The following is a 135828-nucleotide window of genomic DNA, read 5'->3' on the forward strand; positions in this document are numbered from 1 at the left end:
ATCAGACTCATCGTCACACGTGTGAGCGGATCCACTGCTGACTCGGTCGATTTCCTCCCAGGCCTACGTACTCCTCCAGCAGGTTCAAATGCCAAACAGGGACCAGCCCTCTCCGGCGGCCTTCCTGGGCCTGTCCTTGCTAAGGTGCCTCTCCTAGGACAAGGAGAGCCCCAGACGTCTTCAGCTCCTGCCCCTCTGAGTCCGTGCCTACCTGGGAAGGAATGAGCTGGCAGAGGGCAGGATCAGGGGCATCAGGATGCCCAAGAATGGGGAGAGACTGAGGAACCCAGGGTCCCCACGGAGAGGAGCAGATGAGCCAACCGCAGGGGTCCTGGACCTGTCACAAGCTTTATTGTCCCGAGCACAGACTCGCCACACTTCAACAATTCCACTGAGGAGGGGAGGGGCGTGGGACGGACCTGGGGAGGGACATGGGACATGGGACATGGCTGAGCCCCGCCCCCGGGCGGCCACACTGGGTGATTGGAGAGGCCCATGGAGGAAGAGGCTCCCAGGGAAACCCACCACCAGGAGCCGACCCCGGGGGCCCAGCTCCTCCCGGTGCCCTGCTGAGTGGATCTCTGGCTGTTAGTAGACTGATCGGTGCCCCTGCGGATGGGGCAGAGCCCTGACTTGGCTGGAAAGAGCTGTATTTGACCCTGGGTTAGACCACTAAAGAATCGCTTCTAGACAGCTGTTAATAGAACTGCATGCGAGCTACCGAAAGCCGACGGGGACTGGCGGGGGGCCCGGAGGACTGGCTCCGACTCCCACTTGGGCTGCACGTGGGCAGGAGCGTGAGTGCCACCTACCTGTACCAGGCGGGGCTCACGAGGGCGACCTGGGCCGTTCCTATGAATTGCACACGCGTCCTGTGCCTTAAGGGAAAGCCGGGATGGGGCATTGGGCTTCTCCCTCTGGTCTCCTGGTGGAGGAGGCCTCACAGGAAAACACTCCCTGAGCTGCCGGAGGGTGGGGCGGGACCCCCTGTGCTGATGCCGGGTGGCGTGGCGAGGCGGGCAGAGCTGTAAGTAACCCGTCCATCCCCCAGCAGAGACGTAGGGGCTGCAGGGCCAAGGCTGGCTTCTTCCGCCATGCACAGGCCCGGGATAACTTAGCAGGCTTGAGGGGAAGACGGGGTCCGGGTTGGGGGGCCCTTCTTGGGGGGCATGGGACAGTTAGGTTTGTCTCCCCCGCAGCCCCCGCAAGGAGATGGGGCTGGAGGTGTGCTGTGCAGGTGACTGGTGAGACCAGGAAGGGCTGTTCTGTGGCACATACCCCCGAACGCCCGGCTGTGTGTACCTGGTGTGTGCACCTCTCAGCTGTGGGAATGTCTGTGGTGTCTGCGGGTACCATCCTGCCAGGCCTGGTTCTCAGTCTCAGAAGCCAGTATGTGTCTCTGTGTGGTGGCCTGGGCATGGTTCACGGCGCCATGCACACAATTGTGTGTGCACACGTGGTCCATCTGAGTGTATGTGGTGTGTGCATAAGGGCCCGTTTAGATGCATTTACAGGTGGATACAGATGACTTGGGAGATCTGCTCAGCCCCAGGGGACACCGTATTACTGACCTCTGTCAAACCTGCCTGGAGCCTCCACCCCGGGCTCTCCTGACCTGGGCTCTGAGCCAGGGTTTGCCCAAGGTCGCGGTGGGAGGTGAGGAGAGGGACTTCCAAACCCTTGTAATACTGTGGCTCTGGCCTTGGTGACATCCTAGGCCAGCAGCTTAGAGACGTGTGTGTGTGTGTGTGTGTGTGTGTTGGTGTCTATGGGCGGGGGGAGGAGGAGCCTGTCCCCCACCCACCAACACCTTGAACCTGGGGGCCTCGCTGGGCAGGCAGGCTGGCTGAGGGGAACCCGTACCATTGTTTGAAGAAGGTTCAGAAGGTGGGGACAAGAAGCCCTGGGGACTGCCTTGGCCTGGAAGTGGCTTCAGAAAAGGGGCTCCCATTTGACTCTTAAAGACTGGACGTTCCTCCTTGGTGCCTGCATGGACAACCTGAGCCCCCCTCCCCCACCTTGGGTAGACCCGAGGGAGAACAGGCGGAAAAAGAGCACAGGGGCATTAAGATGGTCATCAGGGCAGCTCCTTCTGGGCCTGGCTGGATCCCTTCTGCCTTCACCGACAAACTCCAGAAGCTGCTGGGCATCTGGGCCGAAGGTCCCCGGGTCAGGCCAGAGCTGCACTGCTCTCACTCTCTGTGGAAGGCCGGGCTTGAGGACAATTCCTGGTCTGGCAGGGGATCAGGGTGGGGGATTGTCCACGGCGGTGAGTACGTTATTGTTACAAACACTGTTTTGTCTCCAAAGTGACAGTCCTGGCTCCTGCCTGGAGGAGGTGCTACTGGGCAGCTGCAGGGGGCTCTGGTGTGGACTGGGCCGCTCCACAGAATCCCTTTGGGGTCAGTGCTTATCCTAGAGAGAGAGAGAGGGCATGGTCAGCAAGGGTCTCTGAGAGCCTGGAGGGACAGGTGGCCAGAGGTGGGGTCAGGGAAGAAAGGAGGTGGGGCCGGGGTGGGGGAGGAGGGAACAGCAGCACAGAGAGAACAGCATGTGCCAAGACCCTGAGGCAGAAAAAGCCTCCCCGGTGCGTTTGGGGCTGAGAAAGTGGCGGGTGGGAGGTGCTGATGGGAAGCTGAGCGGAAGCAGCAGGTTTTACGAAGAGCCCTGAGTGCCTGTGCAGGGCTGGAGCAGAGGACTTTAAACCCGAGACTCCAAGCCTCAGTTTCACATCTCTCTCTTTTTTTTTTTTTGGAGACAGAGTCTCACTCTGTTGCCCAGGCTGCAGTGCAGTGGGGCGATCTTGGCTCACTGCAACCTCTGCCTCCCGAGTTCAAGTGATTCTCCTGCCTCGGCTTTCCATGTAGCTGGGATTACAGGTGTGCACCACCATACCCAGCCTCTTTAAATATTTTTTTTTGGTAGAGAGAAGGTGTCGCTATGTTACCCAGGCCGGTCTCAAACTCCTGGGCTCAAGTGATCCCCCAGCTCACCCTCCCAAAGTGCTGGGGTTACAGATTCCCTGCTTAGAAAAGTTACAATGTATAACTTTTTAAGAAGAGGGGGGGGAAAAAAAAAAAAAAAGCCAGGCATGATGGCTCACGCCTATAACCCCAGCACTTTGGGAAGCCGAGGTGGGTGGATCACAAGGTCAGCAGTTCGAGACCTCCCTGGCCAACATGGTGAAACCCCATCTCTACTAAAAATACAAAAGTAGCCGGGTGTGGTAGCGCGACCTGTAATCCCAGCTACTCGGGAGGCTGAGGCAGGAGAACTGCTTGAACCCGGGAGATGGAGGCTGCAGTGAGCCGAAATCACACCACTGCACTCCAGCCTGGGCAACAAAAGCGAAACTCCATCTCAAAAGAAAAAAAAAAAGGGAAGAAAACACCAATCAAAAGGGCAGGGTGAGTCTGGAATCAAGCTTGCCTGCGACCACGCCCTCCCTGAGTGGCCCCATTGTAGATCCTCTTGCTGAATGCATCTTTGTCTGTTTTTTTTGGTGACGTTTCAGGGATTTTCTTTTTTTTTTTGAGGCGGAGTTTCGCTCTCGTTACCCAGGCTGGAGTGCAATGGCGCGATCTCGGCTCACCGCAACCTCCGCCTCCTGGGAACAGGCAATTCTCCTGCCTCAGCCTCCCGAGTAGCTGGGATTACAGGCACGCGCCATCATGCCCAGCTAATTTTTTGTATTTTTAGTAGAGACGGGGTTTCACCATGTTGACCAGGATGGTCTCGATCTCTTGACCTCGTGATCCACCCGCCTCGGCCTCCCAAAGTGCTGGGATTACAGGCGTGAGCCACCGCGCCCGGCCGTTTCAGGGACTTTCTCTAGCGAGGCTGTGGCACCGGAGGGTGTGAGAGGGCCGGGGCGCGCCTCACCTCTTGTTTCTGAGCTTTGTCCGGCTGGTGGATGCCGTTTGCAGAACCGGAATTTCCGATGATCTGGAAGAGTCAGGAAGACACTGGAGCTGGGCACACCAGGCAGCAGTCCCCGGTTTGCCCACTAGATGGCGCTGGAGCTGGGCACACCAGGCAGCAGTCCCCGGTTTGCCCACTAGATGGCGCTGGAGCTGGGCACACCAGGCAGCAGTCCCCGGTTTGCCCACTAGATGGCGCTGGAGCTGGGCACACCAGGCAGCAGTCCCCGGTTTGCCCACTAGATGGCGCTGGAGCTGGGCACACCAGGCAGCAGTCCCCGGTTTGCCCACTAGATGGCGGGGTCTTCCCATGGGCTCTTCTCCCACTCCAAATTCCAACCCCTTCAGCCTGGGGCTCCCAGCACCCCAAATCCCAAGCCTCTTGGGGCAAGGCTGCATCTCCCTTCTTAGTCTAAGCTCCTCAGGGCAAAGCCATGTATCCCTTGAAACAGGGCTCCCAGAGGGCAGGGCTGTCTCCCCTTTCACACTGGGGTTCCCGGGACAGAGCTGCCTCCACCTTCAGATCAGGGTTCCTGGGAGAGGACTGCCTCCACCTTCAGACAAGGTTTCCTGGGACAGGGCTGCCTCCGCTTTCAGACTGGCATTCCCAGGACAGGGCAGCCTCCCTCCTCGGACTAGGGTTTCAAAGATAAGGCTGCCTCCCCCTTCCGACGGGGGCTCAGGGGATGCTGCCCCGTGGCTCCCCTCCTGGTGGGCCCTGCCGTCCGCGGCTCACCTGGGGCTTGTCGGGGCAGCTCCTCATGGCCTCCATCAGCTTCTCCACCTGCTGAGCCTGGTCCAGCGCGTCCCGCAAGGCGTCCTCCGTGCTCATCAGCTGGTGCTGCAGCCGCAGGAGCTCGGGTGTGGAGGACGGGTCGATGAGGGAGTGGCGCCTCTGATCCGACAGGGACTTCTCCTTGTCCTGGAAGCAGCAGGAGAATGAGGAGTTCATCAGTGTGTGTGCATGCATGCACGTGCACATACGTGAGCGTGTGTGTGTGTGTGTGTGTGTGTGTGTTGGTGGGGTCTCGCCTCCGGGCAGGGAAGTCTTCCAGCCCCACTTTGTCTCCGAGTTCCGAGCCTGGGCACCACCCAGAGGTTCCTCAGGCCTCTGTGAGGTGATTGACATTCTCCAAATCAGAAACCCAGGACCTCCTCCCTCTTCCCTTTTATTTTTTAAAAAAAGACAGAGGCCAGGCGTGGTGCAGCACTCTGGGAGGTCGAGACAGGTGGATCATCTGAGGTCAGGAGTTCGAGACCAGCCTGGCCAACGTGGTGAAACCCCATCTCTACTAAAAATACAAAAATTAGCTGGCTATAGTGGCACACACCTGTAGTTCCAGCTACTCAGGAGGCTAAGGCACAAGAATTGCTTGAATCCAGGAGGTGGAGGTTGCAGCGATCAGAGATTGTACCACTGCACTCCAGCCTGGGCAACAGAGTGAGACTCCATCTTAAAAAAAAAGAAAGAGAGAAAGCCTGAGTCTCACTCTATAGTGCAGGCTGGAGTGCAGTGGTGTAATCACAGCTCAGTACAGCCTCCGGTTCCTGGGCTCAAGTGATCCTCCTGCCTCAGCCTCCTGAGCAGCTGAGACTACAGGGTGCGCCACCACACTTGGCTAATTTTTAAATTTTTTGTAGAGATGGGGTCTTGTTATGAGGTCCAGGCTGGTCTCGAACTCCGGACCTCAAGCCATCCTCCCAACTTGGCCTTCCAAAGGGGTGGGATTATAGGTGTGAGCCATCATGCCTGGCACCCTTCTTTCCTTCTTACACTGCCCCTCACTGTCTTACGAGATGCCTCCTCTCCACAGTCACCCCGACCGTGGCACCCAGAGCAGTACCTGCCCCACGGCCCGCCAGCCCCCTCGCTCCTGCACAAACTCCATCCTTCAGCACTGCCAGTCCTGCCTGCTCTGACCCTGCAAACCTCCTCTCAACAGAACTTCCCTCCCGAAATCAAGAGGCTTCTACCCAGTCACCAAGCCCTTCCCAAGTTCTCCTGGGGACACGGTGCGGGGAGATGATGAGGCGAGAGGCTGGTTACCAGGAGGCAGAGGCTGCCAGTTCCAGGCTGGGCAACAGAGCAAGACCCCGTTTCAAAAAGGAGGAAGGAAGGAAGGGAGGGAGGAAACTCAACCAACCTGTGCCCGTGGGCACGAGTCTGAGCTCAGCACTGCCCACTCCTACAAGGCTCTGGGGAAGCCCCTGGGGGGACTCAAGGCTCCCCAGTCCGTGCCAACCCCAGGGGTTTATCTTCTGTTGAACCATGAGGACCACGGAGGGCGCAGGCGCCAAACCCTTGCTGGCCAGACAGGCCGGGACTTGAAGACCAGCAGGACTCAGTGAGCACCCACAGCCAGTGTGGGTGTGCAGCCAGAGTGTACCCTTTATCCCTGAACCCTGAGTGCCAAGGGCCTGCTCCCCAGTATGGGGGAGGCGGAGGTCCTCCCTCCAGCCTGTGAGCCCCCCAGTGCTGGGCCCTGCTCTCCTTCCATCGCCTCTGCATTAGCTGAGCCCAGTGGCTGGGCAGAAGGGTGGAGGGGGCTTCAGGACAGCTTTCCCAGACTCAGCCCTGTCCTCCATATTGTGACACTGACCAGGCACGGGCTTTCCTGAGTCCTGAATGCTGATTACAGGAGGATAGCATGGGGATGGAATGGGTTTTTCCTTTTTTTTTTTCTTTTGAGACAGAGTTTCACTCTGTCATCCAGGCTGGAGTGCAGTGGCATGATCTCAGCTCATTACAACCTCTGCCTCTTGGGTTCAAGCGATTCTTCTGCCTCCGCCTCCCGTGTAGCTGGGATTATAGGTGCGCACCACCATGCCCAGTCAATTTTTGTATTTTTAGTAGAAATGGAGTTTCACCGTGTTGCCCAGGCTGATCTCGAACTCTTGATCTCAAGTGATCCACCTGCCTCAGCCTCCCCAAGTGTTGGGATTACAGGTGTGAGCCATGGCGCCTGGCCAAGGGATGGGGATGACCCTGTCCTCTGTTACCAGTATACCTGCCTACCGCAACCCCCATCTCTGGGGACTCAGTGAAATCAGGTTCCTATTCATAACAGAAAAGAAATCTCAGCCTCCCAGAATCTCCGGCCTGCTGTAGACTTGTTCTCATCTCCTGCCTGAGACTGATGTGTGAAGCCCACTGCAGGAGCCTGAGCACAGAACCAGTCTTGTGGTTGATTACTCCTCTGCACGGGGAGCTCGTCACCTGTATTGGCTCATCCTGCCTCTGGACAGGTCACGCAGGAAGTTTTCCTTCGCACTGTATCACATGGACTGCCATGTAGGCAGCCACGATGTCTGCAAAAGGGGCTAGCCGAGGTCCCTCCACCTGCCTGTGGTCCTAGAAGATTTCAGATCCTCACCGTGACTCGGTTGTCCCTGGGATCATTCCAGGAGGTCTCCAGTCCCCACGGCCTGACAGCCAGGCTATCCCACCCCACGCAGACCACCCGGCCCCGCATACCAGCCCGGTCAGCTTTTCACGCAGGCCCCGGATGTCATCCTTGAGCTTCTGCTCCTTGACGCGCCATTCCGCCTTGTGCACCTCGCGGCTCAGGTCCCTCTCGGGCCCCGGGGAGTGGCGATTGGCCTCCAGCAGCAGCACCCGCAGCTCGTTCAGGCTCCTGGGGGTGGGGCGGGCACAGAACCACTGCACTCAGCTCCCCCCTCCCCGCTCCCACACTCTAGCAATTTGCCAAGTGCCCAGGGACTGACCAACTGGTGGGGGACACGGGCTACTGGATGGCGTCCGTGCCACAAGGGGCCACAGTAAACACAATTCAACCAAAGCCCAGGAGGGGCCAGGATTCAAGGTTGGGATGGTCCCGAGGACTTGACCTTTCCTAGAATGCTTTTTTAAAGTTCTTCTGGGAGGAGTGCCAGGCACAGTGGCTCACGCCTGTAATCTCAGCATTTTGGGAGGCTGAGACTGGCAGATCATTTGAGGTCAGGAGTTTGAGACTAGCCTGGCCAACATGGTGAAACCCTGTCTCTACTAAAAATACAATAATTGGCTGGGCATGGTGGCACACATCTGTAATCCTAGCACTTTGGGAGGCCGAGGCGGGAAGATCACAAGGTCAGGAGATCGAAACCATCCTGGCCAACATGGTGAAACCCTGTCTCTACTAAAAATACAATAATTGGCTGGGCATGGTGGCACACATCTGTAATCCTAGCACTTTGGGAGGCCGAGGCGGGAAGATCACAAGGTCAGGAGATCGAAACCATCCTGGTCAACATGGTGAAACCCGTATCTACTAAAAATACAAAAATTAGCGGATGTGGTGGTGTGCGCCTGTAATCCCAGCTACTCGGGAGGCTGAGGCACGAGAATTGCTTGAACCCAGGAGGAAAGATTGCAGTTAGCCAAGATTGTGCCACTGCACTCCAGCCTGGCAACAGAGTGACACTCTGTCTCAAAACTAAATAAATAAAAAGACAAACATCAGCCAGTCGTGGTGGTGGCACCTGTAATCCCAGCTACGTGGGTGGCTGAGGCAGGAGAATCACTTGAACCTGGGAGGTGGAGGTCACAGTGAGCCCTGATCAAGCCACTGTACTCCAGCCTGGGCAACAGAGCAAGACTGTCTCAAAAGAATAGATAAATACATAATAATTGTCTTTTAAAAATGACAATATATTTGTTTAATTAAAACACAAACACACAACCCCAAAACATTTACCCGAGAAAGTTCATGAGGCAAGGCATTTTATCCTTTTTAAAAAAGTAAAGACATCCTTCGAACAGGTAAAAAAAAAAAAATAGAGACAGGGTCTTGCAATGTTGCCCAAGCTGGTCTTGAACTCCTGGCCTCAGATAATCCTCCCACCTTGGCTTCCCAAAGTGCTGGGATTACAGGTATGAGCCACCATCCCTGGCCGGCAAGACATTTTAAATGCCTGATGTCACATGGGTTTTATTTCCCGTGTCACGTCTTAACTGGCAGGAAACCTAGAGTTCTATGATAAGAATGATTCTGAGGCCACATTTGGGGTCTGCAGGAAACAGGGTGCAGGTCATGCCTGCCACGGGCACAGGCAGGAGCACACATACCCCTGTGCCCCAGCCTTTTCTCTTGCCTACAAATACTACAGAGGGGAAACTCCCTTACTAGGTGGCCACTGGTAGAAAACAGTGGAAATCTGCTAGCATGGCCCCCTTCCTCTTTCCTCCTCCTTCTTGCTATGATATATGATGTGATGGCTGGACCTTCAGCAGCCACCTTGCAACCATGAGGCAGGGAGCACCACAAAGGGGTTGGCACTAAGATCTTAAGCTCCTGAACCAACCACCAGTCACAGTCAACTCCAGATTTCTTGTTATGCAAGAAAAGGAAATCTCTACTAGTTTAATCTGCTGTTTCATAGATATGACATCACTGTCACCAAAGCACTCCTAGCTGATCTCCAACCCCCACACTAAGCATTTCAGGAGTGTGGAGAAGCCCACGGTGGCCTATATCAATCAAGAATGGCTTCAAGGAGGAGGTGACAATACGCTATGCCTCAAAGAATAGAGTGGACTTAGCAAGATGATCAAATGGAAGGTATCTCTGGCCAGGTGCGGTAGGCTTGCCTGTAATCCCAGCGCTTTGGGAGATTGAGGAGGGCAGATTACCTAAGGTCAGGAGTTTGAGACCAGCCTGGCCAACATAGTGGAACCCCGTCTCTACTAAGAATACAAAAATTAGCTGGGTGTGGTGGTGCATGTCTGTAATCTCAGCACACTGGGACGCCAAGACGGACAGACCACTTGAGGTCAGGAGTCAGACCAGCCTGTCCAACAAGGTGAAACCCTGTCTCTACTGAAAATACAAAATTAGCCAGGCATGGTGGAGCCTGCCTGTAATCCACACTACTCGGGACGCTGAGGCAGGAGAATCACTTGAACCTGGAAGGTGGAGGTTGCATTGAGCCAAGACTGTGCCACTGCACTCCAGCCTGCGTGACAGACTGAGACTCTGTCTCAAAAAAAAAGAAAAGGTATCCCAGCAGGGAAGAATTTATTTTATTTTATTTTTTTCTTTTGAGATGGAGTCTCACTCTGTCACCCAGGCTGCAGGGCAATGGCGTGGTCTCGGCTCACTGCAACCTCCACCTCCCGGGTTCAAGTGATTCTCCTGCCTCAGCCTCCTGAGTAGCTGGGATTACAGGCACGCGCCACCACGCCCAGCTAATTTTTTGTATTTTTAGTGGAGATGGGGTTTCACTATGTTAGCCAGGATGGTCTCAATCTCCTGACCTCGTGATCTGTCTGCCTCAGCCCCCCAAAGTGCTCGGATTACAGGTGTGAGCCACTGCACCCAGCCACCCCTGTCTAAGTTTTGTATTTTTAGTAGAGACAGGATTTCATCATGTTGGCCAGGCTGGTCTCGAACTTCTGACCTCAGGTGATCCACCTGCCTCAGCCTCCCAAAATGCTGGGATTACAGGCGTGAGCCACCACACTCGGTCTTTTACTTACTGGTTTTCAAGACAGGGTGTTGCTCTGTCGCCCAGGCTGTGGTGTGATCCTGGCTCAATGCAGCCTCGACCTCCTGGGCCCAAGTAATCCTCCTACCAAAGCCTCCTGAGTAGCTGGGACCACGGGTGTGTGCCACTATGCCCAGCTATTTTTCTTTTTTTCGAGATGGGGTCTTGCTATGTTGCTTAGGCTGGTCTTGAACTCCTGAGCTCAAGTGCTTATTCAGTTCTGCCCCCCAAAGTGCTGGGATTCCAGGTGTGAGCCTCCACACTTGGTCTTTTACTTACTGGTTTTCAAGACAGGGTGTTGCTCTGTCGCCCAGGCTGTGGTGTGATCCTGGCTCAATGCAGCCTCGACCTCCTGGGCCCAAGTAATCCTACCAAAGCCTCCTGAGTAGCTGGGACCACGGGTGTGTGCCACTATGCCCAGCTATTTTTCTTTTTTTAGAGATGGGGTCTTGCTATGTTGCTTCGGCTGGTCTTGAACTCCTGAGCTCAAGTGCTTATTCAGTTCTGCCTCCCAAAGTGCTGGGGTTCCAGGTGTGAGCCACCGTGCCTGGCCACATCTTCCCATTTATTAAGGGAATCCGGAGAAATCTGGATTCTCTGTGACATCTTCTGATTTTTATTTATTTAATTATTATTATTATTTTTTTGAGACAGACTTTCACTCTTGTCGCCCAGGCTGGAGTGCAGTGGCACGATCTCAGCTCACTGCAACCTCCGCTTCCCAGGTTCAAGTGACTCTCCTGCCTCAGCCTCCTGAGTAGCTGGGACTACAAGTGTGCTGCCATGCCTGGCTACTTTTCCTGTTTTTTTTGTTTTTTTTTTTTTAGACGGAGTCTCGCTCTTGTTACCCAGGCTGTAGTGCAGTGGCGCGATCTCGGCTCACCGCAACCTCCGCCTCCTGGGTTCAGGCAATTCTCCTGCCTCAGCCTCCTGAGTAGCTGGGATTACAGGCACGCGCCACCGTGCCCGGCTAATTTTTTGTATTTTTAGTAGAGACGGGGTTTCACCATGTTGACCAGGATGGTCTCCATCTCTTGACCTCGTGATCCACCCGCCTCGGCCTCCCAAAGTGCTGGAATTACAGGTATGAACCACTGCACCAGCCTTTTATTTATTATTTTTTGAGACGGGGTCCTGCTTTGTCACCCAAGCTGCAGTATAGTGGTGTGATCGTGGCTCACTGCAACCTCGACCTCCTGGGCCCAAGTAATCCTCCTTCCTCAGCCTCCTGAGTAGCTGGGATTACAGGTGTGTGCATCCACACTCCGCTAAATTTTGTATTTTTGGTAGAGATGGGGTTTCGCCATGTTGCCCAGGCTGGTCTCAAACTTCTTGGCTCAAGTGATCCTCCTGCCTCAGCCTCCAAAAGTGCTGGGATTACAGGCATGAGCCACCGCACCCATCCTAGCTTCTTATTTTAAGATGGATTTGTACCTTACAATTTCCGTCTTAATTCTAATACGGTAAATATAGAATAAACAAACAACAGCTCTTTGAGATCCTCAATAATTTTTAGGAGTTTAAAGGGGTCCCTGAGATCAAATATTTTGGGAGGCATTAATCTTTTCTTTTTTTTTTTTAAGAGACAGGGTCTTGCCTGTTGCCCCGGCTGGGGTGGAGTGGTACAACACAGCTGGCTGCAGCCTCAAACTCTTGGGCTCAAGGGATCACCCTGCCTCAGCCTCCCAAGTAGCTAGGAGTATCGGTGCATACCACCAGGCTTGGCTAATTAAAAAAAGAAACTTTATTCTTATTATTTTTTTGAGATAGAGGCTTCCTCCGTCACCAGGCTGGAGTGCAACGGGCATGATCTCAGCTCACTGCAGCCTCCTCCTCCCAGGTCCCAAGAGATTCTCCTGCCTCAGCCTCCTGAGGAGCTGGGACTATAGGGGCACACCACTACACCCTGCTAATGTTTGTATTTTCAGTAGAGACGGGGTTTCACCATATTGGCCGGGCTGGTCTTGAACTCCCGAGTGATCCACCTGCCTTGGCCTCCTAAAGTGCTGAGGTTTCAGGCATGAGCCACTGCCCCTGGCAGCCCTACTCTTTATAAACTCTGCTTGGAGAACCGTGTGGAGTTGCTGGAGGCTTTCTTGGAGCTTAGAGGAGAGCAGGGTGACTGCTGGTGATCAGCTCCCTGGCCCACCAGCTCCGCCCCTCTCTCCCCGAGATAACATAAGCTGAAGTCAAGAAGCGGAGCAAAGGCCAGGGCCACAGGGAGGACCCGGCCCGCCCCACGGCCACCTCACCGCTCCTTCCGCAGCAGCTCCTGGCTGATGAGGACCAGCTGGCCCGAGGCGTCGTGGGTCTTCCGGGACACGGCCTCCAGCTCCGCCTCCAGGCGCCGCTTCTCCTTCAGGAGGGCGTCCACCTTCTTCTCACCCGACTTGCACTTGCTCTCCAGCGCTGGGGTGAGCAGCAGGGAAGGGAGAAAGAGGATTGGGAACACGTGAGCCTCTGTCCCACCCAAGGGCACAGACCTGGGCAGGCACTGATTCTCCAGGCGCTGAAGGTGACACACTCCACTGCATAGTTTTGAGGGGTTTATTATTCGTAGTATTTAATTTTAATTGTTTTCTTTTTTTTGAGATGGAGTCTCACTCTGTCACCCAGGCTGGAGTGCAATGGCGTGATCTCGGCTCACTGCAACCTCCCCCACCCGAGTTCAAGTGATTCTCCTGCCTCAGCCTCCTGAGTAGCTGGGATTACAGGCGCGCATCACCACGCCCGGCAATTTTTTCATATTTTTAGTAGAGATGGGGTTTCATATGTTGGCCAGGCTGGTCTCGAACTCCTGACCTCATGATCTGCCTGCCTCAGCCTCCCAAAGTGTTGGGATTACAGGAGTGAGCCACTGCGCCCGTCTTAGTTTTGAGGGATGTTTTAGATTACAGGGTCTTGCTCTGTCATTGAGACTGGAGTGCAGTGGCACAAAGAGCTCATTACAGCCTCCAACTCCTGGCCTCAAGCATCCTCCTGCCTCAGCCTCCTGAGTAGCTGGAAATACAGGCATGCACCACCACACCTGGCTAATTTTTGTATATTTAGTAGAGATCGGGGTTTTACCATGTTTGGTCTTGAACTCCTGACCTCAAATAATCCACCCACCTCAGCCTCCCAAAGTGCTGGGGTTACAGGTGTGAGTCATGGGGCCCGGCCACATTTTTTTTCTTTTTTTTTTTTTTTTTGAGACTGAGTCACTGTTGTCAGCCTGGGCTGGAGTGCAATGGCGTGATCTCGGCTCACTGCAACCTCTGCCTCCCCAGTTCCAGCAACGCTCCTGCCTCAGCCTCCCTAGTAGCAGGGAATATAGGTGACGCCACCACACCTGGCTAATTTTTTAATATATATTTTTTTCTTCTTTTTCATTCATTCCCAGCATGTTAGCATCAAATTTTTTAATATTTTTAATAGAGATGGGGTTTCACCATTTTGGCCAGGCTGGTCTTGAACTCCTGACCTTAGGTGATCCACCTGCCTTGGCCTCCCAAAGTGCTGGGATTACAGGCATGAGCCATGCCCAGCCCCAGCCAAATTTTTATGTTTTGCAGAGAGGAGGCCTCATTATGTTTCATAGGCTGGTCTCAAACTCTGGCCTCAAGCAATTCTCCTTCTTTGGCCTCCCAAAGTGCTGGGATTACAGGCATGAGCACCTCGCCCAGCATCCACTGCATCATTTTAAAAGCACCATGGGTCTCAACTGTCCCTACAAGGCAGGTGGCAAGGGGCCTGAGAGAACAGGTACAAGAAACAGATCAGCCCTCACCAAGCACAGCAGCTGCTTGGGCTCCCGGTGTGGGGAGCAGGACTGCACGTGTGTGTTTACACTGTCGCCTGGATCAGGAAAAGCTTCACCTTCACCTTGGCCTTGGAGGAGTCTTAAGTCCACTGACCTTTTTTGGGACCAATTCTGCCTTGTACCGGGGGATGGACAGAAGAGGGGGTGGCGACCATTTCCGAGGAGCACGGCTGTCTCATGCCCACCACTGCTGGCATTCTGGTGAACAAGAAGCAGGGCCAGGGGCCAGGTGCGGTGGCTCACACCTGTAATCCCAACACTTTGGGAGGCTGAGGTGGGTGGATCACCTGAGGTCAGGAGTTCAAGACCAGCCTGGCTAACATGGAGAAACCCCGTCTCTCCTAAAAAAATACATTAAAAATTAGCCAGACATGGTGGCGTGCACCTGTAACCCCAGCTACTTGGGAGGCTGAGGCAGGAGAATCACTTGAACCCAGGAGGTGCAGGTCTCAGTGAACTGAGACCGTTCCACTGCACTCCAGCCTGGGCTGTGGACAGAGTACGACCCTATCTCAAAAACAAAAACAAAAAAGGAAAGAGAGAGAGAGAGAGACTAGAAAGTCTTCAGGACCAGAAAGAGGGAACCTGAGATGGAATTCCAGGACACAGAACACAGAGCAGAAACTGGCAGGGAGCCATTATAAGATGGACCGTGGGCCGGGCACTGTGGCTCACGCTGGAATCCCAGCACCTTGCGAGGCCAAGGCGGGTGGATCACCTGAGGTCAGGAGTTGAGACCAGCCTGGCCAACATAGAGAAACCTAAAAATACAAAAAGAATTATCCAGGCGTGGTGGCACAGGCCTATAGTCCCAGCTACTTGGGAGGCTGAGGCAGGAGAATCTCCTGAACCCTGGGAGGCAGAGGTTGTGGTGAGCTGAGATCACACCATTGCTCTCCAGCCTGCGCAACAAGAGCAGAACTCTGTCTAAAAAAAAAAAAAAAAAAAAAAAACAGACAGACCGAGTGTGGGCCACTCAGTTCTCCCCAGGTGAATGTCTGTCTGGTGCAGGTGACCTGGCCCTGGCCCTTTTCTTCTTAAAGCAGTGTCGGGGAGGGGACCCTGAGCCAGGCGCTGACCCACTGGCAGCTGCTTCGGCTGGGGCCCAGTGAAAGCCCCCCGCACGTGCCCTGCGGGAGGGAGACTTAGCCCCGCACGTGCCCTGCGGGACGGAGAATTAGCCCCGCACGTGCCCTGCGGGATGGAGACTTACCCCCGCACGTGCCCTGCGGGACGGAGACTTACCCCCGCACGTGCCCTGCGGGAGGGAGACTTACCACTTACTTGGGCCCTGAGCATCTCGGTCTGGGAGGTCAAGGCTGTCACCTCTTTGTCCCTCTTGTTCAGCTTGTCCTGAAGGCCTAGGGGAGAGAGGAAAGATGAGAAGCATCAATCCCCTGGACCAAATCGGCAGTGGGCAGGAGCGTGGCCCTCCCACAGGAGCCCTGCGACGGGGTCACGCTTGGCCTCCAGGGTCCAAGTTCTTCCTCATTCTAGCCGTCATGCTGGGTAATCTGCCCTGAAGACCTGACACTGGCCGGGCATGGTGGCTCAAACCTGTAATCCCAGCACTTCTGGAGGCTGAGGCTGGTGGACCACCTGAGGTCAGAGGTTCGAGACCAACATGGTGAAACCGTCTCTATTAAAAATACAAAAATTAGCTGAGCGTGGTGGTGTGCACCTGTAATTCCAGCCACTCAGGGGACTGAACTGCTTGAACCCGAGATTGCAGTGAGCTGAGATTGCACCACTGCACTCCAGCCTGGTGACAGAGTGAGACTCTGTCTCCAAAAAAACAAAAACAATTTATCTGGGCATGGTGGTGGGTGCCTGTAATCCCATTTACTAGGGAGGCTGAGGCAGGAGAATCATTTGAATCCAGGAGGCGGAGGCTGCAGTGAGCCAAGATCATGCCACTGTCCTCTAGCCTGGGTGACAGAGCAAGACTCGGTCTCAAAAAGAAAAAAAAAAAAGAGGAGAACCGGACACTATGTGGTCTTAGGCAATCTGTCACAGCCTTAGACCCCTCAAGTGAAAAACAGTAAGAACAATTCGGTGGCACCCGGGTCACCAATCATGAGTGGTCAAGCCAGGATGCTTCCTCTCGGCCATAAAGGACGAGGCATGGCAAGCACCTGGAAATATCTCCACCTCCAAAAGTTAATACAACTAAAAATACCAACACTATTTTGTTGTAAACACAGTGAGGGCTCATCTCTACAAAACATAAAAAAATTTGATGGGGGCTGGACATGGTGGCTCACCTCTATAATCCCAGCCTCTGTCACCCAGGCTGGAGTGCAGTGGTACGGTCTCCGCTCACTGCAACCTCCGCCTCCCGGGTTCAAGTGATCCTCCTCCCAAGTAGCTGGGATCACAGCCTCCCAGGTAGCTGGGATTACAGGTGTGCGCCATCGTGCCCAGCTAATTTTTGTATTTTTGGTAGGGATGGGATTTCACCATGTTGGCCAGGCTGGTATCGAACTCCTGACCCCATGATCTACCCACCCCAGCCACCCAAAGTGCTGGGATTACAAGAGTGAGCCACTGTACCTGGCCACCAACACGATTTTAACTTTTTGTGTGTGTGACAGGTTCTTGTTCTGTTGCTTAGGCTGGAGTGCAGTGTGAAATCTTAACTCACTGCAGCCTCGACCTCTTGGGTTCAAGTGATCCTCCTGCCTCAGCCTCCTGAGTAGCTTGGACCAGAGGCATGTACCACCACATCTGGCTAATTTTTTATTTTTATTTTTTTAATTCTTTTTTTTTTTGGAGACAAAGTCTCCCTCTGTCACCCAGGCTGGAGTGCAGTGGTGCCATCTCGGCTCACTGCAACCTCCGCCTCCCAGGTTCAAGAGATTCTCCTGCCTCAGCCTCCCAGGTAGCTGGGATTACAGGTGCACATCACCACACCTGGCTAATTTTCTCTCTCTCTTTTTTTTTTTTTTTTTTTGGTATCTTTAGTAGAGACAGGGTTTCATCATGTTGGCCAGCCTGGACAGGAACTCCTGGCCTCAGGTGATCCATCCACCTTGGCCTCCCAAAGTGCTGGGATTACAGACGTTGAGACCCCGTGCCCAGCCTAATTGTTTAATTTTTGAAGAGGCAGGGTCTCACTCTGTTGCCCTGGCTGGTGTTGAACTTCTGGGCTGCAGTGATCCTCCTGCCTGGGCCTCCTAAAGTCCTGGGGTTACAGCGTGAAGCACTGCGCCCAGCCTGATTTTAAATTTTGGTGGAACTAGCTGTGCCTGTAAAAATGAGCAAGACTAGCCAAAGGAGTCTGGCAGTTCCTCAAGAATTTAAATGTAGAACTTCCATATGAGGTCAGGCACGTTGGCTCATGCCTATAATCCCAGCACTTTGGGAGGCTGAGGCTGGTGGATCGCTTGAGGCCAGGAGTTCAAGACCAGTCTGGCCAGCGTGGTGAAACCCCATCTCTACTAAAAAATCAAAAAATTAGTGAGGCATGGTGGCGTGCACCTGTAATCCCAGCTACTTGGGAGGCTGAGGCAGGAGAATCACTTGAACCTGGGAGGCAGAGGTTGCAGTGAGCCGAGATCACGCCACTGCACTCCGGCCTGGGCAACAAGAGTAAAACTCCACCTCAAAAAAAAAAAAAACAAAAACGAAAAGAAAAAGAAAAATGGCTGATTATATGTTATATTAATCTTTTTCATGTTTTAAATTTTATAACAAACCTGCACATGTCTGTTATGTTAACTTCAGCTTAATATTTTAACAAGAATAGTGAAGAGAATTTTGATAAAGCAGAGAAGAACATGCTAGAAATTAAAACATAGACACAGAATTGTCACATGAAGAGAATAACAAGGCATTGGAATGGAACAAAAGTCCAGAAATAGAGTCAATTACGTAAATGAATTTAAAGATGATAAGGTTAATAATTCTAATCAGTGAAGGTTTTGGGGAGAAAATAACCATTTTCAAAAATAGTGTTGGATAAGTGGGTACTCCTTTGGGAAAAAATTTAAATGGATCCTTACCTCACACCTTATATAAGGATGAATTCTAGATGGTCAGAGATTTCAGCATAGAAAATAAGACAAAAAAGTACCCGAAGAAACCACTGGATACATTTTTAAGATAATTAACCAAGAAACTTTTTTTTTTAGTGACAGGGTCTCACTCTGTCGCTCAGGCTGGAGTGCAGTGACATGATCATAGCTCGCTGCAGCCTCCACTTCCTGGGCTCAAATGATCCTCCCTCCTCACCCTCCCAAGTACCTGGGATTATGGCTACATGCCACCATACCTGGCTAATTTTTTGGAGGGGCAGGGTCATTTTTTATAGAGACAGGGTCTCACATGTTGCCCAGGCTGGTCTCGAACTCCTGGGTTTAAGCAATCCTCCTACCTCAGCCTCCCAAAGTGCCGGGATTACAAGTGTAAGCCACCATACCTGCCCTATTTTTAAAAAAATATCTGCATGGTCAACACCTCCACAAGAAAAAAGTCAAAACACAAACCATAAGGAGGGAAAATGTCTGCAATGTCATACATAAAGAGCTTCTAAAAATCAGCAAGAAGGTCAGTAACCAAATCAGAAAAAAACGGTCAGAAGACACAAGTCGAAATGCAAATCGAAATATCTCTTAACTTCATCCACATAAGAGAAAGATGAGTTGAAGTCACATCAGACAACACCTTTTACCTTAAAGATCAGCAAAGATCACAGAGTCTGATCAAACATTTTGTTGTTGGGAGTTTGAGGGGAGACAGGCTTTCAACCACAGCTAGCGGGAGTTAAAATTGGTGTGCCCTATGGAAGTCAAGGTAACTTACGACAATGGCGTTTGTAATTGACCGAGACTGGAGATAACCTACCATCTTTGTAACTGACCAAGACTGGAAACAATCCGTGACTGTTACTGGAAACCAGCTAAATACACAATGGTACCTCCACACAATGGAATATTCTGTACTCTATAAAAGAATGTACTACTGATGAGGAACCGGCTCCAAGATCCATTGTTAAATGGAATAAATGAAGGAGCTGAAAGAATGGAAAGTATGGTACCATCTGTGTCACTTGGTTGCTCGTACCTGCACAAAATATTTCTGGAAAGGGGATATAAAGCAGCTAACACTGCGCCTTCAGGGAGGGAAGAATAGAGAACAGGGAATGCTTTGCCATATGCCCTTTGACCCACTTGAAGTTTAGACCTGCTTTTAAAAATAAGGTTTAAACCAAGCAAATAATAAAGTACCTGGTGCCTAACCCTCCTTAAACTGGCCTCCTTCCCTGTAGGAGTAAATGGCTCACTGCGCACAGGAGGTGACTCTCACCAAATGGCAGATCATGCAAACCAAAATGTGACCCAGAAGGAAGGCAGAGCCAGCCAGCTTCTCCCCAGAGCCGAGTCCCACCCAGCCCAGCGGCCACTCACCCTCCACGGTTTCCTTCGTCCTGATCGTCTCCTCTGAAATGTCATTCGACTCAATCATCTGCAAATAGAGCCCCAGTGAGGGGGATGCTCCCCTTGGCCCCTTGGCCCCAGCCCTAGCCAGCCTAGCCAGCACACCTGCAGTTTGCACACCCTATGTAAAGGGACCTGTGATGGACTCAGGGACTTGCTGTGGGCAGGGAGTACAGATGTCCTCGGTCTGACCTCCCTGACAACAGAGGACCCTCATTCTGTCCCCAGCTCTCCTGAAGGCTGCTTGTGCCACTTACATGTGAATACCTCCTACTCTTCCTTTGTTGAAAATGTTTATTATATTAAACAGTCGGCTCCTTCCCCGGGACGTCTACAGAGATTCGTCCTGGGAATTCATTACTTGTGTCTCCGAGTCCCAGAGACAGGACTTCTGGCCTCAGTTTCCCACCCATAAAACAAGTGTTGGCTGCTGTGGGTTAGTGTGCGCGGCGTGCCTGGGGCCACCTCCTGGAGGGATTTGATTAAATGCAAGTTCCTTTCTCTCCAACATTTCTTTTTAAAATAAACGCAGAGGACAAAGAAGAAAAGACTGATTAAAAAAAAAAATTAGCCTGGCACACACTACTATGAGAAAAGTCAAAACACAACCAGTAGGTTCCCTGCTGCTCTTGGCAGACGTTTCCAGTCCTCTGCCCAGGCCAGCTTTCCCCAGAGCCAGCTGGAGTCTAACACCGCAGATCACGGCAGCACAGAGCTGAGTAGGCAGTCACCTCCATCATCCTGCCCCTCATACTTCTGTTCATACATCCCAAGTCCCATTTGAGTTTCAATTAGTTGTAATGAACTAAGCTCCTTGGATCGTAATTTACTTATGATGTACACACTTAGATAAATTTTTAGATTATCTAAAATTAGATAGCACACACTAAGATAATTTTTTAAATTCCCATATTTACCACGAGACCAAAAATCCAGTTGTCCTTGGACCTAAACCTCTGAAGGTGGGGACATATGTGTTTAGACTGAGGCCCCAGTGTGTATGGAAAATCAAAGACAGGCTTTTTTTTTTTTTTTTCATATGGAGTCTCGCTCTGTCGCCCAGGCTGGAGTGCAGTGGCATGATTTCGGCTCACTGCAACCTTCACCTCCCGGTTCAAGCGACCCTCATGCCATGGCCTTCCGAGTAGCTGGGAGGCTGAGCGCCGCCATTCTCAGCAAATTTTTGTATTTTTTGGTAGAGATTTGACCATGTTGCCCAGGCTGGTCTCAAACTCCTGACCTCAAGTGATCCACCTGCCTCAGCCTCCCGAAGTGCTGGGATTACAGGCGTCAGCCACCGCTCCAGGCCAAGAGCTGGGCTTTCTGAGGTCACTACTACTTCTTGGCCTGAAGGCACCTGTAAATGAGGGCCAGGGGATGGGGAAGGTGTCCTCAGGCCTCTGTCCCCCAGGCTCCGTGGAACTACAGCAGCCCCTAACCTCCCCGCTCAGGGGATCCAGTTCCGGGGTTGCAGGCTGCTTCTGCCTGCCCTGAGCTGCTAATCAGGTCATGTGCACATAAGCTAATTTGGGTTTCTTCCTTTTCTTTCAGCCCAGGAGCCTGGGGGAGCACTTGCTAAAAAAAAAATCCCTCCCTGGGAGAAGGGGCAGGAAGGCCATTGCAAGGGGTCTCAAGGCGTGAAGCTGAAAGATTTCCTTCTTTTACAGAAAAAAGCACCTGGATTTGGAAGCCCTGAGAGCTTATTGCCCACATGTTAAATTCTGTTTCTGTGTTTTAAGTCAGAGTCTCACTCTGTCGCCCAGGCTGGAGTGCAGTGGTGCGCAGTCAGAGCTCACTGCAGCCTCAAACCCCTGAGCTCAAGTGATCCTCCTGCCTCAGCCTCCAGAGTAGCTGCAGGCACACTCCCACCATGCTTGACCATTTTTCATTTTTGTAGAGATGGGGTCTCACTATAGTGTCCAGGCTGGTCTCAAACTCCTGGCCGGAAGCAACCCTCCAGCCTCAGCCTCTCGAAATACTGGGATTATATGTGTGAGCCACTACACCCAGCCTTAAATTCTGGTGGCCACGTATAGTGGCTCCTTCCTGTAATCCCAGCACTTTGGGAGGCAAAGATTGGCAGATGGCTTGAGCCCAGGAGTTTGAGTATAGCCTGGGCAACATGGTAAAACCCCCTGCCTACAAAAACTATAAAAATTAGCCAGGTGAAGTGGGGCATGCCTGTGGTCCCAGTGACTTGGGAGGCTGACATGGGAGGATCGCTTGAACCCACGAGGTTGAGGCTGCAGTGAGCCATGATCATGTGACTGCACTCCAGCCTTGGAGAGAGAGCAAGACCCTGTCTTTAAAATAAAAAAAAAATGGGCGCCCAGCATGGTGGCTCATGCCTGTAATCCCAGGACTTTGGGAGGCTGAGGTGAGTGGATCACCTGAGATCAGGAGGGAGACCAGCCCGGACTACATGGTGAAGCCCCACCTCCACTAAAAATATAAAAATTAGCTGGGCGTGGTGGCACATGCCTGTCATCGAAGCTACTTGGGAGGCGGGGACAGAAGAATCACTTGAACCTGGGAGGCGGAGGTTGCAGTGAGCCAACATCGCACCACTGCACTCCAGCCTGGGCAACAAGAGCAAAACTCCATCTCAAGAAAACCCAAAAAACAGAAAGACAAAGGTACGGGGGGAACTGAAGACTCAAGAATCCCTGAGTACAATTTGTATCCAGGCAAGAGTCCGTTTCTAGCTATCCACCCTATGAATTAATTCCTGTTGTCCTGGGTGCCCTGTCAGCCCCACCGGCAATGGGGTTGGACATCTCTGCCACTGAGAGGCTGGGGGCCTGGGAAAGTCTCAGCTTGCTCACCTGTGAAACGGAGTCACATAGGGCCTGGCATAAGGCCTGATGCCCAGAGCCACTCAAAAGGCCCTTCCTGGCCCTGGCTGCGCGGACACAGCTCACCTGGGTGTGGACCTCCTCAGAGGGGCTGGGAGGATGGGCTCAGCTGAAGGAAGGGGTAGATGCTAAGGAATTTCTAGATTTGGAGCAAAATTGACACTGGTGACAGTGACCTCCTTAGAACCACCTCCCTCTAGCCTTCCAGGCCCCACTCTGGGAACCCCCACATTCTGGGGAAGTACTTTCTTCACTGCTGCTAAAGTTTCATTAGGACTGGCAGAAAGGGGGGGCCGCCCCTGGTTCCCCAGGTGGGCATCTGAGTGGGAGATGGAAGACCCCAGGGGGAGAGGTAGAGATTGCCTTCAGGTCTGTGCTAGCCCCAGGCGCAGGGTCTGAGGTAGCAGGAGCCTGTACCCTAAGACATGTGTGGATAAATGAGGGCTTAGGGACTGGGCAGAAGGCCATCCTGGGCACCGAGGTCCCATCTCTCCAGGTCTGCTCTGTGGGAAGACGCAGCTGGGTTAGCTCAGATCAGCTTGGGTTCCCCCTGGTCACTGGGGCTCGCTGCACCTCTAAAAGAGGGCCAAGAAGCTCCTCTTCTGAGCCAGGTGCCCCCCTTCGACTTCCCCGGGCATCCTCTTGGGGACGAGGAAAACAGTTCCTGGGCTGCAAAACAGAGGTCAGCAAATGCCCTAGCCCTCCCCAGCCCGCCCCTCCCGCCCCAGCAGGCGGGGCAGGCGCCTACGTGGGTGTGCTGGGAGGAACACAGGGCCTCGACCGCCTGGAGTCTGTTCTCGGCCACCAGGAGCTTCTCCCGCAGCCTCTCGGCCTCCTGTTTGCTCTGGGCTTCAGCCCGCTGCAGCCGCTCGTAGTCCAGCATCTTCTTCTCGGCCAGCGAGATCTGCTCCTTGAGGAACTCGATGGCCTGCGCCTGGCCCCGGTACTCCACGTCCAGCTTTTCCAGCTCGTGCACGCGCAGCTCGGCGTCCCGGCGCTGGTCCTGGGCCTCCTGCAGCTCCAGCCGGTGCTGGCTGGCTTGTACCTCCAGCTGGGCCCGCCAGTGCCGCTGCAGCCCGGCCAGCTCCTCCTGGGCCTCCTGCAGCTTCTCCCGCAGGGCCTCCTTCTCCTTCACGTGCACGGCAGTCTCCAGGTCATGCTTGGCCTGCAGGTTACCCAGCTCCAGCTGGTGCTCCATCTTGATGCCCTCCATCACCGCCTTCAGCTCGCCAATCTCCTTCTGCTGGGCACCTGGGCCCGAGTTCAGGGTGGCCTTGAGGTCCTCCAGGGACTTCTGGTGGTCCGAGGCCAGTGAGTCCAGCTTGGATTTCCAGTTGTCCATGAGCCCCATGTTCTCGCTGGTGGCCTGCTGAACCTTGTCCTTCAGGCCCGCCACCTCCTGCGCGTACTTCTCATTGGCCGCACGGAGCTTGTCCACCTCCGCCTGGTAGGCCTTCAGGGCCTTCTCGTACTTATCCCGCAGCACCCCGCTCTCCCTCTGGTGCTCCTTGCTGGCCGACAACAGCCGCTCCCGCAGCCGCAGGGTCTCGGCGGCGTCGGGGTGGTCCGGGGGCGGGGGTCCCGAGTGCAGCAGGCATTGCTGCAGCTCCTCGATCTCACCGCGCCTCAGGGTGAGCTCCTCCTCCAGCTGCAGCACCCGAGACTTCTCGGCCACTGTGGTCAGCTGCGGGGAGAGAGGGAGACAGGGATCAGGAGGCTGACTGGCTGTCGGCTGGAGGGTGAGGGGGACACAGTGGCGGTGGGTGGGGCATCCACTTGGAGGCACCAGCCCCAGCAGGTGGAGGTCATGGGAAGGGAAAGGTGCCCACTCCCTCCTGAATGCCGGCTGGATGCAGAGGCCCTGCCCACCCCAGCATCCAGACAGACTCCTCTAGCTGTACCCCAAAGATTCACAGAGCCAACTATCACCACTGCCTTACCCAGGTGGCTTGGACAACTTGGTAGTTAAAAGAAACCACCTATTGGAGGTTACAGGGTTTTTGTTTGTTTGTTTTGAGACAGAGTCTCGCTCTGTCACGCAGGCTGGAGTGCAGTGGCCTGATCTCAGCTCACTGCAACCTCTGCCTCCCAGGTTCAAGTGATTCTTCTGCCTCAGCCCCCTGAGTAGCCGGGACTAGAGGTGTGCACCACCATGCACCTGGGGAATTTTTGTATTTTTAGTAGAGATGGGGTTTCACCATGTTGGCCAGGTTGGTCTCAAACTCCTGGCCTCAAGTGATCCACCCACCTTGGCCTCCCAAAGTGTTGAGATTACAGGCGTGAGCCACCTTGACCAGTCTTTTTTTTTTTTTAAAGAGACAGGAGTCTTGCTATGCTGCCCAGGCTGGAGAGCAGCCGTACAGTAATGGCTCAGTGCACCCTCAAATTACTAGGCTCAAGCAATCCTCCTGCCTCAGCCTCAAGCGCAGCTGGGACTCTACAGGCATGAGCCACCATGCCACCACACCCAACCGAGTTGAAGTTCTTTGTACTTTTATTAAGAAATTTATTTTGTTAACATTCTTTGTAAAGAGCAGAGGCCATAGTGAATTTTGCATTATCCTACCCCAGGAAGGTCTCCAGCCAAGGGGTGGCTGCAGGCAGTGGCCAAGAAAGGTCCAGTTTAATGCTTAAAGCAGAAGAGAGTGAGTGCTCTCAGATTCATCTTTCAAAAAAACTCTCAGAGGCTTCATTCTCTAGAAAACCACCTTGATCACGTTGATGGTCATAGATTTGGAAACAATATATTTTCAAGCTTTAAATCTATTACAAGCTTTAAACATTTTGTTTCTGAAGGTATCCTTTAGTTTGATAAATCTATTTTTGTTTTTTGGTTTTTTTGAGATGGAGTCTTGCTCTGTCGCCCAGGCTGGGGTGCAGTGTCGTGATCTCGGCTCACTGCAACCTCCGCCTCCGGGTTCAAATGATTCTCCTGTCTCAGCCTCCCAAGTAGCTGGGATTACAGGCTCCTTCCACCACGCCTGGCTAATTTTTACATCTTTAGTAGAGACGAGGTTTCACCACATTGGCCAGGCTGGTCTCGAACTACTGACCTCATATAACCCCAGGTCATCCACCCGCCTTGGCCTCCCAAAGTGCTGGGGTTACAGCTGTGAGCCACCGCGCCCAGCTCTGTTTTTGTGTCTTCATCAGGTTGAACTCTAGACCAGGAAAGGATGCATCTGGAGGGCTCTAGCCCGTCCACAGTGACTGGGTCAGTTTGTGCGTCCGGTCTTCGTGCACGTGAGTGTGTACTGTACAAGCACGTGGTCACTGGGCAATGGCCAGTGTGTGCAAATGGACCCTGTGTGTCTCTGGACACATGCACACAGCCACTTGTGCACTGAGGCCACCGTGCAGAAACTGACCACTGCTCCTTCCACACCTACACGCTGTTTACTACGGTGCTTTTCCTAGGTGCCTGTTTCAGCTTCCTCCCAGGGGAACTGCTGGGGGCCCCAGCTGGCTGTTTGGATGTGAGTGCTGGACCCCGGCATGCATGGTAAACCTGGAGGAGACTGCTGGGCCCAGAACAGGGACTTGGAAACACGTCCTGTACTCTGGAAGCCTCACCCACAAGCGCAGCTGTTCCATGGCTCCGGGACCCATCACAGTCCCATTTCCTGGGGACACCTCCACTCCCGAAAAGGCCCCACCACTTCCTCAGCCTGAGGGCCTTCAGGCCGGCCTCTCCTGCCCCCATGTTTCAGGCTCCCTGGGCCAGAGAAGCCGGGAAGGGATTTGCAGTTCCCTGCCTCCTTCCTCTCCCCAGCCTCCTCAGCTGGGGAGACAGGAAGCATGGATCTGTAGTTTCTGGGTCTGCCTACAGGACAGGCACTAGGGGCAGGACATTCCCAAGGGCCCCAAAACTTTGTTGTGGCAATGCATATGGGGCGGTCTCACAGGACCTCCTCAACTCCTGGGGCCATGAGCTGGGGAGCCAAGTCCCAAAAAATAGACCACCCCCGCCCCCAACTCCACCCCAGTGAGCAACACTTAGCCAGGGAATATAAGCACATTTCTTTTTCCTGGTTTGTTTTTGAGGCGGAGTCTTGGTCTGTCACCAGGGCAGACCGTGCAGTGGCAGGATCTCGGCTCACTGCAACCTCCAGCCCCGGGTTCAAGCAATTCTCCTGCCTCAGCCTCCCAAGTAGCTGGAATCACAGGCATGAGCCACCACACCCGGCTAATTTTTATATTTTTAGTAGAGACAGGGTTTCACCATGTTGGCCAGGCTGGTCTCGAACTTCTGACCTCAGGCAATCCACCCACCTCAGCCTCCCAAAGTGCTGGGATCACAGGCGTGAGCGCCCGGCTGCACGAGCACATTTCTAAATCTTGACCTTTCTCCTCCAAGGGGGTACAAAAGAAAACAAAAGATGACAGCAGCTACAGAAAGTCAATAATGAAACAGAGAAGCCGGAGGGGGCATCAGAGGGCAGGGTGGCAGGCGGGCCAGGCGGGCGCGGTGGCACGGTTACCCTGTTGTCCGCTAATTCTCGGAGCAGCCGCTCGGCCTGCGCCTTCTCCAGTAGCAGGCTCTGTTCCAGCTCCCCAATGCGCGCGTGCTCCAGCTGCGTCTGGGTCTGGTCCACCCAGGGTGGACATGGTGGGGTGGGGGCGGGGACGCAGGGAGGGGGGCACAGGGAAGAAGAAGCCGGAGAAAGAGAGAAGGAGAGAGAGAGAAAGAGAGGAGGCGTCATCTTCTGTGAACAAGGCGAGGAGAGCAGATTCATGAGCCAGAATTGCTCAGGGAAAGAGAGGAAGTCTGGGGAGCCATGGGCGTGGGACCTGACCCCACCCCTCGCGGTGTCCCACCTGGGTCTGTGTAGGGCAGGGGGGAGGCTGCAGCCGTCCTCCCTCGCTGGCACCTGCTTGGCGTAGCAATGGCCACCTCACTTCTTTTCTGTTGCCCCTCCACCCCCAACCAGCAGCCCTTCACCTGGGGAGGGGCCCATCCTGTTCCCGTTCCCCTGCCCCCCTGCCGGCTGTCACTGGTCGTAGGCAAAGCATTCTGCGCATAGGAGACCCCCTCAGGATGAGGAATAAATAAAGGACCCCGGGATTCCCGATCCACTCTCCCCAGGCCTGTGCTAAAGGTGCAAGAACCTGAAATGCAAAAGCTGTTTCCAAAATATACCCGCCCCCTCCCGATTCTCTAGGCCCCAGCCTTCTCGAGGGAGGCTTGGGCTGTGCCTCCCACCACTGGGCCCCATCGGTGCCCACCCCCCAGACCCCACAGAGGACGCCTGGTCTCCAAAAATCACAAGGGCACTTTTGTCCCAGCCTGACAATATCCGCTTCATCCGCTGACAAAGACCAGCATTCTCAGGGTGTCAAGGCTGGCATTTCCCAGAGCAGATCTTGGAAGGGAAGCCGGGGAGGGTGCGGACTTTCAGGGCCGGTTGAACACCCAAGTTCATCTTAGGGAGACGCTACAGGGTGCTCTTTATTCTCCAGGAGAGAAGGGGTTAATCAGCAGCAGGGCAGTTCTGAAGGGGCGGGCCTAGCAAAACAGCATCTAGGTGTGAAACCTGGAGTAAAAACCCGGAAACTTCACTTGGTGAAGGTGTGAACGGACACCACCTGAGGAGAAATGCTCCTGCGAGTCATTAAAAGACACTGAGGTGATTACATCCTTTGGCCTATTTTATTTCTTGAATTTTCCTTAAGGAACAAGAACAAAAAAGGGTCTCTCTCTCTCCTCCCCTTCCCTCTCTCTTTTCTCTCCTTTCTCCCCCTCCTTGTCTCTCTCCTTCCCTCTCTTTTTCCCCTCTCTCTCTCTCCATTTTCCCTCTTTCCCTCCTGCCTTTCTCCTCTTTTTTCTCTCTCCCCCTCCGTCTCTCCCCTCTGTCTCCCTCCCTCCCTCTCTCTCTCCTCTCCCGCTCTCCTGCCTTCCTGGCAGTGTGTTCCAGTAACAACAAAAACTCAGCCTGTCTCTTCCAGAAAATCACAAGCTCTGTCCCAGCCTAGCAGAGAGCCCCAGCCTCACCTCCCCACTAGTGGGCACAAAAGCTCTGCCTGGAACCTCATAGATGATTCATGATACATGTGGAACTCGTAGCCCGCACAGGCAAGAAAAAGCCTCTGGCTTCCCAATTTCAAGCGCAACTTCATTTGGTCCCACCCCAAGGACTCCTTCCCTCACTTTCTTTTTTCTTTTCTTTTTTTGAGATAGAGTTTCCCTCTTTCACCCAGGCTGGAGTGCCATGGCGTGACCTTGGCTCACTGCAACCTGCACCTCCGAGTTCAAGAGATTCTCTAGCCTCAGCCTTCCGAGAAGCTGGGACTATAGGTGCCTACCCCCATGCCGGGCTAATTTTTGTATTTTTAGTAGAGACAGGGTTTCACCACATTGGCCAGGCTGGTCTCGAACCCCTGACCTCAGGTGATCCACCTGCCTTGGCTTCCCAAAGTGCTGGGGTAACAGGCATGAGCCACTGCGCCCAGCCCCTCAAAGAGTCTATATTCTGGAGTGGGGAGGGGACGATGGAAACCGTAAAAGAATAGTGAAGAGCATTTCAGATTGTGATCTGCACTGTGAGCAGAGAGCACTGGGGAGAGAGTAGCTGGAATGAAGGTGAAATAGAGGAAACGAGTAATTCACACGAGTCCTGAAGGATAAGAAGGGACTCCTCGTACAAAGCAGGCATGGGAGGAAGAGGGGGGAACAGCATGTACAAAAGCTCAGAGGCAGGACACAGCTTGTGGTGTTACAGAAACAGAGACAAGCCTGGAGAATGATAACAGGGGCAGGGGTATGAGACAGCGCTGGGACGAGGAGGGTGGTTGGGCCCTGGGGTCTTTTCTCCGGCTCACTCTACAGAGCCCAGATGATATCTAGTGCAGTGGTGCTAGATGTGTGAGCTTCAGGAAAGAGGCAGGATCTGATTTCCATTTTAATTTTTTTTTCTTTTTGAGACAGAGTCTCGCTCTGTTGCCCCAGGCTGGAGTTCAGTGGTGCAAGGCTGATTCACAGCAATCTCCACCTCCTGGGTTCAAGAGAGTCTCCTGCCTCAGCCTCCCAAGTAGCTGGGATTACAGGCAGGCGCCATCACGCCTGGCTGATTTTTGTATTTTTAGTAGAGATCGGGTTTCGCCATGTTGGCCAGGCTGGTTTGGAACTCCTGACCTCAAATGATCTGCCTGTCTTGGCCTCCCAAAGTGCTGGGACTACAGGTGTGAGCCGCCGTGCCTAGCCATATTTTTTAAAATTTTATTTATAACCAGGCACGGCGGCTCACATCTGTAATCCCAGCACTTTGGGAGGCCAAGATGGGAAGATCACCTGAGGTCAGGAGTTCGAAACCAGCCTGACCAACATGGAGAAACCCCATCTCTGCCAAAAATACCAAATTAGCCAGGCGTGGTGGAGCATGTCTGTAATCCCAGCTTCTTGGGAGGCTGAGGCAGGAGAATCACTTGAACCCGGGAGGTAGAGGTTGCAGTGAGTTGAGATAGCACCATTGCACTCCAGCCTGGGCAACAAGAGCAAAACTCCATCTCAAAAAAATATAAATTTATTTATTTTTAGAGATGGGGTCATGCTCTGTCACCCAGGCTGGAGTGCAGTGGTGCCATTATAGCTCACTGTAGCCCACCTGAGCTCGGAAGGATCCTCCTGCCTCAGCCTCCCAGGTAGCTACAACCACAAGCATGTGCTACCATGCCTTGTGAATTTATTTTATTTATTTTGGTTTCTTTGTTTCTTCTTATTTTTTGAGACAGAATCTCACTCTGTTGCCCTGGCTGGAGTGCAGTGGTGCGATCTTGGTTCACTGCAACCTCCACCTTCCAGGTTCAAGCGATTCTCCTGCCTCAGTCTCCTGAGTAGGTGGGATTACTGGTGCCTGCCACCACTCCTGGCTAATTTTCGTATTTTTAGTAGAGACGGGGTTTGGCCAGGCTTGTCTGTATCTCCTGACCTCAAGTGATCCACCCGCCTTGGCCTCCCAAAATGCTGGGATTACAGGTGTGAGCCACTGCGTCTAGCTAGAACACTTTAATTTTTGCAGAGATGGGGTCTCACTTTGCTGCCCAGTCTGGTCTCTAACTCCTGGCCTCGAGTGACCCTCCTACCTCTACCTCCCAAGTGCTGGGATTGCAGGCATGAGCCACCGCACCTGGCCTGATGTACATTTTTAAAAGATTGGGCCATAGGACGTCTGGGATGTGGGAGGAGGTCCTGGGTGAGGGCCTGGCTGAAACAGGACTAGCGGTGAGTTAGTAACTCTTGAAGCTGAGCGACAGGGAAATGGAAGTTCATTACACTGTCTTCTCTATTTTTGTACAGGCTTAAAAATATCCAACATTAAAAATGAAAAAGATATTTTAAAAAAGACTAGATTCAGTGTGGAGAATGGACTTCAGAGGAACAGAAGCTGCAACAGAGCGCTGTCCAGGACACGGTGCTGAGGCCTGGCCCAGGGAGGCAGCTCTGGGGATGTGTGTTATTTTGAAGGCAAGGTCAAGAGGATTTTTTTTTTTTGAGACGGAGTCTCGCCCTATCACCTAGGCTGGAGTGCAGTGGCATGATCTCAGCTCACTGCAACCTCCGCCTCCCAGGTTCAAGCGATTCTCCTGCCTCAGCCTCCAGAGCAGCTGGGATTATAGGGGCCTGCCACCACACCCAGCTAAATTTTTGTATCTTTAGTAGAGACAGGGTTTCACTATGTTGGCCAGGCTGGTCTCAAACTCCTGACCTCAGGTGATCCACCCTGAGGTCCATGTCTGGCTAATTTTGTATTTTTGGTAGAGATGGGGTTTCACCATGTTGGCTGGGCTGGTCTCGAACTCCTGACCTCAAGTGATCCGCCCGCCTCTGCCTTCCAAGTTGCAGGGATTACAGGCGCGAGCCACCACGCCCGGCCTTGACTTTAGACTCCTGGCCTCCAGAACTGCAAGGGCCTATGTCTGTTGTTTTAAGCAACAAATTTCTGGCCATGTGTCACTGCAGCCCCAGGAAATCGATGCAGGTGCTTATTTCTTCCTCAATTGGTTGGAGATGTCAAGTGGGCATGGCTGAGGGAGCTTGGGGAGGACTGTGGAACTCATGGGAGCTTATCCAAGGCATGGAGGCCGCAGACTGGAAGCTCTCAGGGCGAGTGTGGACAACGGGTGAACAGTCTGGGACCGAGCCCTTGGATGGGCCAATGTTCAGAGATCAGGAAGGAGATGCTAGCAGAAGAGGCTGGGGAGTTGGAATGGGGCATCGCATTGTGTAGCTAGAGGAGTGTGGACAGGAGGGAAGATCATGAGCCTGAGAAACTCCTGAGGAGTCTGTCCTAGCTTCCAGGCAATGAAGACAGGCAGAGAGGTGGGGTGATAAACCTGGAGGGGACCAGGAGGTCAAGGAGGGGCTCTAGTTTTTATTTTTGACTTTTAAGATGGAGGGGGGCAGTTGTGATGGCTCATGCATGTAATCCCAGCCTTTGGGAGGCCGAGGATTGCTTGAACCAAGAGTTTCAGTGAGTTTCAGACCCACCTAGACAATATAGCAAGAACCTGCCTCCCCCCGCCCAAAAACAATTAGCTGTATATGGTGGCACACACCTGCAGTCCCAGCTACTGGGGAGGCTGAGGCAAGAACATCACTTGAGCCCAGGAAGTGGAGCCCAGATCATGCCACTGTACTCCAGTCTGGGCAATAGAGTGAGTCTCCAAAAAAAAGCAAAAAAAAAAAAAAAAAAAAGAAGGGTGGGGATAAAGGGATGAGTGGGACTTTGGTCATTTTGCCTTCTGGTTGCCATAAGTATGATCACAATTCAGTTTGTTACAATAAAATGTCATATGCGGATTTTGCAGCCCTTTGGACTGACTTAGCTGTCTGTCAATCTCTGTCCGTCAATGTCTGTCCCACTCCCTGCCTCTCTCAGCCGACTGGATCCCGGGTGGACCCCTATTCAGAGCCAGCCGGCCCACTGGCTACCCCTGGGACCAATCAGAGCCTCCCTTGATGATGGCTGGTAGGTAGTGGGTGGGGCTAGGAGAAGCTGGGGGAGGGGGGAACATTGTGTGACCCTAGGCACACTCCGGAGGGGGACCCTCAACAAGGGGGATATGGATGGGCTTACCTCCTGATGCTGTTTCTGGCTCCAGTCCCCTGAACTGCCTGCCCTTGGGGGCTGTGAATTTTCCTACAGCCCTTCAGGAAGCCCCCTTGGTGACTGCAGCTGGCACACGGGGTCTCTGTTCCTGTCAATCACAGGTGCTTTTCCCATAAGCCCACCCAACCCTGCAGGAGGGCAGCTGCCAACAGAAAAGTCAGCCAGGAGCAACCAAGTGGCCTTCCCCTTGGCTAAGAGGGAAACGTAATCAGAACATGCTGAGCTGGGCTGAGGCTCTGGCACCAGGTTGTGCCCCAACATCCTTTTTTTTTTTTTGAGACGGTCTCAAAACAAAACAAAACAAAAACAGACACAATCGTAGCTCACTGCAGCCTCCATCTCCCAGACTCAAGCAATCCTCCAGCCTCAGCCTCCCCGGGTAGCTGGGACCACAGGTGCACACAACCATGCTCGGCTAACTTTTAAAACTTTTTTGTAGAGGTGGGGTCTTGCTATATTGCCCAGGCTGGTCTTGAACTCCTGGGCTCAAGTGATCCTCCTGCCTTGACCTCCTGAAATGCTGGGATTACAGGCGTGAGCCACCACACCTGGCTCCCTCGGTCTCTGAGCCTCAGTTTTCCTACCTATAAATTCTGTGACTTGGCAAGCTACTTTCAGCCAAAACTTCACCTGGAATCCAAGATGAACGAAGGAGCACCTTCAGGGTTACTGCCCAAGAAGGGACAGAGGACCTCAGCCACTGCATCCTGGGGCCCGGCCTCCCATCTGCCCTGCCAAACCCAGCCAGCTGCTGACATGGGGAACACCGCCCCCCTGGAGGCTCCTCGGGCTGAGCCACTCACACCTCTGCCACTACACCTTTGATCTTTCCCTAATCCCCCCTCAGTCCCTTCCCCAGGGGGGCCAGAGTTGCTGCTAGACCTCACGACCATCTGCACTAGCAAGGGCCGGCCTGGTGCTTGAGCGTGCCCAGGGGAGGGGCCTCTGACTGTTACCTCCAGGTCTCCCTTGGTGATGGACTCCTCCTCCACGCGGAACTGCAGATCCTCCACCTTCCTGCAGGAGAGGGAAAGAGCTGGCTGACCTGGCTTTGCCCAGAGCCACAGGCTTCACCAAGTGAGCAACAGCAGAGAGGTGAGGCCAACAGGATGGCCCAGAGTCCACACTCAGACGATGCAGAGGGAACCGTCCCAGCAGAACAGGGACCTGCCCAGAGTCCTGTGGCTGAGCCAGGCACAGCATCCTGGAAAGCTCTAGACCTCCCAACCTGCTGACCTGCACTCAAGGAAGAACCACCAACTCTGCCTCCCCAGGGTGGAGGGACATAAAATAAAGGACAGGGTGGCCTAGGGATGTGAGTGACAACAGTGTTTTCTTCCCTTCCTTCCCTCCCTCCCTCCCTCTCTCCTTCCTTCCTTCCTTCCTTCCTTCCTTCCTTCCTTCCTTCCTTCCTTCCTTCCTTCCTTCCTTCCTTCCTTCCTTCCCTCCTTCCTTCCTTCCCTCCTTCCTTTCCTCCCTCCTTCCTTCCTTCCTTCTCTCTCTGTTTGTTTCTTTCTTTTTTCTCTTCTTTTCTTTCTTTTGAGACAGAGTCTGGCTCTGTTGCCCAGACTGGGGTGAAGTAGCATGATCTTGGCTCACTGCAGCTTCTGCCTGCGCCTCCACCTCCCAGGTTCAAGCAATTCTCCTGCCTCAGCCTCTGGAGTAGCTGGGGTTATAGGCATACACCACCATGCCCAGCTAATTTTTTTTTTTTTTTTTTTGATAGAGTCTCGCTCTGTCACCCAGGCTGGAGTGCAATGGCGTGGTCTCCGCTCATTGCAACCTCTACCTCCCAGTTTCAAGCAATTCTCCCGCCTCAGCATCCGAGTAGCTGGGATTACAGGTGCCCGCCACCATACCTGGCTAATTTTTGTATTTTTAGTAGAGACAGGGTTTCACTGTTTTGGCCAGGCTGGTTTCAAACTGCTGACCTCAAGATCCCCCTGCCTCAGCCTCCCAAACTGCTGGGATGACAGGTGTGAGCCACCGCACCTGTCCCTAATTTTTGTATTTTTAGTAGAGACGGGGTTTTGCCATGTTGGCCAGGCTGGTCTCGAACTCCTGGCCTCAAGTGATCCACCCGCCTTGGCCTCTCAAAGTGCTGGGATGACAGGCGTGAGCCTCTGTGCCCAGCCAACTACGCTGTTTTCATCACTGCAAGGAACAGACAATGCCACGAGGAATAAGCCCTGGGGAGGAAGGAAAGGAGGGGAGGGAAGTGGCTTCCGTTGCTATTGACCCCGTTCTCATCACAGGCCTCAAAACTGGGGGTCAGGGTCCCAATCCCCACTCCCAGGCTGCCTCTGGATGTGGAAGGTCCAGGCCTTCAGGGCCGGCCTTAGGGAGACACACTCAGCCACACACCTATCAAGAGAGCGCAGGGGAGACAAGCAGGCCCACCCCTCTGTATAGGCACACATAAGCTCTCAAAGCTGCTCTCCCTGAGTCCTCCTAACAGCTCTCAGCATAGCAATGAGGAATGAGGCCCAGAGAGGGCAAGTGACCTGCCCGAAGCCACACAGCAAGCACAGGGCAAGGCAGGGACTCGCACCTGGGCCCCTTCTGATCACAACTCCATGATGCCTTCAAGATCTGTGTTTGTGGCTGAGCACAGTGCCTCATGCCTGTAATCCCAGCACTTTAGGAGTCTGAGGTGGGCAGATCACTTGAGTCCAGGAGATAGAGACCAACATGAGCAACATGGCGTAACCCCGTCTCTGCTAAAAATATAAAAATTAGCAGGGCAGGGTGATGAGAGCCTGTAATCACAGCTACTCGGGAGGCTGAGGCAGAAGAATTGCTTGAACCCAGGAGGCGGAGTTGCAGTGAACCAAGATCGCGCCACTGCACTCCAGCCTGGGGGAGAGAGTGAGACTCCGTCTTAAAAAAAGTCTGTGTTTGTTTGTTGGCATCAGGCACGTTGCCATGGGAACCAGATGTGTGGGACCGTGCAGCTGTCTCAGGCAGATATAAATACGCCCTCATCTCCCCGAATCCGACAGGAACGACAGCTTCTGGAGCACAGGTGCCAGCTGAAAGCCTGCCGAACAGACCCAGTTGGGGGTGCTGGGGATGGGGGTTGGCTGCTGCCTGTGGACGGGGGAGGGAGAGGTAGGTGTCCGGGCATCGTCTAGGAGGTAAAGAGGGTCCCAGGCCAAAGCAAACCTCTGTCCGCTGTCAGCTTCGTGTCCTACCAGGTGACCCAGGGCTGAGTTGGCCAGAGTCCCCGCCTGGTGTCTTTGGTTGGAAGACTGCTGGGGAAATGGATACGGCCTGTGTCTTTTCTTTTGAGGTGGCGTCTCACTGTTGCCCAGGCTGGAGTGCAGTGGCACAATCTCGGTTCACTGCAACCTCCACCTCCCGGGTTCAAGTGATTCTCCTGCCTCAGCCCCCCGAGCTGCTGGGATTAGAGGTGCCCACAACCAGGCCCAGCTAATTTTTGTATTTTTGGTAGAGACCAACAGGTTTCACCATATTGGCCAGGCCCGTCTCAAACTCCTCATCTCAGGTGATCCACCCGCCTTTTTGGTTTTGGAGACAGAGTCTCACTCTGTCACCCAGGCTGGAGTGCACTGGTGTGGTCTCAGCTCACTACAACCTCCACCTCCCAGGTTCAAGCAATTCTCCCACTTCAGCTCCCAAGTAGCTGGGAACATAGGTGTGAGCCACCATGCCTGGCCAAGTTTTGTATTTTCAGTAGAGACGGAGTTTCTCCATGTTGGCCAGGCCAGTCTCAAACTCCTGATCTCAGGTGATCCTCCTGCCTCGGCCTCCCAAAGCGCTGGGATTAGAGGCGTGAGCCACCGCACCTGGCCAGCTGTGGCATTGAAAGCAATGATACCAGCAAAGCATGCAGCACGGGGCTGACACCTGGACATAGGGGGTTTCAGGAGTCCCTTGGCTGCTATTTCTCTTAGCCTCAGTTTCCTGGTATGTAAAATGGGAATGGATACAAAAAATTAGCTGGGCTTGATAGTGTGTGCCTGCAGTCCCAGCTACCTGGGAGGCTGGGGTGGGAGGACTGCATGAAGCTGGAGGGTTAAGGCTGCAGTGAGCTGTGGCCGGGCTGCCGCACCCCAGCCTGGGTGACAGAGTGAGACCCTGTCTCAAAAAGAGAAAATAAATACAGGAGGCCGGGCGCGGTGGCTCACGCCTGTAATCCCAGCACTTTGGGAGGTCAAGGCAGGCGGATCACCTGAGGTCGGGAGTTCAAGACCAGCCTGACCAACATGGAGAAACCTTGTCTCTACTAAAAATACAAAATTAGCCAGATGTGGTGGCTCATGCCTGTAATCCCAGCTATTCGGTGAGGGCTGAGGCAGGAGAATCGCTTGAACCCGGGAGGAAGAGGTTTCGGTGAGCCGAGATCACGCCATTGCACTCCAGCCTGGGTGACAAGAGTGAAACTCCATCTCAAAACAAAACCAAATTAGCTGGCACTGTGGCATGTGTCTGTAATCCCAGCTACTTTGGGAGGCTGAGGCGGGAGAATCACTCAAACCGAAGAGCTGGAGATTACAGTGAGCCGAGATCGCATCATTGTACTCCAGCCTGGGCAATAAAAGTGAGACTCCATCTGAAGGGAGGGAAGGGGAGGGAAGTGGAGTCCCAGGACACGGTGACATGAGCACTACTCATGGGTCTCGGCCCAGGGTGGGGGCGGGGCACACTGTGAGTGTGAACTGGCTCACAGTGGAGGGGTGGGGCGTTAGGCCTTCTCCCCAGGGACACCTGCTGTGATAACCAACCTCCCTCCCTTCCACCACCCCCAGCTATTATCTTCTCAATGTTCTGCCAGAGAGAGCAGGAACAGTGACCTCTGTGCAATGAGCAACTGTGGTGTTCCAAGGCCGGGCACGACGATTCATGCCTGCACTTTGGGAGGCTGAGGTGGGTGGATAGCTCGAGGTCAGGAGTTCGAGACCAGCCTGGCCAACGTGCCGAAACCCCATCTCTACAAAAAATAAAAAAGTTAGCCAGCTGTGGTGGGGCACACCTGTGGTCCCAGCTACTTAGGAACCTGAGGTGGGAGGATTGCTTGAACCCGGAGGTCAAGACTGTACTCCAGCCTGGGTGACAGAGCGAGACTCTGTTTCAAAAAAAGTTTAAAAATGTGGTGTCCCTGTGTGCCCGGCACTGTGTTGGGTCCTCTACTCCAGTTATATGACTTTTCTCAGCTGCCTGCAGAAGACAGGACCAGCATCCCACTTTACAGATGGGAAGACTGAGGCCCAAGAGCTCATGGTGGGCTGGCACGTACCTCCTCTCCTCCTCCAGCTGGTTGGACAAGTCCACCTTCTCTTTCCTCACGCTGTCCACCAGCAGCCGGGCTCGCTGCAGCTTCTCCTCGGCTTCTGCAACATACTGGGCCCCCAGGAAAGGGCCAGGACATGGTCAGCATGCTCTGGGGTGTGGGGTCCAGGTTGGGGTGTGGTGGGAGAGAGATGAGCAGCTGGGGCTGGAACCCCAGTCACCCCGTCTCTACCTGGTGGCCTCTGTGGGGCATGCACAGTGGGTCTGGGTATGAAGGAGGGGACCCAGCAGGAACAGGAGAGGCAGAGGCAGGACCCTCAGGCCCACATGCCCTCAGCACCTGCCACCCCCCTCAACCCACCAGGACCTAAGACCTGTTATCTTGCTAACCTCTTGTCTTGACTGTGCCTCATCAAAGCACAGCCATGAACTTGGCCTTATTGATCCTGGTGTCCAAGCGGGGGCAAGCCAGACCCCAGATGGGGACAGAGGCCCAGGAGGGAGCTCTCCCACCAGAAACAAGTATCAGAGAAAAAAAGACACGAGACAGCAGCAGACCAAGCTCGAAGCAAGGAGTCACTTCCCTGAAATCGGACCCTGGAATCTGCTCAAAAGAATAATCTGAAATGTACAGACAGTCATGTATAAATAAGTTTTTTTTTTGAGACAGAGTCTCGGTCTGCCACCCAGGCTGGAGTGCAGTGGCGTGACCTTGGCTCACTGCAACCTCTGCCTCCCGGGTTCAAGTGATTATCCTGCCTTAGCCTCCTAGGTAGCCAGGACTACAGGCACGTGCCACCACACCCGGCTCATTTTTTGTATTTTTAGTGGAGACAGGTTTCACTGCGTTAGCCAGGATGGTCTCCATCTCTTAACCTCGTGATCCGCCCGCCCTGGCCTCCCAAAGTGCTAGGATTACAGGTGTGAGCCACTGCGCCCGGCCGTAAAAAAAATATTTACTACAGCGATATGTAGAAAGACTGAAAAATTGGCCTGGCGCAGTGGCTCATGCCTGTAATCCCAGCCTTTTGGGAGGCTGAGGTGGGCAGAGCACTCGAGGCCAGGAGTTCGAGACCAGCCTGGCCAACATGGTGAAACCCCGTCTCTACTAAGAATACAAAATTAGATTAGCTGGGTGTCGTGTCACACACCTGTAATCCCAGCTACTAAGAAGACTGAGACAGAATCACTTGAATCCGGGAGGCAGAGGTGCAGTGAGCCGAGATCGCATCAGTACACTACAGCCTGAGTGACAGAGCGAGACTCCGTCTCAAAAAAAAAAAAAAAAAAAAAAGTGAAAAATTGGAAATAATCTAAACAGCAGAGGACTAGTCACATCAGATATCAGTAAGGACACCACCTGGGATAGACAGCAATGCAGCCATCATGACAGGGAAGACGTGGGGTACGGTGGCTCATGCCTGTAATTGCAGTGCTTTTTGAGAGACCAAGGTGGGAGGGTCACTTGAGGCCAGGAGTTTCAGACTAGCCTGGGTAACATAGTAAGACCCCATCTCCATAAAAAATACAAAACTTAGCTGGGCATGGTAACGTGCACCTGTGGTCCCAGCTACTCAGGAGGCTGAGGTGGGAGGATCACTTGGGGCGGCAAAGCAAGGCCCTATTAAAAATAAATAAATAAAATAAAAGGATGATGAAGAATTTTCCTGAACCTAGAAAATGCTTGCAGTATGGTGGTAAGTGGGGGCGGGCGGGGGCGGGGTGGGAAGCAGGCAGCACTTTGGAAAGTCAAGATTGCTTGAGGCCAGCAGTTCGAGACCAGCGTGGCCAACATAGCAAGATCTCAAGGTGGCTCACGCCTGTAATCCCAGCACTTTGGGAGGCCAAGGTGGGTGGATCACGAGGTCAAGAGATCGAGACCATCCTGGTCAACATGGTGAAACCCCGTCTCTACTAAAAATACAAAAATTAGTTGGGCATGGTGGTGCGTGCCTGTAATCCCAGCTACTCAGGAAGCTGAGGCAGGAGCATTGCCTGAACCCAGGAGGCGGAGGTTGCGGTGAGCCGAGATCGCGCCATTGTACTCCAGCCTGGGTAACAAGAGCGAAACTCTGTCTCAACAACAACAACAAAAATACTTAAAAAAAAATAAAAAAGCAGGACCGAGCATGGTGCCTCCCCTGTAACCCCAGCACTTTGGGAGGCTGAGGCGGGCAGATCACTTGAGGTCAGGAGTTCAAGACCAGCCTGGGCAACATGGTGAAACTCTATCTATACTAAAAACACGAAAATTAGCTGGGTTTGGGGGCAGGCACCTGTAATCCCAGCTACTCAGGAGGCTCAGGTACGACAATCACTTGAACCCGGGGGGTGGAAGTTGCAGTGAGCCAAAATTACACCACTGTACTCCAGCCTGGGTGACAGAGCAAGACTCTATCTAAAAATAAATAAATAAATAATAAAATAGGAGAATATATAAGTTTATAGCCAGATTCTGAAAGTAGGTGTACATATCCTTATACACAGGCAGAAAAGACTGGAAGGAAATTCACCAGGTCACTGAGGCTTATCTCTGGAGAGTGGGGGACGGGGACTGCTTGTGTTATCTTCATATTCCTCTGTACCCACCCCCCACGGTCTCTGCTCTGGGTGGGTGAGACTCTATGAGGCTTGCTGGAGAAGGGCCGCCCCCAGCCCCACCTGCCACCCACCTGCTCATGCTGTGCCTTGAGCAGGGCGATCTCTTTCTCCACCTCACAGATGTGGCTCGTGGCCTTGGCCACCTCGGCCCGCTCCAGGTCTCGTTCGGCCAGCAACTGCTCAATGTGCTGCTGCTTCTCCTTCAGTGCCTCCTGCAAGGCCGTGGTGCCTGAGATCTTTCGGGCGTAGCGTGAGGAGGTCTCCGTGAGCTGCAGGAAGGCATGGGTGCAGGCGGGTCTCAGGGATCTGAAGCACTGCAGGGTAGGCTGGCTCTGTCCCCCCTAACCTAAAGCAACCCAGCAGGTGGGGCCCCAAGTGCCCTGACCCCCAGGGTCCTGCTCTTCCCCTCCCAGTACTCTGACATCCTGTCCTCTGCTGTCTCACCCAGGGGGGAATCCTAATGTTTGAGATTCAGGAAACTCCCCATCTCAGGAGAGTCAGCTCCTGATAGCCAGAGCCTCTGACTCCCTCACTTTGGCCCCTTTTTTTCCTGAGGCAGATTCTTTTTTTCCCAAAGCAGGAGGAACCTCCAACCCTAGATTGGGTTTGGGCAGAAGGCACTCTGCCCATAGAAACTGAGCAGCCTCCTCTTTTCCCTTCATCCAGGGGCCAATGTCAATCTTTCTGGACCCCCTGCCCTGCATCTGTATAACCCTCCTTAACTTCCAGAGAAAGGCTCAGGCTAAATAAATCACTTATCTAAAAATAACAATAAACATAAATGGCTCAATCTTCCCTATTAAAAGACATGCACTTTCATCTTTGTTCAAAAATCCAAAACTGGAACTGTAAGTCAGGGGCAGACCAGGACAGCTGGATCTCTATACATCCTCCCCCCTCCCAAAATGCACACCAGAGAACCCCCTTCTGCAGCCCCACCCTCACCAGGCCACTGCGGCTGGGCCGGCCCCCCACGGAGGAGGCCACAGAGCTGACGGAGCTGATGGAGGAGCTGCTGGGACTGTGGGTCAGTGCTGACACACCCATGGCCATACGCTTGGTCTTCTTGGCCTTGGCTGGGCTGGTAGATGGGAAGCCGATACGGATCACCTTGTGGATGGGTGCAAAGAGACCAAATTTGGGTGGGCACTGGAAGTACCTGTGGAAGCAAGAGAGACCCACGCTGCTGTCACAGCCCACAGCCTGGAGCCTCCCCTCCCTCCTCTGCCTCTTCAGTGCCAGACACAAAGACAGAAAGACACCTCCTCAGGGCCCATCTGGAAAGACACTCCAAGGTGGAAATCTTCCAGATGGACGGATAGGACTCTCACAAAGAGGATAGGGGTGAGTAGGGTCTCAAGAGTCTCTGCAGCTATGAACAGCCAATGAAGATACTCTTGGAAGTAGGAAATAATTACTGGGACCCACTTTGTGCCGAATGTTCATCTCCATTCCCCAAAGTTAACTACATTCACAAATGAGAAAATTAGGCTCAGAGAGGTTAAGTAGCTCGCCCACAGTCACAGAGCTGGTTACGTGGCTAAGCTGGGACTGGATCTCCAGTTTGCTGGGCTCTGAAACCCACCAAGCTTGGCTCCCACAGACTGTTCAGAGACCCCAGCCACAGCTGCAGCATCACTCTCAGGCCACCCTCAGACCACCCCTAGAATGAAAGAATCCCATCAGCTCTCTGCCCACAGAGTCCCTGTATGGAGAAGAAAAATCTTGAAAGAGACACCTTGGGGTGGGGTGGGGGCTGCTGTCCAACCAGCCCCTGAATTCTGAAAGCAAAAGTGAGCCAAGAGAAACATTCATCTTGCAAACAGGAAGGCAAACACTGCCATGGGAACCCCGGGTTCTCTTCTTCTCTCAAAACCTCTCTGGTCATAGATTCTACACTGGACCACGAGAAGTGGGATCATCCAGTTTCATTTCTTTTCTCTCTTTCTTTTCTTCCTCTTTCTCTCTCTTTAATTCTGTCTCTCTCCTTTCTTTTCTCTCTCTCTCTCTCTCTCCAGAGTCTCGCTCTGTCACGTGGGCTGGAGTGCAGTGCCATGATCGTAGCTCACTGCAGCCTCCACCTTCTGGGTTCATGCAATCCTCCCACCTCAGCCTCCCAAGCACCTGAAACTACAGGTGTGTGCCACCACACCGGGCTAATTTCTGTACCTTTTCTAGAGACGGGGTTTTGCTATGTTGCTCAGGCTAGTCCTGAACTCCTGGCTTCCAGTGATCCTCCAGCCTCAGCCTCCCATAGTGCTGGGATTACAGACGTGAGTCACCATGCCTGGCCCCCGTCCAGCTTCTGATTCTCCTTGAAACTGCTGCCCCATCCTCCCTTTTCCCACCTCCAGGTCTTTGTTCATCCTATCCTCCCAGCCCCTGCCTAACATAACCCCTCTCGAGCCTCTTCCAAAAGGAAACCCTACCTTCCTTCAAGGCCTGGCCCAAGCCTGGCTCCTCCCCGTGCCTTGGTGACCACTCCTGCTCAGAGCAGTCACAGCCTCATCTCAACCACAGAATCCAGCCAGGGACTGCACAGGCACTCAGGTGGTCTCACCGTAGTCCACACCCATGACAGACGTGGTCCGCTTGCCACAACACTCCCCCACCCACCACAAGCCCACACATAGCCTCAGACCCTCCTAACCCAGCAATGCCAGCAGTCAATTCCATCAGAGATGATGTGAGACCTGGAACCCATCTGTGAGGTCTGCCTTTGGCCATACAGGGCTGAGCACTGTCTGATTATTTCATGTGTCATTCAGGGGACCCCAACGCCAGATGGCAGGGACTGCTGCCTCTCCTTTTTTTTTTGGAGACAGAGTCTTGCTCTGTCACCCAGGCTGGAATGACAGAGTGGCACGAACTCGGCTCACTGCAACCTCTGCCTCCCGGGTTCCAGCAATTCTCATGCCTCAGCCTCCCAGGTAGCTGGTACTACAGGTGCACACCACCATGCCTGGCTAATTTTTTTGAGATAGAGTCTCACTTTGTCACCCAGGTTGAAGTGTAATGGTGTGATCTTGTCTCACTGCAACCTATGCCTCCCAGTTCAAGTGGTTCTCATGCCTCAGCCACCCAAGTTCTGCAATTACAGGTGGGCACCACCACGCCCAGCTAATTTTTTATATTTTTAGTAGAGACAGAGTTTCACTATGCTGGCCAGGCTGGTCTCAAACTCTTGACCTCAAGGTATCCACCTACCTCAGTCTCTAAAAGTACTGGGATTACAGGCATGAGCCACCGCGCCCAGCCTCCCTCTCCTTTTTGAGGGCTCCCACCCCACTTAGCCATGAGTGACATGAAGATGAGAGCCTGGGGACAGATTCTCTTGGTGCTTGCCTGTGACTGTGCGACCTTGAACAATGACCTCTCTGGCCTCCATACTCTCATCCGTAAAATGGGATGATAATCCCACTACCCACCTTAGTGGGCTGTTGGGAAGGAGGGAACGGGAAAGGACTTATATTACAGACACTGGCTTCCTCCAATGTCCCATCTCCATCCCCTGCGCCCACCCTGGGGAGAGGAGCCCCCTCCCATGCTCCCCAGAAGAAACCCCCCATACCTGGTGCCTGCCACTGCCCCGTCATTCTTCCCAAGAGGCTCATCCAGCTCCACGCCACACCACTCGCCCTTGGCAAAGTCTGTCTCCCCCACGTACCGCACCACACCAGTCTTCGTCCCGCCGACCTGTCGGCACACAGGGAGACTCAGGTCCAGAGGATGCAGCGGCAGAGGCAGAGACGGCAGGGGTACTCAGCCCAGGCTTATCCCATCCATCCCTTCCAGGATGCAGAGGACATGGGAGGCAGGAGTAGGGGAGGGGGAGACACCCAAGGTGACTGAGACGGAGACAGGTTAACCAGTGCCTCCCAGGGCCGACCCAGGCAAGAGCACAGGCTTTGGAGACAGACACGCAGACCTGCATTCAAACTCTGCCACTTAGAAGCTGTGTGCACCTAGGCAAGTTACCTAACCTCTCTGAGCCTCAGCATCTTCATCTCTAAAAAGGGTTTACGTGGCTGGGTGTGGTGGCTCACGCCTGTAATCCCAGCGCTTTGGGAGGCCGAGGCAGGTGGATCACCTGAGGTCAGGAGTTCAAGACCAGCCTGGCCAACATGGTGAAACCTGTCTCTACTAAAAATACAAAAATTTGCTGGGCCTGGTGGTGGGCACCTGTAATCCCAGCTACTTAGGAGGCTGAGGCAGGAGAATCGTTTCAATACAGAAGGCAGAGGTTGTAGAGAGCTGAGATTGTGCCAGTGCACTACAGCCTGGGCAACAGAGCAAGGCTCTGGCTCAAAGGAAAAAAAAAAAAAAAAGAGTTTTCATGAGAATTAAGTACTGTATATATGGTGTCCAGTATATCCCAGAGCTTTGATAAACGTTAACCCTAAAATCAGCCTTTCTTTTTTTTGTTGTTGTTTTCTAGTGTTGTTCTTTTCTTTTTGTTTTTGAGATAGGGTCTTGCTCTGTTGCCCAGGCCGGAGTGCAGCGGCACAATCATAGCTCACTGCAGCCTCGAACTCTTGGGCTTAAGCAATCCTCCCACGTCAGCCTCCTCAGTAGCTGGGACTATAGGTGTGTGCCACCATACCCAGCTAAGTTTTTAGAACTTCTTTGTAGACACAGGATCTTGCTATGTTGCCCAGGCTGGTCTCAAACTCCTAGCCTTAAACAATCCTCCTGCCTCAGTCTCCCAAAGAGCTGGAATTTTATAGGTGTGAATCACCACACCTGGTCCATATCTAAATTTTTTTTCATTTTTTGAGATGGAGTCTCGCTCTGTTATCCAGGCTGGAGTGCAGTGGCATGATGCACGATCTCAGCTCACTGCAACCTCTGCCTCCCAGGTTCAAGCAATTCTCTTGCCTCAGCCTCCTGCATAGCTGGGATTACAGGCGCATGCCACCATGCCTGGCTAACTTTTGTATTTTTAGTAGAAACAGGGTTTCACCGTGTTGGTCTCAAACTCTTGACCTCGTGATCCGCCCACCTCGGCCTCCCAAAGTGCTGGGATTACAGACGTGAGCCACCACACCTGGCTAACTTCTGTATTTTTAGTAGAGACAGGGTTTCACCATGTTGGTCTCGAACTCCTGACCTCATGATCGCCTGCCTCGGCCTCCCAAAGTGCTGGGATTACAGGCATGAGCCACTGTGTCCAGCCTAATTTCTTTTTTCTTGAGACAGTGTTGATTCTGCTGCCTCAGCCTCCTGAGTAGCTGGGATTACAGGTGCGTACCACCACACCCAGCTAATCTTTGTATTCCATATCTAAATTTTGATTTGGCTCCAGGCTTACAGTACTATGACTCAGTACACAGTACTCATAGATGAGGATGATGCATTGCAGATACTTCTCCTTTCCAGGAAAACTTTTTTCCCCATAAATAACTATCTTTGATGATTGTCTCCCTAGTCTTTTATTTTTGTTTATATTTATTTATTTATTTTGAGACGAAGACTCGCTCTGTTGCCCAGGCTGGCGTATGATGGCGCTATCTCAGCTCCCTGCAACCTCCACCTTCCAGGTTCAAGCGATTCTCCTGCCTCAGCCTCCCGAGTAGCTGGGATTACAGGCACACACCGCTACGCTCAGCTAATTTTTTTGTATTTTTAGTAGAGACAGGGTTTCACCATGTTGTCCAGGCTGGTCTCAAATGTTTGAGCCTTGTGATCCGCCCGCCTCGGCCTCCCAAAGTGCTGGGATTGCAGGCGTGAGCCACTGCGCCTGGCCTCTTTTTTAATGAAGGCATAAATTCACATAATGTAAAATTTACCATTTTAGCCATTTAAAAAAATACAGGGCCAAACACAGTGGCTCACGCTGGTAATCATGCCTGTTTTGGGAAGCTGAGGTCGGGGGATCACTTGAGGCCAGAACTTTGAGACCAGCCTGAGCAATACAGTGAGACCCTTCAACTCTACAAAAATTAAAATGAAACACAACAATAAAAAATAAACATATAAGCCGAGCACAATGGCTCACGCCTGTAATCCCAGCACTTTGGGAGGCCAAGGTGGGTGGATCACCTGAGCTCAGGAATTTGAGGCCAGCCTGGGCAACATGGTGAAACACCATCTCTACTAAAAATACAAAAATAGCTGGGCATGGTGGCACTTATAATCCCCGCTGCTTGGAAGGCCGAGACGTGAAAATTGCTTGAACCCAGGAGGCGGAGGTTAGTGTGAGCTGAGATTGCACCACTGCACTGCAGCCTGGACAGCAGGGCGAGACTCAGTCTCAAAAAATAAAAATTAAAACGGAATTCCTCAGCTTTTAGTACATTCACTATCATTGCCATTATCTATTTCCAGAACCGTCGTCCCAAAGAGAAATCACATCCTATTCCATCTTCCTGGCAGCCCCTGACAACCGTTAGTCTATTTCTAGCCTATTCTGGACACTTCATAGAAATGCAATCACACGGCTGTGCGTGGTGGCTCACGCCTGTGATCCCAGCACTTTGGGAGGCCGACGCAGATGGATCACCTGAGGTCAGGAGCTCGAGACCAGCCTGTCCAACATGGTGAAACCCCATCTTTATTAAAAATACAAAAAATTAGCCAGGCGTGGTGGTGCACACCTGTCATCACAGCTACTCGGGAGGCTGAGTCTGGAGAACCTGGGAGGCAGAGGTTGCAGTGAGCTGAGATCATGCGGGTGCATTCCAGCCTGGGCGACAGAGCAAGACTTTATCTCAAAAAAAAAAAAAGAACGAAAAAGAAATGGATTCATAGAACATCACATATTTCTGTCTGGCTTCTCTGACTTGGCGTCATGCTTTCGAGGTCCAATCATACTGCAGCAGGTATCAGCATCCCATTCTTTTTATGGCCAAACGGCACTCATGGTATGGGCAGACCACATTCTGCTTGTCTAGTTCATCTGTTGATGGACAGCAGGGTTGTTTCCACTTTCTGGCCATTATGAATAACGTTGCTATGAATATTCTTGTATTTTTTTTTTCACTTTTATTTTTGGTACAGATGGAGTTTTCGCCATATTGCCCAGGCTGGGTTACAAACTCCTGAGTTCAAGCAATCTGCCTGCCTCTGCCTCCCAAAGAGCTGGGATGACAGGCATGAGCCACCGCGCCTGACCTACTAGGACAACTTTTTGTGTGAACAGCTGTTTTGAATTCTCTTGCTACCCTCATTCTTTTTTCAAGAGACAGGGTCTCAATATGTTCCCCAGGCTAGTCCCGAACTCCTGGGCTCAAGGGATCCTCCCACCTGAGCCTCCCAAAGCACTGGGATGACAGGCATGCACCACGTCGCCCAGCCACGCACCACGTCGCCCAGCCACTATGAGGTACTTTGATGTGGGCCTTTTTTGCATCCTCTGTCCTGGGATTCTAGGAGCCCTTTCAATCAAGAAATACCCAGCTGTTGCCCAGCCTGGAGTACAGGCATAGTGGCTCACACCTGTAATGCCAGCACTTTGTGAGGCTGAGACCAGCCTGACCAACATAGAGAAACCCTGTCTCTACTAAAAATACAAAATTAGCCAGGCCTGGTGGCAGGCACCTGTAATCCCAGCTACTTGGGAGGCTGAGGCAGGAGAATCACTTGAACCCAGGAAGCGGAGGTTGCAGTGAGCCGAGATCTTGCCATTGCACTCCAGCCTGAAGAAAAAGTGCAAACATATGCTTCAAAAAATAAAAGAAAGAAAGAAAGAAACGCTCTTCTCAATCTGGGGAATTTTCTTGAATTAATTATTGGGTTCTCTCCCCTCTTTTCTCCTCCTCCCTTTCTGTAAACAGGTTCTCTAATATTCTGTTCTTTTGGTTCTGTTTTTTCTTTCTTTCTTTCTTTTTTTTTTTTTTTTTTAAGATGGGGCTTCACCATGTTGGGCAGGCTGGTCTTGAACTCCTGACCTCAGGTGATCCGCCCACCTTGGCCTCCAAAGTGCTTGGATTACAGGTGTGAGCCACCACACTGGACCGGTTCCTGTTTTTGTCTTTTTTTTTTTTTTTTTGAGATGGAGTGACTCTGTTGCTCAGGCTGGAGTGCAGTGGCATGATCTCGGCTCACTGTAGCCTCTGCCTCCCGATTTTCCTGCCTCAGCTCTCAAGTAGCCAGGATTACAGGTGCCCGCCACCATGCATGATTAATTTTTGTATCTTTAGTAGAGATGGGGTTTTACCACATTGGCCAGACTGGTCTCGAACTCCTGACCTCAAGTGATCCACTGCCTCAGCCTCCCCAAGTGCTGGGATTACAGCTATGAGCCCCCGCACCCAGCCTGTTTTCTTTTTATTCCGGTTCCCGAAACATTTTCTTAGCTTTATCTTCTAACACTTTTGTGCAGCTTCTTATTTCCATGGTATTTTTCATTTCCCAGAGCTTTTCTGTTCACTGAATATTTATACATACATGAATGTTCACTGAATATTTATACATACATGAATATTCATACTCACATATCGAGCGGCATTTTTGTTCATATTTAATGCCTGTATCACCTTCTCTTATTTCTCAGAGGACCAGCCGTTTTCCCCAGAGAAGTTTCCTATAATCTCCACTGTGGAGGGAGTAGGCGTGGCCGCCAGGGCTCAGGGAGCCGAGTGGGGTCGGGGTGGGGGACTTAGAATAGACATACTCACTTCACCTCCTGTTTTAGTCCCACCTGCCTGGGATCCCTCTATCCAATAATTCTCTGCGATCCAGGCTAGGGGAACAGTCACCAGGCAAGGCAGGAATGGGGATGGGGCAGGGATCTAAGGTTTTTGTTTTCTTTGTTTTGTTTTGTTTCTTTTCTGAGACGGATTCTTGCTCTGTCACCCAGGCTGGAGTGCAATGGTGTGATCTAGGCTCACTGCAACCTCCGCCTCCCGGGTTCAAGCTATTCTCCTGCCTCAGCCTCCTGAGTAGCTGGGATTACAGGCACACGCCACTACGCCCAGCTAATTTTTTTTGTATTTTAGTAGAGATGGGGTTTCACCATGTTGGACAGGCTGGTCTCAAACTCCTGACCTCATGATCCACTTGCCTCAGCCTCGCAAAGTGCTGGGATTACAGGTGTGAGCCACTGTGCCCTGCTTTTTTTTTTTTTAAGAGATGGGGTCTTCCTCTGTTGCCCAGCCCGGAGTGCAGTGGCACATTCACGGCTCACTACAGCCTTGTACTTCTGGGCTCAAACAATTCTCCCTCTCCAGCCTCCCAAGTAGTTGGGACTACAGGCGTGCAATGCCACACTTCGATAATTTTATTTTTTATTTTTTGTAGAGACAGGGTCTCACTGTTACTCAGGTTGCTCTGAACTGTTGAGTTCAAGCAATCCTCCCACCTCAGCCTTCCAAAGTGCTTGGATTACAAGTGTGAGCCACTGTGCATCGCCAGGTTGTTTTTTTTTTTTTTTTTTTTTTGAGACAGTCTTGCTCTGTCTGCCAGGCTGAAATATAGTGATGTGATCTCAGCTCACTGCAACCTCCGCCTTCCAGGTTCAAGCAATTGTCCTGCCTCAGCCATCCAAGTAGCTGCACTACTGGCGCGCCACCACGCCCGGCTAACTTTTGTATTTTTAGTAGAGATGGAGTTTCACCATGTTGCTCAGGCTGGTCTTGAACTCCTGGCCTCAAGTGACTGGCACACCTTGGCCTCTCAAAGTGCTGGGATTATAGGCGTGAGCCACCATGCCTGGCTGAATCTAAAAAGTTTTAAACCAATTCTGTTCCTGGCTCCAGCGGCAACCTCATTTTTAGAGGCCAACATGTGGCCAGTTACTGAACGCCCAGGGTTTCTGAGAACTTTGCTTCTCCTCTCCCGCCGCCACTAGGTCTTTAAAAATATATTTCTCTGTGTAGCTGAGTGTGGTGGTTCAAACCTGTAAATCCAACACTTTAGGAGACCGAGGCAGGAGAATGACTTGAGCCCAGGAGTCCAAGACCAGCCTGGGCAACACAGCAAGACCCTTCTCTACAAAAAATTAAGGGCAGGGCTCAGTGGCTCATGCCTGTAATCCAAGCATTTTGGGAGGCCAAGGCAGTGGATCACCTGAGGTCAGGAGTTCAAGACCAGCCTGGCCAACATGGGGAAACCCCATCTCTACTAAAAAAATATATAAAAATTAGCTGGGCATGGTGGCAGGCACCTGTAATCCCAGCTACTCAGGAGGCTGAGGCAGGAGAATTGCTTGAACCCCGGCAGTGGAGGTCTCAGTGAGCTGAGATTGCACCAGTGCACTCCAGTCTGGGTGACAGAGCGAGACTCCGTCTCAAATAAATAAATAAATAAAAATAATGAAATGTTAATTTCTTTCTTTCTTTCTTTCTTTCTTTTTTTTTTTTTTTTTGAGACGGAGTTTCACTCTTGTTACCCAGGCTGGAGTGCAATGGCGCGATCTCGGTTCACCGCAACCTCCGCCTCCTGGGTTCTGGCAATTCTCCTGCCTCAGCCTCCTGAGTAGCTGGGATTACGGGCACACGCCACCGTGCCCAGCTAATTTTTTGTATTTTTAGTAGAGACGGGGTTTCACCATGTTGACCAGGATGGTCTCGATCTCTTGACCTCGTGATCCACCTGCCTCGGCCTCCCAAAGTGCTGGGATTACAGGCGTGAGCCACCGCGCCCGGCCGAAATGTTAATTTCTCTTGACACCTCAAGTATGCCTCAAGTGTGCCTAAGCAAATCCAACTCCCCAGTTAAAACTAGCTCCTGCCCCACCATCTCCTAGGGCACACTAGGTGCGCTTGGCACATGAAAGACATGAATTCCAAATCTGACATTTCCGTGAGGCGGGCACTGTTACCACATTCACGGAAGAAGAGACTGAGGTTCAGAGTAGTCAGGGAGTGAAAGAGCCAGGTGGACCTCTTCTTACTCTACTCCATGGCCTTCTCACCCCAGCTGGGCTGGATTTCAGAGCCCACCCTGCTGTGTCTCCTCCTTGGGTAGGGCCCTGGGGTCTCTGTCGTGGAGGCCTGTCTGTGAATCTGGGTCGGTTCTCTCTGGTCTCTGGCCTTCAGATGGGGTTGCTTTCCTGGCCCCTCCCCTCAGGCACCAGGTCTCTGCCACTCCCTCCACACAGTCAGTCTTGGATCCTGCTGCTCTGTAATTCCAACCTGGAATGTCCTTTTCTTCCCTAACCTAAATCCTAAACTAGGCTGGGCTCAAGTGGCTCATGCCTGTAATCCCAGCACTTTCGGAGGCTGAGGCAGGAGGACTGCTTGAGGCCGGGAATTTGAGGCCAGCCTGAGGAACATAGAGAGACCCAATCTCTACAAAATAAAAATAAGATCACTTGAGCCCAAGAGTTTGAGGCTGCAGTGAGCTGTGACTGCACCACTGCACTCCGTCCTGGGCAACAGAGCGAGTCCTTGTCTCAAAAAAAAAAAAAAAAAAGTGGGCCTGGTATGGTGGCTCACACCTGTAATCCCAGCACTTTGGGAAGCTGAAGTGGGTAGATCACCTTAGGTCAGGAGTTCAAGACCAGCCTGACCAACATGGCGAAACCCCGTCTCTACTAAATATACAAAAATTACCCAGGTGTGGTGGTGCACGGCTGTAATCTCAGCTACTCGGGAGGCTGAGGCAGGAGAATTGCCCGAACCCAGGAGGCGGAGGATGCAGTGAGCTGAGATTGTACCATTGCACTCCAGCCTGGGTGACAGAGCGAAACTCCGTCTCAAAATAAAAAAAAGTGCTGGGCACAGTGCCCAGTGTGAGGTATGCCTCCCAGAAAGAAGTGCTTCAACCACAGGATGCAACCTACCTAAAGGTTGAGAAGTCAAGGTCAAGGTGGCCCAGCCCCCTTGCTGCTGCCGACACTGCAGACAGGCCAGGGCCTGGCAGACAATTCTAGAGCAGTAGCAGTGCCCATTTCGTGCCCGTCTTGCACACCATACTCTGAGATGGTCAGAAGTTCCCACTCCCTGCAGGAAGAGCTGGTGCAGCGAGCATCCCAGGCAGAATCAAATGGGGTCAAACCAGCTGCTCCCCAATCCAGGGACCAATTTGGGCTGGTCAGTAACCCCCAGAACCTCCACTTCCCACCCTAACAGAGTCACAGGCCCATGCCCAGGACACTCCCACGACATCAGCCAGACTGTGCACAGCCATAGCTCCTTGCAGACTACGACACATTCCCACACCCACCAATTCTCTCTCTCCTTTTTTTTTAAGACAGAGCCTCGCTGTCGCCCAGGCTGGAGTGCAGTGGCACAATCTAATCTAGCTCACCGAAACCTCTGCCTCCCAAATAATTCTCCTGCCTCATCCTCCTGAGTAGCTGGGACTACAGGCGTGCGCCCAGCTAATTTTTTTTTGTATTTTTAGTAGAGACGGAGTTTCACCATGTTGGCCAGGATAGTCTCGATCTCTTGACCTCTTGATCCACCCGCCTCAGCCTCCCAAAGTGCTGGGATTACAGGCATGAGCCACTATGCCTGGTCCCCTCTTGCCCCCACCAAGCAGCAGGTGTGATTTCCTCAGCCCATGAATCTGTCATGAAGCTTCCACAGTTCCCTCGGCTCTGAGAGCAAAGCCCAGCTCCATCCCAGGTCCCTGACCCTCTGGGTTCACCCAGGTCAGCCTCTGGGGTGTGATCTTTCCCTGCTTCCCCCACTGCCCACTCAGCCAGCCTCCCTGCTCTTTCGAGTTTCTGGGGTTTTTTTTTTTTGAGACAGAGTCTCACTGTCACCCAGGTGGAAGGCAGTGGCAAGATCTCGGCTCACTGTGACCGCCTCCTGGGTTCAAGTGATTCTCCTGACTCAGCCTGCTGAGTAGCTGGGACCTACAGGCGTGCGCCACCACGCCCAGGTAATTTTTATATTTTTAGTAGAGACAGGGTTTCACTCTAATGGTGAGGCTGGTCTTGAACTCCTGACTTCAGGTGATCCACCCACCTTGGCCTCCCAAAGTGCTGGGATTACAGGTGTGAGCCACCACGTCCAGCCTTTTCTCACAGTTTCTCTAGTCTCTCAGGCCACGGGCCTGGCACAATGCTCCAGCCCCACATCAACAGGGTCAGTGCCAGGCCATTGCCTGAGTTCTGCCCTTACCCCATTCCTCAGGGCAGCCTCCTCACCAGGCCAGCCCCTGAGAGTACCCCGGCACGTGGCAGAGTCTGTAGGGAGACACCCATGTCTGCCACCACTGGCCTTGTGGTCTCTCTATCCTGTAAGCTGGAGGCAGCTGGAGGGCAGGGACCATATCTGGCCATGCTCACCACCAGGTCACCCAGGGTGGCATGAGCCTATAGTCCCAGCCTCTTGGGAGGCTGAGGCAGGAGGTTCGCTTGAGTTCAAGAGTTTGAGGCTGCAGTGAGCTGCACCACCGCACTCCATCCTGAGTGACAGAACCAGACCCTCTCTCAAAAAAAAAAAAAAAAAAAAGCAGAGCCCTCACCCTCACCAGGGCAGAAGGGCAGAGAGGGACACGGCTCAGTAAACAGTAGGCAGGCACCTGTCACTTGTCACGGCAGACAAGTTATTAAACTTCCCTGAGCCTCAGTTTCCCCATCCATAAAGTGAGGATGATAAGATCACATCACAGCACAGGCCTGAGGATTCAACGGGGCCATGGGTGTAAATACTTTCTCTCATTCCCCTGCCCGCAACCCCAGAGCTCTTCCCAGAAAGCTCCAGGAGAAACCTTTGCCAGGTCCCCAGAGCAGGGAGAGGGGACTCCAGGCAACAAAACCCTTTTGGGGTCCCTGCTCTGGGTCCCCAGGCCCCCTGCCCTTCTCCACTCGGCCTTGGTGCTCCGAGCCCGCGTTCTTCATCTCGGGTTGGAATGACCTCCCACCTTCCCCAGGAAGCCTTGCAGACTGGACACAGGGACCCGTCCCTTCAACAGCTCCTCACACCCCAGGCCCAGAAGGCCCCATCAGGGACTTCCCCGTTCCCTGCATGTCACTTCCCAAGGACAGCAAGACACAGCCCTGTCCCGTCCGCCTGACCACCACCAGCACAGGTCACGGCTGTATTCAGACTCCAGAAGACTGGGGGTTACCGTCCCCTTTCCAACCTGCCCCCAAAAGCGGGGACTAGTGGAGAAGAGGGGCCTCAGCGGGAAGCTTTCAGCTTCAGTGACCTGCTTCTTTCAACCTCAGCAACTCTGATCACTCGGGTTGTAACTGATAAGGCATCCGCACCTCCTGGCCCTGGGCAACGGGCCATCGTCGTTATTATTAATTATTAATTATTATTATTTGAGACAGAGTCTCTGTCATCCAGGCTGGAGTGCAGTGGCGTGATCTCAGCTCACTGCAACTTCCGCCTCCTGGGTTCAAGTGATTCTCCTGGCTTAGCTTCCCAAGCAGCTGGGACTATAGATGCAAGCCATCACAGCTGGCTAATTTTTGTATCTTTAGTAGAGACGGGGTTTCACCATGTTGGCCAGGCTGGTCTCAAACTCTTGACCTCAGGTGATCTGCCCACCTTGGCCTCCGAAAGTGCTGAGATTACAGGCGTGAGCCACCTCACCCAGTTTTATTATTATTGAAACAGGGTCTAGCTCTGTCACCCAGGCTGGAGTGTAGCGGCACGACCTCGGCTCACTGCAATCTCCGCCTCCCAGGCTCAAGCCATCCTCCCACCTCAGCCTCCTGAGTAGCTGTGATTACAGGCATGCGCCACCATGCCCAGTTATTTATTTTTGTATTTTTTGTAGAGACGGAGTCTCACTATGTTGGCCAAGTTGTTCATGAATTCCTTGGCTCAAGCAATTCCTCCACCTCAGCCTCCCAAAGTGCTGGGATTATAAACATGAACCATTGCACGCAGCCAGGACCAGGGGTGCTGAGGGCTCCAGTTCCCAGACTTCTCCAGTCCATGCCTGGCACATGCATGTGGATAGGCTGGATCAATAGGTAATATCAATAACAGCCAAAATGTATGGGGTACTTAGTATTAGGCACCGTCTGAACAAATGATATGTTTTAACGCACTTCCAACTATGAGGTACGATTAAAATTCCCATTTTGGGGCAGGCCCGACGCGGTGGCTCACACCTGTAATCCCGGCACTTTGGGAGGCCGAGGCGAGCAGATCACCAGGTCAAGAGATCGAGACCAGTCTGGCCAGCATGGTAAAACCCCCTCTCTACTAAAAATACAAAACTTAGCTGGGCGTGGTGGTTCACACCTGTAATCCCAGCTACTCCAGAGGGAGGCTGAGGCAGGAGGATTGCTTGAACCTGGGAGGCGCCTAGTGACAGAGTGGGACTCCATCTCAAAAAAAAAAAAAAACACCATTTCAGTCAGGCACAGTGGCTCACACCTGTAATCCCAGCACTTTGGGAGGCTGAGGCAGGCGGATCACCTAAGGTCAGGAGTTCGAGACCAGCCTGGTCAAAATGGTGAAACCCTATCTCTACTAAAAATACAAAAAGTAGCCGGGAGTGATGGCGGGTGCCTGTAGTCCCAGCTACTCAGGAGGCTGAGGCAGGAGAATTGCTTGAACCCAGGAGGCGGAGGTTTTGGTGAGCCGAGATCGCGCCACTGTACTCCAGCCTGGACGACAAGAGCAAAACCCCATCTCAAAAAAAAAAAAAAATCTCATTTTACCTATACAAAGAGCAAGGCCCAGAAAGTTTAAGACACTTGCCCAGGGTCACGCAGGAACAGTCTCCAGAGCCCACATTACCTGTGTCTCTTGTCACTTTGTATGGTCCCGATAAGGAACACGTGTCCCAGGCTGGACTGTGTCCGAGCCCACTTCTAGTCCCATCCCTGCCCAGCCCCGGATGGCCAGCTTGGCCATGTGGGGTGGAGCAGGGGAGGGAAGGGAGGCTGGGCCCAGAGCCCAATGGTGCCCGCACTCACCAGCACGCGGTCCCCCAGGCGCAGGTCCTTGTCACCCCGCTTCACAGAGCCGCTGTCCGAGAGGTTGGAGCCTGACTCGTTGCCGGTCTTCACGGAGCTGTTGAGGACGCTCTCCCGCAGGGGGATGACGCGGCTGGTCAGCGGGGGTGTGGCCGTGCCCGAATGCAGTGACAGGTTCTGGGCAGTCAGTGACTCCACGGAGTGGGCATCGCTACCCGAGCCCTCGGCTGTGGGCTGCCGGGTCAGCTTGGAGGGCCGTGTGAAGATGCCCTGGAGAGCCGGGCACTCGAAGTAACGCACGCCACCCACCGCACCGTCATTCTTGCCCACCGGGTCGTCCAGCACCACGCCAGCCCACTGGCCCGGTGCGAACTGCGTCTCGCCCAGGTACTGCACCACGCCTGGCTTCACGCCGTTCACCCACACCCGCTCGCCCACCACAAAGTCCCCCAGGAAGTCATCGCCCACTTCGGCCGCCTTGGGGCCTGGCTTCTCAGAGGCAGCAGCTGCAGCCGGGGAGGAGGAGGATCCCGATGACTGCTTGTGTAGGGGGGAGCCTGCAGAGAAGGAGAAGGAGAGGGAAAAGGGTGGCTATTAGGGCTGGCCTGGGACTGGCCCCTGGGTGGCCCCAGGAGGACAGAGTCTAGGGTTGGGAGGTGGCTGATTTGTATTTTTGGTAGAGATGGGAATTCACCATGTTGGCCAGGCTGGCCTCGAATTCCTGACCTCAAGTGATCTGCCCACCTCGGCTTCCCAAAGTGCTGGGATTACAGGCATGAGCCACCACACCCAACCCATATTTATTTACTTTTTGAGACAGGATCTTGGTCTGTCACCCAGGCTAGAGTGCATTGGCGAGATCATGGCTCACTGCAGCCTTCACTTCTGGGCTCCACAATCCTCCTACCTCAGCCTCCCAGGTAGCTGAAACCACAGACACCTGCCACTACACTGGGCTGTTTTGTATTTTTTGTAGAGACGAGGTCTCACCATGGAAACCGAGGCAGGCACAGTGGGCTGTCTCCCCGACTATTCCACCCCTCCAAGCAGTCCCCAGGAAAGTATGCCCTAAGAAGCAGTGTTTCCAGGCTGGGTGCAGTGGGTTACACCTGTAATCCCAGCATTTGGGACGCTGAGGCAGCCGGATCACCGGAGTTCGAGACCAGCCTGACCAACATGGTGAAATCCCGTCTCTACTAAAAATTAAAATAATTAGCCAGGTGTGGTAGCATGCGCCTATAATCCCAGCTACACAGGAGGCTAAGGTGGGAGGATCACTTGAACCCGGGAGGTAGAGGTTGCAGTGAGTTGAAATCATATCACTGCACTCCAGCCTGGGGGAAAGAGAAAGACTTCATCTAAAAAAAAAAAAGCAGCAGCAACAGCAATGGCTTCCCACTGCTCAAGGAAACTCCAAGTCCCCGGCCAGGATGAAGCCGTTCTTCAGGATTTCGAGCCACCTCCTCACTAGGTGGGCTCAGGTCCTCAGCTGTTGACCCGAGACCCCCCCATGGCCCCATGTGGGGCCCAGGGTGTTGTGCAAGTGGTCAATGAGACCCCCATTCTCGTCCTCAGACAGTGACAGGGCCCACAAAAGGCTCCCGGCCTGTTTCCTAAGAGAGGGACACAGCCACAGACTTCCTGCATAAAGACGTCCCCTCTGTCTTTCTTGGGAAAGGAAAGAAAACCCTAGTAACTCTCTCCTGGGCCTCCCCATCTGTTCCCTCCCCAAGCTGCAGCCAGCCGAAGGCCTCAGGGTCTGACCCGGGAAAGTGGCAGGGTGACTAGGGTCAAGACCAGTGTGGGCAGCATAGCAAGACCTCATCTCTCCAAAAAACAAAAAACACATAGAACAAAATAAAATAATTAAAATGGCAGCTGCATTTATGTAGTGCTAACTGCATGCTCCTCAATGGATGGGGCACTTTTTTTTTTTGTAAACAGGCTCGCTCTGTCACCCAGGCTGCAGTACAATGGCACAATCTTGGCTCGCCCCAACCTCTTCCTCCCAAGTTCCAGCGATTCTCCTGCCTCAGCCTCCTGAGTAGCTGGGACTACATGCGTGTGCCACCAGACCAGGCTATTCATTGTAAGCACACATTATGTTCTTATCCTGCAGATTTGGAAACAGAGGGTAAGACACGTGCTCAGGCCACCCAGGCCCGGTAGGACCCAGCTGGTCTGGCTCTGGAATCCTCCCTCTTTTTTTTTCTTTGAGACAGTCTCACTCTGTTGCCCAGGCTGCAGTCCCCAGGCTGGAGTGCAATGGTGCGATCTCCGCTCATTGCAACCTTTGCCTTCCGGGTTCAAGCCATTCTCATGCCTCAGCTTCCTGAGTAGCTGGGATTATAGGCACGTGCCACTATACCAGGCCATTTTGTTCTTTTTAATTTTAGTAGAGATGGGGTTTTGCTATGCTGGCCAGGCTGCTCTCAAACTCCTGGCCTCAAGCTATCCTCCTGCCTTGGCCTCCCAAAGTGCTGGGATTATAGGTGTGAGCCACTGCGCCCGGCCAGAACCCTCCCTCTTGACCACTCGCACAGGGGGTGCCCGGCAGGTGCCAGCTCCTACTCCATATCCATTTCTTATTATTGAGATGGAGTTTCACTCTTGTCACCCAGGCTGGAGTGCAATGGCGTGTTCTCAGCTCACCGCAACCTCTGCCTCCAGGGTTCAAGTGATTCTCCTGCCTCAGCCTCCTGAGTAGCTGGGACTGCAGGCACGTGCCACAATGTCCAGCTAATTTTTGTATTTTTAGTAGAGACGGGGTTTTCACCATGTTGGTCAGGATGGTCTCAATCCCTTGATCTCATTATCCACCCCCCTCAGCCTCCCAAAGTGCTGGGATTACAGGCGTGAGCCACCGCATCTAGCCCCCCACATCCATTCCTAGGGCCCTTTCCTGTGCAGAGAAAGCTCTGTGTAGAACCATGGTAGCACAGGTAATGCCAGTTTCTACCTGCCCTCTGTGCGGGGAGCCCAGAGAAGGGTCCCCAGGTTGAAGGTAACCCAGCATGGCTATTCCTGGTGAGACACTGCCTGCTCAGCTGTCCTGTCCCCAGCTGTCCCGTCCCAGGCGGACCCTCAGGTAATCTCTCCCCGACTCCCGCCCCTCCCAGGGGTCACAGGCCCAGGGACCAGTTGTTTCAACAGCTGCAAAAATCCAAGCCAGGAGCCCATGACAACTGCACGTGGGAACTTTGCTTCATTCTTCCTCTTAGTAGGAGACCCTCAGTGGCCCCCTCATCACAGGGACAAAACCGTCTTCAGATTCCCTGCATGCTGAGGCGTTTTCAGCTTCCTGCAGTTGGGAAACCATGGGAAATTCCCCATCCTTCCAGGGAGTCAGCAGGGACACACTGGCTTGGCCAGGGCAATCCAAGTCAATGGTTTTCCATATCAGTGGCTCAGTGTCCTCAAAACATAACGAAGGATGAGGTCAGAAATAGGGTCGGCCAGGCATGGTGGCTCACGCCTGTAATCCCAGCACTTTGGGAGGCCAAGGCGGGCGGATCACCTGAGGTCAGGAGTTCAAGACCAGCCTGACCAACATGGAGAAACTGTGTCTTTACCAAAAAAAAAAAAAAAAAAAGCTGGGCGTAGTGGCGGGCGCCTGTAATCCCAGCTACTCGGGAGAGGCAGAATTGCTTGAACCCGGAAGGCGGAGGTTGCAGTGAGCTGAGATGGCGCCATTACATTCCAGTTTGGGTAACAAGAGCAAAACTCCGTCTCAGGAAAAAAAAAAAAACATACACACACAAAACAAAAAATAAACAAAAAAATTAAAATAAACCTCCTATGTGTAGTTATCCATTCCCTGGACAGCGATTCCCAGTCAGACAAGAGGCATAAGGGCATTTACTCCAAGTTTCAAGTTCAAAGCATGACAAGGGCCTACGGACACCAGGGAAGGGTGGCCGCAGCTGGCGGCGTGGTCCTGCAGCTGGTGGGGATAATGAGGGCGCCCAGATGACGCATTCTCCCCTCCGCCTTGGAGGATGCAAGTCCTGCCCTCCCTGAGAAAGAGGGGACTGGCCTTTTCCATTCCTGCCCAATCTCACCAGCAGGGACCCCATTTCCTGAGAACCTACTAGATCAGACCCTGTGTCAGACGCTGTGGACAACAGGCATGGCCAAACGGGGCCCGGCAAGGGGATAGGGTGCGGATGCCAGCAGCTACAGTTCAGCTCGCCATGGCACCTATGTAAGTGAGGAAGGGACCCAGAGTGTGGAACCCAGGGGAGGGGGAGGGGGCTCCTCCTTGAATGGAGGTGTGGGTGTTTCCCGTGACCTCTTGTCTCGGAAAGTCACAGAGCTGGCTCCCCCATCTCCTCAGAGAAGCGTTTCATGACTGCTTTATCTAAAATTCATCACCCCAGCCAGGCATGGTGGCTCACGCCTGTAATCCCAGCACTTTGGGAGGCCGAGGCAGGCAGATCTTGGGGTCAGGAGATCGAGACCATCCTGGCTAACATGGTGAAACCCTGTCTTTACTAAAAATGCAAAAAAACAGCTGGGCGTGGTAGCAGTCACCTGTAATCTCAGCTACTCGAGAGGCGGAGGCAGGAGAATTGCTTGAACCCAAAAGGCAGAGGCTGTAGAGAGCTGAGATCATGCCACTGCACTCCTGCCTGGGTGAGACAGTCCCAAAAAAAAAGAAAAAGAAACAAACAAATCGATCCCCACATACTCAGCTCAGTCAAGGTCGAGACCTGCCTCCTCCAGGACCTCACAGCCAACATCCTCAACCCACAGGACCTCCTTCCTCAGCCCTGGCGAAAGCTCCTCCACCATCCTCCCCATCTCAGGAGGCCCCGCACCCACCCGTGCGCTCAGGCTGCAAACCCCATTGCTCTACCAGCTCACCCTTCCCCCAGTGTAGCAATTCCACAGAAGAAATCACTCCTAATTCATTTATGCCTCCTTCTCAGGGCTCAGAGGCTCGCCTGATTTTTTTTTTTTTTCAGACGGAGTCTCGCTCTGTCACTCAGGCTGGAGTTCAGTGACATGATCTTGGCTCACTGCAACCTCCGCCTCCCAGGTTCAAACGATTCTCCTGCCTCAGCCTCCTGAGTAGCTGGAATTACAGGGGCCCACTCCCACACCCAACTAATTTTTTTGTATTTTTGGTAGAGATGAGGTTTCACCATTTTGACCAGGCTCAGCTCGAATTCCTGATTTCAGGTGATCCGCCCACCTCAGCCCCCCAAAGTGCCAGGATTACAGGTGTAAACCCAGCCAGAAATATATTTTTTAAAAAGAAAAAATAAAATAAGGGAACGCACTCTTTGGCCTATTTCCAAAGGAATAATTCAGAAAGGAAAAAACTGACATCTTGACCTTCAGACACACACACACACTCTCACACACACACACACACAGTCACACAGTCACACACACACAGTCACACACTCACACACACGCACTCACACACTCACATACTCACACACACACAGTCACACACACACACGCACTCACACACACACAGTCACACACACACGCACTCACACACACACTCACACACTCACGTACTCACACACACACACACACTCACATACACCTGAACCTAAGTCCCTCCAAACTGAGGAGCAGTGACATAAATTATGTTCACGTCATTCAGTTCATTAAGCAACCTTTAAAACATGATTTGTCCAGGTTCTGTGGGACCGGGTTTATGATGTGATTCTTGGGGACACAGCAGAGTTCGGGGCACCCCCACATCTAGCACAGGGCACAGTGGCCCGGGGTGGGGAAGAGGAACAAAAAATGAATCAATTAAGAAACACTGGCCGGGCGCAGTGGCTCACGCCTGTGATCCCAGCACTTCGGGAGGCCAAAGCAGGCGGATCACCTGAGGTCAAGAGTTCAAGACCAGCCTGACCAACATGGAGAAACCCCGTCTCTACTAAATATACAAAAATTAGCTGGGCGTGGTGGCACAGGCTTGTAGTCCCAGCTACTTGGGAGGCTGAGGCAGGAGAATCAATTGAACCTGGGAGGCGGAGATTGTGGTGAACTGAGATCACACCACTGCACTCTAGTCTGGGCTACAGAGTGAGACTCTGTTCCCTCCCCACACCCCCAAAAAAGAAACACCAAGAGGGAGCTAGGCATAGTGGCTCAAGCCTGTAGTCCCAGCTACTCAGGCCAGGAGTTCAAGACCAGCCTGGCAACATAGATTCCCCATCTCTACAAAAAAATAAAAGTAATAGAAAATAAGAAATAGCCGGGCACAATGGCATACACCAGTAATCACAGTATTTTGGGAGGCCAAGGCAGGCAGATGACTTGAGGCCAGGAGTTCAAAACCAGCCTGGCCAACATGGCGAAATCCTGTCCCTACTAAAAATACAAAAAATTAGCCAGGCATGCTGGTGGGTGCCTGTAATCCCAGCTACTCGGGAGGCTGAGGTAGGAGAATTGCTTGAACCCAGGAGGCAGAGGTTGCAGTGAGCCGAGATTGTGCCATTGTACTCCAGCCTGGGCCACAGAGCAAGACTCTGTCTCAAAAAATAATAGTAGGCCCGGCGCGGTGGCTCAAGCCTGTAATCCCAGCACTTTGGGAGGCAGACGCGGACGGATCATGAGGTCAAGAGATTGAGACCTTCCTAGCAAACATGGTGAAACCCCGTCTCTACTAAAAATACAAAAAAATCAGCTGGGCATGGTGGTGGGCACCTGTAATCCCAGCTACTTGGGAGGCTGAGGCAGGAGAATTGCTTGACCCCCGGAGGCGGAGGTTGCAGGGAGCCGAGATCGAGCCACTGCACTCCAGCCTGGTGCCTGGTGACAGAGCGAGACTCAGTCTCAAATAATAATAATAATAATAAATAAATAAAATAACCAAGAGGGGCCTTAATAATAAATAAATAAAATAACCCGCAATGTTGACATGTCACAAACTGAAATGTGTGATGAACTCAGCCCTCTGCCTCAATGGTTTGCAGGCAGATAAAAAAGTATCCTCTGCTAGGACCTGGTCCCTCCTTAAATATTCCACAGAACATAGCTCCACGGGGTGTTCCTAGGCATTATGCAAAAAAGAAAAATTAACTTCCAAGTTCAAATAAGCTTGAGAAACAGCAACTTTAACGAAGTGAAGGGTACTTGTCTACAAGACTTCTCAGAGCCTTCGATGCGGCAGGGAGCGCCGTGACCACAAAGGAGGGGCTATAAATGAGGTGACCCCACGATTTAACATCCGAACCCGGGTGCTGCTGGGGGTGAGAGGTGCTGTTAATACAGCACCATGCTGGCCGGTGCAGCGGCCCATGTCTGTTATCCCAGCACTCTGGGAGGCTGAGGCGGGAGGATCATTTGAGCTCAGGAGGCACAGAGCGAGACTTTGTCTCTACAAAATAATATAAAAATGAGCAGGGTTGTAGTGGTGTGCACCTGTAGTGCCAGCTACTTGGGAGACTGAGAGAGCTGGAGGCTGTAGTGAGCCATGATCGTGACACTGCACTCCAATCTGAGTGACAGAGTGAGACCCTCGAAGAGGGGAGGGGAGGGGAGCGGAGGGAAGGGGAGGGGAGCGGAGGGGAGGGGAGGGGAGGGGAGGGGAGGGGAGGGGAGGGGAGGGCAGGGCAAAGAGGCATTATACCAATACCACAAGCATCGACCAGGCTGTTTCGGGCAAAGCTCCGTCCTTCTGCCTCGAGTACACACTTCCCTCTTGGGACCATCTAAGGAAACCCTCCTTTCCGTCCACAGCAACTCCACAACCCCTCATCTGCAGCCATCCCAAGGGGCCCACTGCGTCTCTCTCCCTTCCAACCCCACGGGGCTCTGCTCCCCCTTTCGTTTGCACAGCCGAGATCGCGCCGCTGCACTCCAGCCTGGTGCCTGGTGACAGAGCGAGACTCTGTCTCAAATAATAATATAATAATAAATAAATAAAATAACCAAGAGGGGCCTTGCAGGGACCCGCTCCCAGGCTAACTGGGGTGCATGTCTGCACACCCCCAGAATAGGAGCCCCAGGAGGTGGACTCTCACCAATGCCCCTCTCATCCCCTGGACTGAAATGCAGACAGACGGCACAACCTGACTCCCCCTTCCTGGTAGCCCCAGGGAAACATGCATCAATGCCCCGAAATCTCAAATAGCTTTCCCTCCTGAGCCCCCTCTTCTCTCCAGAAGGTGCTCAAAGGCAGAGGTTACGAAGGAAGGAATAGGGTCTCCATAGCTTCCCTCAAGGGAGCCGCTTTCCCCTCCACCAGCCCCGAATTTGGTCCACCCCAAGCTGGTTCCACCCTTCAGTCCATGCCTCCTCCAGGGAGGACCGAGTATATATCCACCAGCCCACCCTGAGCAGGGAGGGGTCCCTCTGAAGCTCACCTCTCTCCTGTGGCCACCCCAGCCCCAGCCTCTGGAGCACTGCGCCTAAAGAAGGGACCTCCTTCCATCAGCCCACACCGTCCTGAATCCCAGGCTTTGCTCAGCACTCTTCCTGAACCAAATGGAACTCCAAACCCCACTTCCGTGCCTCCTCCTCCCAAACCAGGAGAACAGAACCCTTGCCCAGCAGACTCATCTAGGGAACCCAGGGCAAGAGCGGCCCGGATGGCTTACCCTGAAGAGAACAAAGCCAGCTCCCCATGGAGAAGTCCGTGGCCAGGCCACCAGGAGGGCAGGCAGGCAGGTGCTGGCAACCAGGCCCCCGCCCCGTCAGATCGATCCTGGACCACGTCAGGACATTAGGAGGCAGCCCTCCCCCACCGGCCGCCGGCCACAGAAGATCAGGCCTGGCTTCCCTGTCCTGATGCCATTTAAAAGTTTAGGATGTGGTCAGTGAAAAGCCAAGAAGCTGACCTTGAAGGGATGAGCTTGCCCAACATCTCAGACAAGTCACCTAAAGTGGGGACAATCCCGCCTGCTCTCCTGGGGCTGGGGAGGCTCCTGGAAATTTAAGGAAAGGAAAGAAGGACACCATCCTCTGTGGGGGTAGAGGCCCCCCTCAGGCACTTCAGGCTGATGCCAAGGTCTGGAACACACACGGGGTGCAGGGAGATTGTGTTAGTGAGTTAGAACCAAAATGCTGGCCGGGTGCGGTGGCTCACACCTGTTACCCCAGCACTTTGGGAGGCTGAGGCAGGCAGATCACTTGAGGTCAGGAGTTCAAGACCAGCCTGGCCAGCATGGTGAAACCCCGACTCTACTTTTATTTGGGGGGGTGGGACAGAGCTTCCTCTTGTTACCCAGGCTGGAGTACAGTGACACGATCTCAGCTCACCGCAACCACCGCCTCCCGGGTTCAAGAGATTCTCCTGCCTCAGCTTCCCAAGTAGCTGGGATTACAGGCATGTGCCACCATGCCCAGCTAATTTTATATTTTTAGTAGAGAAGGGATTTCTCCATGTTGGTCAGGCTGGTCTCCAACTCCTAACCTCAGGTGATCCACCAGCCTTAGCATCCCAAAGTACTGGGATTACAGGCATAAGCCACCGTGCCCAGCCTCCGACTCTATACTAAAAATAGAAAAATTAGCTGGGCATGGTGGTGCATGCCTGTAGTCCCAGCTACCTGGGAGGCTGAGGCAGGAGAATCGCTGGAACCCGGGAGGCGGAGGTTGCAGTGAGCTGAGATCACACCACTGCACTCCAGCCTGGGCGACAGAGCGAGACTGTCACAAATGAAAACAAAACAAGTTTTGAAGAACTGCCCGACTTTCCTGAAGCAGCCGCACCATTTTACATTCCCACCAGCAACGTAAGACCGTTTCTTGAACCCAGGAGGTGGGGGCTGCAGTGAGCTGAGATCACGCCGCTGCACTCCAGCCTGGGCCACAGAGAGAGACTCCATCTCAAAAACAAAAGCAAGGCCAGGCGCAGCAGCTCACGCCTGTAATCCCAGCACTTTGGGAAGCTGAGGTGGGCGGATCACCTGAGGTCGGGAGTTCAAGACCAGCCTGACCAACACGGAGAAACCCCATCTCTACTCAAAATACAAAAAAAAAATAGCCAGGCGTGGTGGCGCGTGCCTATAATCCCAGCTACTTGGGAGGCTGAGGCAGGAGAATGGCTTGAACCTGGGAGGTGGAGGTGAGGTGAGCGGAGATCGCACCATTGCACTCCAGCCTGGGTGACAAGAGTGTAACATCATCTCAAACAAAAAACAGAAACAAAACACCCTGGGCCCAGCCCTGTGTGTGCCCTGAAGGGGCAGCTGGGGATAGGATACAGGACCTTGCCTCACATTGCCCAGCTCCCCACCTAAGGGTGGGTGACACACACACACACTTGTCCTGAATCTCCTGGATCCGGAGGCAAGGCCACGGGAAAGTTAGGGGACAACTGTGACCAACCTAATGGGAACAGGTAGCTCCTCCTCCCATCCACCTGTCTGGGGCATGAGCTAGCTGTGTGGGGCTGGGACTGGACTCAGTCCCCCAGGCACCCCACCCTGGGGAGGCAGAAGGGGCTCAGTCTAGCGTGAGTCTCAGCTCCTGGCCCTGTAGCCCTGGGCAATGCAGCTGAGATGCCAAGCCTCAGTGTTCTCATCTTTATTTTTATTTTATTTTTTAGATAGAATCTTTCTTTGTTGCCCAGGCTGGAGTACAGTGGCTTGATCTTGGCTCACTGCAATCTCCACCTTCCAGGTTCAAGCCATTCTCCTGCCTCAGCCTCCCAAGTAGCTGGGATTACAGGTGCCTGCCACCATGCCTGGCTAATTTTTGTTATTTTTAGTAGAGGCGAGGTTTCGCCACGTTGGCCAAGCTGGTCTCGAACTCCAGACCTCAAGTGATCTGCCTTCCTTGGCCTAAAGTGCTGGGATTACAGGCGTGAGCCACCACACCCAGCCAATGGTCTCATCTTTAAAATGTAAAGAAGGGGAAGTGGAGGGAGAGAGCTTGACAGTGGCACACAGGTGGCCACTGAGATCATCAGTCCCACGAGTCCTCACCCAGGACCCTTCTCATTGTAGCCCAGCACCCCAACTTTTTTCTTTTTCTCTTTGAGATAGAGCCTCACTCTGTCATCCAGGATGGAGTGCAACGGCGTGATCTCGGCTCACTGCAACCTCCACCTCTTGGGTTTCAGTGATTCTCCTGCCTCAGCCTCCCAAGTAGCTGGAATTACAGGTGTGGGCCCCCACGCCAGCTAATTTTTATATTTTCAGTAGACACAAGAATTCACCATGTTGTCCAGGCTGGTCTTGAGTTCCTGACCTCAAGTGATCTGCCCACCTCTCTCAAAGTGCTGGGATTATAGGCGTGAGCTACTGCCCGGCCCTCAGGGCCTTTGCAGCCTCGTTCCCTTTGCCTGGATGCTTTTCCCTCCAGCTCATCCCTTGAATCCTTGCTCCAGTGTCACCCCTGGAGCCGGGCCATCCCTAACCGCCCTGTCTGCAGCAGCCTCAGGGTTTGCTTGGTTACATGCAGCCGGGTCCCTGACCACGCTGCTCCACCAGGACTTTGTCCCCTGGTGGGTCCCAAACCGCCCTCCTGCCCACCTGCTCTGACCACCTCTCCCGTGTAGCCCTGCGCCACCTCCTAGTGTGAGAGACACCCTCAAAGGTGCCCTCAAATGCTGCTCCCAGTGTGGCACAGCTCTGAGGACACAGGCCCTCCCCTGTCCACTGGGTGGGCAGCAGGGGCACCAGTCCAGGCCCCATCCCTTTTCCAGCTCCTCTGCCGGACGCTGAGCTCATGCTTTGGGAGGCAGCCACAGCCCTGTTCCCAGAGCAGACTCCAGCATGCTCCCCTCCCCGAAAAACACTGCCAACCCCCGGCCTCTGCCAGACCCACATCTCCAACTGCTCACTGCCCAGGGTTCCGGCCTCTGATGGGTGTGGCCGCCTCCAGCCCCTCAGAGAACAGATGCCAGTTGTATGGGTGGGTGAGGGAGCCCAACGGACCAACAGGACTGGGGGGACCGTCCTTCCCTAGCTCTTCCACCTGTCACTCTTCCCAGAGGCTTTTTTCTTGTTTTTCTCTGGAGACCCTGGCACAGGAACAAAAGCGGCCCGGCAGCAGAATCTCTCCCTTTCTCTCTCCCAGGGTTTTGCTGCCTTGGCCAACTCAGTTTTGCTCCAGGCTGGCCGCCCCCTTCCCCAGCCTGGGAGTCTGGTTCTGCCCTGTAAAGGCAGTGGCCAGGGGGGCAACACTGAGAGAGAGCACCACCGAGGCCAGCCACAGCCTCTGCTGCCACCACCGCCAAGGTCAGGCACAAGGTGTGGCTCCCCAGTCAATCAGGCATTCTCAGAGAAACACTTTCTCTCTCCGGGACAGCTTCGCAGGGTTGGGGCCCCAGGCAGTCCGATCACCCAGTCCTCGCCCCCACTCCCAGACCCCCGGGCAGTGTGACCGGGAAGCAAGTGGCGCATCACAGGCCACACTGCAGTCCGTTCCCTCCAGGGAACCATTGAAATGACAGCAGGTGATGACACCAGGAGCACAGGGCGGTGCTTGCCACAGGATGCAATAAGATGAGAAAAAGCAGAACGCACAATGTAGCTGTTTAAACAACTACTTGTGGCCGGGCACAGGGGCTCACACCTGTAATCCCAACACTTTGGGAGGCAGAGGTGGGAGGATTACTTGAGGTCAGGAGTTCAAGACCAGCCTGGCTAACATGCTGAGACCCTATCTCTACTAAAAATACAAAAAATTAGCCAGGCATGGTGGCAGGCTCCTATAATCCCAGCTACTAGGGAGGCTGAAGCATGGGAATCACTTGAACTTGGGAGGCGGAGGTTGTAGCGTGCGAAGATCGCACCACTGCACTCCAGCCTTGGCAAGAGAAGGAGACCCTGTCTCAAATAAACAAACAAACATAGCTAAACATAGAAAAGGTACAGTGAAAATAAGGTTTAAAAGGTAGACTGGGTCAGATGTGGTGGCTGACACCTGTAATCCTAGAATTTTGGGAGGTCAAGGTGGGAGGACTGCTTGAGGCCAGGAGGTGCATCCTGGTCAATATGAAGAGATCCTGTCTCCTGCCTCTTTTTTTTCCAGACGACTCTCACTCTGTTGCCCAGGCTGAACTGCAGTGATGTGATCTTGGCTCACTGCAACCTCTGCCTCTCGGGTAGCTGGGATTACAGGCACCCACCACCACGCCTGGCTAATTTTTGTATTTTTAGTAGAGATGGGGTTTCACTATGTTGCCCAGGCTAGTCTCGAACTCCTGAACTTGGCCTCCCAAAGTGCTGGGATTACAGGTGTGAGCCATCACACCTGACCAAGATCCTATCTCCTTTTTTTTTTTTTTGAGATGGAGTTTCACTCTTGTTACCCAGGTTGGAGTTGCAATGGCGCGATCTCGGCTCACCGCAACCTCTGCCTCCTGGGTTCAGGCAATTCTGCCTCAGCCTCCTGAGTAGCTGGGATTACAGGCACGAGCCGCCATGCCCAGCTAATTTTTTGTATTTTTAGTAGAGACGGGGTTTCACCATGTTGACCAGGATGGTCTCGATCTCTTGACCTCGTGATCCACCCGCCTCGGCCTCCCAAAGTGCTGGGATTACAGGCGTGAGCCACCGTACCTGGCCTTTTTATTTTTTATTTAAAAAAATAATAATAATTGCACTGCAACATGACAATGGCTAAAACTCAGGAATCGCCAGCGTCGGCAATAGGAAGTGTTCAGCTCTGTTAGAATCTTTTGGGACTACAGTGAACAGGGCCCACCGTTAACAGGATCCTGACTATGCTGTACAGTGACTGCGTTAAGTGGTAAGGGGAAGGGGGAAGGTTAGAGGAGAATGGACATTTTTTTCTTTTATCACTTTCAGATTTTCCTGTAATGAGATGATGGATGGGCGAAAGGAAGAGAAATTAGAAATTAATCTTTAATGAGTTTTCTACCTGCAGGCACTTCGGGTTCATTAACTCACTTCATCCCATCAGGGAGATGCTATTATCCCATTTGTGGCTCAGAGAGGTTAGGTCACTCTCCCAGGGTCACACAGCAGGAGCAGGGCTAGGAAGGGCATGAGAGCTGGATCACAGCCAGAACTGGGCCTCTCTAGATCAGGGAGGAACAAAGGGGAAAGTACCCAGAAGGTTCAATAAGACTGCCTCGCTGCACAGCACACCCCAGCCCCAGGGTTGGGCCAGGCCAGTACCCTTCTCCAGCCATTAGGCTACACAGCCCTACTTCTCACTGGACCAAGCTCAGCCCACTGGGTGCATTCGCCCACGCCCTTCCCCCACTGCCTGCAGGTCCTTCCTCCTCCTCTGCTTATTTGCAAATTCCATCCACTGCCCTGCACCTATCTTCAGGTTTCTTCCAGAAAGTCTTCCCTGATTGCCCACTCGTGAGCCCACCTGGGCCTCCCAGAAGCCAGCTGTGAGTGCAGATGTCCTCACTTAGATAGCCACCGCCGCCTCACTGGCATCCCCACCTGGCTCTTAACCCCACAATCCATTCTCTGCACGTGGCCCAGGGGAGCGAACAGGGTGCAGTCACTCCTGTTGGTGTCCTCCAGCTGTTCCCACCATCCTTTCCTTGTTTTCTTTTTGAGTCAGTCTGGTTCAGTCGCCCAGGCTGGAGCGCCGTGGTGGGATCACGGCTCACTGCAGCCTCCACCTCCTGGGCTCAAGTGGATCTCCTACCTCAGGCTCCCGAGCAACTGGGACCACAGGCATGCGCCACCGTGCCAGACTAATTTTTTTTTTTTTTTTTTTTTGTAGAGATGAGGTCTTGCTGTGTAGCCCAGGCTGGTCTCAAACTTCACTGTTCAAGCGATCCTCCCACCTCAGCCTCCCAAAGTGCTGGGATTACGGGCCTGAGTCACCGTGCCTGGCCCCACCACTCTTTTTTCTTTTCCTTTTTTTTTTTGAGATGGAGTCTTGGAATTCCCAGGCTGGAATACAGTGGCACAATCTCAGTCCACTGCAACCTCTGCCTCCCGGGTTCAAGTGATTCTCCTTCCTCAGCCTCCCCAGTGGCTGGGATTACAGACATCCACCACTGCAACCAGCTAATTTTTCTATTTTTAGTAGAAACGGGGTTTCATCCTGTTGGCCAGGCTGGTCTCCTAATTTCAAGCGATCCTCCCGCCTCAGCCTCCCAAAGAGCTGGGATTACAGGCTTGAGTCACTGTGCCCGGCCCCCACCACTCATAAAACAAACCCAAACCCTGTGTCCTTCAGGCCTGCCTCTGCTGGCCTCCCTCACCTCTTTTCACACTCCTCTCCAGCCAGACTTCCCCTCTTTCTCTCTCTTGTTTTTTTAGGGTCTCGTTCTGTCACTCAGGCTGGAGTGCTGTGGTGTGATCATGGCTCACTGCAGCCTCCAACCCCTGGGCTCAAGCAATCCTCCCACCTCAGCCTCTCGAGTACTAGGGACTACAGGCACACACCACATTCCTGGCTAACTTTTAAACTTTTTTTGTAGAAATGGGGTCGCACTATGTTCCCCAGGCAGGTCTGGAACTCCTAGGCTCAAGTGTTCCTCTGGCCTCAGCCTCCCAAAGTGCTGTGCTGGGATTACAGGTGTGAACCACTATGGTGGCTTCTCTTTCTTTTACTTTTTTCTTTTTTTTTTTGAGACGGAGTTTCGCTCTTGTTACCCAGGCTGGAGTGCAATGGCGCGATCTTGGCTCACTGCAACCTCCGCCTCCTGGGTTCAGGCAATTCTCCTGCCTCAGCCTCCCGAGTAGCTGGGATTACAGGCACGCGCCACCGTGCCCAGCTAATTTTTTGTATTTTTAGTAGAGACGGGGTTTCACCATGTTGACCAGGATGGTCTCGATCTCTTGACCTCGTGATCCACCCATCTTGGCCTCCCAAAGCGCTGGGATTACAGGCTTGAGCCACCGTGTCCGGCCTACTTTTTTCTTTTTTTTGAGACAGAGTCTTGTTCTGTTGCCCAGGCTGGAGTACAGTGGCATGATCTCAGCTCACTGCAGTCTCCGCCTCCTGAGTCCAACTGATTCTCATTCCTCGGCCTCCCAAGTAGCTGGGACTACAGACACGTGCCACCACATCCAGCTAATTTTTGTATTTTTAGTATTTTTAAGGTAAAGACAGGTTTTCATCTTGTGGGCCAGGCTGGTCTCGAACTCCTGACCTCAGATAATCCGCCAGCCTTGGCCTCCCAAAGTGCTGGGGATTATAGGCATGAGCCACTGCACCTGGCTTAATTTTTGTATTTTTAGTAGAGATGGCGTTTCACCACATTGGCCAAGCTGGCCTTGAACTCCTTACCCTGAGTGATCCTCCCACCTCGGCCTCCCAAAATGCTGGGATTACAGGTGTGAACTTCCATGCCCAGCTCAATCACAATTTCTTCAACCCCAGAGAATGGGTAAGAAATCCATCATACCGATCTTGGTTTAAAACCCTCCTGCAGCTCTCATTATTAAGAATGAAAATGAAACTCCCTGCACCTCCAAGCGGCCCAGGTCCACGTGCATCACAGCAGACTGCCCCAGCCGCACCCACGTCCCCTCCCTCTTTTGTACCCATGATGCTCCTTTCTGCCTCTGAGCCTTCGCACGTGCTGTTTCCTCTACCTAGAACTCCTTCCCCCTTTTTGAGATCAAGTCTCGCACTGTTCCCCAGGCTGGAGTACAATGTCGCGATCTTGGTTTACTGCAACCTCCGCCTCCCAGGTTTGAGTGATTCTCCTGCCTCAGCCTCCCGAGCAGCTGGGATTACAGGCACGCGCCACCATGCCCAGCTAATTTTTGTATTTTTGTAGAGGAAGGGTTTCACCATGTTGGCCAGGCTGGTCTCGAACTCCTGACCTCAAGTGATCCCGCCGCCTTGGCCTCCCAAAGTGCTGGGATTACAGGCATGAGCCACCGCACCCGGCCCCTATCCTCTTCCACTAGTGAATCTGCTATTCACCCTCCAGACCTCAGGTCCCATGTCCCCTCCCTGGGGAGGCCTCTGGTGACCTCCCAGCGCTGATCAGGCCCCATTACAGGAGCTCATGACACTCAGCGTCCCCCACCAGACTGATCACAGAGCGGCCCATGCTCCTGGGCTCTTCTGGAAGAACGCTCATCCCGTGTAGCCTGTCCCCTCACCCCGCCGATCCTTGTCACCACGTACCTTCCTTGGAGCCAGTGGCTGCTGCTGCCGAGGATGAAGCTGACCCGGTGGACGTCCGGCCCATGGGACTGGAGTGCTTACCCCCACGGCCGGGGGGCTTCAGGCCGCTGGGCTTCTGCATGGCGGTGCCACTGGGCAGGTGGACAAGGGTGAGTGTCGGTCACATCCTCTCTGCCATCTTCACTCACCTGCGGGCAGAGACAGGAGACATTGCATCATCACTTCCCAATGGCCCACAGACCTCAAGGGCCACCGAGCAATACCCGTCCCTCCTGATGTGGGCTGGTAGAGGCCACAGCCGACTGAACCTATCGGCTCACTGCTCCCTTGCCACATGAGCCACATTCCCATTCCCGGGCTCATCATCCCAGCACCGCCCCTCTATCACAGGGGCTGGACAAACACAGAGAGGCTCGTGCCTTCCACCCTTACGTCCTGGTGTGGGGTCATCTGCCTCAACTCCACACCAGGACAGCATCTAGCCACGCCCTCTGCCTGCCTTTCCACCAGGAAGCCTTCGTGTCTGTATTTATTTTTGGTTGCATAAATATATTATAATTGAAACATGTTGTTTCATCTTCTACGCCACAAGCATCCATCAAGCTGTTTGCAACAACCGCTTTTTTGAGATGGAGTTTCGCTCTTGTTGCCAAGGCTGGAGTGCAGTGGCATGATCTCGGCTCATCACAACCTCCACCTCCCAGGTTCAAGCGATTCTCCTGCCTCAGCCTCAAGTTGCTGGGATTACAGGCGTGTACCACCACGCTCAACTAATCTTGTATTTTTAGTAGAAACAGGGTTTCTCCATGTTGATCAGGCTGGTCTCAAACTCCTGACCTCAGGTGATCCACCCACCTTGGCTTCCCTCAAAGTGCTGGGATTATAGGGGTGTGCTGCTGCGCCCAGCCAACCCACTTTTAGACTGGACACAGTGGCCTGTCATCCCAGGAGTCTGGGAGGCTGAGGCTGGAGGGTCACGTGAGCCCAGGAGATCGAGGCTGCAATGAGCTCCAGTGCACTCCAACCTGGGCGACAGAGTGAAACCCTTCCAAAGGGTGAGCTCCATGCTGACTATGGTCATTAAAAGGCCTAAAAGTGGCCAGGCACAGTGGCTCGTGCCTGTAATCCCAGCACTGTGCAAGGCCAAGGTGAATGGATCACTTGAGGTCAGGAGTTCGAGACCAGCCTGGCCAACATGGTGAAACCTCGTGTCTACTAAGAATACAAAAATTAGCCAGGCTGGATAGCACATGCCTGTGGTCCCAGCTACTTGGGAGGCTGAGGCACAAGAACTACTTGAACCCAGGAAGTGCCGGTTGCAGTGAGCCGAGGTCCCACTACTGCACTCCAGCCTGGATGACAGAGTGACACTTTTCCCAAGAAAAAAAAAAGCCCTAAAAGGGCTGGGGGCAGTGACTCACACCTGTAATCCCTACACTTTGAGAGGTCAAGATGGGGGGTCGACTGAGGCCAGGAGTTCGAAACCATCCTTGGTAGCTTAGCAAGACTTTGTCTCTACAGAAAACGAAAACTAAAAAATTAGCTGGGCACGGTGGCTCACACCTGTAATCCCAGCACTTTGGGGGCCGAGGCAGGTGGACAACTTGAGGTCAGGAGTTCGAGACCAGCCTGGCCAACATGGAGAAACCCCATCTCTACCAGAAAAAAGAAAAAGAAAAAGAAAAAAAAGGCCAGGTGAAGTGGCTCACGCCTGTAATCCCAGCACTTTGAGAGGCCAACATGGGTAGATCACCTGAGGTCAGGATTTTGAGACCAGCCTGGCCAATATGGCAGAAACCCCATCTCTACTAAAAATACAAAAATTAGCTGGGTGTGGTGGCGGGCACTTGTAATCCCAGCTACTCAGGAGGCTGAGGCAGCAGAATCACTTGAACCCAGGAGGCAGAGGTTGCAGTGAGCCGAGATTACACCACTGCACGCCAGCCTGGGCAACAGAGTGAGGCTCCATCTCAAAAAGGAAAAAAAGAAGAAAGAAAAAAAAAAGGGCCAAGTGTGGTAGCTCATGTCTGTAATCCCAGCACTTTGTGAAGCCAAGGGAGGAGAATCACTTGAGCCCAGGAGCTCAGGAGTTCAAGATCCACCTGGGCAACACAGTGAGACCCTGTTCTCTATAAATAATAAAAATGAAGTATTTCTTTAAAGGCCTAAAAGCAAAGATACATGATAATCATGGCAAAAAAAAAAAAAAAAGTGTGTGTGATACTTGCTAATACAGTAATCTCAGAAGCAAAAGAAAGCTTTATGTCTTTTTTTAAAATTTATTTATTTTTGAGACGGACTCTCACTCTCTCGCCCAGGCTGGAGTGCAGTGACACCATCTTGGCTCACTGCAACCTCCACCTCCCAGGTTCAAGTGATCCTCCTGCCACAGCCTCCTGAGTAGCTGGAATTACAGGCACCCGTCACAATGCCTGGCTAATTTTCATATTTTTAGTACAGATGGGGTTTTGCCATGTTGGCCAGGCTGGTCTCGAACTCCTGACCTCAAGTGATCCTCCCGCCTTGGCCTCCCAAAGCGCTGGGGCCAGCTTTGTGTCATTATGACAAAGCAGAGAAGAGCTTAGAGGAGCACCAGCGCTTTACAATAGGGACTCTGGTGGGGAGCAAAGCCTCCAGGCAAGATGATACCTGTTTAGGGGATCAGGGGGGCAGCCAGATGGGGCTGGGGGTCAGAGAGGTGGACAAATCCCCCACCCGCAGGTCTCTTCCCCACTATCCCACACTCACAAACTTTCCTGCACCCAGTGTTTCTGGAGGGCTCACCATGAGCCAGATCCCATTCCCACCCCAGAGCTGCCGGCAGGACTCAGCCTCTGTCCTGGGGAGCACCGTCCAAAGGGGAGAGGGAATTCAGAGCACCAGTCAGGGAGGATTCCAGGCAAAAGCATCCTCACATCTGGACCTCGGAAACAGAGGAAATCTCTGGGCAGTAGATGCCCCTGTTTGTCCAGCCGTATCTGCAGTCACACATTTTAAAGAATCCTTTCACCACTCATCTTATTAATATTATTTTTAGAGACAGGGTCTTACTCTGTTGCCCAGACTGGAGTTCAGTGGCGTGATCTTGGCTCAACTGCAATCTCTGCCTCCCAGTTTCAAGCGATTCTCCTGCCTCAGCCTCCTAAGTAGCTGGACTACAGGGGCCCACCACCATGCCTGGCGAATTTTTATATTTTTTGTAGAGATGGGGTTTCACCATGTTGGCCAGGCTGGTCTCCAACTCCTGACCTCAAGTGATCCTCCCACCTCTGCCTCCCACAATTCAGGGATTATGGGCATGAGCCCCTGCACTCAGTCCCTTTTTTTTTTTTTTTTTTTTGAGACAGAGTCTCACTTTGTCACCCACGCTGCAGTGCAGTGGCGTGATCTTGGCTCACTGCAACCTCCATCTCCTGGGTTAAAGCAATTCTCCTGCCTCGGCCTCCAAGTAGCTCAGACTACAGGTGCCTGCCACCAGGCCTGGCTAATTTTTGTATTTTAGTAGAGATCGGGTTTCTGCCATCTTGGCCAGACTGGTCTCAAACTGATGACCTCGAGCAATCCTCCCGCCTCAGCCTCCCCAAGTGCTGGGATTACAGGCATGGGACACTGTTCCTGGCCTTTTTTTTTTTTCCTAAACCTATTTGAGGGACACTGTCATTTGCATTTCCAGAGTTCTGATGAACAGGGAAGCCAATCTACAATGCTCACGGCAGGGATGCGTGATGTGTTCTCAGACATCCCATCAGTCAGCAAGGCTACTACTACCTGTCCTGGCACATCCGGGTGAAGGATCACCTCCTCCCTCGGGCTGGCAGCTACAGGAGCAGCGGAGAGCGAGCTGCCCCCGGGCACACAGCAGTGGAGCCAACATGCACTGGTGAGCCCAGGAGAACACTGGGCAGGTCTGCCAGCCCTGGCCCTCAGGGCCTGGCAAATTCAACATTCCAACGCCCCTGGTGCCCTGGGAATTCTGGGGACCGGGAGTCAATCATGCTGGGGTACAAAGCTGCTCCCTTAGTCCCCAGAACCTGGCCCTCCTAGTGGCTCGTTCACTAAGGGAGCTGGACTGTGGGCTTTGGGCACAGGTGTCTGAGAGCTTGGTTAGGCTGGGTCAGCATTTCCTATGCCAGCAAAGGTAAATCAGGGTGGTCTCTGGTGACAGTAAATGTCCCACCCTGTGGGTGACCAAACAAGCTTCCTGCTTCTGTAGCTCAGCTGGGCCACCTTCTCATCTAGAAATTCCTGATGCAGAGAAAAGAGAGCGTTGCCAGGACTCACGTGAGGTACAAGGAACTCCCTCCCCATCCTGACCCCCCCAGCGCCTCTTCTCTGCCCAAAAATCCTTCCACAGAGAAAACAGCTAAAACTCATATCTAATAACAAACTTCCACTCTTTTCTTGGAGATGGAGTCTCACTCTGTCACTGTGGCGCGATTTCGGCTCACTGCAACCTCTACCTCCCAGGTTCAAGCCAGGAGCTGGGACTACAGGCATGTGCCACCACATCAGCTAATTTTTATATTTTTAGTAGAGATGGAATTTCACCATGTTGGCCAGGCTGGTCTTGAACTCCTGACCTCAAACGATCCACCTGCCTCAGCCTCCCAGCATGCTGGGATTACAGGTGTAAACCACCGCGTCCGCCCCAGACTTGGATTCTTTTCTTTTTCTTTTTTTTTTCTTGAGATGTGGTCTTGCTCTATCACCCAGGCTGGAGTGCAGTGACACGATCACAGCTCACTGCAGCCTCTAACTCCTGGGCTCAAGGATCCTCCTGTCTCAGCCTCCTGAGTAGCTAGGACCACAGGTGCACACTACCGTGCCTGGACAATTGGTTTTCATTTTTTGTAGAGAATGGGTCTAGCTACGTTGCCCAGGCTGGTCTCAAACTCCCGGCTCAAGCAGTCCTCCTGCCTCCACCTCTGAAAATGCTGGGGTTTCAGGTGTGAGCCACGAGGCCCAGCCAGGGCTGGTATTCAGGAATCGTAAGGAACTCTGCAACTCACTAAGAAGACAACGACCCAGTGAAAAATGGGTGAAAGGTCTAAATAAACATTTCACCAGAGAAGATGTCCAAACGGTTCACAGGTGCATGAAAAGATGACTGACACTGTCACTCATGCAGGCAATGCAGATCAAAACCACAAGGGCCACCACTGCCCACCAAGGGGAATGGCTAAACATTTTAAAAGCTGACAGTACCAAGTGCTGATGAGGACACAGAACAACCACATGCCCGTAGTGTTGATGGAAATAAAAAATGCTTGGGAGGCCGGGGCGGGCGGATCATGAGGTCGAGAGATCGAGACCAGCCTGGCCAACATGGTGAAACCCTGTTTCTACCAAAAATACAAAACTTAGCTGGGCGTGGTGACGGGCACCTGTAGTCCCAGCTACTCAGGAGGCTGAGGCAGGGGAATCGCTTGAACCTGGAAGGCGGAGGTTGCACTGAGCTGAGATCACGCCACTGCACTCCAGCCTGGTCAACAGAGCAAGACTATGTCTCAAAAAAAAAAAAAAAAAGTTAAGAAAAAAAGGTACAACCACTTCGGAAAACAGTTAGGCAGTTTCTTAAAAAGTAAAAAATTGGGCCTGGTGTGGTGGCTCACGCCTGTAATGCCAGAACTTTGGGAGGCCAAGGCAGGTGGATCATGAGGTCAGGAAATGGAGACCATCCTGATCAACATGGTGAAACCCTGTCTCTACTAAAATACAAAAAAATTAGCCAGGCATGGTGGCGCACACCTGTAGTCCCAGCTACTCAGGAGGCTGAGGCAGGGGAATCGCTTGAACCTGGGCAGCGGAGGATGCCGTGAGCTGACACTGTGCCACTGCACTATAGCCTGGGTGACAGAGCAAGACTTTGTCTCAAAAAAAAAAAAGTTAAAAATAGTGGCTGGGTGCAGTGACTCACGCCTGTAATCCCAGCACTGTGGGAGGCCGAGGCGGGTGGATAACCTGAGGCCAGGAGTTTGAGGCCAGCCTGGCCAACATGGTGAAACCCTAACTTTACTAAAGATACAAAAATTAGCCAGGCATGGTGGTGGGCACCTGTATTCCCAGCTACTCGGAGGCTGAGGTGGGAGAATCGCTTGAACCTGGGAGGCAAAGGTTACAGTGAGCCAAGATGGAGCCACTGAACTCCAGGCTAGACAACAGAGCAAGACTCTGTCTTTAAAAAAACATTTTTTTAAAGGAGCCTGAGGCAGGCAGATAGCTTGAGCTCAGCAGTTGGAGACCAGCGTGGGCAACGTGGTGAAACTCCATCACTACCAAAAATCGAAAAGCAATTAGCAGGGTGTGGTGGCGCGTGCCTGTACTCCCAGCTACTTGGGAAGCTGAGGCATGAGAACTGCTTGAACCTGGGAGGCAGAGATTGCAGTGAGCCAAGATCGTGCCACTGCACTCCAGCCCGGATGACAAAGTGAGATCCTGTGTCAAAAAAAAACAAAGTTAAAAATATACCTACCACCAGGTGAAGTGGCTCACACCTATAATCCTAGAACTTTGGGAGGCCAAGGCAGGAGGATAACCTGAGGTAGGGAGTTTGAGACCAGCCTGACCAACATGGAGAAACCCCATCTCTACTAAAAAAAAAAAAAAAAAAAAAATACACGGGCGTGGTAGCGTACACCTGTAATCCAAGCTACTGGGGAGGCTGAGGCAGGAGAATCACTTGAACCTGGGAGGCAGAGGCTGTAGTGAGCTGAGGTCATGCCATTACACTTCAGCCTGGGCAACAAGAGCAAAACTCCATCTAAAAAAAAAAAAATATATATATATATATATATATATATACATACACACACCATATAACCCAACCACACAAGAGAAGCAAAAACATATACCCACAGAAAGTTTTTTCAACAAGCGTTCATGCCAGCTTTATTCGTAACAGCCCCGAAGTAAAATGTGCATCACCCAGTGCCTGTACGAACAAAAGCGGGGCAGCTATTTTATTTTATTTTTATTTCTGAGACAGGGTTTCACTCTGTCACCCAGGCTGAGTATAGTGGTGCAATCATGACTCACCGCAGCCACAGAAACCCCTGGGCTTAAGTGATCCTCCCCCCTCAGACTCCGGGGTGGCTGGGACCAAAGGCGTGTGCCACCATGCCCAGCTAATTTTTTTTATTTTTTGCAGAGACGGAGTCTCACCGTGTTGCCCAAGTTGGTCTCCAACTCCTGGACTCAAAGGATCCTCCTGTCTTGGCCTGCCAAAGGGCTGGGATTATGGGAGTGAGACGCCATGACCAGCCTTCATTTTTATTTTAGAACAGAGACAGGTCTCTGGCACCTAGGCTGTTGTGTGGTGGCACGATCACAGCTGACTGCAGCCTCGACCTCCTGGGCTCAAGCGATCCTTCCACGTCAGCCTCCCCAGCAGCTGGGACTACAGGCATGCGCCAGCACGCCTGGCTAAATTTTGTATTTTTTTAATTAATTAATTTATCTATTGACTTTTGTAGAGACAGGGTCTTGCTACATTGGACAAGCTGGTCTTGAATTCCTGGAGTCAAGCAGTTTCTCCACCTCAGCCTCCCAAAGTGCTGGGATTACAGGTGTGAGGCACCATGGCTGACCCAAAGTGCCCCATCTATGTAAGAGAATACTTCTCAGCAATAAGGAACTACATGGATTTTTTTTTTTTTTCTCAGTTGTGGCATATACCTTTGCAAATAGCATTTTGTTTTAAGACTGAGTCTCGCTCTGTCGCCCAGGCTGGAGTGCAATGACGCGATCTCTGCTCACAGCAACCTCCATCTCCCGGGTTCAAGCGAGTCTTCTGCCTCAGTCTCCAGAGTAGCTGGGACCACAGGTGTCCACCACTAATGCCTGGCTAATTTGTGTATTTTTAGCAGAGGCGAGGTTTCACTGTGTTGGCTAGGCTGGTCTCAAACTCCTGGCCTCAGGTGTTCCACTCGCCTCAGCCTCTCAAAGTGCTGGGATTACAGGCGTGAGCCACCACACCCAGCGGGATGAATGTTTAAAACATTTTGCCAAGTAGAAGAAACTAGACAGGAAGGACTCCATATTGCATGAGTCCACTCATATGAAATTTCAAAGCTGTACACACAGAATGCTGATCAGTGGCTGACAGACTGGCTGCTAATGGGCACAGAGAACTCTCTGGGTGGTAGAAATATCCCAGAACTGGGGTGTGGTGATGGGGTTTATACTTGAAGTCATCAAACCGTATACTTCACTAGTTGTAGAGATGGGGTTTCACCATGTTGGCCAGGCTGGTCTTGAACTCCTGATCTCAGGTGATCCACCCACACTGGCCACCCAAAGTGCTCGGATTACAGGCTGGAGCCACTACACCCGGCCCAAACCATACATTTAAGATGGGAGAGGCCAGGCATAGTGGCTCATGCCTATAATCCCAGCACTTTGGGTGGCCAATTGTTGGAGCTCAGGATTTCAAGACCAGCCTGGGAAACATGACGAAAACCTGTCTCTACAAAATAATAAAAAATTTAGCTGGGTATGGTGGTGCGTGTCTGTAGTGCCGGCTACTGGGGAGGCTAAGGTGGGAGGATCACTTCAGCCAGGAAGGTTGAGGCTGCAGTGAGCTGTGGTCACACCAACACACTCCAGCCTGGGTGACAGAGTGAGACCCTGTCTCTAAAAAAGTTAAAAACTGGCCAGGCACAGTGGGTCACAGCTGTAATCCCAGATATTTGGGAGGCCACGGCAGGCTGATCATGAGGTCAGGAGTTCGAGACCAGTCTGGCCAACATAGTGAAACCCTGTCTCTACTAACAATACAAAAAATTAGTCAGGCGTGCTGGCGTACGCCTGTATTCCCAGCTGCTCCAGAGGCTAAGGCAGGAGAATCACGTGAACCCAGGAGGCGGAGGTTGCAGTGAGCCAAGACAGCGCCATTGCACTCCAGCCTGGGCAACAGTGCAAGACTCCATCTCAAAAAAAAAAAAAAATAGGTCACTGTTGAATGGATGAATGAATGATACATACTGACCCAACGAGAAGTCCAGGACACCATTCTCACCTTCTTCGGACCTAGCACTCGGGACTGAGTGGCTCGTGGTGATCAGCCCAGCTGGCCCGACACCACAGCTCATCACACAGCTCACCTAGCCTCCCCACCAGCCACATGCCCTCTGAGGCAAAGGCCAGGCGTGAGAACCCTGTCCCTGGCACTGGAGGCTCCTACAGCTGACTCTGCAGGTCCTTCCCACCCACCTGACACTGTCCCACCTCCCAGAGGCTGCCTGTGCCTTTTCTCCCACCTGCTTCATGTCACCGGTTTGCACTACCTACTGACACTTAGCCTGATGTCACCTCTTCCAGGAAGTCTCCCGGGACCTTCGACCCACAGAGACCTCAGGATCACATGTGGAGCCAAAGAGGAGAGAATATGCTGTTCTTGTCTGTCTTCTTCATGCCCCCTGACAGCTCACAGGCAAATTCAGGCATGGCCATAGTCTCTCTTCTCTGGGAACCCAGCCTGAGCCATGGTGCCTGGCACGGGGCCATGATCTGGAACTCCCAGGAGAGCACACCTACAGCAGCCCAGAGGTCAAGGGCCTTTGGGCCACAAGTCCCCAGAAACACTCCTCCCATAATTGCCCTCCGGCCCTCCCAAACGCCCAGCTTAACACTCACCCAAAGTGCCGTATCTATGTAATAGAATACTTCTCAGCAATAAGGAACTACACCGATGGATTTTTTTCTCAGTTGTGGCATATACCTTCGTGAATAGCATTTTTTTCTAAGGCTGAGTCTCCAGAATGAAGCTACTATCTACCAGGCATGGCACGAATGCGGCCTCAGGAGTCCCCCCACCAGCCCCTGGACAAGGCAGTGGGCATCTGATAGGTGGCACTTTCTGAGTGCAGAGAAGTTCAAGTCGAACACTGCTAAGTGGCTGTCCTGGAATCAGACCCGGGTCTGGCCCTTCCCTACCTCCCATCCTGCCCAGCCCAGTCCTGGAATAACATTTGTGAGCCCCCTGGCCTCTGGGGACAGCGTCCGCCTGCCACAGCTCACAAAGGAAACCAAGGAGCTGGCAGGAGAGGAGAACCAAGGCGGCATTCAGCCAGGCCCGGCCACCCTTGCTGTGGGGGGGAGAAGGGCCCCCTGCCCGAGGAGCACCCGGAAGGGGAGGGGGAGAATGGTGCACAGGAAGTGGGGGAGGCCACCAGCCCTGTGTGACTCAGCTGTGCTGGTGGGACAGAGGAACAGAGAGGGATTCTTGCAAAACCCTGGATCTTGATGATAAATTGGCCTCTGGCCACACTGTGGCTGACGTGGGAGGTGGGGAGGCGTGGCGCAGCCCCAGCCCCAAACCCCAGATCTACCTCGAGTGGCTATGAGCCCTTGGCCCAGAGAGAGCTTCAGTTTCATCACCTGTAAAACGGGCTACACATGTCACCACCTCCTGAGAGTGAGGCGGAGAAGACACCCCAGGAGCGTGCCCAGCTGCCAGGAAGGGGACTGTCACTACTCTCTGGAGGCCCTGGTGCCCAGGACAGACAGGCGAGGGCGGGGTGGCATTGAGACCAACAGGACCCCTTTTGTGCCATCCTCCGCCGCTGTTTCCCAGAGACAGGCCCCGGTGGCATTTCAGGGTTTCCATTTCAGCCGCCCGGGGGTGGCGGGCTGCAGCCTCGGAACTCTCTGCCAATCGGAGCCCCAGCAGAGGGGGACAGGTGCCAAATAGAACAGTGGAAAGCCCATCTCTGTTTGGCGGGCAAGCCTCATCCTGGGGCAAGGGAGGCGGACGCCAGGAAGCGGGCACGCCTGCAGAAACCCCGGACGTGGCTCACTCCGGAGGGGCTGGGCTTGGCAGGGATGCGGCTGCCGGCAGGGTTGGTCACATTCAGCCTTCACCAGAGCCCATTTTCTCCAGGGCCTTCAGGGGACCCCGCAGCTGGGGTGCTCATGGCCACCACTTCCTGAGGTGTAACCCGCAGCCCCCACAATCAGGCCCCAGAGGTGGGTTTAGCACAGTCCCTGCCCATAGACCACAATCCCTAAGGCACCAGGTACAACAGGACCTCTTGGAGGAGGAAGGGCCCGTAACCAGGAGCCCGGGCAGGCAGCACCCTCGGAGCAGAGGGTCTGAAATCCGGCAAGGGAATCTGACCACATTCTGCCACGTGCACCCAACAGCCAAGGATCTGGTGGGGCTGGAAGGCAGGGGGGCAGCCAGAGAGTGTGAGAGACAGGCAGCGTCTCCCAGACGTGCCCCAGCAATCAGGCTGAAGGGATGAGAGCCCACAGAGAGGCTCTAAGCCAGGGGTCCTCCACAATCAGACAAGCACACCAGCAAGATCGCTTCAAGAGCTGAGGGCAACAGTGAGCTGGCAGTGGGGGTGGGACGGGGGGTTGCGATTTGGGGAGAGAGGCCAGCTAGGGGCTGCTGAGATGGAAGTGGACCCCCCAAAATGTGGCCGGGTACAGTGGCTCACACCTGTAATCCCAGCACTTTGGGAGGCTGAGGTGGGAGGACTGCCTGAACTCAGGAGTTCGAGACCAGCCTGGGCAACAAGGTGAAACCCCGTCTCTACTAAAATACAAAAAATTAGCTGGGCGTGGTGGTGTGAGTCTGTAGTCCTAGCTACTCAGGAGGCTGAGGCAGAATTGCAAGAATCCGGGAGGCAGAGGTTGCAGTGAGCTAAGATCGCACCACTGCACTCCAGCCTGGGCAACAGAGCAAGACTCCATCTCAAAAAACAAAAACAAAAAATAGAAAAATTAGCCGGGCATGGTGGCGGGTGCCTGTAATCCCAGCTAATCGGGAGGCTGAGGCAGGAAAATCACTTGAACCTGGGAGGCAGAGGCTGCTGTGAGCTGAGATGGTGCCACCGCGCTCCAGCCTGGGCGACAGAGCGAGACTCCATCTCAAAAATGAACAAACAAACAACAAAACAAGACCTGATCCGGGACAGAGAGAGGATACTGGGAGGAGGCGGAGGGAGTTGGAGGCTGGAGAAGGGAACTCAAAGGAACCAGAGGAAAGGTGAGCAGGGACAGGACCAGCCTTTGTGGGGGAGGCCAGGCTGCTCAGCGCACCAGCTGAGGGACAGAGTCACTGGGCCTCCCCAGGAACAGGAAAAGGCAAACCCACGGTGCCTCATCCGATGGGGAGGGCAAGTCAAAAGGCCTGGCAAGGCTGGGCGCAGTGGCTCATGCCTGGAATCCCAGCACTTTGGAAGGTGGAGGCGGGCGGATCACGAGGTCAGGAGTTTGAGACTAGCCTGGCCAACACAGTGAAACCTCATCTGTACTAAAAATATAAAAAATTAGCTGGGTGTGGTGGCACATGCCTATAATCCCAGCTACTTGAGAGGCTGAGGCAGGAGAATCACTTGAACCTGGGAGGCGGAGGCTGGAGTGAGGTGAGATCACACCACTGCACTCCAGCCCGGGTTACAGTGCGAGACTCCATCTCAAAAAAAAAAAAAAAAAAAAGGCCTGGTGGCAATGCCAAGTGTTAGAGAAGGGGCAGAGCAATGGGTGGGTGGGTGGAGGTGGCAGAGCGCCTGGGCTGAGGGGACATGAGCGTACACTGCAGGGCAGGTGGTTACCCTAGAGGGTCCTCCCTGCGCAATCGGCCCGCCTCCCCTGGACGCACCCACAGGACGAAGGCCACTGTAAGAGCAGGGAGAGGTGGTTTGGTGGGTGGAGGGGCCTGTGGTGGGGCAACTGGGGACTTTATTGATTGCCTGACTGATGGATTGATTGAGACAGGGTTGCCCAGGCTGGAGTGCAGTGGCACAATCACAGCTCACTGCAGCCTCAAACTCCTGGGCTCAAGAGGTCCTCCCTCCTTAGCCTCCAGAGTGGCTGGGACCACAGCTGTATGCCACCATAGCCGGCTCATTTTTGTAGAGACAGGATCTCACTATGTTGCCCAGGCTGGACTTGAACTCCTGGCCTCAAGCCATCCTCTTGCCGCAGCCTCCCAGAGTGCTGGGATCGCAGGCATCAGCCACGGTGCCCAGCCTTTGCTTCTATTTCTAAGGTTTGTTTCCTAGCCTGGCAGGATGCTCACGTGTGTTCAATGCATCCTGTCTATTCCTTTGAATACCTAACAGATTTTTTTTTTTTTTTTCTGAGACAGAGCCTCACTCCGTCACCAGGATGGAGTGCAGTGGCACAGTCTGATCTCCTGACCTTTTGATCCACCTGCCTTGGCCACCCAAAGTGCTGGGATTACAGGTGTGACCACCGCGCCCGGCCCCTAACAGATTTCTTAATCTTTTTTTGTTTTGTTTTGAGAATAAAGAACTACAACAAGGCCAGGCGCGATATCATCACACCTGTACTTCCATCACGTTGGGAGGTAAAGGCAGGCAGATCACCTGGGGCCAGGAGTTCAAGACCACCCTGGCCAACATTGTAAAACCCTGTCTCTACTAAAAATACAAAACTTAGCTGGGCATGGTGGCACACGTCTATAATTCAGCTGCTCAGGTGGCTGAGGCACAAGAATCACTTGAATCTGGGAGGCAGAGGTTGCAGTGAGCTGAGATTGTGCCGCTGCACTCCAGCCTGGGTAAGAAAGTGAGACTCTGTCTCAAGAAAGAAAAAAACAAAAGGAAAGAAAAATCAATAAATAAAATGAAAAACAGTGACTATACCAAGCGTTGGTGAGGATGTAGGACACCCACTAATGGGTATGATGCCCCACTAATGGGGCACAAGGTATAATGCCCCACTGATGGGGCACAACGTATAATGCCCCACTGATGGGGCACAAGGTATAATGCCCCACTGATGGGGCACAAGGTATAATGCCCCACTGATGGGGCACAAGGTATAATGCCCCACTGATGGGGCACAAGGTATAATGCCCCACTGATGGGGCACAAGGTATAATGCCCCACTGATGGGGCACAAGGTATAATGCCCCACTGATGGGGCACAAGGTATAATGCCCCACTGATGGGGCACAAGGTATAATGCCCCACTGATGGGGCACAAGGTATAATGCCCCACTGATGGGGCACAAGGTATAATGCCCCACTAATGGGAGTGTGAGCCAGTCTTAGCACTTTGGAAAACAGTCTGGCATTCCATCCTAAAGTTGAACAGACAAACCCTATGATCCAGCAATTCTGCTTCCAGGCATATCCCCTACAAAATGTGCACAAACATGCACCAAAAGCTATGGACCATTCCAAACGGTCCAACACTGAAAATAACGCATCCATCCATCACCCTCAGAAGAGTCCATGAGGCCAGGCAGGATGGCTCGTGCCCACAATCTCAGGACACTGGGAGGTGAAGGCGGGCGGATCACCTGAGGCCAGCAGTTCAAGACCGTCCTGGCCAACATGGTGAAACCCCATCTCTACCAAAAGTACAAAAATTAGCCTGGTGTGGTGGTGGGCACCTGTAATCTCAGCTACTTGGGAGGATGAGACAGGAGGATTGCTTGAACCCAGGAGGTGGAGGCTGAAATGAGCTGAGATCATGCCATTGCACTCTAGTCTTAGCAACAGAGCAGGACTCTGTCTCCAAAAAAAGGAAAGAAAGAAAAGAAAAGAAAGGCCTGGCACGGCGGCTCATGGCTGTAATCCCAGCACTTTGGGAGGAGGAGGTATTTGGATCAGCTGAGGTCAGGAGTTCAAGATCAGCCTGGCCAACATGGTGAAACCCTATCTCTACCAAAAATACCAAAAAACAATGAGCTGGGCGTTGTGTTGGGTGCTTGTAATCCCACCTACTCAGAAGACTGAGGCAGGAGAATCACTTGAACCTCGGAGGCAGAGATTGCAGTAAGGTGAGCTCGCACCACTGCACTCCAGCCTGGGTGACAACAGCGAGACTCTGTCTCAAAAACTAACAAAAAAAAGAATGAATAAGTAAGTGTGGTTTGTTCACACAATAGAATAACACACCGCAACGAGAAAGAATGAATGCCAACTACATGCGATGATATGTAAAAACCTTGCAATTACAATCCTGAGTGAAATACGTGGACATAAAAAGCGTGCAAACAAAAGAAGACATACAATCGGCCAAGAATCATATAAAAAAGGCTTGGTACCACGGATCATCAGAAACATGCAAATTAAAATCACAATGAGATACCATCTTACGCCAGTCAGACTGGCTATGATTCAAAAGTCTGAAAACAAGGCACGTTGGAGAGGATGTGGAGAACAGGGAACGGGTAGACACTGTCGGTGAGAATATAAAGGATTGGCTGGGCGCGGTGGCTCACACCTGTAATCCAAGCACTTTGGAGGCCAAGGCGGACGGATCACCTGAGGTCGGGAGTTCAAGACCAGCCTGACCAACATGGTGAAAGCCCGTCTTAAAAAAAAAAAAAAGAAATTAAAAAGAATATAAATGAGTATGACCTTTATGGGAAATAGTACGCAGATTTCTCAAAGAATTGAACACAGAACAGCCCTTCTGTCCGGCAATCCCACTAACTGCCATCTACCCAAAGGAAAAGAATTCGTTCTATCCAAAGGATGCCTGCAACAATTCACAAGAGCGGAGAAATGGAACCAACACACGTGTCCACCGAGGGAGGACTGGGTGAGGAAAACGTGGCGTATGTCTACCGCGGAATACCACTCACCCATCAGGATAAAATCGTGTCTTTTTCAGCAACATGGATGGAACTGGGAGCCATTTTCTCCAGCGTAACAACTCAGAAAGTCAAATACCATATGATCGCACCTGTAAGTGGGAGCTAAGCCATGGTTATCCATAAACACACAGAGGGGAATAAGAGATGCTGGAAACCGCGAAAGGTGGGAAGAGGCCGGGCATGGAGGCTCACACCTATAATCCAGCACTTTGGGAGGCTGAGGTGGGCGGATCACTTGAGGTCAGGAGTTCGAAACCAGCCTGGCCAACATGGTGAAACCTCGTCTCTACTAAAAATACAAAAATTAGCCAGGCCTGGTGGCAGGTGCCTGTAATCCCAGCTACTCAGGAGGCTGAGTCATGAGAATCGCTTGAACCGGAAGGTGGAGGTTGCAGTGAGCCAAGATCACGCCATTGCACTCCAACCCGGGCGACGAGAGCAAAACTCCACCTCAAAAAAAAAAAAAAAAGAAGGCCCTGGGGTCAACACCCAGGGTGCTCTGTCACTCCCACACCTTCTCCTGCAGGCTAGCGTTTGGGAAGAGGCTGAGCCCACCGAGGTTCAGGCCTAGTCTCCGAGTGACATAACTGGCCTCAGCCAGAGCGGATGGGGTGCAACCCGGGGTGTGGCGGCTTGGAGAAAAGATGAACCCAGCAGGCCATGAGCACCCGCTATGCCCCTCAGGGGCAGCCCAGCGCTACTAGGGGTGGGGCAGGTGAAGGAAGAACAGAACTTGGTGACCCAGGGGAGAAGTCATCACTAATAAGCCTTCAAAGACTGTTTTTTCTTTTTTTTTTTTTTTTTGACACAGGGTCTTGCTGTGTTGCCCAGGAATGCAGTGGCATGATCACAGCCCACTGCAGCCTTGAACTCCCAGAGTCAAGCATTCCTCCCACCTCAGCCTCCTGAGTAGCTGGGATTACAGACACTGTATCCGAATAATTTTTGTAATTTTTTTTTTAATTTCGAGACTGAGTCTTGCTCTGTCATCTAGGCTGGAGTGTAATAGTGTGATCTCAGCCTGCTGCAACCTCCACCTCCCAAGTTCAAAGGATTCTCCTGCCTCAGCCTCCCCAGTAGCTGGGATTACAGGCACCTGCCACCATGCCACATTTTGTATTTAGGCCAGCTATTTTTTTGTATTTTTAGTAGAGATGAGGTTTCAGCATGTTGGCCAGGCTGGTCTCAAACTCCTGACATTGTGATCTGCCTGCCTCAGCCTCCCAAAATGCTGGGATTACAGGCATGAGCCATTGCACCTGGCCAATTTTTTATTGTTTATAGAGTCACGGTTTTGCAAGGTACCCAGGCTGGTCTCCAACTCCTGGGCACAAGTGATCATCCTGCCTTGGCCTCCCAAGGTGCTGGGATGACAGGTGTGAGTCACCATGCCCGGCCTCAACATCAGTCTTTTTCTTTTGCTGCTTCTAGAAAGGGAACGGCATGTTAGTCATCAAATTCTGGCTGAAGGCCACAGACACTCCCCCACACTCCTATCCACTTGGTCACATGTCCAGGCCCTTGCACGGGCCACGTCGGGTTCCTAGAATGCCCTTCCTCTCACTGGATGCAACTTTTTTATTTAAATATTTTTTAAAAATAGAGGTGGGTGGGGTTCCAGGCACGGGGTCTCACGCCTGTAATCCCAGCACTTTGGGAGGCTGAAGCAGGTGAATCACGAGGTCAGGAGACTGAGACCATCCTGGCCAATATAATGAAACCGTCTCTATTAAAAATAGAAAAATGGCCGGGTGCAGTGGCTCATGCCGGTAATCCTAGCACTTGGGGAGGTTGAGGCGGGCAGATCCCCTGCGGTCAGGAGTTGGAGACCAGCCTGACCAACATGGAGAGACTCCATCACTACTAAAAATACAAAATTAGCTGGGTGTTGTGCACAGCTGTAATCCCAGCTACTCAGGAGGCTGAGGCTGGAGAATCGCTTGAACCTGGGAGCCGGAGGTTGCAGTGAGATGACATTGCGCCATTGCACTCCAGCCTGGGCAACAGGAGCAAAACTCCATCTCAAAAAAAAAAAATACAAAAATTAGCTGGGCATACTATCTGTGCCTATAGTCTCAGCTACTCCGGAGGCTGAGGGAGAAAAATTGCTTGAACCGGGGAGTCAGAGATTGCAATTAGCAGAGATTGCCCCACTGCACTCCAGCCTGGCAACACAGCAAGACTCTGTCTCAGAAAAAAAAAAAAAAAAAATAGAGACAGGGGCCAGGTGCGGTGGCTCATGCCTGTAATCCCAGCACTTTCAGAGGCTGGGGCAGGTAGATCACTTGAGGTCGGGAGTTTGAGACCGGCCTAACCAACGTGGCAAAACCCCATCTCTACTAAAAACACACACACACACACACACACACACACAAAATTAGCCAGGTGTGGTGGTGAGCACCTGTAATACCAGCTACTGGAGAGGCTGAGACAGGAGAATCGCTTGAACCTAGGAGGTGGAGGTTGCAGTGAGCTATGGCCCCATTGCACTCCAGCCTGGGCAGCAGAATGAAACTGTGTCTCAAAAATAAATAAATAAATAAAGTGGCCTGTTAGCACAGTAGTTAAGGTATTTGAACCTGCAAGGTTGCTGGTTCAAATCCTTAGTAGAGCCAGTCTTAAATTGAAAAAAAAAAAAAAAATAGAGACAGGGTCTCACTATGTTGCCCAGGCTGGCCCTGAACTCCTAGGCTCAAGCAATCCTCCAGCCTCGGCCTCCCGAAGTGCTTAGATTGCAGGCGTGAGCCACTGCACCCAACAGTGGGTACAGCTTTAGGAGGGTCAGATCTTTGCATGACTTGTTCATTGCTGGACTCAGTACCTAGGACAGCGCCCGGCCCATACAGGAGCTCAAAAACACACGTTTAGTGAATATACGAATGCATTAAAATGCCCTCCTCTGGATCGCTTGAGCCCGGGAGATGGAGGTTGCAGTGAGCCGAGATGGCACCACTGCACTCCAGCCTGGGCGACAGAGCGAGACTCCATCTCAAAAAAAAGGAAAAAATGCCCTCCTCTGCTACTCTCATCTTCCCCACATGGAGGTGGATTCTTACAGTGCCTTGTTCACACCCCATCACCACATTCACCGGCCTGCTTGGAGCTATCTCTGGCAAGAACAGAGAGAAGGAGACCAACATTCCGACTGGCATGTCCTGCTGGAAAGGCTCGTGCCCCAAGCACGCAGGCATGGAGTGGTTCCAGTTCCACTCCTCAGCCTCCCGAGAAGCTGGGATTACAGGCGCCCACCACCACGCCCAACTAATTCGCCCACCTCGACCTCCCAAAGTGCTGGGATTACAGGCGTGAGCCGCTGCACCTGACTAATTTTTCTATTTTTCTGTAGACAGGGTTCTACCATGTTGCCTGGGCTGGTCTCAAACCCCTGATATCAAGCGATCCTCCCACCTCGGCCTCCCAAAGTGCTAGGATTATAGGTGTGAGCCACTGGACCCAGCTGGGGCTGAGTTTTGAAGGACAGGTGGGCTGGAGGCAGTTAAGGAGGGTATTCATGATGGGGACGAAGGGGGAAAAGTAGAGAAGCTGGGGCAGCAGGGAGCAGAGCGTCCATCTGGGGGCTCAGTGAAGAACCCACCATTCTCCCACGTTGTTGAGCATGAGTCCGGCGGCGCAGAGACGCCGCGTTGGGTGTCTGGGTTTTTTGCCGCCTCGTACCTTTCTATTTCCCTTCAGCCTGCCCCCTTTTGTAACGTAGGCTGTTCCCTGTACAAACTCATTCATTTGTTCCTTTACTTAGCTCACGGGTCAGGTTCTTCAGAACCAGGAGCCACAGAGGAAGAGAGGGAAGAAGTCTGAAAGGGGCTTGTTGGTTCTTTATCTGATTCCAGAAAGGACTTGAGGTGATTTACAAAGACAAACGCAGCCTGACCAGATTAAAAGTAAAGGAGAAAATCAGGCCAGGCATCAGGGTTCACACCTGTAATCCCAGCACTTTGGGAGGTCAGGGAGGGAGAAGGGCTGGAGCCTAGGAGTTTGAGACCAGCCCGGGCAACACAGTGGGACCTCATCTCTACAAAAAATTTAAAAATTAGCTGAGTATGCTCACAGCTACTTGGGATGCTGAGGCAGGAGATCTACTGAACACAGGAGTTTCCGTCTTCAGTGAGCTATGATCGTGCCACAGCGAAACTTGTCTCAAAAACACCAACTGAGCTGGGCACAGTGGCTGACGCTGGTAATCCCCGCACTCTGAGAGGCCGAGGTGAATCACGAGGTCAGGAGTTCAAGACCAGCCTAGCCAACATGGTGAAACCCTGTCTACTAAAAATACAAAAAAAATTAGCAGGGCATGTTGGCATGTGCCTGTAATCCCAGCAACTCAGGAGGCTGAGGGAGAATGGCTTGAAACCAAAAATACAAAAAATTAGCAGGGCATGGTGGCGTGTGCCTGTAATCCCACCAGCTACTCGGGAGGCTGAGGCAGGAGGATTGCTTGAAACAGCCTGGGCGACAGAGTGAGACTCCGTCTCCAAAAAAAAAAAATATTAGCTGAGCATGGTGGTATGCGCTTGTAGTCACAGCTAGTAGAGAGGCTAAGGTTTGAAGATGACTTGAGCCCAGGAGGTCACGCCACTGCACTCCAGCCTGAGTGACAGCCAGGCCCTGTCTCAAAAAAAAAAAAAAAAAAAAGAAAAGAAAAGAAAGAAACCCAGCCCCAGTTCTATTCCTCCATTCCTCCAGGAAGCCCTCTAGACTACCCCACCCACCACACCAGAGCCCAGCCTCCCTACATAAGCTTCAGACCAATAGGCAACAGTTGCCCAGCCAACAGCTGCGCTAAGCATCCAAGTGTGTGGCCTTGAAATGTTTCTGGAAAGGGCTGATATTGTTTACATTGTCAGGAAGCAGGGCGGATGTCTTCCCAATTTAGTAAAGGCTTCGGAAGCTCAACACTGCACATTGTGCAGTGGGCAGGGGCTGGAGCACCCCCAAAAGGAGGTGCGGAATCAGCCAGGCGTAGCTCCAGGCAAGGGCAGACCAGCTTGGGACCTCAGGGTGATGGGGCGAGTTTGAAAAACCAGGCACTCCTCGTGAGCCTGAAATTTCACCCTCTCATCCCAAGAGGCCAAAAGGCAAAGGAAGGAAGTGAGTCAGGAGTGGGAGTCACTCAGGGCTCGGGCTGGAGTGGAAGGTAGGATCCCAGCCATGGAGTGAGAAACACTCCGTCAAGACAGAAGCCGGTGAGTGGAGAGGGCCCTAAATTCTTGCCTCGTTAATAAAAGCCATCTGGCCCCTTCTGCCTTCTACTCAGAAGGGAAACATTTCATTAACATTTCGAAGCATTTCCTCTGCAAACATGAGTTTTGCATTACTGCTTCTGTTGTGGTGGCCCTACCCCTGAAGCTCAGAGAGAAGAGCAAGGGTAGGAGGTTCAAAAGCTCGGGTCCAGCCTGTAATCCCAGCACTTTGGGAGGCCGAGGTGGGCAGATTACCTGAGGTCTGGAGTTGAAGACCAGCCTGACCAACATGGAGAAACCCTGTCTCTATGTAAAAACACAAAATTACCTGTAATCCCAGCTAGTGGAAAGGCTGAGGCGGGAGAATCGCTTGAACCCAGGAAGCGGAGGTTGCAGTGAGCCAAGATTGCACCATTGCACTCCAGCCTTGGCAACAAGAGCGAAACTCCATCTCCAAAAAAAATTCTTGAGTCCCACACTGCCGATAGAACCCAAATCTCGAGGTCCTGAAAGGAGAGAGCCTCCTCTTGTCCCAGGTCAGGGCTGGGGGACGCTAACGGCGGGCAGCCCTGGCCATCCCACCTGTCCTCTTCTCCCCACACTGGCCTGAAGTGTGTGCTCTGCTTTCTCTGAACAAATCACACCGCAAGTGATCAGTCCCACATCCTGTGGCACAGTGGCCAATTGACCATGGGTCTGCCTCCCCCATCAGATCATGAGCTCCCTGAACGCCCAGATTCACCAGTCCTCACCTAGCAAGCGACCTTCATCATCAATGCAGCCAAACAATTACCCCGGCTGTGCCAGCCCCAGAGACCACGTGGCCTGCCCCCTCCACCAGCTGAGCAGAGGCGGGTGGGCTTCCTCATTCAGGCTGGACTAATCGGTGTCTCTCTGCACCCCAAGATGAAAGAGACTCTAACGGGGGGTCTCGTCCCACTGAGGGTCCAATGGACTCAGGCTGCGGCTCTGTCCAACACAGCCACGCTCACAACACAAGGAGACCACGACTGTGGGGGAAAGGAGACGGGACGGATGCCCTGGGAGAGGCGGGAAAATGAAACCGCAGTCCACAGGGAGGAAAGCCGGAGGAGGAGCTGCCTGCCAGCTTCCGGGGTCCCGGGGGGCCAGCTTGCCTGCAGCTGTCTGCTGCACACGTTCTCTGTCCTGCACCCTCAAGTCCCTCTTCGCTTAACCTAATTGAAGGAGGTTCCTGTTCCCAGCAACAAAATAATCCCGAAGGTATGGGATCGCAGAGCGCCCCCACAGTGCCCTCAAAGCCAGCCCCGATCCTCGGACCATGCCCACTCCTCACTGTTTATTTAAGGAGCCAGGGCAGCCTTAGGTGAGGCAAGTCTGGGTGTGCCCAGCCTGGGAGCCTGGGGAGAGCCGCAGTGGAAAGATACAACCCTTTGGGGGCGGACCCTAAAAGCCAGATAGCGTGTTTGGACTTTGCACCTGAGCAAAAGGGGTGGGTGTCTGAGAAGGCAGGATCGTAACTGCTCAGGGAAATGAACCTGAAGAGGGTGGGGTAGAATGGTGTGGCATGCCTTCCAGGCATACAGTAGGTGCTTAGCAAATGCATCAAGGGGCTGAGCACCATGGCTCATGCCTTTAATCCCAGCACCTTGGGAGGTTGGGGCGGAGAATCACGAGGTCAGGAGTTGGAGACCAGTCTGGCCAACATAGTGAAACCCCGTTTCTACTAAAAATACAAAAAATTAGCTGGATGTGGTGGTATGCACCTGTAACCTCAGCGTCTCAGGAGGCTGAGGCAGGAGAATGGCGTGAACCCGGGAGGGAGAGGTTGCGGTGAGCCACACTGCACTCCAGCCAGGCCACAGTGCAAGACTTCATCTCAAAAAAAAAAAAAAAAAAAAAAAAAAATAGCATCAAGGGCAAACACAGCCACCTCTTTGTGCCAGGATATTCTTATCTGTAAAATGTAGGCAGCCTTATTAAAGTATCCACAAATGAAGGAATGAAATGAAAGAGTTTAGAACCAGACCGGGCGCGGTGGCTCATGCCTGTAATCCCAGCACTTTGGGAGGCCAAGGTGGGCAGATCACTTGAGGTTAGGAGTTGGAGACCAGCTTGGCCAACATGGTGAAGCCCCATCTCTAGTAAAACTACAAAAAATTAGCCAGTTGTGATGACGTGCCCTGTAGTCCCAGCTACTCGGGAGGCTGAGGCAAAGGAATCACTTGATTCCAGGAGGCGGAGGTTGCAGTGAGCCAAGATTGTACCACGGCACTCCAGCCTGGGCAACAGAGCAAGAGTCCGTGTTAAAAAGAAATAAAAGGCGGTGGCGGGGGCGGGGGGGGTGGCTCAGAACCATTCTCCACAAAGTAAGCACTTAATACATTTTTTAAAAACCTGCACAAAAGCTGAGATTCTCCCAAGAGCCAGTGGGCAGGGAACCAGAGGGTCACAAATGTAGCTTCCCTCCCCCGGGTATGAAAATGGAGGTAGAGCAGGTGGTGTCAAGAAGCCAGGACTGGCTGGGTGTGGTGGCTCACGCCTGTAATGCCAGCACTTTGGGAGGCTGAGGCCGGAGGATCACCTGAGGTCAGGAGTTCAAGACCAGCCCGGCCAACATGGTGAAACCCCATTTCTACTAAAAACACCAAAAAATTCGCCGGGTATGGTGGCACATGCCTGTAATCCCAGCTACTTGGGAGGTTGGCGCAAGAGAATTGCTTGAACTCAGGAGGCAGGGGTTGCAGTGAGCTGAGATCATGCTATTGCACTCCAGCCTGGACAACAAGAGAGAAACTCCGTTTCAAAAAAAAAAGAGAGACAGCAGGACCAACTGTCAGTGTGGCAGGGCCTGAGGGGAGGCCAAGAGGGAACTGGGGGACCACACGTGGGCAGCCTGCTAGGTGGGGAGCAGGGACAGCTGGGGCTGTGGGGAGATGCCTTTCTACTTTCTATCACCAAGGGAGGCGGGACCAGGGAGGAGGCTGCAGTGAAGAGCAGGTCCCGGGTCAGGGCTAACCAGCAAGCCTGCTGGAAGAAGGACAAGCAGCCTGGGGTGGACACAAGCCTCCTCTCCCTGCAACGTGCGTGAGTGGAGGCTGGGGAGTCACTCTGTGTAATAGCAACAACACATACGGGACGTCTACTAGGTCACAGGGCACGCAGTTCCCCCAGCAACCCTAAAAGGCTAATATCACAAGGATCTCACTTTTACAGATAAGGAAGTTGAGGCAGAGAGAGCTGCAGTGTGCAGGATCACAGAGCTAGGGAGTGGCAGAGCTGGGATTTGAACCCAGGCCGTTAAGCTCCAGCATCTGAACTCTTCACTGCCAAGGTAGACAGCAGATGCTGGAAAGCGATTCGTGCTCCTTGGAGTCACTCCCGCTGCTGGGATTTTGGGCTCTGAGTGCAGAATTCCAGGCGCCACCTTCCCAGCCTCGGGCTGGAGTTTGCAGGTGCACACAAATGTGTGCAGAGGACGCTCCTCTCAGGTGCCTCCACCTTCGTCTTCTGCCTTTGCAGCCCCTCTCCATCTCCACCCCTCCACCTGTCCTGAAGCCAGAACCCCCACATCTTTCCCAGGCTATGCATCCTGTGCTCAACCGCAGGTCCAAGTCCTCTAATTCCTACGCCGTTTCTCTAACCCAATAGCCTCCTTTTCTGACTCCAAACCCTTATCCACGCTATTTCTCCTACACTAAACCCCCTTCAAGCATCCTGGCAGCAAACTTCTGCATGATGTTCTATTAAGCTTTCTAGTCTGACCCACCCTCCAGGGGTCCCCCTGTATGCCCCCTGCTTCCCCACATTAATGCACTCATCAACCCCCCGGGGCTGCACTTCCTGCGGGCACGGAGGTTCCCGTCCTATGTACCAACCAGCCCCTAGAAGTGCTGGGTCAGGTAACAGCAGCTGAATGAATGAAGGGCTTATTGTTTACATTTACAACCGAAGGGGAAAAGGCTTCTGGAGCACACACGTGGTGCTCCCCGCCCCCTCCTCCTCCTCCTCCTCCTCTGCCCACAGCCCTAGGCCACCCGCACCCACCTCTCTATGCCATCATGCAAGAGTGAGGGCAGCCCCCTTCATCCCATATCCCCATTTCGCACCCAGAAGAGAGAGGAGGGGTCTCGGACGTTAGGGAACACACTGCTGGGTGGGTGATTTCCCCACAAGGTGCTCTCTCTGCCCGTCCTTCCCAGGGTAGCGCTGGGGCCTGCGTGGCAGTGCCCAGTGGGCACCCGCTCGGCCCAAGCTCCGCCTGAAAGGTCCAAACGGGCGGGCCCTGGAGGCTTGGCCAAGCATCCTCCAAGGCCACCGCCCCTCCCCGGGAGGAAGGCAGAAAATCTGCTGCCTCACCAGTCACCGGCGCCAGCTTGGGGGGGCACCCCTGAGGGAAGCCGCCCGCCTCAATCTCCTTCTACCCCTACTCAGCCGTGCAGTTCAAACAAGTTTTGCAAAAGGCATCGGACAGGCGACCCCAGAGGGTGTAGCAGGGAAGAGCCGAGGAGTCCCCGATCTCCCAGACCCCAGGTTTGGAGATGGGGTCTGCACGGCCGCGCCCACCAGACTGTGCCCTCCCGGCAGCGCGTCCAGCCGTCTAGCTCTGCCCTTGGGAGGGGGGACCGGTGGTCCCCCAACAGATAGGCCTAACCCCCATCCGTGGGTGGGGACCCCGAGGAGGCTCGTGATGCCTTCACCAGGGAGACCCGCAGCCCGGGAATCGCCCCCAACCCTGGCACCCCAGCAGCGTCCCCCTCCTCTCCCGCAAGCGACCGGGAAGTTGGGGCGCACCCCAGCCAGCTCCCGCCCACGCCCACCGGCCGGCCTCGAACCCTCCCGCCCCTGCCCACGCCCCGACAATGCCCCGCTCCGCCGCCCCCCGCATCTCTCCGTCCTTTGTTGCCCGCGCGACCACCTCCCTCGGGCCCCTCCGGCGGCCCCTACCTTCGCCCCTCCAGCGTCAGGCTCAGCGGCGGGAGGCCCCGAGAGCCCCGGCCTCCTCCTCTCGGGCCCGGGCGCGCAGGGGGCGAGGATGCTGCGGCCCCTCCCTGCGCGGCGCTGCCCACGGCTGCACCCCCTCCCGGCGCCGGGGATCCCCGCAGTCGAAGCTCGGGGCCCGGGCCTCGCGCCCCGTCTCCGGGAAGGCGGGAGGCGCGCACCGAGGCCGCCGGGCAGCCGCCTGCGCGCCCCGCGGCCGAGCCGAGCCGAGCGCCAGCGGAGCCAGCGGAGCCAGCGGCCCGGCTCCGGGAGGGAACAAAAGGGGCCGGCGCTGGGGCGGGCGCGGGAGGGCGGGGCCTGGGGCGAGTGGGGGCGGGTCAGGCGCGCGCGGGCGGCCTTGCGGTTCTCAGGCCGCGGCTCCGCGCGGAAAGCGGGCGGGCGGGCGGAAAACGCGGAGCAACCTCTTCCCCCTCACCCCCGTCTAGCCCCTTCCCCTTCCCAGGCCGCAGCTGTCATTGGCGGAGCGTCGGGGATTCGCCCACACCCACCTCCGCGCTGGGCACCTGGTGCCGCTTACATCGCATTTGGTGAAACGCATCCTCCAGCCATGCAGTGCTTGCAAAGATGTCTCGGGGTCTTTGGGAGGGACCGCAGCTTGGGAAGGTGAGATGCTGTTGGAGCTGGACAGAAAGGAATGAGAAGGGGAAGGTGCAGCTGGGGCGAACACTTAAGGTCTGTGTCGGGGCCAGCGTGGGTCGGGAGCTGTGGCATAGGGTCTCGTGGTTATCAAGGATCTCATAGCCTGGGCAGTGGCTTGTAATCCCAGCACTTTGAAAAGCCAAAGCGGGCAGATCGCTTGAGGCCAGGAGTTGGAGACCAGCCTGGGCAACATAGTGAGACCTCCATCTCTACAAAAAGTACAAAAATGAGCCGGGTGCACGCCTGTGGTCCCAGCTACTGGGGAGGCTAAGGTGGGAGTATCACTGGAGCCCACGAGGTCGAGGCTGCAGTGAGCCGTGATGAAGCCACTGCCCTCCAGCCTGAGCAACATGGAGTAAGACTCTGTCTCAAAAAAACAAAAAACCGCTGGGCTTGGTGGCTCAGGCCTGTAATCCCGGCACTTGGGAGGCCAAGGCAGGCGGAGCTCAAGGTCGGGAAACCAGCCTGGCCAACAGGGTGCAACCCCATCTCTACTAAAAATACAAAAAATTAGCTGGGCATGGTGGTGCATGTCTGTAGTCCCAGCTACTCAGGAGGCTGAGGCAGGAGAATCCTATGAACCTGGGAGGTGGAGGTTGCAGTGAGCCAAGATCGTGCCACTGCACTCCAGCCTGGGCGACAGAGTGAGACCTCATCTCAGAAAAAAAAAGGATCTCATGGTGATTGGCTCCCAAGATACAAATGAACTCTCCCCAGGACAGGATGCATCTACTGGTATTTCAGAGGAGTTGAGCCAGCTGCCAGGTCCCCTCCTGGGTGGAGACACTGATGCCAAGTGACAGCTCAGGATCCAAGCAGTGACCAAATCCCGACACCCGTCCGTCCGTGACCAGGCTGCAGTGGGCTTCTGTGGCCTGGTCTCCCTCTGTCTCCCCTTGATAAGCTAGCCTGGATGCCTTTGACGTTGCTGGCCGTTCTACCAGTCCTGCCCTGCCCACTTTCTCTGTTTGACAAATCATACTTCCCCTTCAAGGCAGAGCTTAAATGTTTCTGCTTTTCCCTTCAGTGCAAGGATGTGGGTGTTGGGGGAGGTGGGTGTTGTGGTCTGTATGGTGAGACCGCTGTTCTGTGGCAGGGAGGTGCCACGTATGATCTTGTTCTTATCCCCTAAGGGACCCAGTGCGATGCTTGGCCGAGGGTAGACATCCAGTAATATTTGTTGAATGAATGAATGAACTTGGCAAGTCAGCATTACCACCCCTCAACTGTCTTGGTATCCATAATCTTTGAGAAATGAGTGAACCTCTCACTTTTTTTCTCTTTTTTTGAGACGGAGTCTCGCTCTGTTGCCAGGCTTGAGTGCAGTGGCGCGATCTCGGCTCACTGCAACCTCTGCCTCCCAGGAGTGAACCTTTTCTTAGAGAAGGGATCTCACTCGTCACCCAGTCTGGAGTGCCGTGGCGTGATCATAGCTCACTGCAGCCTCGGACTCCCGGGCTCAAACGATCCTCCTGCCTTGACCTACAGAGTAGCTGGGACTACAGACATGCACCACCATGCCCGGCTAATTTTTATAGAGCTGGGGTCTCATTATGTTGTCCAGGCTGGTCTCAAACTCTTGGCTTCAGATGATCCTCCCGCCTCAGCTTCCCGAAGTGCTGGGATTACAGCTGTGAGCCACCGTGCCTGGCCTGAACCTTTTGAACTCAGTTACCCCATTTGTAAACTGGGGAGAGTGTTTCAATTCAGTTCAACAGACATTCGATGCTGTCATGATGGAGGCTGGGCATGGGGTCAGCCCTGAGGAGGTGCCCAGTTGATGTGGGGGAACCAGACTTGGAGGCCAAGAAGGGAAGAGGTTCAGAGTGAGCTCCAGGAAGACTGGGCTTCTGTAGGAGGTGTGAACCCAGAGGGAGGGAGGGGACTCAGGGTGCAGCGGGCGGTGTTCAGGAAACAAGGAGCGAATCGTTCTTTGTGGCTGGGATTCATGACCTGTATGTTAGACATAACCTGGCTGGGCGCGGTGGCTCACCTGTAATCCCAGCACTTTGGGAGGCTGAGGCTGGAGGATCATCTGAGGTCAAGAGTTTCAGACAAGCCTAACCAACATGGTGAAACCCCGTCTCCACAGAAAACACAGAAATTGGCCGGGCGTGGTCGCACATGCCTGTAATCCCAGCTACTCAGGAGTCTGAGACTTGTGAATGGCTTAAACCCAAGAGGCAAAGGTTGCAGTGAGCGGAGATCACACTACTGCACTCCAGCCTGGGCAACAGAGCAAAACTCCACCTCAAAAAATACAAAATAAATAAAATAGGCAGGGCACGGTGGCTCATACCTGTAATCCCAGGACTTTGGGAGGCTGAGGCAGGTGGATCATGGAATCACAAGGTCAGGAGTTCGAGACCAGCCTGGCCACCATGGTGAAACCCCATCTCTACTAAAAATACAAAAATTAGCTGGGTGTGGTAGCGCGTGCCTGTAATCCCAAGTTACTCAGGAGGCTGAGGCACGAGAATCGCTTGAACCCAGGAGGTGGCGGTTGTGAGCTGAGATCACGCCACTGCACTCCAGCCTGGGTGACAGAGCAAGACTCTGTCTCAAAATAAATAAATAAAAATCAAATAAAGAGAGGTAGGGATTTGCCAAGGTGACACGGGTCCTGCTGGGATGTACCTGAGCTCACGTGAACTCACCTGCCCCTGCCCAGCAGATCTAGCCTCTCATGCCTGCCTCGGGAGGTAGGCTGGGCCCCCCCAACTCCTACAGGCTCCCCCCCCTCACTGATGGCCCCCAGTATTATTCAGAGCAACAGCCTGCAGCCAACAGAACTTACCTGACCACTGGTAGGCGGAGCTTCAACCGGCAACTCACCTGAGAGGGACACCTTTGTCCTTGCTCCAGGGGAGAGAAGACAGGCTCTGTCCTGTTAAAGTTTGCATTGGGGTTTTTCTAAGTCTTCCCGTAGCTAGACCTGATGCTGTCTGATGTGGGGGTTGGGGTCCTGGCCTTGGTCCCTGACCTGGCATCAGACCCCAGTGATGGCTGGGGAGGCAGGCGCGGGGGACACAGGCTGGGGGTGGGGGGTTGCTGTCCCAGCTGACCTCTCACCCAGGCCTTTTGTCTCCACCGAAACTGCTGATTTGGTCATTTTCTCGCTGACGAAGTCTGTGAGCAGCAGCCTCACAAGAGGAGTTTTCCTGGGAAGAGGGAGTTGGGAATAATTTTCAAGCCAGAGCAGAATTCTCTGCAGCTTGCCGTGGGCCAGCCGTGGGAGAGACTGGGCTGCTTTGCAGGTCGCCGTCTCTCTGGTATACTATTTACTTATTTATTATTTTACTTTTTGGAGGTAGAGACAGAGGCTTGCTATGTTGCCCAGGCTGGTCTCGAACTCCTGTCCTCAGGAGATCCTCCCACCTCGGCCTCCCAAAGCTCTGGGATTACAGGCTCCAGGCACCACATCTGGTCTGTTTTTATTTTATTTTTTATTTTTCATTTTAGTATCTGTGGGATAGTCACAGAATGGGATATTTTTGCAGTGTCTGAACTGCTGTTTACAAGGAATTTGTTATAATGTGGGGAAGCACTTATGTATGTATGTCCACCAGGAAAATACACTTCCTAAAACTGTGGGGACGGAGCCGGGCTCAGTGGCTCAAGCCTGTCATCCCAGCGAGTGGGAAGGCTGAGGTGGGAGGATCGCTTGAGCCCAGGAGTCGGAGGCTACAGTGAGCTATGATTGCGTCATTGCACTCCAGCCTGAGCACCAACAAGATCTCGTCTTTATTTTACTTTTTAAAAAAACTGTGGGCTAGGTATGGTGGCTCATGCCTTGTAATCCCAACACTTTGGGAGGCCAAAACAGGAGGATTGCTTGAGCCCCAGAGTTCAAGACCAGCCTGGGCAACATGATGAAACCCCGTCTCTTCTAAAAATTCAAAAAGTTAGCCAGGCACGATGGCAGGTGCGCCCATAATCTTACCTATTCAGGAGGCTGACGCAGGAGAATCCCTTGAACCCCGGAGTCGGAGGTTGTAGTGAGCCGAGATCACACCATTGCACCCCAACCTCAGTGACAGAGCGAGATCTTGTCTGAAAAAAACTGGTAACTGGCTGGGCCCAGTGGCTCATACCTGTAATCCCAGCACTTTGGGAGACCAAGCCAGGCAGATCACGAGGTCAGGAGTTCTAGACCAGCCTGGCCAACGTGGTGAAACCTCATCTCTACTAAAAATAAAATATTAGCCAGGCGTGGTGACATGCGCCTGTAATCCCAGCTACTCGGGAGGCTGAGGCAGGAGAATTGCCTGAACCCGGGAGGCGGAGGTTGCGGTGAGCCGAGATCGCGCCATTGCACTCCAGTCTGGGTAATAACAGCGAGACTCCGTCTCAAAAAAATAAAAAACCTGGTAACTGTGGTGGGCTTTGGGTGGGGGGAATCTGTGGGATTTCTCTTTCCTTTTCCGAATTTTCCTACAACAGCCGTGTGCTTGCTGCTTTGGGAACTAACGAAAGAAACTTAAACCCAAACTGCTTCTGTTGAAATGACTGGACGTGGCTGTGGCCTTTCTGCCTAGCACAGCAGAGGCTGCCCAGGGCGGCGGGTGGCACAGGCTGGGAATGGCGTCACCATGGAGATACCAGCCAAGGCTATCACGCCGGTGGCCACACCCCCACTTTCAAAGGCGTGGACTTTGCCTGCATCCAGTTCTCCCCACCTTGGTGTATGTCGGGCTCGGAGGCAGCCCCAGCACCTCCCTCCCGCCCCTACGGTGGTAGGGCAGTAGCCCAGTGGTAAAGCAAGGCTCTAGCAGCTCTCTGCTGCCGGGTGATAGGGGGAGTTCCCCCAGTTGGGGGTTTCCAAGATGCTGGGGGCTTTTTCTATGCAGCCTCCCGGGATTTCCCAAGGGAAGATAACAAGGCCTCCCCGCTGGGTGAAGGAAAGCTAGCGTGGCTGAGGATTGTCACAAGAGACGCTTCAGCTTAAAGCGCTGCGTGGGTTGTGGTGATAAATGAAGACCACCCCAAAGAGAACAAGCAAAGCCTGCTCCCTCAGACCCTGTTATTGCAGGGGAACTGGGCCAGCAAAGGCCAGCGACAGTTTTTAAAAGGTTTATTCATTCATGTTTTGATATAGGGTCTTGCTATGTTGCCCAGGCTGGTCTTGAACTCCTGGGCTAAAGCAATCCTCTGTGCCTCAGCCTCCCAAGTAGCTGGGATTACAAGCACACACTAGCGCTCCTCGCTTATGGAAATTTTTTAAAATAAATTTATTTTATTTTATTTTATATTTTTGAGACAAAGTCTTGCTGTCACCCAGGGTGGAGTACAGTGGCGTGATCTTGGCTCACCGAAACCTCTACCTCCTGAATTCAAGTGATTCTCCTGCCTCAGCCTCCGGAGTAACTGGGACTACAGGCACTCACCCCCATGCCTGGCTAATTTTTGTGTTTTTAGTAGAGACGGGGTTTTGCCATTTTGGCCAAATTAATCTCAATCTCCTGACCTCAAGTGACCCACCCATCTTGGCCTCCCAAAGTGCTGGAGTTACAGGTGTGAGCCACCGAGCAGGACCCAGAGTCAGTTTTTTTTAGAAAGGGTCTCCGCACAGTGGCTCACGCCTTAATCCCAGCACTTTGGGAGGCCGAGGCAGGTGGATCACAAGGTCAAGAGATCGAGACCATCCTAGTTAACACGGTGAAACCCCATCTCTACTAAAAATACAAAAATTAGCTGGGTGTGGTGGTGCGCCCCTGTAGTCCCAGTTACTCGGGAGGCTGAGGCAAGAGAATCACTTGAACCCAGGAGGCAGAGGTTGCAGTGAGCCGAGATTGTGCCACTGCACTCCAGCCTGGTGACAGAGTGAGACTTCGTCTAAAAAAAAAAGAAAGAGGCCGGGCGAGGTGGCTCACACCTATAATCCCAGCACTTTGGGAGGCTGAGGCAGGTGAATCACAAGGTCAAGAGATCGAGACCATCCTGGTCAACATGGTGAAACCTCATCTCTACTAAAAATACGAAAATTAGCTGGGCATGGTGGTGCACGCCTGTAGTCCCAGCTACTCGGGAGGCTGAGGCAGGAGAATTACTTGAACCCAGGAGGTGGAGGTTGCGGTAAGCCAAGATCGTGCCATTGCACTCCAGCCTGGGTAACAAGAGCAAAACTCCATCTCAAAAAAACAAGAAAGAAAGAAAAGAAAGGGTGTCACTCTCTCCCAGGCTGGAGTGCAGTGGTGCAATCACAGCTCACCACAGCCTCAAACTTTTGGTCTCAAGCAATCCTCTTGCCTCAGCCTCCCGAGCAACTGGGACCACAGGTGAGTGCCACCATACCTGCCTAATTGTTTATTTTATTTTTTGTAGGGCTAGAGACCTAGGTTGCGCAGGCTGATTTCAGCCTCCCCCTCTCAAGCAGTCCTCCTACCTCAGCCTCCCAAAGCACTGGGGTTACAGGCATGAGCCACTGTGCCCGGTCAATCAGTGTTTTAATCCCTGCACTCCCTCCCTGCCTGTCAGTTGAAGCAGTGGCTGTGACCAAGCATTGGTGAGACACCAGGGACACCACACCGTGGCTCATGTCTGCAGCAGAAGCCAGAGGCTAAGGCCTGATGGGGCTGTCTCCCCGCTGGGTAACCTCTGAACTGGCTTTTCCAAACAAGGACCTTGGGAGTGGGAGAACGCGGAAGAAGAGCCCCCACTCTGTGATGTACAGCACCGACACTCACTGAGTGACAGGGGACTTTGTAGAGACAAGGGTCTTTTTGAGACGGAATCTTGCTCTTTTTGCCCAGGCTGGGGTGCAATGGCACGATCTCTGCTCACTGCAACCTCCGCCTCCCAGGTTCAAGCAACTCTCCTGCCTCAGCCTAGCAAGTAGCTGGGATTACAGAGGCGCGCACCACACCTGGCTAATTTTTTTGTGTGGGGGGGAATGGAGTTTTGCTCCTCTTGCCCAGGCTGGAGTGCAATGGCGTGATCTCAGCTCATGGCAACTTCCGCCTCCCAGGTTCAAGTGACTCTCGTGCCTCCTCCTCCCGAGTAGCTGGGATTACAGGCAAGCATGCGCCACCATGCCCAGCTAATTTTGTATATTTTTCAGTAGAGCCCGGGTTGGTCAGGCTGGCCTTGAAGTCCCGACCTCAGGTGATCCGCTTGTCTCTGCCTCCCTGAGTGCTGGGATTACAGGCATGAACCACTGCGCCTGGCCTAATTTTTATATTTTTAGTAGAGACGGGGTTTCTCCATGTTGGCCCGGCTGGTCTCAAACTCCTGACCTCAGGTGATCTGCCTGACTCAGCCTCCCGAAGTGCTGGGATTATAGGCGTGAGCCACGGCACCCGGCCAGGGGGACTTTGTTTAAGAAGTTTGGCCGGGCGCGGTGGCTCAAGCCTGTAATCCCAGCACTTTGGGAGGCCGAGGCGGGTGGATCACGAGGTCAGCAGATCGAGACCATCTTGGTCAACATGGTGAAACCTTGTCTCTACTAAAATTACAAAAAATTAGCTGAGCACGGTGGTGAGTGCCTGTAATCCCAGCTGCTCGGGAGGCTGAGGCAGGAGAATTGCCTGAATCCAGGAGGTGGAGATGGCGGTGAGCCGAGATCGCGCCATTGCACTCCAGCCTGTGTAACAAGAGCGAAACTCCGTCTCAAAAAAAAAAAAAAAAGAAGTTTGCATGTTGCTGGCTGGTTCCTGCTGGGATGCACATCACCGCTCCCCAAAGCCTTAGGTGCTTGTGGCCTCCACTCATCCTGCAGTCACTTCCTCCCTGGGTTCCAAGCTGGGCCACATACTCCCAGCTTCCTCCTGCCAGGGGAAGCCTCTAGAAGTTGCTGGCTAAGGGCCCCGCTACAGTTCGTCAGTTTCCAGCCTCCAGGCCATCCTCCACAGCTGCTATTCCTCACTCAGCCCAGCAGTCCGAGTCCCATGGATGCACATCTGTGCGGTTATGTCACCCGGCTGAGGCGGTGAAATGCCCTGAAGCTTGTTGATTCTGAGTTTCCAGGAGCCGTCTCCCCGGGGACACTGCCCTGGGCTGGGCTGGGCTCTTTCTCCCCGATTCCTGTAGAGCTGCTACCAGGCCCCCTCTGTAAGGCCACACTTTCTCTCCCAGGCCAGGTCTAAGGCGGCATCTCCTCTAGGTCTTTTTGCACCTTTCCGATACTTTTGTTGTTGTTGAGATGGAATTTCACCCTTGTTGCCCAGGCTGGAGTACAGTGGCTCAATTTTGACTCGCTGCAACCTCCGACTCCTGGGTTCAAGCGATTCTTCCATCTCAGCTTCCCGAGTAGCTGGGGTTACAGGCATGCATCACTACGCCAGGCTAATTTTTGTATTTTTAGTAGAGACGGGGTTTTCACCTTGTTTGCCAGGTTGGTCTTGAACTCCTGGCCTCAAGCAATCCTCCTGCCTCAGCCTCCCAAAATGCTGGGATTATAGGTGTGAGCCATTGCGCCTTGCACATTTAATTCTTTATGTGTGGGGGCTTAAGCTTCCTGGAGGAGGTTACAGCTTAGGTGTGCCTTGAAGGATGGATGGATGTGGCAGGCAGAGGGTGACAGAGGGAAGAACCCCCGAAGAGCTCAAGTGGCGGGGGAGCGGGGACTGAGATGAGAGCAGAGGAGAGGCAGGACTCAGCCAGGGAGGGCCGTGTATGGCTGGGCTGTAAAACTGGCTTTTTCCTAAGGGCAATGGGGAGCCCTGGAGGGTTCTAGGTGGGGGAGAGCTGCATTTTACACCTGAAGCCTGGTTCCCTAGGCCAGGAGGGGACTGCAGGGCCACAGATGGGAGGAGATGGCCTGGACCTTGGGAGTGAGCTGAGAAAAAGCGAGTCCTTGAGAACGGGTTCCTCACACTCCAGGCTTCCATCTCCTCCCAGCAACAGGTGGGACCTCAGCCCCTGACGCCTCTGACGCTAAGGGGAGGGTTTTGCTGCCTGCAGTTGAGATACCAGACGGACCTCAGCTGCCTGGATCAGAAAGCTCCCAGTGTCCTGGCAGGGGTAGTTAGCCAAGCCTCACAGGGCCGGGGACAATGACATGCTTGTTTTTCCAAGCCTGCTGTCCCACTGTGAAAATCAACATTCTTTTGTGTCCTCAAAGGGATGTTAGACCAGGCTCGATGCTCACACCTGTAATCCCAGCACTTTGGGAGGCCAAGGTGGGCGGATCACCTGAGGTCTGGAGTTCGAGACCAGCCTGGTCAAGATGCCGAAACCTAAAAATACAAAAATTGCAGGGCACAGTGGCTCACGCCTGTAATCCCAGCACTTTGAGAGGCCGAGGCGGGTGGATCACGAGGTCAAGAGATCGAGACCATCCTGGTCAACATGGTGAAACCCCGTCTCTACTAAAAATACAAAAAATTAGCTGGGCACGGTGGCGCGTGCCTGTAATCCCAGCTACTCAGGAGGCTGAGGCAGGAGAATTGCCTGAACCCAGGAGGCAGAGGTTGCGGTGAGCCGAGATCGCGCCATTGCACTCCAGCCTGGGTAACAAGAGCGAAACTCCGTCTCAAAAAAGAAAGGAGTCACATGTCAGATAGTGCAGGGCAGAGGGACTGTTTCTCTATAAAGCATTTCACACTCACCTTTTCATGTTGATTGGGGAAGAAAAAGAAAACCCCATAATCTTAGTCCTGAGTGGTCAGCTCTCATGAAAGATTTAGCGAGGGCCAGGCTCAGTGGCTCACACCTGTAATCACAGCAGTTTGGGAGGCCAAGGCAGGAGGATCGCTTGAGCCCAGAAGTTTGAGACCAGTCTGGGCAACACAGCAAGACCCCCGTGTCTACTAAAAAATAAGAAAATTAGCCGAGTGTGGTGGTACCCACCAGCAGTCCCAGCTACTTGGGAGGCTGAGGCAGGAGGATTGCTTGAGCCAGGAGGTTGAGGCTGCAGTGAGCCATGATTGTGACGCTGTACTTCAGTCTGGGTGACAGAGCAAAACCTCATCTCAAAAAAAAAAAAAAAAATTTTTTTTTTTTTGAGACCGAGTGTTACTCTTGTTACCCAGGCTGGAGTGCAATGGCACGATCTTGGCTTACCGAAACCTCCGTCCGCCTCCTGGGTTCAGGCAATTCTCCTGCCTCAGCCTCCTGAGTAGCTGGGATTACAGGCACGCGCCACCGTGCCCAGCTAATTTTTTGTATTTTTAGTAGAGACGGGGTTTCACCATGTTGACCAGGATGGTCTTGATCTGTTGACCTCGTGATCCACCCGCCTCGGCCTCTCAAAGTGCTGGGATTACAGGCGTGAGCCACCGCGCCCGGCAAAAAGAAAGATTTAACCAGGAAGAGAGGAAGAGGTGGCCAAAATGAATTTTTATGTCTTCAGCAGGAGGCAGGAGGCTGCCTGTGAATGTCATCAGCAAGCTGGCGCCTGGCGCCTGTCCCCTCCACCCTGGGGCTGAAGACAGCTTCTGCATAAACCCTCCTGCGGCCTGCGGGCCTGCTCTGTGACTCAGTTTCCCCATCATGTGCTGCTGCTGCTGCTTATTTTTCTCTTTCGTTAAGGCTCCCCCTCCACCCTCCCTGCAGGGTCACTGGGCTGGTGCCCTCTGCAGGGAGGAACACCATGTGGCCTGGGACCTCAGAGCCCTTTCTGCTGGCGCACTGACCTGTGTGTAGCAATTCTGGACTCACAGCCAATGCTGCAAACTGAGGTTCCCAGAGTAATTCTTTTTTTTGTTTTGAGACGGAGTCTTGCTCTGTCGCCCAGGCTGGGCTGGAGTGCAGTGATGAGATCTCGGCTCACTGCAACCTCCGCCTCCCAGGTTCAAGTGATTCTCCCGAGTGGCTGGGATTACAGGGGCCCGCCACCATGCTCGGCTAAATTTGTTGCTTTACTTTTTAGATAGAGTCTTGCTCTGTTGCCCAGGCTAGAGTGCAATGGCACGGTCTTGGCTCACTGCAACCTCCGCCTCCCAGGTCCAAGCTAGTCTCCAGCCTCAGCCTCCCAAGTAGCTGGGATTACGGGTGCACGCCACAGCACCTGGCTAATTTTTGTATTTTAGTAGAGACAGGGTTTCACCATGTTGGCCAGGATGGCCTTGATCTCTTGACCTCGTGATCCACCCACCTTGGCCTCCCAAAGTGCGGGATTACAGGTGTAGCCACTGTGCCGGCCTTGTAATCCCAACACTTTGGAAGGCCGAAGTAGGAAGACTACTTGATGCCAGAAGTTTGAAACCACCCTGGGTAACATAATGAGACCTCGTTTCTACAAAAATTTAAAAAATCAGCCAGGCATGGTGGTGTATGCCTATAGTCCTAGCCACTCAGCAGGCTGAGGCTGGAGGTGTGCTTGAGCCCAGGAGTTCAAGGCTGCAGTGAGCTATGATTGTGTCACTGCAGCAGAGGGAAAGCCTATCTCAAAAAAGATGAGAGAGAGAGAGGGAGAGAGAGAGAGAGAGAGAGAGAGAGAGAGAGAGAGGGAGAGAGGGAGAGAGAGAGAGAGAGAGAGAGAGAGGGAGATTGTTACCTATGATCCATAAAGAAAAAAAGAAAGAAAGAGCTGGTCGAGGTGGCTCATGTCTGTAATCCTAGCACTTTGGGAGGCCGAGGTGGGCGGATCACGAGGTCAAGAGATCAAGACCATCCTGGCCAAGGTGGTGAAACCTCGTTTCTATTAAAAATACGAAAAATAGCTGGGCGTGGTGGCAAGCACCTGTAATCCCAGCTACTCGGGAGGCTGAGGCAGGAGAATCGCTTGAACACAAGGAGGCAGAGGTTGTGGTGAGCCGAGATTGTGCCACTGCACTCCAGCCTGGTGACAGAGCAGGACTCTGTCTAAAAAGGAAGGAAGGGAGGGAGGGAAGGAGAGAAGAAGGAAGGAAGGAAGGAAGGGAGGGAGGGAGGGAGGGAGGGAGGAGGGAAGGAGGGAGGGAAGGAGGGAAGGAGGGAGGGAGGGAGGGGGGAGGGAAGGAGGGAGGGAGGGAGGGAGGGGGGAGGGAAGGAGGGAGGGAGGGAGGGGGGAGGAGGGAGGGAGGGAGGGAGGGAAGGCAGAGTGTAAGAAAGGGGAGGAAACCCCAGGAATTTGCATGCACAGAGGAAGGCCCTATGAGGACACAGCAAGAAGGCGGCTGCCTGCAGGAGGAGGAGAGGCCTCAGGAGCGACCCGCCCCACCAACACCTTGACCTTGGACTCCCAGCGTCCAGAACTGTGAGAAAATCGCTTTCTGTTGTTTGAGCCACTTGGCCTGTGGTATTTTACTATGGCAGCCCAGGCTGACTCATGCACCGGGAATTTCCACGGGACCGTGTCACACTTGCAAACGTCATCTGTGACTGTCCTGGTGGGAGGACAGCAGATGTGGGGACCGGGCTCTGCAGCCTTCCCAAATGCAGCTTCCTGCGATTCCATCCTTCCACCCTGGCAGCCAAATGAGTCAGTGGCAGATCTGCAAACACAGAGCTAAAGGAAGATCTGGAGAGGAGGGGAAGCCCTGGGGAGAGTGAAGGGCATCTGAGCCCCGCCCTGACCTTTCCCAGGCCCCTGAAGCCCACCCGGCTGACCACAGGGACCACGGAAATCCACTAGAGCAATGTAAACATCAGCCAGGTGCAGTGGCACACACGGTAATCCCAGCTACTTGGGAGGCTCAGGCACAAGAATCACTGGAACCCAGGAAGGGGAGATTGAAGTGAGCCAAGATCGCACCACTGCACTCCAGCCTGGGGGATAGAGAAAGACCCTGTCTAGAAAATAAAGAGAGAGAGAGAGAGAGAGAGAGAGTGAGAAAAGAAATCCACGAGGGATCCAGGATGGAAAATGAATTCAGCCAAACGATATTTTCTTTCTTTCTTTCTTTTTGCTTTTGGTTGGACATGAGATCTTGCTTAGTTGCCCAGGCTGGAGTGCAGTGAAACAGTCATAGCTCACTGCAGCCTGGACCTTCTGGGCTCAAGTGATCCTCCCACCTCAGCCTCCTGGGTAGCTGGGACTACAGGCATGGACCACCATGCCTGGCTAAGTTTTAAAATTTTTTTGTAGAGACGAGGTCTTGCTATGTTGCCCAGGCTGGTCTTGAACTCCTGGGATCAAACGGTGCTCCCACATCAGTCTCCCAAAGTGGTGGGATTCCACCATGCCCAGCCTTTTTCTTTCTTTCTTTCTTTTTTTTTTTTTTTTGAGATGGAGTTTCGCTCTTGTTACCCAGGCTGGAGTGCAATGGCGCGATCTCAGCTCACTGCAACCTCCGCCTCCTGGGTTCAGGCAATTCTCCTGCCTCAGCCTCCCGAGTAGCTGGGATTACAGGCGCGCGCCACCATGCCCAGCTAATTTTTTGTATTTTTAGTAGAGACGGGGTTTCACCATGTTGACCAGGATGGTCTCGATCTCTTGACCTCGTGATCCACCCACCTCGGCCTCCCACAGTGCTGGGATTACAGGCTTGAGCCACCGCGCCTGGTCTTTTTCTTTCTTTTTTAGAGACAGGGTCTCCGTCTGTTGCCCAGGCTGGAGCGCAATGATGTGATCACGGCTTACTCTAGCCTTAACCACAGGGCTCAAGCCATCCTCCCGCCTCAGCCTCTCAAGTAGCTGGGACTACAGGAGTGTGCTACCATGGCCGACTAATGTTGAATTTTTTTGTAGGGACACTGTATCGGTCAGGCTGGTCTTGAACTCCCGGGCTCAAGCAGTTCTCCTGCCTCAGTCTCCCAAGTAGCTGGGACTATAGGCATGAGCTGCCGTGGCCAGCTGCTGCTTTTTATTTATTTATTTATTTTGAGACAGAGTTTTGCTTTTGTCACCCAGACTGGAGTGCAATGGTTCAATCTCAGCTCACTGCAACCTCTGCCTCCTGGGTTCAAGCGATTCTCCTGCCTCAGCCTCCCAAGTAGCTGGGATCACAGGTGCCTGAAACGACACCTGGCTAATTTTTGTATTTTTAGTAGAGATGGGTTTCACCATGTTGGCCAGGCTGGTCTTGAACTCCTAACCTCAGGTGATCCACCCACCTCAGCCTCCCAAAGTGCTGGGATTACAGGCTCGAACCACTGCACCAGCCCAGCTTTTTTTTTTTTTTTTTTTTTTTTTTTAATAAAATTAAGGTTGTTCACTTTACAAAGTTATCCTTCACTTTGCAAAGCAATTTCAGAAGCGTGGTAAATAAGCTGTAGTTATGCATTTGAAATACAGATTTATTTTTAATCCGAGTTTTCAGGGAGAGTAACTTAGACTGAGACATACTTGCTTTAAATAACAAATCTATAAATGACACAAATCAGTGCGTTAGGATGCTAGAGAACCCTGGAACATTTCGGTTCAATTTCTTCATTTTAGGAACCAGAGAACTCAAGGTTATTGCTGGCAATCCGGAGATGCCAGGAACGCACCGCAGGCCCCCTGGAGATGGAGAGGGAAACAGAGGTGGGTATGGGAAGCCCTCTTCTCAGGTGGAACTCTTGGACCTGGACAAGTGCACGCCTGGGTGTGGTGCGCTGTGAAATGATACCTGCCTTGCAGGGTGGAGCGGGGCGGTGGGGAGCGGTGGCAGCCATCTCAGCCTGGGGCCTGTCTCCAAGGACCAGCTGCGCCCCTGGGCCCTGGCCTCCTGTACATTTGGTTCCCACCAGTGAGCCTGGCTCTGCAGGTCACCTGCGCTGGGCGTGCCCTTGGCCCTGGCCTCCCTCCCCGCTTGTGCCCAGCTGGCAGCCCCCTACAGTGCCCCCTGCAGGCAGGTACCTGTCCCTGCAAGCACAACCCAAGCTTTTCTTCCAAAGTCACATTCCGGCACTCTTAAAATATGGGTTTGGGATCGGGCGTAGTGGCTCATGCCTGTAATCCCAGCACTTTGGGAGGCCGAGGTGGAGCAGATCACTTGACATCAGGAGTCCTAGACAAGCCTGGCCAATATGGTGAAACCCTGTCTTCTAAAAATACGAAAGTTAGCCAGGCATGATGGCAAATGCTTGTAGTCCCACCTACTCGAGAGGCTGAGGCAGAGAATCACTTGCACCTGGGACACAGAGGTTGCAATGAGCCAAGATCATGCCACTGCACCCCAGCCTGGCAACAGAGCGAGACTCCGTCTCAAAAACAAACAAACGAAAAAAAACGTGGGTTCAGGGTTGGGCACGGTGGCTCACACCTGTATTCGAAGCACTTTGGGAGACCGGTGCAGGGAGGGGGAGATCACTTCAGCCCAGGAGTTTGAGACCAGCCTGGGCAACATATCGAGAGCTCATCTCTAAAAATAATAATAATAAGTAAACAAAATTTGTGTTTGTCTTCCAGCTAGCTGGACGGTATGGTGGGCAGGACTGGTGCTGCTGGAGGTGGGATGAAGGGGGTTGCCCATAGGCTCTCTCAGCTTTTTGGCCAGGGCTAAGAAGAATCCGTGAATCCTGGCTGAGCGTGGAGGCTCACGCCTGTAATCCCAACGCTGTGGGAGACTGAGGTGGGAGGATCGCTTGAGCCCAGGAGTTGGAGACCAGTCTGGGCAACATAGAAAGACACTATCTCAGGCCGGGTGCTGTGGCTCAAGCCTGTAATCCCAGCACTTTGGGAGGCCGCGGTGGGTGGATCACAAGGTCAAGAGATCGAGACCATCCTGGTCAACATGGTGAAACCCCATCTCTACTAAAAATACAAAAAATTAGCTGGGCATGGTGGCACGTGCCTGTAATCCCAGCTACTCGGGAGGCTGAGGCAGGAGAATTGCCTGAACCCAGGAGGTGGAGGTTGCGGTGAGCCGAGATCGCGCCATTGCACTCCAGCCTGGGTAACAAGAGCGAAACTCCGTCTCAAAAAAAAAAAAGAAAGATACTATCTCTACCAAAAAAAAATAAGAAAATTAGCCGGGCATGGTGGTGTGCACCTGTAGTACCAGCTCCTTGCGACACTGAGGCAGGAGAATCAATCGCTTGGACCGGGGAGGCAGAGGCTGCAGTGAGCCTAGATGGTGCCACTGCTCTCTAGTCTGGGCAACACAGCAAGATTCTGCCTCCAAAAAAAAAAAAAAATCCATGATTCCTGCTTCCCTACGAAATCTCCCATGGCTGCAACTCGAATATTTCTTCCTTCTCCTACCCACTGTCCAAGCAGACTGAGGCCACAGACATTTGGGACTCCTCAGACCTGTCCCTACTTTTTTTTACCTCAAGTAAGAAATCAGGTGACACATCAGACCCAGGTCTCAGGGAACTTCCTGGGAAATCCAACATGGGCAGTCCAAGGGTGTTTTTTTAAAGATAGAGGATATGGGATGGGGTGGTGCGGCCTCTCTTAGAATCCTCATCCTCAAGGTCAAAAAATAAGAAAAAAAAAAGAAATGAGTTAAGTCCGGGCTCGGTGGCTCATGCCTGAAATCCCAGCACTTTGGGAGGCAGAGGTCGGTGGATCACCTGAGGTCAGGAGTTCAAGACCAGCCTGGCCAACATGGTGAAACCTCCTCTTTACTAAAAATTGAGAAATTAGCTGGGCGTGGGCAGGCACCTGTAGTCCCAGCTACTTGGGAGGCTGAAGCAGGAGAATCGCTTGAACCCAGGAGGTAGAGGTTGCAGTGAGCCAAAATTACACCACTGCACTCCAGCCTGGGTGGCAGAGTGAAGCTCTGTCTTAAAAAAAGAAAAAAACTTAAGCAAAATCCAACCCCACTGGAAATCAGGAAAAGGTTACAGAAAAAAAAAGACAGAATTCTGGTCCTGTGTCACCACAACCTCCGCCTTCTGGGTTCAAGCAATTCTCCTGCCTCAGCCTCCCTAGTAGCTGGGACTACAGGCGCGCACCACCATGCCCAGCTAATTTTTGTATTTTTAGTAGAGATGGGGTTTCACCATGTTGACCAGGATGGTCTCGATCTTTTGACCTCGTGATCCACCCGCCTTAGCCTCCCAAAGTGAGCCACCGCACCCAGCCTGTTTTTTTTTTTTTTTTTTTGAGAGGGAGTCTTGCTCTGTCTCCAGGCTGGAGCGCAGTGTCGATCTCAGCTCACTGCAACCTCGGCCTCCCAGGTTCAAGCGATTCTCCTGCCTCAGCTTCCCGAGGAGTTGGGACCTGAACAAACGCACGTCTGGGTGTGGTGCAGTTGTTCAGGTCCCAGCTACAGGGACACTACAGGCGCGTGCCACCACGCCCAGCTAATTTTCGTATTTTTAGTAGAGATGGGGTTTCACCACGTTGGCCAGGCTGGTCTTGATCTCTTGACCTCGTGATCTGCCTGCCTCGGCCTCCCAAAGTGCTGGGATTACAGGCGTGAGCCACCGCACCTAGCCAAGAGCCCCTTTTTCTATAGGGCTCCTCTCACAGTGCCTGGCTCACTGAAAGTTTTCAGTAGATCACAGGGATTGTTGCTCTCACAGAGCCAGGATTGCCAGGGATCTGTTCCTACCGAAGGCTGGAGTGGAGGTTAGGAAACCACAGGGCATTCCTCGCATCTAACAAGTCAGCGCCAGCCAGGTTTTCTGTCCTTCCTTTTGGGGCAAAGGCCCAGGCAGCTGACTCATTCCCCCGACCCTGAGGTCTGCGCCCCACCCCCCAGCCACACCACTTCCCCATTAGCACGGCGGCCCCCTGGTCTCTGCCTTTCTAGCTTCCTGTCCATGCCTCCTGTTTCAGCCCAGATGTGGCCGCGGCCCGTCCTCCAGTCCCCTGGGAGGACAGATCTGGCCCAGGGCTGTCTGCCGCCTTGAATCCCCCTCCTCTCTCTGAAGCCAGGGTGAAGCACACAGCACGCAGCCTGGCCCACAGCGGCACTGACTCTAGTACATTCCCAGATGGTCCGTGTCAGCTGGGAACGCTTGACTTCCTGTTTGGTTTTTTTGTCAGCGATCCTAAACCAGAACTTTCTTTCCCATAAGAACCGTTTCTTCAGGTTGCTGACGCGGTGACGGGAGAGAAGTTGGAACACGTTTTATTCAGATCAGAATTTAAAATAAGGCCGGGCAGGGTGGCTCACACCTGTAATCCTCGAACTTAGAGAGCCCAAGACAGGTGGATCATTCGAAGTCAGGAGTTCAAGACCAGCCTGGCCAACATAGTGAAACCCCATTTCTACTAAAAATACAAAAAATCAGCCAGATGTGGTGGCGGGCGCCTGTAATCGCAGCTACTTGGGAGACTGAAGCAGGAGGATAACTTGAACCCAGGAGGCGGAGGTTGTGGTGAGCCTCGATCACGCCACTGCACGCCAGCCTAGGCAACAGAGTGAGACTCTGTCTCAATTAAAAAAAAAAAAAAAAAAAAAGAATTTAAAATGAAAGCCTGCCCAGAAGGCAGAGGACGTTAGGAGTACTGGCTGGTGGTTCAAATCCCTCCTGAGCCACTTGCTGGCTTCCTGGTTTGAGGCAGATCTCTTCAGGCTTTACTGCTTTTTTTTTTTTTTTTTTTTAAGATGGAGTTTCGCTCTTGTTACCCAGGCTGGAGTGCAATGGCACAATCCCGGCTCACCACAACCTCCGCCTCCTGGGTTCAAGCAATTCTCCTGCCTCAGCCTCCCGAGTAGCTGGGACTACAGGCGTGTGCCACCATGCCCAGCTAATTTTTTGTATTTTTAGTAGAGACGGGGTTTCACCATGTTGACCAGGATGGTCTTGATCTCTTGACCTCGTGATCCACCCACTTCGGCCTCCCAAAGTGCTGGGATTACGGGCGTGAGCCACCGCGCCCGGCCTATTCTACTTTTCTTATCTGTAAAAATAGGACTAGGCCAGGCGTGGTGACTCACGCCCGTAATCCCAGCACTTTGGAGGCCAAGGTGGGCAGATCACCTGAGGTCGGGAGTTTAAGAACAGCCTGACCAACATGGTGAAACCCTGAATTTATTAAAAAAAAAAAAAAGGTAGGACTAACTCAGGTGCAGTGGTATGAGCCTCCAGTCCCAGCTACTTGGGAGACTGAGGTAAGAAGATGGCTTGAGTCCAGGAGTTCAAGCCTGAGACGAACTATGATTGTGCTACTGCAGTCCAGCCCAGGCAACAGGGTGAGATTCTGTCTAAAATAAACAAATAGGCCGAGTCCAGTGGCTCATGCCTATTAATCCCAGCAGTCTGGGAGGCCGAGGCAGGAAAATCACTTGAGCCCAGGTCAGGACCAGCCTGTGCAACATAGTAAGATCTCATCTTTATATTTTAAAAAATTGGCCAGGCGTGATGGCTCACACCTGTAATCCCGCACTTTGGGAGGCCAAGGCGGGTGGATCACGAGGTCAAGAGATCGAGACCATCCTGGTCAACATGGTGAAACCCCATCTCTACTGAAAATACAAAAATTATCTGGGTGTAGTGGCATCTGCCTGCTACTTGGGAGGCTGAGGCAAGAGAATTGCTTGAATCCCGGAGGCAGAGATTGCAGTGAGCCAAGATCACACCACTACACTCCAGCCTGGCGACAGAGCAAGACTCTGTCTCAAAAAAAAAAAAAAAAAAATTGGCCAGGCACAGTGCCTCATACCTATCATCCCAGGTGTTATAACTGGGCTGAGGTGGATGGATCTCTTGAGGACAGGAGTTCGAGACCAGCCTGGCCAACGTGGTGAAACCCCGTCTCTACTGAAAACACGAAAATTAGCCAGGCGTGGTGGTGCTCACCTGTAATCCCAGCTACTCAGGAGGCTGAGGCAGGAGAATTGCTTGAACCTGGGAGGCAGAGGTTGCAGTGAGGTGAAATCCCGCCAGTGCACTCCAGTCCGGGTGACAAGGTAAGACTCTGTGCAAATAAATAAATAAAATGAGGGCACTGGACAAGGTTATCTCTAAACAGCACACTGGCTTGACTTGGACAACATTTCAGGATAAAAGAGTTTCTCAGGAAACAGACCTACAGATTAAGCTCAGTAGTTTCCTTATAGGGCCCCCAGATAGCAGTGTAGAAAATGCACCCCATCTTAACACAAAAAAGAGTCAAAATTTTAGCCAGGCATGGTGGTGCTTGCATGTAGTCCTAGATACTTGAGAGGCTGAGATGGGTGGAGGGAGGATCTTTTGAGCAGGGGAGTTGGAGGCTCTAGTGAGCTTTGATTGCCCCAGCACTTCAGCCTGAGCAGCAAAGCAAGACCCTGTCTCAAAAAAAAAAAAAAAAAGTGCAGGCACAGTGGCTCACACCTGTAATCCCAGCACTTTGGGAGGCCGAGGCTGGCGGATCACCTGAGGTCAGGCATTCGAGACCAGACTGGCCAGCATGGTGAAACTCCATCTCAGCTGGGCGTGGTGGCTCATGCCTATAATCCCAGCACTTTGGGAGGCTGAGGCGGGTGGATCACGAGGTCAAAAGATCAAGACCATCCTGGTCAACAAGGTGAAACCCCGTCTCTACTAAAAATACAAAAATTATCTTGGCGTGGTGGTGCGTGCTTGTAATCCCAGCTACTGGGGAGGCTGAGGCAGAAGAATTGTCTGAACCCAGAAGGTGGAGGTTGCGGTGAGCCGAGATCGTGCCATTGCACTCCAGCCTGGGTAACAAGAGCGAAACTCCGTCTCAAAAAAAAAAAAACAAAGAAAGAAACTCCATCTCTACTAAAAATACAAAAAAATTAGCCGGGCGTGGTGGCGGGCACCTGTAATCCCAGCTACTCGGGAGGCTGAGGCAGGAGAATTGCTTGAACCCGGGAGTGAGCCGAGGTCGTGCCACTGCACTCCAGCCTGGCACCTGGTGATGGAGTGAGGCTCTGTCTCAAAAAATAATAATAATAAACTAGCCGGGCATGGTGGCGGGCACGTGTAATCCCAGCTACTCAAGAGGCTGATACGGGAGGATCACTTGAACTTGAACCCGGGAGGTGGAGGTTGTCGTGAGCCGAGACCCCGCCGTTGCACTCCAGCCTGGGCCACAAGAACAAAACTCTGTCTCAAAAAAAAAAAAAAAAAAAAAGGAAAGCAAAGTCTCCCGCCCAAGTCACCTTGACTGGCCAATTAAAATTTCCTCCAAATACCACGCGGGAGGCGACAGCAACCGAAACATTAAACTGCCTCTGGTTCCTACCAGCTGTCGGGGGTTTCTTTCCTTCTTGGCTCGGCCTAGAAACTCATATTTTATTCATGAAAATTGAGGCCCTGGGAGGCCTGGGCATAAACAGGATGTAAATATTTGCGGGTGGCGGCGGTGGAGAGGTGGTATTTGGGCAGTGGCTGGCTAAAGCAGGGACAGCCAAGACAATGCTTACCTGGGGCCCCGCCCACCTCCGTGCCTTCCATAGGTTGGGGGTGGGTGGGGGCACGTGCGGACTGTGCCGCCGATGGAAGGTCGGTCTGGGACTCCACTGCCCTTGAAGTGAGCCCGGGGATGTTGATTGCTTAACCTTCCCGGTGCATTCCATTTTCCCAATCATCGGGGTCCCTTTTTTTTTTTTTTTTTTTTTTTTTTTTTTTTTTTTAAGACAGAGTCTCGGCCGGGTGCAGTGGCTCAAGCCTGTAATCCCAGCACTTTGGGAGGCCGAGGCGGGTGGATCACGAGGTCAAGAGATCGAGACCATCCTGGTCAACATGGTGAAACCCCGTCTCTACTAAAAATACAAAAAATTAGCTGGGCATAGTGGCGCGTGCCTGTAATCCCAGCTACTCGGGAGGCTGAGGCAGGAGAATTGCCTGAACCTGGGAGGCGGAGGTTGCGGTGAGCCAAGATCGCGCCATTGCACTCCAGCCCGGGTAACAAGAGCGAAACTCCGTCTCAAAAATAAATAAATAAATAAATAAAAAGAGTCTCGTTCTGTCACCAGGCTGGAGTGCAGTGGCGTGATCTCGGCTCACTGCAACCTCCGCCTCCTGGGGTCAAGCAATTCTCCTGCCTCAGCCTCCCTACTTATTTTTTCTTTTTTGTTTTGTTTTGTTTTGAGACGGAGTCTCTCTCTCTGTTGCCCAGGCTGGAGTGCAGTGGCCTGATCTTTACTCACTGCAACCTCCGCCTCCCGGGTTAAAGCAATTCTCTGCCTCAGCCTCCTGAGTAGCTGGGATTACAGGCACCTGCCACCACAACCAGCTAATTTTTGTATATTTTATTTTAAAATTTTTTGATATAAAAATAGAGATGGGGTGTTACCATGTTGGGTAGGCTGGTCTTGAACTCCTGACCTCAGGCGATCCGCCCATCTTGGCCTCCCAAAGTGCTGGGGTTACAGGCGTGAGCCACTGTGCCCGGCCAATTTTTGTATTTTTAATAGAGAAAAAGTTTCTCCATCTTGGCTGGGCTGGTCTTGAACTCCTGATCTTATGATCCAAATGCCTCAGCCTCCAAACACAGTGTTGGGATTACAAGTGTGACTCACCACCTCCAGCACTTTTATTTTTTGAGATGATGTTGCTCTGTTACCTGGGCTGGAGTTCATTGGCATGATCTCGGCTCACTTCAACCTCCCCCTCCTGGGTTTAAGTGATTCTCCTGCCTCAGCCACCTGAGTAGCTGGGACTACAGGCGCTAGCCACCATGCCCAGCTAATTTTTGTATCTTTTGTAGAGACAGGGTTTCACCATGTTGGCCAGGCTGGTTTAGAACTCCTGACCTCAGGTGATCTGCCCGCCTCGGCCTCCCAAAGTGCTGGGATTACAGGGGTGAACCACCGCGCCCGGCCTTGTTTCTTGATCATGCCTTTTCCCACCCTCTCAGTCCATACCCACAGCCTGGGCAATGCATCCCTGCACTAGGGCAGTCCCTAGAGCATAAGCTGTAGTCTTGGTTGGAATCTCAAAGGCTATTCAGGATTTTCCTTCTTTTTTTTTGAGATGGAGTTTCACTCTGTCGCCCAGGCTGGAGTGCAGTGGCGTGATCTTGGCTCACTGTAATCTCCACCTTCCAGGTTCAAGCGATTCTCCTGTCTCAGCCTCCTGAGCAGCTGGGACTATAGGCACCTGCCACCACACCTAACCTATGTTTTTTTCTTTTTGAGACAGGGTTTTGCTGTTGTCCAGACCGGAGTACAATGGCTCGATCTCAGCTCACTACAACCTCTGCCTCCCGGGTTCAAACGATTCTCCTGCCTCAGCCTCCTGAGTAGCTGGGATTACAGGTGTGCACCACCATGCCTGGCTAATTTTTGTATTTTTTGTAGAGACAGGGTTTCACCATGTTGGTCAGGCTGGTCTCAAACTCCTGGCCTCGTGATCTGCCTGCCTTGGCCTCCCAAACTGCTGAGATTACAGGTGTGAGCCACTGTGCCAGTTTTTGTTTTACTTTTTTTTGAGACAGGGCCTTGCTGGGTCACCCAGGCTAGAGTGCAGTGGTGCAGAAAGCTCATGATAGCCTCTATCTCCTGGGCTCAGGCAGTCCCTCCCACCCTCCTACTTCCCTCACCCCCTGCCTCAGCCTCCCAGTTAGCTAGGACTATGGGTGTGTGCTGCCCTGCTTGGCTTAGTATTTTCAGACTGGCACCCTGCATCCAACAGCCTCAGGCATGAGGAAAACATTTCTACCGGTGAGACACAGCCTTCTTGGAAGTGACGCCCTCGGGGGATCCAAAGAATGTGGTGAGCGTGTCTGCGCACAACTGGGCCTGCTAAAACCAAGCTTGCTTTAAAATGCCCACGGCGCCTTCTTCAGGTAATGAGACCCACACTTGGAGATTTCTGGGGTTAGGGACATAATATAATCCCCCCAAATTGGAGACCAGATGGCCAGATTAGACCAAGGTGCACACCGCCCTGTTCCCACTGGATGCGGTATTGAAATGGTGGATATAACCTCGCTTTGAGAAATAATGAGCTGCTGTTGACAGGAATGTTGAACTACTCAGGTGAGGTGTCATTTTTTTCTCACATGCAGTGAATCACCTCCTGACTGATCCTGTGTGGACATGTAGATGTTTTGGGTTTTTTTTTTCAGTATAGAACTTTTTTTTTTTTGAGACAGAGTTTCGCTCTTGTTACCCAGGCTGGAGTGCAATCTTGGCTCACCACAACCTCCGCCTCCTGGGTTCAGGCAATTCTCCTGCCCCAGCCTCCTGAGTAGCTGGGATTACAGGCACGCGCCACCGTGCCCTGCTAATTTTTTGTATTTTTAGTAGAGACGGGGTTTCACCATGTTGACCAGGATGGTCTCGATCTCTTGACCTCGTGATCCACCCGCCTCGGCCTCCCAAAGTGCTGGGATTACAGGCGTGAGCCACCGCGCCCGGCCAGAACTTTTTTTTTTTTTTTGAGATGGAATCTCACGCTGTCACCCAGGCTGCAGTGTAATGGCGCGATCTCGGCTCACTGCAACCTCCGCCTCCCAGGTTCAGTCTCCTTCCTCAGCCTCCCAAGTAGCTGGGATTACAGGCACATACCACAATGCCCAGCTAATTATTTTGTATTTTTAGTAGAGATGAGGGTTTCACTATGTTGGCCAGGCTGGTTTCGAACTCCTGACCTCAGGTGATCCACCCACCTTGGCCTCCCAAAGCGCTGGGATTACAGGCATGAACCACCCAGCACGGCCACTAGTATGGAATTTAGCTTAAAGTGGGCTCCCTGATCCAGCTGTCCAAATATCTCATGTCACAGAGAACCCGTCAGGAAGAAGAAGAAAAAAACCCTGACATGCAGAACAGCCTAAAACGGGCATGCCCTGGCACTCAGGTTCCTGGTGGGAAGGTCCTCAGTCCCCACTCACAGCCTGCTACCCTGCTTTTTTTTTTTTTTTTTTTTTGAGATAGGGTCTCATTCTGTTGCCCAGGCTGGAATGCAGTGGTGTAATCATGGCTCACTGCAGCCCACCTCCTGGGCTCTAGGCTGGGACTACAAGCACACACAACCACATCTATTTTTTTTTTATAAAGATAGGAAAGAAAAAACAAAATTAAAAAAAATATACAAAAAAAAGAAATGAAGAAAAAAAGAAAAAAGAAATAAAAATAGAGAGTCCTGCTCTGTCAACCAGACTGGAGTGCAATGGAGCCATCTCAGCTCACTGCAACCTCCACATCCCGGGTTCAAGCAATTCTCATGCCTCGGCCTGGCTAAGTTTTGTATTTTAGTAGAAATGGGGTTCTGCCATGTTGGCCAGGCTGGTCTCAAACTCCTGATCTCGAGTTCAAGACCAGCCTGGCTAACATGGTGAAACCCCATCTCTACTAAAAATACCAAAATGAGCTGGGCGTGGTGGTGGGTGCCTGTCATCCCAGCTACTCTGGAGGCTGAGGCAGGAGAATCACTTGAACCCGGAGGCAGAGGTTGCAGTGAGCTGAGATTAAGCCACTGCACTTTACTCTGGGTGACAGAATGAGACTCCACCTCAAAAAAAAAAAAAAAAAAACAGAAACAAACTCCTGATCTCAAGTGATCTGCCTGCCTCAGCCTCCCAAAGTGCTGGGATTACGGGCATGAGCCGCCGCGCCCAGCCTGATCATCTTTTAAAATTATTTTTTTTAGAGACGGGGTCTCACTATGTTGTCCAGGCTACTCTGGAACTCCTGGACTCAAGTGAGCCTCCCACCTCAGCCTGCCAAAGATACATAAAAACAACAACACAGGGTTCTATGGGTTTTTGTTTTTTTTTTAAAGACAGGGTTTCACCATGTTGGTCGGGCTGGTCTTGAACTCCCGACCTCAGGTGATCTGCCCACCTTGGCCTCCAAAGTGCTGGGATTACAGGCGTGAGCCACTGCACCCGGCTGGTTCTATGGGTTTTTTTCTGGACTTTGTTTTTTTAGGGTCACAGAGACCTCCTTCCCTGTCAGTACAGGTAGACAGCCTTCATTTTTCAGTGACTGGATAGCATGAATGTACCGTAATTTACCCACACATTCTGCTGCTGATGGGCATTGATCTCATTTCCTTCCCCTCCCCCAGTCTAAGCGGCTGCAGTGAACATCGTAGCACAGACATCTTTGTGCACACGTGTAAGCATTTATATAAGACAAGTCTCGAAAAGTAGGATTCTGGGTCAAAGAGTGTATACTTCTAAAGCATTGCTAGAAACTGACAAATTTTCTGTACAATTTGTACAGAAAAGAAAAATGGGCAGACAAATCACAGAAGAGGAAATACAAAAGGTCGACACACATAGTAAAATGCTTTGCAAGACGAAAATTGAAACAGTCTGAGCATAGTGGCTTGTGCCTGTAATCCATTCACTTTGGGAGGCTGAGGCAGGCAGGTCTCTTGAGTCCAAGAGTTCAAGACCAGCCTGGGCAATGTAGCAAGATCCTATCTCTACCAAAAATACAAAAAATTAGCTGGACATAATGATGTGTGCCTGTGGTCCTGGCTACTGGGGAGGCTGATATGAGAGGATCACCTGAGCCCAGGAGGTTGGGGCTGCATTGAGCTGTGATTGCACCACTGCACTCCAGCCTGGTCGACAGAGACTGACCCTGCCTCTGTAAATAGATAGATAGATAGATAGATAGATGGATAGATAGATAGATACATACATACATACATACATACATTACCCCACCACAGGCGGGATTAACATGAAAAGCTCTGCATACAGTGTGTGCTTAACTGGCACATGTATTTATTTAGAATAGTTTCTGGGAGAGTTATGAAAGTATTACTTTTCAGAATTTGCTTAAAAAGTGGAGCAGGAGCTTTTGAAATAATGAGCCTTAACCACTTTAAAACACCACCTTGTGAGGAAGACGTCTTTTAAAAGGTGAATCTCAGCCAGGTGCCATGGCTGGCACCTGTAATCCCAGCACTTTGGGAGGCCGAGGCAGGCGGATCATGAGGTCAGGAGTTCGAGATCAGCCTGACCAACACAATGAAACCCTGTCTCTACTAAAAATACAAAAATTAGCCAGGTGTAGTGGCACATGCCTGTAGTCCCAGCTACTCAGGAGGCAGAGGCAAGAGAATCGCTTGAACTCGGGAGGCAGAGGTTGCAGTGAGCTGAGATTTCGCCACTGCACTCTGGCCTGGCAACAGAGCAAGACTCCATCTCAAAAAAAAAAAAAAAAAAAAAAAAACCTGGGTGCAGTGAGAGGCTCACATCTGTAATCCTGGCACTTCAGGAGGCCAAGGTGGGTGGATCCTGAGGTCAGGAGTTCAAGACCAGCCTGACCAACATGGAAAAACCCCATCTCTACTAAAAATACAAAAATTCACTGGGCATGGTGGGGGGCACCTGTAATCCCAGCTACTTGGAGGGCTGACGCAGGAGAATCGCTTGAGCCTGGGAGGTGGAGATTGTACCACTGCACTCCAGCCTGGGCGACAGAGAAAGTCTCCGTCTCAAAACAACAACGACAAAACAAAAAAACATAAAAGACACATTTGCTCGTCCCCGATCAAATGTTTCCAAAGAGGACATGTCTTTTATGTTGCTTCCTCTGAAGGCCCGGCCCCAAGGTCATATGTCGGGGTGCCCGGGCCCTGCAGACACGGTGACTTTTCCCTCCCTGTGCCCTCTAGCTCCTACCCAGCAGTGGGTCACGGACACACGCATCCCTGCCAGGATGCTCAGCCCAGGCACTTTTCGTCCAACACATTTTTCCATCTCCCCCTGTGATGAGCCCAGACCGTCCTCCCTCGGGCCAGTCCTTTGCAGACCCACTGTGCAGGCGTCCTGTTCCGGCTCTACAGCCAGGGCTGTCCTTTCAAATGGCTGCCTTCTCTTGGATGCCTGTGGAGACAGCTGGGTCAGAGGACACCCTGTGACCTAGTTAATCGTAGCGCAGGAGAAAGCCTGTACACACTCAGCGACACACACCAGATGCAGAGAGATTCAGGCAGAGGTGGAGACAGCCATGGAGGGAGGGTCTCAGGTGGTGGGCATTCGTGCCTCCTCTGTGGATAGAATGGCCTTAACCCCGGCCCACCGAGGTGTCCAGGAAGCTCCCAGTGAGGCCAAGATGACCTCAGAGAGGTGGACGGGAGAGCGGCTGGTTGGACACAGTGAGGGGCACCGACTCTGGGTTAGACCACCCAGGCTCCGCCTCCTGCCCACCAACTCACTCTGGGTACCATGTACCTCAGTTCCCACACCTGCAATTCGATAATAACAACCTCAAGTGGGGACTGCAAGGACTGAGCATCAACCCCTTCTACCCAGGACAATTGTTAGTTCCTAAGCCTCAGCGGGGCCTGAAGACTGTCACCAGCTGCAGACTCATTAAGGGGACACCGGAACAGCCGGCAGAGAGGGAGCTGCCAGAGGTGGGGAGCCGGGAGGCGGAGGGCCAAGTCTCTGTAGCTGGCCCTCAGTTTTCTCATTGGTAATGACATTATCGAAGCATTTGAATAGCACTTGAACAGAATCACCTCCTGTGTGTGGCTGGCAGCGATGCACCCTTCCGAAACCCTTCAGAATACACTGTGGCAACACCCCTGGGGAATGTGTGGCTTCTGCTGTGCTCTAGGATGACTTCTGTGCACTGAAAACTTTACTGAAAAAATTACTTAAATTTTTGTTTAACTTATGAAAGTTACAAATTTAGGGCTCACTCCTGTAATCCCAGCACTTTGGGAGGCTGAGGCGAGTGGATCACTTGAGGTCGGGAGTTCGAGACCAGCCTGATGAACATTGAAAAACCCCATCTCTACTAAAAATACAAAATTAGCCGGGTGTGGTGGCGCATGCCTGTAGTCCCAGCTACTCGGGAGACTGAGGCAGGAGAATAGCTTGAACCCGGAAGACGGAGGTTGCGGTAAGCAGAGATCGCGCCACTGCACTCCAGCCTGAGCAACAAGAGTGAAATTCCATCTCAAAAAAAAAAAAAAAAAAAAAAGGGCAGATGCAGTGGCTCAAGTCTATAACCCCAACACTTTGGGAGACCGAGGCAGGTGGATCACGACCAGCCTGATCAACATGGAGGAACCCTGTCTCTACTAAAAATACAAAAATTAGCCAGGTGTGGTGGCAGGCACCTGTAATCTCAGCTACTCAGGAGGCTGAGGCAGGAGAATCACTTGAACCCAGGAGGCGGAGGTTGCAGTGAGCTGAGATGACACCATTGCACTCCAGTCCACGCAACAGAGGGAGATTCCACCTTACAAACAAACAAACAAACAAAAAACCAAGGGGGGGAAAAAAACACCAACCTCTTTGGGTACAATATAATTAAGGTTTTTTTTCAACTTTTATTTGTATTTATTTTTGAGACGGAGTTTCACTCTTATTACCCAGGCTGGAGTGCAATGGCGCGATCTGGGCTCACCACAACCTCCGCCTCCTGGGTTCAGGCAATTCTCCTGCCTCAGCCTCCTGAGTAGCTGGGATTACAGGCACGCGCCACCATGCCCAGCTGATTTTTGTATTTTTAGTAGAGCCTGGGTTTCACCATGTTGACCAGGATGGTCTCGATCTCTTGACCTCGTGATGCACCCGCCTCGGCCTCCCAAAGTGCTGGGATTACAGGCTTGAGACACCGCGCCCGGCCTTAGTTGTTTTTTTTTTTTCTAAGAGACAGGGTCTTCTTGCTGTGTCTCTAGGCTGGAGTGCAGTGGTGTAATCATAGTTTACTGAAGCCTCTAATTCCTGGGCTCAAGTGATCCTCCCACCTCAGCCTCCCGAGAAGGCATATATCACTACACCCAGATAATTAAAAAAAAAAAAAATCGTAGACATGGGATCTTACTATGTTGACCAGGCTGGTCTCAAACTCCTGGTGATTAAGTTATTTTAAACATCTTCGACTACTTTTACAAATTAAATATATTTGATTTTCTTTTTGAGTATCTTGGTTATCTGACAAATCTTCCAAGTACTCAAATGTGTTTTTTTTTGAGATAGAGTCTCACTCAGTCATCCAGGCTGGAGTGCAGTGGAACGATCTCGGCTTACTGCAACCTCCACTTCCTGGGTTCAGGCAATTCTTCTGCCTCAGCCTCCAGAGTAACTGGGACTACAGGCGCGTGCCATCACGCCTGGCTAATTTTTTTTTATTTTTAGTAGAGATGGGTGTCACCATCTTGGCTAGGCTGGTCTCGAACTCCTGACCTCGCGATCCACCTGCCTCAGCCTCCTAAAGTGCTGGAATTACAGGTGTGAGCCATGGCGCCTGGACTTATTTTATTTTTTTAAACAGAGTCATGTTCTGTTGCCAGGCTGAAGTGTAGTGGCATGATCTCAGCTCACTGCAGCCTCCACATCCTAGGTTCCAGAGAGTCTCCTGCCTCAGTCTCCCAAGTAGCTTCGATTACAGGCACATGCCACCATGCCTGGCTAATTTTTGTATTTTCAGTAGAGACTGGGGTTTTACCATGTTGGCCAGGATGGTCTCAAACTCCTGACCTGCCTTGGCCTCCCAAAGTGCTGGGATTATAGGTGTGAGACACCGTGGACCAGCCTATTTTTTTAATTTTTTGAAACAAGGTCTTGCTCTGTTGCCCAGGCTGGAGTGCAGTGGTGCAGTCACTGCGGACTGTAGCCTTGACTTCCTGGGCTCACTCAGTCCTCCAATCTGGGCTCACTCAGCCTCCCAAGTAGCTGAGACTACAGGCACACACCAACCACCATGCCAGGCTTAAAAACGTGTAATATGTTGAATCTCAAGTTCTCTTAAATATCCTCATACTATTTATACAGCTAGCTAGAGTTCAATCTAAAAATCACAAGTTTAACTTAAGTGATTCAACTTTAAATTTTAAATTAGAATTATAAATTTCCCCTGTTGGACACTAATATGACAAGTTGTCATAAGGATTTCAAATCCATAATATATCAAATCTATAAAGATTATGTATGAATGCTACATAAAAAGACTAATATAAAATTTTAATTTATCGTGTCTGTATTTCTGAACCCCCCCGCCCCCCACCCAGGATCATTAATTCATTCAACAAATATTTATTGATGGAGCTGGGCGTGGTGGCTCATGCCTGTCATCCCAGCACTTTGGGAAGCCAAGGCGGGCAGATCACTTGAGGTCAGGAGTTCGAGACCATCTTGGCCAATACGATGAAATCCCGTCTCTGCTAACAATACCAGGCATGGTGGTGCAGGACTATAATCCCCATTACTCGGGAGGCTGAGGCAGGGGAATCACTCGAACGTAGGAGGCAGAGGTTGCAGTGAGCCAAGATTGAGTCACTGCACTGCAGCTTGGGTGACAAACGTGAGGCTGTTTTTTAAAAATATATATATTTTTGTAAGTCAACATCTGCCAAGTGCCAGGCAGTATTTAGGGTACTGAAAACAGCAGTGACTACAATGGAGAAAATCCTTGTCATTATGGAATTTATATTCTAATGGGGCACGTGCACACACACACACACACACACACACACACACATTTACTGGCTAGAGTTTTGTATTAGGGATAAAGAAAGTCAGGGTAGGCAGAAGGAAAGTGATTGGTGGGAGGAGGGAGGCAGGGAAGCCCCAAAGAGTAAATGACATAGATTAGGGGTCCCCAACAACCCCTGTGCCAGTCTGATATCAGTCTGTGTCCTGTTAGGAACCGGGCCGTGAGGCAGGAAGGGGGTGAGCCAGCCAAGCTTCACTCACATCACCACCTGAGCTCCGCCTCCTGTCAGATTAGTGGCAGCATTAGATTCTCATAGAAGCACAAACCCTGCTGTGAACTGCGCATGCGCGGGATCTAGCCTGTCTGCTCCTCGTGAGAATCTAATGCCTGATGATCTGTCACTGTCTCCCATCACCCCCAGATGGGACTGTCTAGCTGCAGGAAAACAAGCTCAGGGCTCCCCCTGATGGTGAGTCATAGAATTATTTCAACATGTATTACATGATGGTGAGTTGTAGAATGATTTCAATATATATTACAAGGTCATAATAATAGAAACAAAGCGCACAATGAATGCAATGCGTTTGACTCATCCTGAAATCATCCCCTGACCCCTGGTGTGTGAAAACATTGTTTTCCACAAAACTGGTCCCTAGTGCCAAAAAGGTTGGGGACTGCTGATAGATGACACTGAGTGAGACCTGAGTGAGGCAGTGGAGAAGCCTCACACGTGGACATCTGAGGGAAGAGCATTGTCAGCTGAGGGAACAGCATGTACAAAGCCTCTGAGCGAGGGGATGTACTTGGCACTTTTCAATTAGAGCAAGGAGGCCCATGTATCTGGAATCCACTGTGTGAGGCAGAGGGGTGGTAGGAAAGGAGGCCAGGGAGACAGCCACGTGGAGGCCAGACACGGGAGGCCTTGGGCTTTTATTCTGCGATAACTAACCCTGATTATCTTTTTTTTTGTTTTTTTTGAGACGAAGTTTCGCTCTTGTTGCCCAGGCTGGAGTGCAACGGTACGGTCTCAGCTCACCGCAACCTCCGCAACCCTGATTATCTTTTGAAGGATTTGTCTGGAGACTTTCTCCAGGAAGTCCTTCTAATGACTCTCATTAAGTCGAAGATGCCCGTTAGTCACCTGTGATTCCAGCACTTTGGGAGGCTGAGGTGGGAGGCTTGCTTCAGGCCAGGAGTTGGAGACCAGTCTGAGCAACATAGTGAGACCCTGTCTCTACAAAAAATTAAAAAATTAGTCAGGCGTGGTGATGTGCGCCTGTAGTTTCAGCTACTTGGGAGGCTGGGGTGGGAGGATCACTTGAGCCCAGGAGTTTGAGGCTGCAGTGAGCTGTGATTGCACCACTGCACTCCAGACTGGGCAAAAGAGCGAGACCCCATCTTAGGAAAAAAAAGTGGGGGAGAGCTGGGTACTGTGGCTCATGCCTGTAATCCCAGCACTTTGGGAAGCTGGTGGATCACTTGAGGTCAGAAGATCAAGACCAACCTGGCCAACGTCGTGAAACCCCATCTCTACTAAAAATAAGAATTAGCCAAGTGTGGTGGTTTTCCCCTCTAATTCCAGCTACTCAGGAGGCTGAGGTGGGAGAATCGCTTGAACCCGGGAGGTGGAGGTTGCAGTGAGCAGAGATATAGGCCACTGCATTCCAGCCTGGGTGACAGAGCAAGACTCCATTTTAAAAAATAGGATATTAAAATTAAAAATAAAAAGAATAAGAGATTAAAAGACCAGAAAGCAAAGCCCAGTACGTCCACATACATTTCCTCCACATCCGGCCTTTGGCCACCAGAATGACCTAAAACCCAAACTGGGTCATGTCGCTTTGCCCCACCTCCTCCGGGGCCCCTCGCCACTCCTAATCGGCCTTCACAGCCCTGCACAATCTGGCCCCTGCAGGCTCCATGTCTCTCCCACCCCCACCTACCCCAGGCTGATCAGGCCATGGTGTGCTCCAGCTCTGCTGTCATTCATCCCTCCATCCCTTCAGGAAATGTGGGGCCTCTCTCTGGGCCACTGCCACAGTGAGGATCCAGTGGGACTAGGACAGAGAAAGTTCCTTTTCTCAAAGAATTGTCATTCTAGGGGGGAACAGTAAACAGGGCAACAAATCCAGCTAAATATAGATTGTAGGTAAGAACAATAATAAATAGGGACTGGGCGCGGTGGCTCACACCTGTAATCCCAGCACTTTGGGAGGCTGAGGCAGGATGATTGCTGGAGCCCAGGAGCTCAAAACCAGCTTGGGCAACAGAGTGAGACCCTGTCGCTATAAAAAATAAACAGATTGGCCCGACATGGTGGCACGTGCCTATAGTCCCAGTTACTCAGGAGGCTGAGGTGGGAGGATCACTTGAGCCCAGCAGTTCCAGACACCTGGGCAACAGAGTAAGACCCTGTCTCTACAAAAGACAAACAGATTAGCTAGGCATCGTGGCACATGCCTGTAGATTTAGCTAGTCAGAAGGTCGAGGTGGGAGGATCACTTGAGCCCAGGTCAAGGCTGCAGTGAGTGATGATCACGCCATTGCACTCCAGCCTGGGCAACGCAAAGAGACCAACTCAAACAAGAAAAAAAAGAGGGAGAGACAAATAAATAAACATGGTGTTAGGGTAGGGAGCAATGGGAGGCAGATCTAGGGGTTAGTGGCCCTTCCAGGGAAAGCCAGAAGGCATTCACATCTCAGATTGGGGGTTCACATCTCAGGCCAAATGCCCCTCGCCCTCAAAGCCCTTCCTGGCGTCTCAGGCGAGGTGTTAGCCGAGTGCTGATATCCTAACAACCCACCAGTTCCTTTTCTGACAGCGATCATAATGACGTTGAAATAAACGTGAGATTGGCTGCTTGCTGTCAGTTTCCTTCCTGCCGTAGACGCTCCTGTACCCCTCGCAGTGGCTCTAGGCACTCAGTCAATATTTGTTAAAGGCAGAAAACGTGCTGATGACATGATTTCTAACCAGCTTCCGAATTCCATACATCTAATCAGAGCAGCACCGTGGGGACAAATTTTACCCAGATGAGAAATCCTTATACTCTAGATATATCTAGGAAGTGTTTTTTCGGTACACGCTGTGCCTCCCAATATTGAAAATGCAAAGTGTTAGCTTTGGCAGTGCACAGACTAAAACTGGAACGATCCAGAGAGATGAGCAGGGCCCTAATTTTAAAAACGCTAACGACAATGTTAGAAAAACTAAAAATGAGATGGAACACCGCAGTGCCTAAGAGGAAACATTTATATTTATTTATTTATTTATTTATTGAGACGGAGTTTCGCTCCTGTTACCCAGGCTGGAGTGCAATGGCGCGATCTCGGCTCACCGCAACCTCCGCCTCCTGGGTTCAGGCAATTCTCCTGCCTCAGCCTCCCGAGTAGCTGGGATTACAGGCACGCGCCACCATGCCCAGCTAATTTTTGTATTTTTAGTAGAGACAGGGTTTCACCATGTTGACCAGGATGGTCTCAATCTCTTGACCTCGTGATCCACCCGCCTCAGCCTCCCAAAGTGCTGGGATTACAGGCGTGAGCCACCGCACCTGGCTGGGGAAACAATTATTAAACAGATAGCCTCACCATTTAAAAACAAAAAATAGCCAGGTGCGGTCATTCACACTTGATGCTGTTTGCCTTGTTTACGTTGAATTTTTAAAATGCATTATCAGGCTAAGTCCTGATCTTGGTACAGCAGCAGCTTTTCAGCCTCACGCCCTGCAACATCACTCAGGAAGTGAGCTAACGGCGGAAATCAAGGTGTCACTCAAACCGAGACGCATTGCCTGACCTCTCTGACAATTTGATTGGAAGTCTCCGGATCTGGGGAAAGAGGATTTTGGTTTCAATTTTATTTCCTTTCTACATTCTTCCTCTTTGTGTATAACTACCTTGTCCTCTTGTGATGACCATCTGGGAGCTTGGCCTCAGTGTGTTATTTAATTTCCTGGGATTTCGTGGATTTGCTGGGAGGAATTCTCTGTGGCTAGTCTCCTCCCTTTCACAAGAGCCTGTGGTTTCCCCATCACTCCGTGATTCCTCAGCATTGGGGCTGTTTGGTCCCAGGGGAGTGGATGGAGTTTTTTAAGCTCTGAGCTCTGTTTGGGCCCAAGTCCAATGGGTCACAAAAGGCTCAGTCACAAAAAAGAAAGATGTCCTGACAGAGCAGCTCTGCCCTACAAGTCACCTCCGTCTCTCGTTCTCCTGGCATTCCAACCACCATCAGCTAGAGAGTCCTGGCAGTGCTAAAAGGCCTCTTGTAGAGTGGGGTTTTTGGAGAACCATGAAAGGAACCGTGTTCTGCTCTACTAAAGATTAGTTTAGTTTCTAAACTGTGTCATGTGATGGGACGGATGTGAGTGATCGCGGTTACAAGCAAACCATGAACATTACCACACAGGAACGATTCTATGGAAAAACCGCAGATATTTCAAGAAAAGTTTACATTTCAAGAGGAGTTTGTATTTTCCACTCCGGAAAAATAAAAGACCTGTGAACAATGATTGGAAAAACAGACAAGACAGCTCCATCAGTTTAAAGGCGGAATACAGGCCGATTTCAAGCATTTTTTCCAAATTATATGGAAAGAAAAACACTGCGTAAGTTCTGAATCTGTAGACTTTAATACTATCATTAAAACAAACTGCTTGGCCAAGGGGGACGGCTCATGCCTGTGACCTCAGCACTTAGGGAGGCTGAGGCAAGATCACTTGAGGTCAGGAGTTTGAGACCAGCCAGATCAACAAGGTGAAACCCCATCTCTACTAAAAACACAAATATTAGCCAGGTGTAGGGGTGCATGCCTGTAGTCCCAGCTACTCGGGAGGCTGAGGCAGAATCACTTAAACCCTCGAGGTGGACATTGCAGTGAGCTGAGATCATGCCACGGTACTCCAGTCTGGGTGACAGAGTGAGACTCCCTCTCAAAAACAAAACAAAACAAAAAAATGCCCAAAACACTTGAGAATCTGAAGCACCTGTTTTCTTTTCTTCTTATTTTTTTAGAAACAGGATCTCACTCTGTCCCTCCAGAGAATGGAATGCAGTGACTTGATAATGTTTCACTGTAGCTTCTACTTCATGGGCTCGACTGATTCTCTTGCCTCAGCCTCCCAAGTAGCTGGGACTATGGGCACGTACCACTACAACCAGAGAATTAAAAAAAAATTTTTTTTTAGA

At 52.6% G+C, this 135828-nt stretch overlaps 1 protein-coding gene across 2 annotated transcripts; it reads right to left on the bottom strand.

Annotated features, from left to right (window-relative positions):
- Positions 1 to 329: 329 nt before the first annotated feature.
- CLIP2 (CAP-Gly domain containing linker protein 2) lies at positions 330 to 99254 on the bottom strand. Of its 2 annotated transcripts, XM_035279721.3 has the most exons (17): positions 98954 to 99254; positions 73247 to 73434; positions 56240 to 56796; positions 44033 to 44157; positions 41407 to 41620; positions 40533 to 40730; positions 37868 to 37971; positions 33564 to 33624; positions 26983 to 27087; positions 23250 to 24185; positions 19617 to 19674; positions 15486 to 15569; positions 12659 to 12815; positions 7396 to 7555; positions 4657 to 4842; positions 3883 to 3945; positions 330 to 2415 (listed from the first exon to the last, which is right to left on the bottom strand). In XM_035279721.3, exons 2-17 carry the CDS (start codon positions 73365 to 73367, stop codon positions 2404 to 2406), a joined length of 3141 nt encoding a protein of 1046 aa, XP_035135612.2. In that variant the 5' UTR covers positions 73368 to 73434; positions 98954 to 99254; the 3' UTR covers positions 330 to 2403. The 2 variants fall into 2 exon arrangements, with proteins under 2 accessions (XP_035135612.2, XP_035135622.2); XM_035279731.3 differs by lacking the exon at positions 26983 to 27087.
- Between the last annotated feature and the right edge of the window lie 36574 nt (positions 99255 to 135828).

The sequence above is a fragment of the Callithrix jacchus genome, chromosome 2 (genome assembly GCF_049354715.1).
Source record: "Callithrix jacchus isolate 240 chromosome 2, calJac240_pri, whole genome shotgun sequence".
NCBI classification, from domain to species: domain Eukaryota; kingdom Metazoa; phylum Chordata; class Mammalia; order Primates; family Cebidae; genus Callithrix; species Callithrix jacchus.

Coding starts and splice junctions, on each gene's coding strand:
- CLIP2 (XM_035279721.3), bottom strand. CDS start 73,367: ATGCAGAAGCCCAGCGGCCTGAAGCCCCCCGGCCGTGGGGGTAAGCAC. Junction 19,675..23,249: donor GTTCCTCCCAGCACACCCAC/GTAGGCGCCTGC, acceptor CTCTATTTGCAG/ATGATTGAGTCGAATGACAT. Junction 3,946..4,656: donor GCTGCCCCGACAAGCCCCAG/GTGAGCCGCGGA, acceptor TGACTCTTCCAG/ATCATCGGAAATTCCGGTTC.